At 45.2% G+C, this 144,179-nt stretch overlaps 4 protein-coding genes across 10 annotated transcripts in view; 1 reads left to right on the forward strand and 3 right to left on the reverse strand.

Annotated features, from left to right (window-relative positions):
* Positions 1-1,008: 1,008 nt before the first annotated feature.
* On the reverse strand, positions 1,009-59,609 carry MSH4 (mutS homolog 4). Of its 3 annotated transcripts, XM_084755483.1 has the most exons (20): positions 59,284-59,609; positions 56,007-56,186; positions 52,176-52,333; positions 50,900-51,010; positions 45,827-45,942; positions 44,672-44,845; positions 42,823-42,995; positions 39,741-39,808; positions 35,674-35,748; positions 29,623-29,687; positions 28,345-28,514; positions 24,944-25,080; positions 23,564-23,667; positions 22,377-22,501; positions 19,904-20,104; positions 17,072-17,190; positions 15,694-15,822; positions 12,099-12,273; positions 10,695-10,783; positions 1,009-1,355 (listed from the first exon to the last, which is right to left on the reverse strand). In XM_084755483.1, exons 1-20 carry the CDS (start codon positions 59,453-59,455, stop codon positions 1,164-1,166), a joined length of 2,733 nt encoding a protein of 910 aa, XP_084611609.1. In that variant the 5' UTR covers positions 59,456-59,609; the 3' UTR covers positions 1,009-1,163. The 3 variants fall into 3 exon arrangements, with proteins under 3 accessions (XP_084611609.1, XP_084611608.1, XP_084611607.1); XM_084755482.1 differs by lacking the exon at positions 59,284-59,609 and having other exon boundaries at positions 56,007-56,182; XM_084755481.1 differs by lacking the exons at positions 15,694-15,822; positions 59,284-59,609 and having other exon boundaries at positions 56,007-56,119.
* A 1,308-nt stretch (positions 59,610-60,917) lies between these two features.
* RABGGTB (Rab geranylgeranyltransferase subunit beta) lies at positions 60,918-66,474 on the reverse strand. The gene is made up of 8 exons (XM_084757307.1): positions 65,510-66,474; positions 64,777-64,974; positions 64,311-64,416; positions 63,640-63,692; positions 63,443-63,553; positions 62,835-62,960; positions 61,617-61,766; positions 60,918-61,389 (listed from the first exon to the last, which is right to left on the reverse strand). Exons 1-8 carry the CDS (start codon positions 65,642-65,644, stop codon positions 61,249-61,251), a joined length of 1,020 nt encoding a protein of 339 aa, XP_084613433.1. The 5' UTR covers positions 65,645-66,474; the 3' UTR covers positions 60,918-61,248.
* Positions 66,475-68,678: 2,204 nt separating this feature from the next.
* On the reverse strand, positions 68,679-91,039 carry ACADM (acyl-CoA dehydrogenase medium chain). The gene is made up of 12 exons (XM_084755484.1): positions 90,892-91,039; positions 87,897-87,984; positions 85,061-85,158; positions 84,899-84,968; positions 84,549-84,649; positions 83,656-83,736; positions 82,353-82,483; positions 78,590-78,698; positions 75,581-75,721; positions 74,915-75,010; positions 71,394-71,642; positions 68,679-69,420 (listed from the first exon to the last, which is right to left on the reverse strand). Exons 1-12 carry the CDS (start codon positions 90,919-90,921, stop codon positions 69,349-69,351), a joined length of 1,266 nt encoding a protein of 421 aa, XP_084611610.1. The 5' UTR covers positions 90,922-91,039; the 3' UTR covers positions 68,679-69,348.
* A 20,317-nt stretch (positions 91,040-111,356) lies between these two features.
* SLC44A5 (solute carrier family 44 member 5) overlaps positions 111,357-144,179 on the forward strand; it is a 282,035-nt gene continuing 249,212 nt past the window's right edge. For 3 of the 5 annotated variants that reach the window (XM_084755474.1, XM_084755473.1, XM_084755476.1), the window contains exon 1: positions 111,357-111,559. Coding sequence is in view for 2 of the 5 variants with exons in the window: in XM_084755473.1 (XP_084611599.1) it covers positions 111,526-111,559 (34 nt within the window). In the remaining 3 variants the exon portion in view is untranslated. Of the gene's footprint in view, positions 111,560-118,200; positions 118,246-121,063; positions 121,215-144,179 lie in introns of those variants that run through there. The other 2 variants (XM_084755472.1, XM_084755475.1) reach the window with 2 other exon arrangements.

The following is a 144,179-nucleotide window of genomic DNA, read 5'->3' on the forward strand; positions in this document are numbered from 1 at the left end:
AAAACAAATCAAATCAAAACAAAACCCTACAGGGTAGGCCTGTGAGCTATGACTTTATGCACAAGTCATCCACTGAGATGGAATTTTAAACGATGTGTTTGAGAAAAGAAAGGCTCTTTCTCATTAAGATAACTGACAGTGTTTTCTTTTGCTCTTTTACAAAATAACAATGACTTTTTCATAAGCCCTGATGTCATGGTAAAAGCCACACACCTGTGAGGACACTGTTATATAAAAGGCTCACATTTGAGTGAGTACATTTTTCTTATTGTTTCCTTAGTATTGTACTCACATTGCATTAGATAGTAAAATAATTCCCAATAGTGAATTCTTTACATTTTTCATGTATATGTGCGCACATCCATGTACACCATGGTGTGCATGTGGAGGCTAGGCCACAGCTGTGTGAATTCTCTCATTTCAGCATGAGTTTCAGGAACTGAACTCAGGTTGGTAGCAAGTGCCTTTACCTAATGAACCATCTTACTGGTCCAAAATAAATAAAATTTAAACAAAAGAAAAATGCTCCCTGGAGGTACACAAGGGAGGTAAACCAGTGTTGTCTTCCTACTGCCTTTTGTGTAATAAGGGTGGAGAGAATGAAGATCAGAAAGAAGTCAGCGAGTAGAAAACCAGGCTCCTGAGCGCCAGGAGCAGCGCTGCTGACGACGCGCTCCAGTGTCCTTGGTGCCGGATAAAGTTGAGGCCTGTACTGACTGTCAAGGGCTTTTCTTTACTTCCCAGCACCATGCTAGTGAACTTCAGAATCACTTAGCGTTAGAATTTGGAGACAATAAGTTAGGATGTGAGTGACACATTATGTCAGACTAGAACGCAAGTGCTTAAAAGTAGCTTTTTAAACCTCTTTTTTTATTATTTATTTTTAAGCTAAAATACTTCTGTTAATATTCTGGACTATCACTTTTAGCCATACTTTTTATACAGGGAAGTACAAATTTAATATGACTACACAAATGAAAACTATGCCATGATTTCTCTAACAAAAACTTTTCTTTAAAGAGTTGTCACTTTTAAAGTTATTCTAATTAACATTTTCCATCTAGAATTCATAAATGAGAATTCTGGGGTTGATATACTGTAAATTTCAACTAAGATATAAACTGAAGCGGCTGAGCCGTGGTTGCCGTGTAAGCTGTGAGCGGTCACTCCTCCGTCCTCCCTGGGAGGCTCACAGCCCCGGGAATGTCCTCCTCATGCTTCTTCTTGAGGCTCCTCAGGTATGTCCGTAGCTGCTCTGGCTCCAGCTGAGAGTTCCGGGCAGCCTGGACAAGCCTTGTGGCAAGGTGGTACACAGCTCTCTGCCTGTCCATCTCAGGGGAACTCCTTTGATTTTGCTGTTATTGAAAATATGAAATTAAAATATAAATGCTTATTTAATTCATATTTTGGTACTATCCTATTTGTTTTCATAGAAGTAGGAATTCAAAGCCAAACATACACACACACACACACACACACACACTCACTCACTCTCTCTCTCTCTCTCTCTCTCTCTCTCTCTCTCTCTCTCTCTCTCTCTCAAAGAAGTACTATCCTGGAGAATTAAATTCTCATCAAGGGGATACAAGATGGGGGCACCAAGTGTGCATGGTACCTGAACAGCAGGACAGCAGTGAGAGCAGAGTGACTGACTGGCTGTGCTGTAGACCCCAAAACCCCAATGTCTGTGTTTCCCAAGTGAGTCCAGAGCCCATGGTGTGGTTAACTCTCCAGTCCAACCTCAGTTACCCGGCTAACCCTGGGAGCTCCCACCACATAGCCTCAGCCTCAGGCCACATGCCTGCTCCCACTGTCGGTGAATACCTCCCAGGTACTAGGGGCTGTACACAAATGTTAATCCAGAACATGGCTGTTCTGGCAAGAGAAAACATCCAAAGACCCTCTACATCTGTGATCCAGCTAGCAAGAGATCATATCCGAAGATGATCTAGGTCTGTGTGATCTAGCTGGAATAAAAACATGCCTTTAATCCAGGAGACAGAGGCAAACAGATCTGAGTTCAAGGTCAGCCTGGTATAGAACAAGTATCAGGTAAAGAAAAACTTAGGTCCAGGTATGGCAGTACATGCCTTTATTCCCAAATGAAGGTAGTTAGTTTGTAGAAGGAAGCACCCATGTTTTAAAAGTGATGTTTAATTGAGTGGCAGAAAAAGTCAGAGATTTGGCAGAATAGGATATGCTCATCTCTCAGGAGAAGAAAGAGAAAAGGGAAGCTACTTAAGAGGCAGCTTTTTACCAGGACAGTAATAGAGAAACAGGTTGCAGAGAGAGAACTCAGGCGAAGATGTAACTGGCCAGAAAATGAGAAGAAACCAGAAGTTTAGAGCAGATTGCTGAGTTAGTTTGAGGCTGAGCAGAGCAATTCCAGGCTGAGTGAAGCCAGATTAAATAAGTCATCTGGGAGAAGAGTTGAGCCAGAACAGCTGAGTTGAACCAGCCAGCCCAGAGCTCAAATAAAAAAACAAAACAAAAAAACAAAACAACAACAACAACAAAAAAACACCAAAACCAAAAAACAAAACAAAAAACCAAAAAACAAGCAAAAGTGAGTTTGTCACGTCTCAGTAGCTGAAAACATTCTAGGCCTAGGTTGAATTGTATGGAGGCTAGAAGCTTCCAGGAGTAGGCCTAGGTTAGCAGAAGGAGGCTCATATGACAATTGAGCAAGGAGAATAAATTACTTTTACAGGGGGCTGTATGGTTCAACTGGGGCACCCACTCTCACCCCCAGGCAGTGGATACTTTCTGGGTACCTTGGCTCATGGCCCCAACCTCAGACCTTCCTCTGAAGTGGATTCCTTCCGATACCAGGGCAGGCAGCTCCAACTTTGAGCTTCTGGTCTCAGTGAACACAGTATCTGAGCACAGTGTCTGGGCAGTGAGGCCCCATTCACCTTGGAGCAAGAAATCCAATAGTAAGCAACCAACTCCAGGACTTCCTTTGGCAAGAGGAGGGTCCCCAGGATCATACATCTGGGGAGAGATTCTGGCAAATCCCTAAAAATCACCTGCCAGTCTGAGACTATTCCCACCAATCTGAGGGCACCTACAGGAACATCAAGCTTCCTTCCCAGGGCTCTCACCCGCCCCCCAAAAAAACCTTCAGCAGGCAGCAGGATCTACCATCCAACACCACAGACAGACAGATGGCTAAAGGCCAGCATAAAAACATAATCAGCAAAAACTAGAACAATATGGCATCTTTAGAACTCAGTTATTCTATGGCAAACGCTGGATCTCCTAACAGTTGAAATTCAAGAAAATTATATTAAATCTATGATTAAGAAAAAAGATAATGGAGGAAATAAAGAAAATCTTTAAAGAAATACAAGATGGTATAGGCAAACAGTCTGAGTCCTTTAGAAAGGAAATTAATAAATCCCTGAAGGAATTGCAGGAGAATACAAACAGGGAGAGAACTGAAGAAACTGTTTAAAGAAAGAGGTACAGATAGTGAAGGAAATCATTAAGATGGTTCAAGATCTAAGATGGAAATAGAAATAATAGAGAAAGCACAAACTCAGGAAATCCTGGAGAGGGAGAACGTAGGGAAGAAAACAGGAACTGCAGAGGTAAGCATTCCCAACAGAATACAAGAGATGGAGGAAAGAATCTTGAGTATAGAAGACACAATGGAAGAAATTGATGCATCCATCAAAGAAAATGTTAAAGCTAAAAAATTACTGACACAAAATAATCAAGAAATCAAGGGCATCATGAAAAGATGAAACCTAAGAATAACAGGAATAGAAAAAAGAGAAGAGTCCCAACTCCAAGGCACAGAAAGTATTTTCAACAAAATCACAAAAGAAAGTTTCCCCAATCTTAAGGGACGCCTATAAACAAGCATATAAGAGGCCAACAGAACACCAAACAGATTAGGCCAGAAAAGAAAATCCTCCTGTCACATAATAATCAAAACTTTAAATGTACAGAACAAATGAAAATATTAAAAGCTGCAATGGGAAAAGGCTAAGTAACATATACTGGCAAACCTATCGGAAGCATGCCTGACTTCTCAGCAGAGAAGCCAGAAGGGCCTGGGCAACCCTAAGAGACCACAGACGCCAGTCCAGACTACTATACCCAACAAAACTTTCAGTCACCATGACAGAACCAAATTTTAACAATACCTATGCACAAATCCAGGCCTACAGAAGACACTAGAAGGAAAAATCCCATCCAAGGAGATTAACTACATCAAAAAATACACAGGATATAAATAACATCACTACAGCAAAGTCAAAAGCAGACAAGCACACAAACAGTTCTACAACCAACACCAAAATAAAAGGTTCTAACAGTCACTGGTTATTAATATCTCTCAACATCAATGGACTCAACTGTGCAATAAAAAGACAGTAACAGAATGGATGTGATGTGTAAACAGGACCCATCATTCTGCTGCATACAAGAAACACACCTCAGACACCGGGATAGACATTACCTGAGGATAAAGGGTTAGAAAAAGGTTTTCCAAACAAACAGATGCAAGAAGCATGCTGGAGTAGCCATTCTAATAGCTAACAAAATATGCTTTCAACTAAAATTAAGAGATCAAGAAGGACACAACATACTTATCAAAGGAAAATTCCACCAAGATGACATCTCAATTCTGAACATCTATGCCCCAAATACAAGGGCGTCCACATTCATAAAAGAAACATTACTAACACATCGAAGCCCACACTTTAATAGTGAGACTTCTACACCCCACTCTCAGCAATGAGCAGATCATTGAGAGAGAAACTAATGGAGAAACAATGACACTAACAGGTTATGAATCAAATAGACCTGACAGACATCTACAGAACTTTCACCCAAACACGAAAGATTATACCTTTTTCTCAGCACCTCCTGGAACCTTCTCCAAAACTGACGATATAGTAGGTCACAAAGCAAGCCTCAACAGATATAAGAAAATTAAAATAGTTGCTCATATCTGACCACCATGGACTACAGCTGAACTTCAACAATGACAGAAATGACAAAAAGCCTACACACATGGAAACTGAACAACTCTAAAGTCAGTGACAACTGGGTCAGGGAAGAAATAAGAAAGAAATTGAAGACTTCCTAGAATTCAATGAAAATGAAGGGACAATATAATCAAACTAATGGGACAAAATGAAAGCAGTGCTAAGAGGAAAGTTCACACCACTAAGTTCCTTCATAAAGAAATTAGAAATATATAAGCAACCTAACAGTACACCTGAAAACCCTAGTTGGAAGTAGAGAGAGAAACAGACACACAGAAGAGGAGTAGATGGCTGGAAATAATCAACTTCAGGGCTCAAATCAATAAATTAAAAACAAAATTAAAAGAATCAATAAAACCAAGAGTTGATTCTTTGAGAAAATTAAGAAAGAAAACAATTCAAAGAATCAACAAAACCAAGAGCTGCTTGTTTAAGAAAATCAACAAGATAGACAAACGGTTAGGCAAACTAACTAAAAGGCAGATAGACACTATTCTAATCAACAAAATCAGAAATGAAAAGGGAGACATAACAACAGACAGTGAAGAAATCCAACGAATCATTAGGTCTTACTTCAAAAGCTTATATTCCACAAAGTTTGAAAATCAAAGAGAAATGGACAATTTTCTTTATAGATTCCACTTGCCAAAGTTGAGTCAAGATCAGCTAAATAGATTAAGTAGTCCTATTTCTCCTACAGAAATAGAAGCAGTCATCAAAAGCCTCTCAACCTAAAAGAGCCCAGGGCCTGATGGATTCAGCACAGAATTCTATCAGACCTTCAAAGAAGAGCTAATACCAATTCTCTTCAAATTATTCCACAAAATAGAAACTGAAGGAGCATTACTAAACTCATTCTATGAGGTCACAGTCACCTTGATACCTAATCCACACAAAGACACAATAAAGAAAGAGAATTTCAGACCAATTTCTCTTATGAACATTGATGCTAAAATACTCACAAACCAAATCCAAGAACACATCAAAAATATCATCCACCATGACTAAGTAGGCTTCATCCCAGGCATGCAGGGGTGGCTCAATATATGGAAATCCTTTAGTGTAATCCACTATATAAATAAACAGAAAGAACCACATGATCATCTCCTTAGATGCCAAAAAAGCATTTGTCAAAATCCAACACCCATTCATGTTAAACGCCTTGGAGAGATCGGTGATACAAGGCACATACCTCAACAGTAAAGGCTATATACAGCAAGCCAATAACCATTATCAAACTAATCGGAAAGGAACTTACATCAATGACACTGACATCAGGGACGAGACAAAGTTATCTATTCTCTCCATATCTCTTCAGTATAGTACTTGAAGTTCTAGTTAGAGCAATAAGACAACTAAAGGAGATCAAGGGGATACACATTAGAAAGGAAGAAGTCAGACTATCACTACTCACAGATGACATATTATATATAAGTGACCCCAAAAATTCTACCAAAGAACTACAGCTGATTAAACCCCTTCTACAAAGTGGCCGTATACAAAATCAACTGAAAAAAATCACTAGCCCTCCTCTATACAAAAAACAAATGGACTGAGAAAGAAATTAGGGAAACAACACCCTTCACAATAACCACAAAAACCATAAAATATGTGGTGTAACTCTAACCAAGCAAGTGCAAGACTTGTATGAATAAAACTTCAAGTCTCTGAAGAAAGAAATGGAAGAACATATCAGAAGATTAAAAGATCTCTCATGCTCCTTGATGAGTAGGATTAACATAGTAAAAATGAACATCTTACCAAAAGAAATCTAGATTCTAAATGCAATTCCCATCAAAATGCCAACAAAACCCCTTACAGACCTTAAAAGAGCAATTCTCCACTTCATATGGAAAAATGAAAAATCAGGACAGCTAAAACAATCCTATACAATAAAGATCTTCTGGAGGTATATATCCAGCCCTGATCTCAAGCTGTACTATAGAGCAACAGTAATTAAAACAGAATGGAGCTGAAAGCGGTGGCACACGCCTGTAATCTCAGCACTGTGGGAGGCAGAGGCAGGCTACTTCTCACATGGACTCTGGTGCCCACTTGTTGATCACCTCCCCTTGGTGTGGCAGCCTTGCCAGCCCACAGAGGAAGAGGATGCAGGCAGTCTAGATGAGACTTTATAGGCTGGGGTCAGATGGTAGGTGATGAGGGCTCCCCCTTTCAGAGACTAGGGGAGCGGGGAGAGGGCAAGGAGGAGGAAGGGTGAGACCAGGAGGAGATGAGGGAGGGGGTACAATTGGAGTTAAAGTGAATAAATTAAAAATACATTTTATAAATCTCATGAACGTTTACTACTTCATGAAAGACTCATATCCTTGCAAATAATATTTAAAGAAAATATCCTGCTAAATCAGCCAAATTCATAAACAAAATACCAAAAGTAACAGAAAATCCAGCAAATAACGGGTCTGCAAACACATTTTGTTTTAAAAGTTGTGGGACAACCCTGCTTACTGTTCTGCGGTAACCACAATTTTAAATGTTACCCAGGAATATGGTGAGTTATCAGAAAACCACTTCTCCAAAGGCACAAGAACTTTTGGAGCCTAACAGAAAATATTGCCTGAGGAGTAAATAAAATAAAAAGTAAATATAAGTTGAGATATAAAATCATGACTGGTTCTTAACAAAGTATACCTAAGAATATCCAAAAATAATATTTAAAATAAATTACCCTCCAGTAGGACTTAAAAGAACAAATATGAAGCTAGAATTTTTTTTTACGATTTTTAATGTATGAGTGCTCCAAATTCCAGGATAGACGGTTGTGAGCCACCATGTGGTTGTTGGGAATTGAACTCAGGACCTCTGGAAGAACAGACAGTGCTCTTACCTGCTGAGCCATCTCTCCAGCCCTAAATTTTTTTTAAAACTTCTAATTTACATCTCTGACCGAGCTAGATAAAGTAATCAGCATTTTCAACCCTACCTACTTGGAAAATCTTAGTAAGTTTCCCAGAAGTATTATCTCCTAAAATCTTTCTCAGAGGCAGACACTTCTCTCTGTAAATATATTTTCCCCTTTTCACTACGGTAAAATGAGTAAGGTTCTATAAAGTAGAATGAGATATCACATACTTAGTCATCTATTTGGAACCTAATTAATTACTCTTATTTATATGAAAGTCACTGGGTATCTGTTCCAGGCACCAAAGCTTTTGTCTATGCATCCACCTGATGTGGGATTGGAACTGAAGCAGTGTAGTTTCCAGTACAAAAGGCCTGTCTGAAGCAACAGATTATGGCAGTCATGGAACATTCTGTAAGAAAGATGCTCAGAGAGGGAAAGCTCACTTCCAGCTCAGACCAGAAGCTTGTAGAAGGCAGAGAATCTGGAGCCAGTCTTGACTGGTAGAAGTGCCGAGAAGGGAAGGCTGTGTGTGGACAAATAGCCAAAGCAGGCGTAGTAGAGCCTTGGAACACAATCAGGGAAACAATAAGTGACAGAAATGCAAATTATGTGGTGCTAACTGATGTGAGGAGACCCTAACCCTGACTCTGGGCAAAAGGGCAAACTCCTGAGCCACAGGAGACCTGGGAAATGAGGACAGGCAATGAAGGGTTCTTTAGAATGAGAGCAATGTCCTAGTGGCTGACAAAAGGGTTCACCTTTATGATTTGGCAAGCAAAGTGACAGTCCAGGAAATCAAAGGGAAAAAACACTAAAAACAATGACAGCTGGGCACAGTGGCATGGGCCTATAATCCAAGCACTCAGGGAGGCAGAGGCAGGTGGATCACTGTGAGTTTGAGGATAGCCAAAGGCTACACAGAAACTGCACCACCCACCAGAGCATGCATGCACTACACCTAGGCCCGCGGGGGGCTTATAGAAACTGCACCACCCACCAGAGCATGCATGCACTACACCTAGGCCTGTGGGGGGCTTACAGAAACTGCACCACCCACCACAGCATGCATGCACTACACCTAGGCCCGTGGGGGGCTTACAGAAACTGCACCACCCACCAGAGCATGCATGCACTACACCTAGGCCCGTGGGGGGCTTACAGAAACTGCACCACCCACCACAGCATGCATGCACTACACCTAGGCCCGTGGGGGGCTTACAGAAACTGCACCACCCACCAGAGCATGCATGCACTACACCTAGGCCTGTGGGGGGCTTACAGAAACTGCACCACCCACCACAGCATGCATGCACTACACCTAGGCCCACGGGGGGCTTACAGAAACTGCACCACCCACCAGAGCATGCATGCACTACACCTAGGCCCACGGGGGGCTTACAGAAACTGCACCACCCACCAGAGCATGCATGCACTACACCTAGGCCCGTGGGGGGCTTACAGAAACTGTACCACCCACCACAGCATGCATGCACTACACCTAGGCCCGTGGGGGGCTTACAGAAACTGCACCACCCACCAGAGCATGCATGCACTACACCTAGGCCCGCGGGGGGCTTACAGAAACTGCACCACCCACCAGAGCATGCATGCACTACACCTAGGCCCACGGGGAGCTTACAGAAACTGCACCACCCACCAGAGCATGCATGCACTACACCTAGGCTTCCAACACATATGTAACTCAAGGGCAGCTTGGTCTTCATGTGGGTCCCCTAGCAAGTGCAGCAGGGCTGTGTCTGTCATGGGCTCGGCTGCTTGTTTTCATATCACTGTCCCTTCGTGGGGCTGCCTTGCGGGGCCTCAGTGGAAGAGGATGCTCTTAGTCCTGATGTGACTGGATGTGCTGGGGTGGGTTGTTAAGGGGGGGCTCCCTTTTCTGAGGATAAGGGGAGGGGGACGGAGGAAAGGGGTAGTAATGGAAGGAGAGGAGGAAAGGGGTGTGTTTGGGATAAAAAGTGAATAAATTTTATAAATATATATTAAATTTTTTTACTTAAGAATTGGATTTTTTACACAGAGAAACCCCGTCTCAAAAAACCAAAAAAAAAGAAAGAAAAAAAAAGAAAAAAGAAAAAGAAAAAAAAGAATTGGATTTTCAGCTGGCCGTAGTGGTGCACACCTTTAATCCCAGCACTTGGGAGGTAGAGGCAGGCTGTGAGTTCGTGGCCAGCCTGGTCTACAAAGTGAGTCCAGGACAGCCAAGGCTAACAGAGAGAATCCCAGTCTCTAAAAACCAGAAAAAAAATTGGATTTTCTATCTTAAATATCTTGATTATGAATGTTTAAATTAAAAGCCTTAATAAAATATATATTAAAATATTTTATTCACTTATCTACTACAACTCCTCACCAAAAAACCAAAAAACAAAAAACAAAAACAAAAACAACAACAACAACAAAAAACTCGTGACAGAGTTAAACCTAGAGAAACAGTCATGGGCCAGTTTCTGTGCGCTGGTGAGTGAAGCGCTGCTGCAGCCCATCCTCCTCCTCACCTAATGCCGCCCTTCCTTCTGCAAGCTGAACTGAGCTCACACACGCACTTGACTACATGCACACACATGCATCTAGAGAACACTGGTAGTCACCACGTGAATGTGAAGCCCTCACGGCCTCGGACAGCTACAAGAGGCTGCTGGCATGTGTGCAGAGCTGCCTTGAGCAGCTACGTGCAGCGGCATGGAAGTTCTTTACACTACAGCGTGCCTTATAGTAAGGGAATGCAAAGACTTTGCCTTATTTCTACCAAGTTTGGAGGTTTGGGGTTTGTTGTTGTTTGTTTGTTTGTTCTGCTTTGCTTTGTTTACCGAAATTTGCCTTGTAATTTGTGCTGTGATCTCTCTGGCATCCAAGACAATCGACGGTGGCAGTGAGGAGGCCTCTGCAGCTTTTAATCCTAAAAATATAGAAAAGAAATGTTAGTCTCTCCTTCTGTCCAGTCTGATCCAGCAGACCAGGAGCATGATATTCCACCAGGACTGCCTCACACGAAGGACACTGTCAACCCCCACTCGCTGTAAGGTGCCACAGTTTACCGAGCCTGTGTCTGTAAGAGCAACAGACACAGCGCCATGCTCACTGAGGAAACTATCGCTGCTAGGCTTGCCAAGCCAGAGCGGACACATGACAGTTCCCTGCGCCCTGAAGACTCCACACACAGGACCATTCTCCCCATCTCACCTAAGCCTCAGACAATGGAGCCGAGAGTGATAAGGGCAAACATCCAATGCAAAGGAGCTGTGAAGTTCATTTCCCACTTTAAACAGTGGAGCAGTCATATCCATAGATAAAAGTGATTTCTGGAGACTTCAATGTCTGGGTAAAGTTGAAAATTTATCCAGAACCTCAGAATCTGCATGCTGCATGATTTACATAGAACGTAGTTGACAAGAGTTTAAGAATATCATGGTTTCGTAATATATTCCTTTTTTCCTTTTCTTTCTCTTTCAGTTATTTTCAAGACAAGTTTCTCTGTGTATGCAGCCCTGGCTGTCCTAGCACTCACTCTGCAGACCAGGCTGGCCTCGCACTCAGAGATCCACCTTCCCTCCCCTGCTTCCCAAGTGCTGGGATTAAAGGTGTGCGCCACCACTGGCTGCTGTGTTGAATTTTAAGATTTTTATATTTAATTATAAAATGCCCTGAAAACAAAACGACTATGGCAATGTGTGTATAGAAAATATATTTTCAAAAAAATAGAAAATATATTTTCAATTATATAATTTACAAATACAAACTGTTATACTGGAGCTGGAGAAATGGTGCAGTGGTTATGAGCACTGGCTGCTCTTCCAGAGGTCTGCGTTCGGTTCCCAGCACTGACATGACAGCTCACAGCTGTCTGTATCTCCAGTCCCAGAGGACCTGACACTCTTTTCAGCTCCTAGGCACCAGCCACACAGGCAGCCTAGGAGCTACATGCAGACAAAAACCTCATATACATAAAAAAATAAATCTTAAAAGAACCTGTTATGCTTTCTAAGAAGCCACTTCTTCCCAGGCTTCCCTGCATTGTTCTAACCATACAGTCACTGGCTCAGTTCAGCTGAGACAAAGGAAAAGCAAAGAGCAGACCCTACGTAACCCGAGCTCACAGAGAGCGAATGTTCTAGAAAGCATGTAAGCCCTGGGACGGATGAGGGACAGCAAATGAAGGGAAGGAGGCTTTCCCTAAGAGACGCGCACTGTTCTGATATCTATGTGTGCAGTACCGTAGTTTTTTTCTTCTGTGAGTCCCCTGGAAAGTTTGTAAGTATACAGAATTGCATCTTTATTTCTTGAGGTATTCTTCATGTGCTGAACTTCAAAATGCATGTTTTCTACATTAAGATATAGGGAATCTATATGGCATAGTTCCAGGAAGTGGGTAGTAAAAAGTGTAAATGCCTAGAACAAATAACAAACAATGAGTATTAGTACTTTTAAATTATCTAGAAAATTATATTTTAACTATTTAAACATAACACATTAAAGCTGTGTGTGGTGGCGCACGCCTTTAATCCCAGCACTTGGGAGGCAGAGGCAGGTGGATCACTGTGAGTTCAAGGCAGCCTGGTCTACAAAGGGAGTCCAGGACAGCCAGGGCTACACAGAGAAACCCTGTCTCGAAAAACAAAACAAAACAAAACAAAACAAAACAAAACAAAACCATAACACATTAGCTTAACTTTACAACTAGTTTAACAAAGACGCAGGAATGAAACCAGTATCTTGGAGACTGATATGATCAGTTTATGGTTTTTGAAGTTCATATCCAATGAAAGGTCAACTTGTTTGTGCATGTACAATACCTTATGTGAAAGAGAAGCAACTCCACAGAAGGGAGCTGACCTTTACTAGACACACAGCCACTGCCTAGAGAAGGGACCACAGCTCTCCTGCCCACACGCCGCAGCACTTCCCTTACATCATACACTCTTCACACTGAGCTCCCTTCTATACAGAGTTTTGCAATATGGGATTAATGACTTATGTTAGGTATTTAAATTCTCAAAGGTTTTATTTTGTGTTTGTTTTTGGGGGGTTGTTTGATTGTTTGGTTTTTGTTTTTGGTGTCATGGGTTAAATCCAAGAAGAAATTCCCTGAAGTTTTCAGTTTTACTAAAGCAAAGAGAGACCTGAATAATTGGTTATATTCTAAAATATTACACATAAGCCGGGAGGCTGTGGCACATGAGAAGCAGAGGCAGGTGAATCTCTGTAAGTTAAGGCCAGCCTGGTCTGCAGAACAGGCCAAGTCAATCAGAACTATGCAGAGAAACACTGTCTGGGGGAAGATATTACACATCAGAGGTTGATAGAGCATTGGTTAAAATTTAAATATTAACATGCCAGGATTCCCAGCACTTGAAAGGCTGAAGCAGGAGGACTACCATCAGTTTGGGACCAGTTTGGGCTACACACAGAATACCAGGCCATACATCTAGTGGGGATATGTCGTTTCAGCCAAAGACAACAGCAAAGGAAAGAGAACTGTGACATGTGACTGAACATGGACATTCTCCACAGCCCACGGCAGCTGAGCTCAGGTGTCACAGGGGGTGAGAGCTGTACAGGAGGGTTAGTGAGAGGTCGCAGCACAGCTGGGAGGAGCCAATCTGGTCCTGTGCAGTGTCTCATGGAGAAGTGATGGGAAAGGGCAAGACTGGCAGCTACGTGGCCTCTAGAGTAAACAGGTCAGCAGCTAATGACTGTTTGACAGTAATGTGCTTAAAATGTATGTATCAAGGGGTACAGATACAGCTCTGTGGTAAGGAACTTGCTGACCGCGTGCCAGGGCCTGCTTAGAACCTTATCAGCGCACACACACACACACACACATACACACACACACACACACACACACACGTGCATAAACTCTACTAGGTTAACTCAACAGAAAAATGATGTTTTCAGGGCCTATGGATTACAAACACTGTGCTAGACACCAAGGATTGGATCCAGGTTAGAAAATTAACTGTAAGCATCTTAAAAGTAAGAAGCAACACAAGCTTCTAACTTCCTGCTAGGAAGGAGGTATCTTAAAAGTGTTGAAGATCACTATTCCTAGGTACTGCAGAATATCACAGAAATATTCAGTCAAAATATTGACACTGTATCAGTCAGAGGTCTCAAAAGAGTCAGATCTAGGGGGATCCTGTTTCTCCTTTCTCTTTCCCTCCCTCTCACTGGCCCCCCCTCTGTTTATGCATGTGCACTCATTATAAAGATTTTGTTCAGCTGGGCATGGTGGCGCACGCCTATAATCCCAACACTTGGAAAGCAGAGGCAGGTGATCACTGTGAGGTCAAGGCCAGCCTGGTCTACAAAGTGAGTCCAGGACAGCCAAGGCTACACAAAGCAGCCCTGTCTCAAAAAGGAAAAAAAAAAAGGTTTTGGTTCATAGTCACAGAAGCTAACAAGTACCATAACCAACTGTGGGTAAGCTATAGATTCAGCATATAGACTTCCAGCAGCAAGACCAGGGCTCCTCTAAGTTATGGTCTGTTCAGGCTTCCAGCTTACAGGACAGGGACATGCCGACCCCTGAAGGCTGTGGGCTCAGTTGACAGCTCAGATGTTCACTTCTTCTGGAAATATCCCACAGACATAATTCAAATAATGTTTAACAAGATGTAGGAATGTCTGTGGCTGGTCAGACTGACATATAAAAACAACCACAAAATACTCATTTGGTTTTTGTCTTAAGTGATAAGTGCATCTTGGTTATATAAGAAATTCTGGCTAACATTTGAAATTATATAAAATATTATGTATTTTGATTTGTCATATGTTACATGTTATATTTAAATATATAATAGCTTCTCATTCTGTATAAGGAATCACTGGGACTCTTGTTTAGGTATTAAAAAAAAACTCCTTAGGGACCTTTTAAGGGATTTTAACTAGGAGAATATACGTTTTTACATTTCTCATATCTGTGTATATTTTGAGTGGCCATCTAAGAAGTAATTTTCCAAATTAGCTTAATAAAAGAGCAAAAATAAATTTTACATAATTTGTGAGAATCTAGTTTCTTTAAAGGATGGTGTTTTCTTTGGGAATTTTTTTCTATGATGCCACAAGGATTATTATATGTGAAAACAACTCTGAAAATATCTTCATATTTTGTTGTTCAGTTTGATTAAATAAAAGCCAAATAACTGATGCATTATTTGAAGGTCTCAATTTTAATCCTTGTCTGTATCATATATATACAACAGTAATTAATATTTCTATTTTAACCAGAAATGAAACAGAATTCCTGCAGTGTGCATGTTCCTCCCAAAATTGTTTACAGAGCTATTTGTGGGAACTGGTATAAACATCCAAACATGTCGCATACATGAAGCACACCATCTAGAGTGGACTGGCTGCTGGCATGATGCAGTCATGTCACATATATGAAGCACACCATCTAGAGTGGACTGGCTGCTGGCATGATGCAGTCATGTCACATATATGAAGCACACCATCTAGAGTGGACAGGCTGCTGGCATGATGCATGTCATATATATGAAGCACACCATCTAGAGTGGACAGGCTGCTGGCATGATGCATGTCATATATATGAAGCACACCATCTAGAGTGGACAGGCTGCTGGCATGATGCATGTCATATATATGAAGCACACCATCTAGAGTGGACAGGCTGCTGGCATGATACAGCCATGTCACATATATGAAGCACACCATCTAGAGTGGACTGGCTGCTGGCATGATGCATGTCATATATATGAAGCACACCATCTAGAGTGGACAGGCTGCTGGCATGATGCAGCCATGTCACATATATGAAGCACACCATCTAGAGTGGACAAGTTGTACCTTTATGCCCAGCAGATGCTCACAGACAGCGTAAGAAATCCCAATGCCTTCTTCTGTATTAGTGCCTCTGCCAAGCTCATCAATTAATATGAGTGACCTGTCATTAGCATTATGCAGAATATATGCTATCTGGAAGACATAATTTTAATACTATTCATTGTAACCACACCAGTGCCTTAGAAAACAAATGAAATTGGTCTCTTTATTAGTTTAGCTATCTGAAATGTAGTTTAATAGAGAAATCCTGCTGAGCAGAAAATAACACATTGCCTTTTTTCAGAAAAAATTTCATGACTAATAATTCCACCTGAATAGTTCATATGTAAAAACAGAAATTTACATATGTATGAGCAACAAAACAGTATTATCTACAATATCGAAAAGCAAAGCAGTGAACTAAATGCTTAAATAAACACAAAGATGGCCGCTTTCTTCTCTACAAATGGCCAATCATCATCATAAAATGTTGAAGACCAATTCAAAATGTATTTACTTCAAAACTTACTTATATTTGCTAAAATCACAAGATATTAAGAAAAACATAGTGGTTTAACAAGTTTAAATCCATGGCAAACAAACAAGACTTAAGTTGACAGGAACCTTTCCTTCTCTCTCGAGGATATCAATCTTCCTCAAAACACAGCACCTCACCCAACCATACTGTAGCATGGCAGCTTTTTATGGAGTGAGGTCTATTTAAAAGATGTGCTTCCTGGGGGGTATTGGCACTCAGCTAGGATGCCAGCACTTAGAAAGAGAGAGGCAGGTGGATCTCTGTGAGTTTGTGGCCAGCCTCAGAGGGCTATATACAGTGTGATCCTTTCTCAACAATAAAGTAAATAAATAAGATAAAGACATGCCTCCTGTATCTAGAATGTTGGCAGAATCCCACAGGCATCTGTACACGCTAAGCAAATGTACAGGTTTATTTTCCTCACTTTCTATGCACATGCAAACAGGAGGTGTGGCTGCGTAGTGACCCATGTGCCCTTCCTAATAGATGTTCTACCATCTCTGCCTCTAACACAGCTGCTGTTTGCTCACATCAGAAGCAGGTGCACACTCTTATGGGAAACAAGCTTCCTCATTCTTCCTGTTTATAAGGGCAAAGACAATGACTTTTAAAGCCAAAGAACAATTGATTCTACGTAAGAGTCATTGCCTTGGAAAAGCCTGTCAGACGCCCCATGGAGAAATGTGAAAGCCACATCAGCTGTCTAGAGCTGTATGCTCTGTGAAGTATCAGCTTCCATTCCACCTAAGTGACACAGGAAGCTGTCTTTGACTGCCCTCTGGCTCTCAGGAAATAAAATGCACACAGCTCTGGGTGCCATGATACTTAATATGCTTTTAACACAAGGAAACTTTGCTTTGTTACCTCTTTCATTTCTTTCATAAATGTTGATGAGTTTGTTTCAATATCGTCATCAGTACTGATTCTTGTAAAAATCTGCTCAGCAATCCTAAAGGAGGCGTATTCGGCTGGAACGTAGGAGCCTGTGAAATAAAGAAGCAACTCAAGTGTTTTAGAAAACAAGGTACCAACAACACTGCGCTCCTCAGCCCTGAAGTAGGACTGTGTTCCAGATGGAGTGGTGTGCGTGGAGCTACAGAGCATGGCCCCGAGCTCTCACGCTCACTGCATAAGCTAGCACTTACGCTACAATTGCCTCTGGTACCTGCCATACAGAGTTATTTAAAAACCCAAATTATGTCTTATTTGATATGATGCTCAACTACATCAGAAAGAAAGAGATTACTTTAACCGTCATAAATGATTAGGGTATATAAGTAAATGATAAACATTCAAAAGAGAAACCTTGGAGGCATGCTTGTGAAGCTCATCAATGGAATCGGAAGGAAATGTATATAACGGCCAAGTTGATGAAAATCGCTGTAAAACACAAATAGTGTGTGTTTCTACAAACATGCAGAAATGTGTCCAAAGCAGAAGGACAGTGAAAACATATAAGCAAAAGGAAGACTGAGTTATGTTCCGTGAGGCCATCCTTATGCTACTGGGCTATCTAAACACTCCCCATGTGACCAAGGATCTAACTGTTAGCCCATTTTTCTACCTAATGTGACAAGAAAGTCATTCTGGGGAATAAGGGGAAAATGGGAGGGAGGGAAGAATGGGAGGATACAAGGGATGGGATAACCATTGAGATGTAACAAGAATAAATTAATAAAGGAGAAAAAAATGAAAAAAAAAAAAAGAAAGTCATTCCAACATCCTAAGCCAAAATAAGTGATGTCGAATGAGAAATGTATCTCATAAAGTCCTGAGTAGCTAAAGGTGATGTAATGGGCCTGGCTGAGGAATGAGGACTCGGAAGGGCAAGTAGCAAGCATCAGCTGACTGAGCTTACACTAGAGTACTCACAGTACCAGCAGCTCACTCAGCACACTAGGCATCTCTATGCTTACCTCTGATTAGCTAAGTGACACACTGAAATGGGTGTGGCTTTCCTCATCTTAGCAAAGAGAACAATGGGGTGAGGGTCACAAAGCTCTGAGGATGTACCCCTCCACACGACTGTGCTTTTAAACTAGCTTAAAGGCAGAGACCAGGAGCTGGGGAGACGGCAGCAGGCAAGAGCACGTGTGTGGGGAGCTGAGTGAGAAACCTGGGAAACCTGGGCCTGTAACTCCAGCAGCAGGGGGCACAGATAGGTGGGTCCTGGAGGCTCAGTGCCTGGCCAGCCAGGCCGAAACAGCAAACTGTGGGTCAGTGAGAGGCCCTGTTTTAAGACAACAAGGCAGAGCAGGACGGGGGAGACACGCAACATCCTCTCGTCCTCTAGCTTTTCATGTGGTTGTGTGCACCTACATACCCACATGCGTGGAACACACACACACACACACACACACACACACACACACACACACACACACACACGAGACTGTAAAAGTAGGGCAGGCTCTGACACTTCAGAGTCATACAATAAATAGTGCTGAAAGTAGATTTTGACTCAGAAGTATGTGGCTCAAAACGAAATACAAACATTTTCTGAGCTGCAAGAACAACTTGCGATGTTCCTGTGCTCTGGGAAGGGCCCGGGGTCACACTGCCTGGGTGTGAATCAGGGCACTGGGCCCGGGGTCACACTGCCTTGGTGTGAATCAGGGCACTGGGCCCGGGGTCACACTGCCTGGGTGTGAATCAGGGCACTGGGCCTGGGGTCACACTGCCTGGGTGTGAATCAGGGCACTGCCTCCTAGAGGCTAAGACCCTTGATATACTCAGCTATAATCCGGAGATAGCAGTAATACTCATTAGACTTTGATCATCAGATAAGGAAGCCATGCTCTATGATGGTAAACACAGGGCAGAAGGAGCAGCCCAGCATGGTGAACTCAGGATTAGCCACTGGGACAAGTGTGCTAGCCTACAGACAACCTTCTTTCCTGACCACAAGCCGCACTTTGAGCCTGACCTTCATTATCCAGACAAGGAGCAAATATTCATTAAAGGCCTCCTACATGTTCAGGTGAAAAAACATATAGGAAAAATGGGCCTTTCTCAGACTAAAAAAAAAAAATCATTTATCTATTAAAAGCAACCTTAAGAGTTTTCCAGGCTGGAGAGATGGCTCAGAGGTTAAGAGGACTGACTACTCTTCCAAAGGTCCTGAGTTCAATTCCCAGCAACCACATGGTGGCTCACAACCATCTATAATATGATCTGATGTCCTCTTCTGGCAGGAAAGCAGACATACAGGCAGGATATTGCTACTTTTTTATTGCCATGAAAAAACACCATAGCCAAAGCAATTATAGAAGGAAGAGTTTACAAGGGCTTCCAGTTCCAGAGGGTGAGCCCTTGACCATCATGGTGGGGATCATGGCAGCAGGCAGGCATGGCCCTGGAACAGGAGGTCAGACCCTACGTCTTACCCTCACGTTAGGAGTTCAGACCGTACATCTTACCCTCATGTTGGAGACAGAGAGAACGAACTGAGAATGACCCAGGCTTTTGAAAGCTCAAAGTCCACCCCCAGTGAAACTCCTCTTCCAGCAAAGTCACACTTCCTAATCCTTCCTAAACAGCTCCACCAACTGGAGACCATACATTCAAACACATGAGCCTAGAGCTGCAGAGATGGCTCAGCTGTGAAAGGCGAGGCTCACAACTAAACATATGCGCCTATGGGTAGTGTTCTTGTTCAAACCACATCAGTAACCATACAATAAAAGTGCAGCTTACCAATCTGGGCCATGATCTGACAAAGAGCAATCTGCTTTAAATACGTGGATTTTCCACTCATATTCGGTCCAGTTATGATCAGAACATTACTCCCTTCTGTAATATATGTATTGTTTGCAACAGGTTTCTCTGCAGCTATTTTTTCAAGAACGGGATGCCATCCTTGTTTGATTGCTAAAGTGTCAGTAAACTCCGGTCGAACTGGAAAAAAAAGGGGGGGGGTATTTAAAAGCAGAGGTGTTTATATCTAAATATCTGTGGTATGCACATCTAGGCTAACCTTAGCAGTTTTATGGGGCCAATTAGGGACAGTAAGTGACTATTTTATCCCAAACATACTCCTAAATCTCCCTTAACTATAATGGACACACTCAGGAATGTGGTTCTTATTCACTACCCTGGGTTCCAACACGCTCATGAAACTTTCACATCTGTAATTATTAAAAAGAACCACATGGTCATGGGTAATATCTTCAAAATAACCAGTGACTCCTACAGTAGAAAGCTTATCTAGTGCTCCCTGAGCACTGCCTCACCGCTCACACACGTGCTTACCTAGTGCTCACTGCCTCACTGCTCACATATGTTTACCTAATGCTCCCTGCGCACTGCCTCACCACTCATACACATAGTGTTCAGAGTGGAGTGACTGAGCAGTAGAGCCACACACAGAACAGACACTCTGCCTACACCTTGGAAAAGATGTCTAAAAGCAATTGTGTAGAAAATACAGTGTAAAAGTTCTGTTAGTTCACACAAAGATCTCTATGGGAGTACCTGAGGAGGGAACTGTAATATCACACTGAGAAATAAACTGCAGAAATCAGCTTCAAAATGCTCAAAACAGATTAATGTTGTTCCAGAAAATATAAAGATGCTTTTAAAACTACTGCAATTTGAGAATTTAGATACAATAGTTCTCAAATTAAAACAGAACAACAGGTCACTTAATAGTTAACAAACAACTATAGGCAAGCACATCCTGGGCTGGATGTGGCTTTTTTGGTAGAGCTTGCTTATCATGCACAGCGTCTGGGGGCCATCAGGGCACTGCATAGACGGGGCATGGTGGTGGGCATGTGAGGTGGAGGCAGGCCTGAGGACAGAGGTCATCCTCACTTACTAACTCCAGTTTGTGCCTGTCTGGAATACATGATAGCTGGTCCTCACAAGAACCACCCCCCCAAAAAAAAACTAGAATAGTGGATCCCAAGGTAAAGTCTGATCCCAAAAAGATATGAGAGAGTAAATATTTCAGTCTGTAAGAGAGCAGTGAAAAGTTAGCATTGCTTACTCTTATAATTATTTGTGATTATCATCTGGAATTATTTATATTTAAGTTTAGAAATGTAAAACAATTTTTGTAAGATATTGCCCACAAAACAAATTAATGTAATGGTGCTGGAGAGATGGCTCAGTGGTTAAGTGTACTTGCTACTTTTGCAGAGACCTAAGCTCAGCTCCCAGCACCCACATGTGGCTCACAACCATCCGTAACCCCAGTTGCACATGACCTGATCCTCTCTCTTCGTCCTCCAAGGGCCTTGCACACATGGGGTGCGCATATACACATTCAAGCACTCATGCATACATATAAAACAAAAATAATCTTTACAAATTACTCAATCAACGTAACAAATCAGAAATGCTGTTGCTAATTTTAATCACAAATATTAATTTTAATATCATCTACAGTTTATTCTATTATAACTATCACACACTAGCATCCTGGTATATGATAATAACTGATAAATTGTATAAGAAGTTTCAGGGGCTAATGATACTAAAGTGGTGCTCTGGCATTAGAAAATTACTACATATTTGTATAAAGGTCCCTGTACAGACATGGGAAAGAACATGGCACAGTCCCTGCTTTTAGTGGCCATGTGCCCCATGGACACACCCGCTGTCTTCTGGTGTTCAGGACGCCATTTCCATGAGCATTCACACTAAAACTTGGATCATGGCCATTTCTCCAAGGACACAGCTCAGCAGTCTCTTATTTAGGAAACCTTTAAAGATCCCTGCACCTTTGTTCTTTTTGACTTGCCATTTTTAAGATGAATATTACTTGAATTTAACTTAAAATTTTTAATTTTTATTGTAATCATGTATTTGAATGTGTGTGTGTGTGTGTGTGTGTGTGTGTGTGTGTGTGTGTGTGTGCGCGCATGTGAATGCAGAACCTGAGGCAGCCAGAAGGTGTCCAGTCCCACAGAGCTAGAGTTCCAGGCAGTGGTGGTGCTGGGAATCAGACTCAGGTGCTCTGGAAGAGCAGTGTGCACTGTCAGTTGCTGTGCCATCTATCCAGCCCTCAAAAGAGTTTTATGATTAATTTCACCATTGTGTGTCTTAGTTTGGATCACAGACAAGAAACTATTTCAAATAAAATGTTCAGAACTATTATATAAAATTGAGTAAGATACAAATTTCAGTATGCCACATGTCCTTTTTTCCAAAGCAAGTGACTCACCATAGTCAGAAAGAGTACAGGCATGAGCAAAGGACAGCAGCATATCCAGCATCGACACAGTGTCAGAGAGCTTGTACAGGCAGTGAATGTACTCATAAATCTCACTAAGCAGCTTGCACACTATCCTGAAAGCACACGGGAGATGAGACATGATAATCCTTTTTAAAAGAAGATATGCAGGTTTTAAATGCGTGACAAAAATAATATTCACACTTGTACACTATAAAGAGTCCATTTTTTGGTGGATTGTTTAAGATAAAATATTGATGTCTCTGCAAGCACAATATCACATCTATCAGGTAAAAAACAATCCATCTTCTTCTATGTTCATTGTTGAAATGATAGTCTCATTAGACATAAATAAAATAGACATTTTCAATAAGATTCTATAATTTTAGAAATATAAAATATTTTACATAGATGCAATCAAGGACTCACTATACTTTACACTTATTTGTTAATAATCTGTCTCACACATAAAAACACAGACACTTATATAAACATATGCACAGAGATACAAACAGAGAGGGGTAGGGAGGGGGGAGAGAGAAACAAAGACACACACAAAAAGACCCATACACACAAACACAAATACAAGCATACACACAGATGCACACCATGTTCAAATCCTGTCATTATTTAGGTTTTCAAGAACAGGGTTATAATGCAGTACACTCCAGGGACTTTTCCCCTTTCAAGGATAAATACATGCACAAAATTTACATTGCATTAATAGTATCTGAGACCCAGAAGCCTAACCTTTCCCCTCTGTCTCAGCCTGCCACTTCTGAATGTTCTGTCTCTCCTAACTTCACGGTGACTGTCCCAGGAATAAGAAAAGAGCTGGCACTATTACGATGTTGCTTTAGAAATATACCAGAGTGTGAGAAGCCAAGGCTCACAGAACACAGGAAAAGAATAAGCTGAATTAAGCCTGAGATAAGGCCATGGCACAGGAGCGCTACACAATGGCCCATGCATAGTACTGGGGTACAGCTCACTCTTCCTACTACATCTCCCCTCACACTCTCAGTGAGACTCATTTGTTCTCAGCACAATGGCAGACTTTCATTTCTAACATTCAGAGTTCAGCCATCTGCAATCAGACAGTCAATTAATTAAATCTATTATAATTCCTCAAATTAAACCAATTTAATTCAGTATTCAAATATTTCAAATGTTCTTACATGTAGGTCATATGATAGATTTCTCGTAAAGACTCTTGGCATCTTTCATTCATTTTAATTAAATCTGCTGATGTAAAGCTATATGAATTCTTCACTTTAGAAATCTGCAGAAGTTAAAAGCAAGTTGTCAAGTTGTGTATATGAGATGCACATGAGATAAAACATACAGTTCATAGGACAGAAAGACAGTATTTGGATTAACTACTTTAATTTCTGAGATAAAGTATTGCAAACTAAGTTCTAAATACTGACTGTGAAAAAGAAAAGCAAGATATCATCAAAGATAAAGAAATAAGTGTATCCCAACCTCTGCAGTATGCCTAGCTGATAAGCCTGGAAATGGCCTTGTAGAAAGGTTAGAAATCTGCATCTCATGAGCAGCTGATGCACACGATGGGCATGGGGACCCTCTGGGACCCTCACGCTGTCCTGACTCTCCTCTCAGGCCTTGTCCCCTGTCTGACCCTCACTCAGTCTCCAGCTCCACAGCTCTTCTGTGCATGCACTGTGTGTGTGTGCAGCAGAGGAGTGAATGTGCACACAGCGAGAGGCACTACACAGGTTACAGGCTTAAAATCACTCCATTAAACATATTTCCTTCCTGCAAAAATTGTCAAATCTTTAATAGCATCTGGAAAACTATGTAAATAAAAGGTAGGTGAGATGCTTCAGTGGGTAAAAGAACTCACAGCCAAACCTGGAGACCTGAGTTTAATCCCTGGGCTCTCACGGTAGGAGGGAACTGAGATGCTCTGACCTTCATGTGTGCACATATAAAACTATGAAGTTTTAAAAGTCTAAACAAAGCTGGCCAGGTGTGGTGGCGCATGCCTTTAATCCCAGCACTCACGAGGTAGAAGCAGGCAGATCTCTGTGAGTTCGAGGTCAGCCTGATCTACAGAGTCCAGGACAGCCACGACAACACAGAAACCCTGTCTTGGGGGGGGTTGGGGAGGGGAAAGGAAAGAAAAGAGAAAAGAAAAGAAAAAAAGAGAAAAGAAAAGGAGTCTAAATAAGTGGGGTGCAGTGGCACATGCCTGTAATCCTAACACTCAGGGGCACAAAGGCAGGCAGATCTCTGAGTTCCAGGCAAAGAGAGTCTAGGACAGCCAAGGCTACACAGAGAAGCCCTGTCTCAAAAAACAAAAAACCCCAAAACCAAACAGAAAATGAAATAAAAGGCAGTCTAGTGTTTTCCTAAGTCCTTCTGTCAAACGCCTCCTTTGGTTGTCGCTGTTAAGCGTGTCACTGTGCGGTGTCTGCCCTATGAGCACAGCAGCAGAGCACGCACCACACAGACGCTCAACCCAGGAGTCCTGAGACTCCACCCAGGCAAGCCCACGCGCAGCGACAGCCATCTCCTTGCTAATCCCTGCTCACCTTAATAAACTCTGAGGGAAGCTGGTCGCTGGAGAGCGCAGCGCAGTCTGTCGTCATCTGGATGAAAAAGCCCCGGGCAGAGCTGAAACTGGTCCGCAGGGGGAGGCTGTACTTCTCTGCCAGCTGTGATATCATGCCTGGGGACCAGGAACAGGACAGACAGTGGGAGTCTTTGAGGCTTTTTACTTATGATTTTATACACAAACAGGAAACTGTTCTTAGGGTTTTGTTTTGTTTTTTAACAGCAAAAATGTCCAAAAGACATGGATAAGTACCCTTTAACGTGCTATTCTCTGATGTGCATTTTTAAGAGTCAGGGCGTCTTTGTGTAGCCCTGGCTATCCAGAACGTGCTCTGCAGACCAGGCTGGCCTTGAACTCAGAGACCTGCCTGCCTCTGCCTCCCCAGTGCTGGATTACAGGAGTGCGCCACCATGCCTGGCTTGATGTGCATTTTTTTTTAAGTCAAAACAAGAAAGAACAAGAACTGTATTTTTTTTTCTGAAAATTAGGAATAGCAGAGTTTTGTTTCATTATTTATTCAACTTTTTAGTAAAACAGAAGTTACATAAATTGTGCAGCTTACATGTTACCGACATGTCCCCAGAATGAAACAGATACGGATCATGTAGGATCTGGAAAGGATTCAATCTTGCTGTGGACCCCCACCCTGCTCTAAGTCGGCTCCACCTGCGCCTGACCTGGAACATTCCATGTGGCCGCCAATGCCATGCTCCTATGCTCCACCTTCTGCCTTTCCTGCTTTCTTCATGGTCTCACCATTTGGGGGCTGGAAATTTCACTTAACACTTGGGGCTATAGTTCTCTTTACCAGACAATGTCTGCTTAGTAATTAGTAAGTTTATTAATTAGCAACAATCTTTCCTTAACTTTGTGTCTTAGTTTGGGTTTCTATTGCTGTGATGAAAACACCATGATCAAAAGCAATTTTGGGAGAAAGGAAGGACCACTCTGAGGTCACATCCTGCCACTGGGAGACGTCAGGGCAGGGCCTCAGGGCAGGAACCTCGGCAGGAACAGCAGAGACTGTGGAGGTCTTGGTTTGCTGAGCTTGTTATCTTACAGCACCCAGGACCACCTGCCATTCACAGTGAGCTGGGCCCTCCCACACCAATCATGAACCAAGAAATAAGCCTTTGAGCTTGCCCACAGGGTAGTCTGGGCCTCTGGGCTTGCCCACAGGGTAGTCTAGGCCTCTGGGTTTGCCCACAGGGTAGTCTGGGGCCCTAGGCTTGCCCACAGGGTAGTCTGGGCCTCTGGGCTTGCCCACAGGGTAGTCTGGGGCCCTGGGCTTGCCCACAGGGTAGTCTGGGGCCCTGGGCTTGCCCACAGGGTAGTCTGGGGCCCTGGGCTTGCCCACAGGGTAGTCTGGGCCTCTGGGCTTGCCCACAGGGTAGTCTGGGGCCCTGGGCTTGCCCACAGGGTAGTCTGAGCCCTGGGCTTGCCCACAGGGTAGTCTGGGCCTCTGGGCTTGCCCACAGTGTAGTCTGGGCCTCTGGGCTTGCCCACAGGGTAGTCTGGGCCCTGGGCTTGCCCACAGGATAGTCTGGGCCTCTGGGCTTGCCCACAGGTAGTCTGGGGCCCTGGGCTTGCCCACAGGGTAGTCTGGGTCTGGGGCTTGCCCACAGGATAGTCTGGGCCTCTGGGCTTGCCCACAGGTAGTCTGGGGCCCTGGGCTTGCCCACAGGGTAGTCTGGGTCTGGGGCTTGCCCACAGGGTAGTCTGGGCCTCTGGGCTTTCCCACAGGATAGTCTGGGCCTCTGGATTGCCCACAGGGTAGTCTGGGACTCTGAACTTTCCCACAGGGTAGTCTGGGCCTCTGGGCTTGCCCATAGGGTAGTCTGGGCCCTGGGCTTGCCCCTAGGGTAGTCTGGGCCTCTAGGCTTGCCCACAGGGTAGTCTGGGCCTCTAGGCTTGCCCACAGGGTAGTCTGGGCCTCTGGGCTTGCCCACAGGGTAGTCTGGGCCTCTAGGCTTGCCCACAGGGTAGTCTGGGACTCTGAACTTTCCCACAGGGTAGTCTGGGCCTCTGGGCTTGCCCATAGGGTAGTCTGGGCCCTGGGCTTGCCCCTAGGGTAGTCTGGGCCTCTAGGCTTGCCCACAGGGTAGTCTGGGCCTCTAGGCTTGCCGACAGGATAGTCTGGGACTCTGAACTTTCCCACAGGGTAATCTGGGCCTCTGGGCTTGCCCACAGGGTAGTCTGGGCCTCTAGGCTTGCCCACAGGGTAGTCTGGGCCTCTGGGCTTGCCCACAGGGTAGTCTGGGCCTCTAGGCTTGCCCACAGGGTAGTCTGGGCCTCTGGGCTTGCCCACAGGGTAGTCTGGGCCTCTGGGCTTGCCCACAGGGTAGTCTGGGCCTCTGGGCTTGCCCACAGGGTAGTCTGGGCCTCTGGGCTTGCCCACAGGGTAGTCTGGGCCTCTGGGCTTGTCCATAGGGTAGTCTGGTGGGGACAGTTTTTCTAGGTGATGTGTCCTCTTCTCAAATGTCTGCAGCCTGTGTGGAGCTGATATAAGGCAGCCAGCATGCCCAGCACTCTTGTCTCTCACTGACTTCTATCCCACTGTAGAAGCACAGTAAGTACGCAAACCCTCTGGTAAGATGGAGCCACTCCCAGATGAAGCACTGTAGTGTAAATAGTCTTCATTCTCCAATAATTTACAGTGTACATGAAGTCACTCTCCAACACTTGGACAGCATTGTTTTTCTTTTCCTTTTCTTTTGAGACAGGATCTCATTATGTAGACCAGGCTGGCCTGGAATGCACTATGTGGACCAGGCTGCCTCCAAAATCATAAAGATCTGTTCCCTCTAGCTCCTGAGTTCTGGGATTAAAGGTGTGTGCCACCAGGCCCGGTAATATCATTGGTTTCTTCCAACATAATATTTTTACTGATTATCTGGGAATTTCATATAATGCACCTCGATCACACTCATTTCCCAGTCCTCTTCCATTTTGACCCCACTCCTCAAGAATGAGAAGAGGAGGAAGAGGAGGAGGAGGAGGAAGAGGAGGAAGAGGAGGAGGCAGCGTCATCGTCCAGCTTGCATTGTCCATATACTCACTGAAACATGGTCAAACATTGTTTTTTGTTTTATCAAAAAGAGGCTTCTTTAAGGAGACTATGTATTAGCTATACTGAATATATATAAAATTATATATATAGTAGCAATGTTTTATATATATAGTAATATAACACACAGACACACACACACACACAGAGAGAGAGAGAGAGAGAGAGAGAGAGAGAGAGAGAGAGAGAGGAGAGAGAGACAGAGACAGAGAGACAGAGAGACAGAGAGAACTAGTTTCTACCACCAGTAAAAAAAAAAGTTATAAACTCTTTTCTTAGTGAGAGCCATGAAAACACGCTGGAATAATTACCTGCTATGTCATCCACTATCTCTGTATATGTCCTCCTGGCTATGTCTAGGAACTCACTGATATTGGAGCGTACCGCATAGCACTTCTGAGTCCGCATGTTCAGACAGCCTTTCATGTACCTTGCATCATCATTTATCACTGTTTTAATCTTCTCAAGTATTAGTTCAAACCTAGCATGAAGACAAAACAAAACCAGCTACTTTCATAGTTAATGAGAGCAAATCTTTGTGTAGGGTTATTTTACAAAAAATAATTAATATTTATATTTATCTAGGTTAGAGCTATCATTGCCTCAAGTTAAAACTATTTTTGCAGTCAGATTTACACAAAAATCATATGAGACCACCAGATAAAACTAAAATTTGCTAATGGGAACACCTCCAGGACCATGCTGGCTGTGAGTGAGCTGTGGGGGCCACTACAGCATGACCCCTAAAGAACCGACCTGCGGTTCTGACTGCTCCTTATTCCTTTGGTCATACAGCAAGAGCTGTACTAGGTACTGGCCCCCAACAAACATGTCCCCCTCTGTAATGGGGGACAAATGCTGCGGACACAAACAGCAGGCTGCAACCCCAGTTACAGGCACACTAATTACAAGCCGTGGTCCTGGTGACAATGATGTTCCTAACTTTTCAACCATGCTGTTCTTCAAAATCACATTCAACTAAGCTAGTCTGATAATACAGCTCAGCTTATAATAAAACATAGGATGCAAACCTTCCATCAACAAGGCAATTATTAAGCCTAATTACCTCTTGGTCATGAACCAAAGTGCTGTTGCTAATAATTTAACCATGTTAACTGTTCTTAGAGCTTGTTCTACGTTTATATTTATTGGGTTTTTCCTACGTTAGGCCTTCCTTCCTAACTGAACAAGAGAGAAGGATGTATTTTGATACTAGCAAGTGTCCCCATGGAGAATGGCTGGAAAGGAAACACCTGTCACCAGTGCAAACAGCCATTGTGGTTTTATCCTATTATTGTACTCAGAGGATATGTAATTGACATTTAATGAGTACTTTAAAGAAACTTGAGTAATTATTTTGAGAAAGGATCCCACTATGTAGCCCAGCTTTCTTGGAGCATGCTACAAAGACTAGACTGCCCTTGAAGTCACAGAAGTCTGCCTGCCTCTGCCTCTCTCTGCTTTCCAAGTCCTGGGAGTAAACTCGTATGCCACCACACTTAGATCAAGTGACTTTTCTATAGAATATATAGTTGTTAAAACCAATTACAATCAGAAATAAAAGTATAATGTATTAACAGGTGACAAACCTATTGTCTTCCAAGGAGCAGTAGTAAGCTCTTAATAAGGGTGTGCTACAGTTCTTCAAGGCGACCTGTTAAAGCACAAAATCAAAAGTTAGCAAGTCAGGGAACCATTCAAGTCCAAGATGTTGTATTCAATACTGATCAAATGCTCTCGCTCCTTTTTATCATTGTTAGTCTCATACAATGTTAGACCTGCACGAGGCTGAGGACGGACCTGCACGAGGCTGAGGACGGACGGCATCTTCCCAGGTGAAAAGCACATGGGAAACAGAAGTACCCAGCACTTCAGGGTGAGGACGGCTGCCTTCTGTCTCCTACACAGCACCCAGCTCCTTACAGAGGGAGGCACTGAGCAGCCACTGCTATGTTACCCTAAGACAATTTCAATACGTGGGTTTATAGACTTATAAACAGAGCAACTTCCTCCTTCCCATACAGTAAAAATGGGATGAAGAACTTTCTTTTACTTCATGGGAACTGTAAATGGTCACCAACTGAATGAGGAAAGATACCAGCTACTTTCACTGGCCATTTCAATCTGAGGAGACATGAAAGCTACAATTTAATTTGCTTCTGAATGGTAAAATAATATATACATGTTGGTAAAACTAAAGAGTTCACAGAAGCATAAAAATTTCAATCACTCCAAATTCAATTTCCTTTCCAAAGATTATACACTCTAAATATTATGGTACATTTCATGACTCCATCTGAAAATTTAAAAAGTTATATAACTGTATGTTCCCTTTTCTGTAACAGCATGGTGTATGTTTTTTATTTGATTGCTAATTATCTTTCTCCCCAAGGTCTGCTTGCTGTCTTATATGTGCTTGCTGTGTAACTTTGCCTCCCTGTTTGACCAATAAAAGGCCTATACCTGGGTAGGGCAGAAGTGAGGGGTGGAGTGAAGGTTTGTAGGCTTTGGGGACAGAAGGATCAGGGAAGGATCCTGCGTGCCGCAGGAACAGAAGGAGAGCTGCCGTGGACAGGTAAGAACCACGTGGCCCCAAGGGGTGAACTCTGAGAGTGGCGTGGAGAGCAGCAGCCAGATAAAGAGCAAGAGCAAGTATGTGTGGAGATATAGGGTGAGAAGTAGCCCAATAGGAATGACTGAAGCAACTGGCAGGATATCTGTGCCTTGTATTGTTTAATAGCAGATTACATAAAGCCACCATAATTATAGGCTCAATAATAAAAATTAATAGCATATGTAGTTTCTGCAATAGCTTTCACTCAACATTACATCATGAACATCAGAAACTTTTTATAGCAATGCTTCTTTCGTTTTGTGTGTATGTGTGTGGGCATGTGCACACCACAGCACATGTATGGAAGTCAGAAGATAACATACAACAGATAGTTCTTGCCTTCCACTGTATGGGTCTTAGGAAGCAAACTCAGGTGTCAGGCTTGGCAGTAAGTAGTCAACCCACTGAGCCATATTGCCACCCAATAGCAATTTCTTACATTTCTAATATCTCACTTTTAAACTGTAGTTACCAGAGTTCCTGTAATTACTGTAGCTCTACTCTTCATACACTCCGTCACCAATGGTAAACGAATGGCAATGTACACCATGACTTCTCAGCAGACTCTAGGACGAGCATTACAACCGCAAAAGGTGAATAGTGCTGAAGGGCGAGGAGCAGCTCAGTGTGCCCAGCATGTGCAAGGCCATGGCTCAGTCTCTGACACATTGTCCCAAAAGAAGATGCACACTGTGAGTGTCTCCTTTAAAATAAATGCATTTGAGCCTGGCACACGCCTTTAATCCCAGCACTCAGGAGGCAAAGGCAGGTGGACTGCCGCCTTGAGTTCAAGGCCAGCCTGGTCTACAAAGCGAGTCTAGGACAGCCAAGGCTACACAGAGAGACCCTGTCTTGAAAAAAAAAAGCAAAAAACAAAAATAATAAGTGCATTTGCCTTCTGACTAGCTGTTTGAGAAGCTGTCTGTTTCTCTGATCTCTTTTCTACAACATGACAATATCATAAAGCTGAGAAACTTTTCCACTTTAAACAAATGGCTGTGGTTAAGCTGGCCTGCTGTGTGTAGAAGAATGCAAATAGATCCACGTTCATCACCCAGCACAAAACTAAAGACCAAATGGATCAAGGACCTCAACATAAGGCTAGATACCCTGAGTCTGTCAGAACAGGAAGTAGGGAAGAGCCTTGGGCTTGGACTCATTGGTTCAGGACAAGACTTTATAAAGAGAACACCAACAGCATAGGCACTAGACCAACAATTAATATTAACTAATTAATAAGTGGGTCCTCATGAAACTGAAAAGCTTCTGTACAGCAAAGGACACCATCATTTGGATAAGCCACAGCCTACAGAATGGTAAAAGATATTTACCAACTACACCTCCAATAGAGGTCTAATATCCAAAGTATATAAAGAACTAAAAAACAAAAAGTCCTAGATATCAAACAAAAAATAACCCAATTAAAAAACAAGGTACAGCCCTAAGGAGAGCTCTCAAAAGATGGAGACAGAAATGGCTGAGAAACACAGGAATGTTCAACGCCCTTAGTTATCAGGGAGGTGCAAATTAGAACTACTTTGAGATTTCTCCTCAAAGCAATCAGATTGGCCAAGATCAATAAAAGCAATGGCAGTTCATGCTAGTGGAGATGTGGAATAAGGGAAACACATATCCACGGCTGCTGGGAGTGCAAACTTGCACAGCCACTCTGGATATCAGTGTGGAGGTTCCTCAAGACGCTGAGACCAGATCTACGTCAAGATTCAGCTACAGCACTGGGGTCTACAGATGTATACCTCAAAGACTCCCTGCTCGCCCATGCTCACCACTGGTCTACTCATAATAGCTAGAAACTGAAACAGCCTAGATGCTCACCAAATGATGAGTGGATATTAAAATGTGCTATGTTTACACAATGGAATATTGTTCAGCTGCTAAGGAAGATGAAATAGGCAAGTACATGGATGGACCTAGACAAAAGTTGTACTGAATGAAGTAGCCCAGACCCCAAAAGGCAAACCCTGTACGTTTTCTCTTATATGTATATGCTAGCTTTCAAGCCATCTGTATGTATGCTGCAGTCCAGAGAGCCACAGAGGCTGGGTACATATGAGGGACTAGCAGGGGCCAGAGGACCGCCAAGGAACGGGAAATAGAATGTGCTGCTGTGGAGAGGCAGAGGGGAGCCCTGAACAGGAGGAGATGGGAAGGGGGTGGTACCGAAAGGTCAAGGAGGGAACACAGAGCAACTGACTCTAAAGGCCATTGGAAAAACCAAAGGGAAACCTACCCAGAGGCTTCCTAAAATATATGCAACATGAAAGGAATCTAAATGAAGTCACCAAATCAGGGAATACAATGCCCCAACTAGGCATCTCATGCCACTAAGTAATACTTCCACTGCCAAGAATGGGTTAAGTCCTATTGAGTTGTTGGCTAAATGGGCCCCATGGAAGCCCCCAAACATTACAGTTGCATAGAAGAGTATGGGTTACTCTCTACAACCTGACAGTCAGGCCCTACTGCTGAAGACAACACTTACATGTCACTGAACATGGAGAAGTTAGGCTGGTGCCTAACCAGAGGTTCCAGCCCTGCTCACTATCGGTCATGGTACTAGGAGATACTCTGCATGCTACCATGGGAGAAAAGTAATCATCAGTGTCTCCCAGCCACACTCCCTGCGACCCGTAACAGTGACCTGCCTGCAGGATGTACTGGTGCAATGGTAGCACAGTTGCTATGGGAGTAACTGGGGTGGTTTGAATAGGAATGAGTCCCAGAGAATCATGTGTTTGAATGCCTGGAGCACGGGGAGTGACACTACTACTAAGTGTGGCCTTGCTGGAGGACATGTGTCGCTGTGGGGTGGGCTTTAAGGTCTCAGATCAAAAGCTAGGCCTAGTGTGGCATTCGATTCTGCTGCCTGTGGGTCAGAATGTAGAACTCTCGGCTACCTCTCCAGCAGCATGTCTGCCTTGCTTCCTGCCATGATAATAAAAATGAACTAGATCTCTGAAACTATAAGCCAGCCCCAATCAAATGATTTTCCTTTCTAAGAGTTGCTGTGGCCATGGTGTCTCTTCAAGAAACAGAAACCCTAAGAAAGTAATGGAGCACTTCCTGACTGGACGTAAGTTCCACTCCATGAGAAGAAGCCCGTGCCTGACACGGCTAGAGTGGCCAAGAGCCTGAGACTAGCTAGGTCATGGGCCTAGCGGAAAACCTAGTGCTGTTATTCTGCTGAAAGAACAGCAGTAAAATGACTCCTAGCGACATACTGTTCTACCCATAGATCAGTGCCTCACTCAGCTGTCGTCAGAGAGACTTCCTCTTGCAGTAGATGGGCACTAACACAAAGGTCCGCCTGGCCAGTGTGCAGAGAATGTAAGAGCCTTTGGAGCGCCCAGCTCTAAATGAGATGTCTCCATCAAAGTCCTCCCTCAAGGCTCAAGGATCTATACAGAAGAGGACGAGGAAGCGTCTAAGAGCCAGAGTTGATGAATCCAGACACAACAGGACTGATGTACGTATAGACTCGTAGGGACAGTGCCAACATGCACAAGGGCTGCACAGGTTCAAGCTGGACGGGGTCCTAGCACTGAGAAGAGGAGGCAGACATGAGCTCCCACCCTAACCAAGAAGCCATATGCCACTGACATCATTAGCAAAGGGAGAGTTGGGTTTCTCTAATGGAGTGTCATCAGGAATATTAACCTCAGGGCAGGCCCCTACTCACAAGGAGTTGGCCAATAGAAATCTAGCTCAATGCTATTTTTAAGATTTATTTATTTTATGTATATGGATATTTTTAGCATATACATTTGCACACCAGAAGAGGGCATCTGATCCCCTAGGACTGCAGTTGCCGACAGTTGTGAGTACCATGGGGATACAGGGAATTGAACTGAGAACATCTAGAAGAGCAGCCAGTGCTCTTAACCACTGAGCCATCTCTCCAGTTCCCTAGCTAATGGTATTTTTATAGACTTTTTGTCTCATTTTGCTTTGTTTAGGCTTTTTTGTTGTTGATATCTTATTGGTCTTTTACTTGTATTTTTTTTTAATTTTTTTTATTTAAAATTTTTAATGATTTATTTTTATTTTATGTGCATTGGTGTTTTGCCTGTATGTATGTCTGTATAAGGTGGTCAGGTCACCTGGAACTGGAGTTACAGACAGTTTGAGCTGCCATATGGGTGTTGGGAATTGAATCTGGCTCCTCTGGAAGAGCAGCCAGTGCTCTCAACTATGAGCCATCTCTCCAGCTTTGCATGTTTGTTTTGATTTTTATTTTTGTGGGAATTCTGTGTGTGTTTCTTAATTTTTGTTGTTAGTTTATTTTTGTTCTTGTCTTTTTTTTTTTTTAAGAGAAAAAAGAATATAAGGTTGGGCGTGTAGGGAGCTGGGGAGATGTAGGAAGAGTTGAAAAAGAGAAAAACATGATCAGGATATATTGTATGAGTTTTTTCAATACATAAAGATGTTTTTAAAAAGTGTTAGAAAAAGAATTGAAAGACATTAATGAATAGTTATGAACAGAGCCCTTTAGAAAACTACAAAGGAAATTATTACTATTAAAACAATTGAAAAATGAGTATGGGATATATACAACAGTATTATATTGTTAAGTATTTTGAATTTGACAAATATATTATGGTTATGTAAGAGAACATCCTTGCTCATAGAAAAGACATAGTTTAGTACTTAGATACTATAAGTTATCTCAAATGGGTCAGTAAGAGTTAATACTAAGGGCAACGATAAACATTTATGTATATATGTTTTACATATGTAAAGAGAGAAAATACATTGTTTTTACAACTTCCAAGCTTACTTTTGTTTTGGGTTTGTTTTTGTTTTTGAGACAGGGTTTCTCAGTGTAGCCGTGGCTGTCTTGGACTCACTGTGTAAACCAGGCTGGCCTTAAACTCAGATCTGCCTGCCTCTGCCTCCCTGAGTGCTGGGATTAAAGGTGTGTGCCACCATATCCAGCTCCCAAGTTTACTTTTTTTCTAAAGAAAATGTCTAAAAATAATGCTTTATATGTTTACATGTGAATTACCTTTAAAGGATCCACAAGTTCCAAAGTATGCTTCAGGTAGATCAAATTCGTTATCTTTGATTCAGCTGCATTAACCTATCAAGAGAAAAGACAATGTGAACAGGCTAAGTTCCAATACAGTGCTGATTCTCCTCTTGGACAGTCTACTCCTATCAATAATATTCCATAGTGGTATAGATCAGCCAGGCTAGGATGGCAACCCAGACGGTGGTTAGAAATCACTGACCACAACCATGCACCTAATATGCTAGTCTCCTGAAAGGCTGATGAGAGCTCACACAACTGGATTAACTTTCACTCTACTCCAACATCTTTGCAGTTTAAACTGCAGTACTTAAGGAGACAGCTTAATACTGACATTAACTGAGTAAGGGCACAAAGCCTCTTGTAAACAGGCTGAGTCTCAGCTCCCCAGGTGACTTAGAAAACATTCCCCATTGGTTCCTGTTGGGGAAGCAAAACAATTTTATAAATCTCAGTGTTTCTAATTAGCAATAGCCTTTTAGAATATAGCATTTAAAATGATATAAATAAGCTTTGTAGATATTTAACTATACTCTCTAGAGCTGAGCAGTGGCTTGGGTAAATCTAACTCCATCTGGAGACAGGTGTACAATGCCACAGTCATGACGCACTGACTCTTCCTTGAGGCTGCTGCTCTTTCAGGCACCCTCACTCTCAGTACAAAGGACCAGGTCACATGGTTAAGCAGGAAGGAGCCTCTAGAATGAGACAAAGGGACCAAAGAAGCACTGGATGGTAGGTAGGAGGGCTCAACATTTGCATATACTATTGGAGGAGGCATCCTGGAAATTTTCCAGGGTGAGCCTCTGAGGGCAGGCCATGTAGCACTGTGAGGGGAATGTGCTCACACCTAGGGGAGTATTTTTAGGTTAAACATCTCTGTCCCTGACCAGCAGATGTAGTCTTAAGCAAGGTGGGGATATTTTTACTCCCATCTAAGGCAACAAAAGTTGAAGAGATCTACAAATTCTGGACTTTTCCAAAATTCTATGGGGGATGAACATAGGCTGCCTGCAACTGCTTCTATCTGATGATGCGAAAGCCCCTGGTTGGCTTGTGGGAAGTCAGCATCTGACGCTGCTCAACAGGAACCCAAGCCTTGACCAACTCCATAACCACAGTCATCGAGTCTTTCCTAAAGAGAAACTTGTAAGGTCTCCTCCTCATTCCAGTACATCAGCAAGCTCTTCATCAGCAGGATTATGAAATATAACTCACCCACCCCTTCTGTTAGGAAAGATGATTCGTTTTCTTATTTGTATCTATACCCCAAAGCCCTTGCTTTTGTCAAGGTCAAGCCATAATAAGATAAACAATAAAACTTTCAACCAGAAAAACAAAAAAATAAAAACAAACCCCCAAAACCCCAAAGGACCTGGATTGTGAACAGAAGACCCAGTGCACAGGGAACATCATGCATGTCTTTAGTCAAACATCATCTAAGACTCTCTTATAATGGACTCCTAAAACTAAACAGAAGATCAAAATAAGTACAAATAAGCATCAGAGAGCATCATTACTATCACTGGAAGGGAGGAGGGAAAAAGAGACAAACTATAGATGACACAGCCAGGACAAGACGTTTGACTGACGGCTGACTTGAGTGCAGCTCAGAATAACCTTTCTATTGGTAACAGCACAATTATGACTCCATCTAGGGAAAAGAAACACAGCTCTTTCTTTGTCCTAGGCATACGAATTAATGCAGATGGATTTACGGATCTAAATAAAAACATAAAGCCATAAAACATCTGGAGTGTGTCAAGAATCCTCTATGACTGGAAACGGATTTACATCTGCCAGTCATAAAACCAAACTAGCAGCACACATCTGCAGTCTGCTTTTGCTGGTACACAAAGTCAAGTCCTGCTGCCACAGATCTCAGCACCAGCCTCATAGACAGCCAGCGTCAAGGACTTGCTGGCACTGTAGTCCTAAGGCGCTACTCTACCCCTGCTCTCCTGTCCCCTAGCTCCTCTTCACACTCCTGGTACCTCGCCACGTGGCCCTGATTTGAGTATCCTCTCCTCCTGTGATAACAAAGTCTTTGGCACTGATGTCTCGGAATCATCATTTGTAAATGTGAACTAAAGCTAAGCTACTGATCATATGAGCAATTTGTCACTAATTATCCATTTTACAAAATAAGGAGGGTTTGTAAGCCAAATGACTTCGGCTTCCATCATTAGAATGTTCAGGGTGCGATCAGCAAACAGCAAAAACAAATTAGATAGGAAAGGGAAACGTAGAGACATCAACATTATCCAAAGGTAGTCCTAGTCTCGGTGTCTATCAACAGAAGAGTGGACAAAGAAATGGAGGAGGAAATCAAAGTTTACTCAGCTGTTTTGGGTCAAATTTGCATGAAAACTAATAAAACTGGAGATTGTGTTAAGTGAAACAAGCTAGTCTTAGATTGAGAAAGACAAATACCATGTTTTCTGTCACATTCAGAATCTAGATTATAAAAGGGTTCTAAAGTGGCAGGACAGCAAAGGTCAGTAAGGAGCAAATATGAACAAAGTACAACGACATGTGTACAAACACAACCTAATGGTACTTACTATTTTGTGCACTAGTTAAAAACATGAAATAAAGCAGCTAGTATGCCAAGGAAGCAATGGAGGTGATAAGCCTAGCAGGTCAGGCAGGGAAGGGCAGATTCAAGTGACCATATCAGGTATGGGAGCACACCACTGGAGACTCCACAAACACAGGGTAATAAGGGGCGCATTGTATACAATTGAATTTCAATAAGTTTACAAGGCCTTGAGAGGCACAACATAACAAAGTTCCCTCAGTTTGAATTACACCTCATCTACTTTAGGGTTCCACAGTTTTCTGAAGAGCATGGATACTGACGGCCATGCTTGAGAAAGCTCCTGAACATGGAAGGAAGGAAGAAGGACGCTCCACACAAATTCTACCAGACACTGAGGAGGGCTAACTCCAAGGCCCTGCTCTGAAGCCACCTGACGCTCTTCCACTGTCGCCTGTACAGAGAAGATCACAAAGGCTTCTCTTGTTTGAGGAGGCCCAGTGTGTTGTGCCTGTTAGCAGCAGGCGTTTCCTGTCTCCTGATGCTTCTGCTACAAAAGGACTCTGCTCTCTAAAACACGGAGAAATTCCCCAAATATTTATGAAGTACCAATGAATTTACACAAGCCTCCGCACTTGTTTTACTATTGTATACAGTTCCTTTTCAGGTGTATGTGCACAAGTGTACATGATTTAACTAGATATTCTTCAGTTCACACTGAAAGGAAGAATGTAAACAACCTCCTGTGACCTCATCTGTATGAGCTACTCAGGTTTGATATTTTTCCAGGGAGGTTTCATTCTTGAAGATTAATCAAAATTCATTTCATAATTACTTTTAAGAACAACACAGTTGGACATGGTGGTGCACACCTTTAATCTCAGCACACAGGAGGCAGAGGCAGGAGAATTCTGTGAGTTACAGACTAGCCTCATCTATATTGCAAGGACTACAGAGACCAGGTCTTAAAACAAAAAACAAAAAACAACCAAACAGAAAATAATATATAATCATAATCTTTTTTTTTTTTTTTTTTTTTTTTGGTTTTTCAAGACAGGGTTTCTCTGTGTAGCTTTGGCTGTCCTAGAACTCTCTCTTAGACCAGGCTGGCCTCGAACTCACAGCCATCCACCTGCCTCTGCCTCCCAAGTGCTGGGGTTAAAGGCGTGCACGACCAAGCCTGGCTTAATACATAATCTTTAGAACTAACGTAAGTTTGTTACATAGTAGAAAAATAGTATAGGCTATAAGTTTGTTGGAAAGTATATAAATATATATTTAAGTAAACATCTGATTAGCTTAAATGTACAAATTTTTCAATTACCTAAGTTGCTTTTTTACTACACTAAACTTTTAAAAAGTTGCCCCCTAAGGCATAAAACTACTCTGGGTATCAGTGAGGAGTACTTACCCAGGACATTTTATATTTTCTCATCACTATCCATCAAGACAAGCTGTGTTTCATAACGACAAAAACACAGCACATGGTCCTCTGTACACTTACTGTGTCTTGCTTTGGGATTTGAACTAAAACAGAAAGCAGCTGCTCCGTATCCAGGAATCGTGATATGACTGCAACAGAAAATGAGCATTGGAACTTTATGGAGCAGTCAAAGCAAGGGTGCCCGGGGTTACTCACAGGAGCACAGGCGATGTAAGACAACTGTGCCACAGGGAAGACAGTGGGACTTAGGCATAGCCAAACCACAGTCAATTGTTTACATTCCATATAATCACGGGGCAGGAAAGCGACTTGTCACCTTGTGATGGCCACCTCCCCCAACAAGACAATGTTAAGTTGTCATGGCTGAGCACAGCTGGCCTGACTCAGGTCCATGATGGAGCTGACTGTGGTATGTGTTGCCTGAGTACCCTAAATAAACAAGAAACTCTCCATTTGGTCAGGGAAACACACGTTAAAGCTCACGGACACATAATGGGTTCAGCTCTCAATGTGAAAAAAAAAAAAAGTGAGCAGTCCCAATAGAAATGACCTTAGTCAGTCTTCCTCCATAAAACCCACTGGTCAGCACAGCAGTGTCCCTCCCCGGGGTCCTCCGACTCTAGAGAGTTCTTACTTTTCCTTAGTACACATGTTAGTCTACTTACTTCCTGTTTCTGAATCCTTATTCTTCTTGGGTGAGAGGCAATAAATTCTGACGCCAATGGTTCACAGTGTTTTTAAAACAGCTAAGTTTCTGGGACCCTAGGTCCTCAGTTAACCCTGCTAAGAGCCTACAAAGGATTTGTCCCTCTCAAAGAATCCACTTCTCTGCCTCAATAAATAAGTCTGAGAGCAACTGAGGAAATTCCCTGATGTCAATCTCTGCTTCCACACTCATGCACACATGTGACATGTGTACAGACAAACATGCACACTATACACATATACACAGTGCTCAGTGCTCACCGAACATGCACAAAGCCCTGCGTTCAACCCCTTTGTTATATATACATTCAACAGGGAAGATGTTCACCATCCAATTGTGATCTAATATGAATCCACTAAACTTAACAATAAGTTTGTTAGTAAGAATGTAAGTGACTTCATGTGCAAGGATGTGCATCAAAGAGAAATTAAGAGGAATAGGACAATAATGTACTCTCAGCTGAATATGGTGGCACATGCTTGCCCACAATACAGACACTCTGCAGACTTGCACATTTGAAGCCAGTCTGGATTATACAGCAGATCCTGTTTCAAAGAGAAGGGAGAGACTGTAACTCCAGCTCCAAGGGACACAATGCTCTGACCTCTGAGATCACTTAGGTGCATGTGTTGCACAAAAGTTTGTGCTCGTACACACACATGCTGTACACATAAATTTTTTAAAATATATCTTTAAAAAAGGAAAAAAGTAAAGAAGGAAAACAGAAGTGGAGATGAGGGGAAAAAGGAAAAATGAGGGAAGAGAAAAATAAAAGAGTGAAAAAGAGAGGAAGAAAAGATGGAGGAGGAAAGTGGGACAAAGGAGGGGAGCAAAAAGGGAGGGTGCAGAGAAACAACTTCAGGAAGATCCTGTACAAGGCTCTGCTGATCCTGCAAAGGACTTCTGCGGTTTAGTTACACCAAGTCGGTGTGAGAAAGCTTTCCCACAGTACTAAAGGGCTCCACTCACCCAAAGCAGCCTCCAGAAGAGCTGAGGTATGAAACCAGAAGCAAAGCACACAGCCATGTAGAAGGACTCCAAGGGGCTCAGAGAGCAAACCAACCCCTGAAATGCTGCCTTTGACACAAGCATCTCTGTAGGCACAGTTATTGTGTAATTCTAAAGCTGATTCTGTGCCCCGTATCTGGCTGTAACTTTTGTTTTGAGAATCTCCTACTTCAATGTTGTATAAACACTGCTCCCCAATTGTCCCATGATATGCCAATAAAGCAGCTGACAGCCAGATGTTGAGCAGAGGAGAGAATAGGGGTGACTTCCTGCCAGCCAGGGGAGGAGGAGTCAGAGGAGGAGGTAAAGGACTGAACCATGGCAGAGGTCTAATAGACATCGAGAGTGAGCAGGAGGAAGGCATCTCTCAGATGTATGCTGGGAGGAAGCCAGATTAGCTTAGAGGGTAAAGAACTGCTCAGTTATTGTCTTGTAAAACTTATTATTAAAAAAATATAAAAGAATCTCAATTATTTGAATGATAGGTGGGTTAAGAGAGAAACTGAGAAACAGCTTTATAAAAATAACTTTAACACGTCCCAGTGCACTTGTGAGCACAGAATCAAAATGGCAGCAGACTGGGTTGTGATGAAGAAAGAACAGTGAGCTTCCACAAAGTTTGTTAAAAACAGAAGGAAATTACAGTGAGAGCCAGAGGTAAAGTCCAAGGGAGCTCAAGTCCTCGTGGCAGACGTCCATAGACACAGAAAGATGAACTGAGGCGACAAGCCAGTGACAGATGTGCAGCCAGGTGAAGGCGCACAGGGAGGGCTGCTGCCAGGTGACCAGAGCAACAGGAAAGGGAAGGCACATGCTACACCTGCTGCAGGAAGCTTAGAACATTTGGCAGCTGGAGTGTGACCCTTCACCGTGTGAAACAACTTCAGATTTTTGGCACTTGGGTTTTACACTAATGCTAGATAAACAATTAACAGGATGTTATGTGAACAATAAAGATAGGGCTAACAGTTAAAAATGTCCTCTTCTGAGGCCTGGAGATTGTTCAGTCCTTAAAAGCACTGGCTGCTCTTCTAAAAGCCCTGGCTTGTTTCTCACCGCCCACATGGCAGCTCGTGGCTACCTGTCACCCGAGTGCCCTCTTCTGGCCTCTGCAGACACCAGACAAACACACAGTGCACCAACAAACACACAGGCAAACACCCATACACAAAACATTTTAAAGATTAAAAAACAAACAAAAAAACCCTCAAAAATTTACACCTTCAGTGACCTACCTTTCAGGAAATTAAACAAACAAACAAAAAAGCTTAAATACACTGACTACATTCTAGTTTAAAATTAGTTAAGCCAGGCATAGCGGTACATCCTATAACCCTAGAATTTGAGAGACTGAGGCAGAAAGGTCTGAGTTTCAAGACCAACCTGGGCTACATTATGACGCTAAGCGAATAAATAAAATCTTCTTACCAGACTGGAGTCCGAAGAAGAGCCCCTCGTCCTGAAGCAGCTCCTGGACACAGTCCAGCCTCATGTTGATGGTCTCCACATCAACCAGCGGCTCCAGTATGTTGGAGCGCAGCCTTCTGCTCCCTCCTGCAGTCTTCGTGTAGTTTAAAACTCCAAACAGAGTGTGACTATTCCTTCCAAAAGACAAGTTGGGAATTTTGTTAAGGAGAAAAATCCAAGAATTTCCTTTTAACTTTGAAATTAAATAATCCTATAATCTACATTGGTGATTACAACTTTATTGTACAGCCACATTACATGGGGATCCTAATTCAACATGTCTGAGTTAAGGCCTAACACCTACCTTCCATTTCAATGATTATTTTAGACAGGGTACCCTGGAGCACAGGCTATCCTTCAATCTGTTTTATACCCCTGCATGAGTCTGATTTTGTCAAGATCTTCCTAACTCCACCTCCTAAGAGCTGGTATTAGAGGGATGGTGTGCACCCAATGCCTGATGCTAGATCCCGAGTATGACGTCACTGAGCCACATGCCATGAACAAGGATCAAGAGTGTCTCCAGGCTGAGCCTGGGCACACAAAGCAGACATGGTTCCTACATCCATGAGCTTTATAGGTCAGTGACTGGCGGCCAATAACCTTTATGAGTCTACTGGCTATGACTAACAAGCAAGCACAGAGTAGGGAGAGACAGACGATAACCTTAGCCACACAAGGAAGACCCTGCTCTGCCATGATGACTCAGTGGGTACAGGTGCCTGCCACCAAGACTGGCGACCCAAATTTGGTCTCTGAAACTCACATGAAAAAAGAAGAGAACCAACTCTTGCCAACTGCCCTCTGACTTCCACATACATGCTATAGAATACGTGTGAGTATACATGTCCTCACACACAATTAACTAATGAAAACAAAAAATTTTAAATAATTACCAGAGTTGGCCACTGATTGACTTTCTATGCTCTTTTAACATAAGGAGGGTAACAGGACATCGTTGTAGAGCAGTTTCAATGGATACGCTAGCGGTGCCAGCGGCTGCTAAATGCCAATGTGTCTGTATTCTTAATGGCTAGTGACGGGAGGACCTATCCGAACTTACTGGCGTCCACATAAAACCACAACTCTTACCAAATATGAGTGACCATGGCCGAGGAATGTAGATTTAGGTTACCCCAAATTCCATGCAACATGGATGCAGTTTTATAACATTTTTATTGTAACAGAACAAAGACAGTCATAACCGAGGCACTCTGTAACGCACAGTGCAGCCACAGGCAGGAAAACAGCAAAGCAGAGCGCTCTCACTGGCCCCAGATGCTATCTGATGACTCCTGTCCTTTCAAATGGTAGAAAAATACGGTTTTGTGAACACATTCCAAAACGTTCTTATCTGTTCGTCACAGGGTATTAAGTACGTACAGAGGTAGGCATGGAATGGCTGTAAAAGGCTACAGATAACCTAAGATAAACTTTAATCAGGCTCTGTACTTGTAATAGTCCAGGCTCTCCTCCTCCACCACAGCCTTCTCAGCTAATCAGTTGTGCGGGAGGCACAGTGTCTACGGGCCCTCGAACCCGAGAACCCGGGGGCTCACACGCGGCATCTCTTACCTTCTTTGCATATGGTTCTTCACCAAGCTCAGCAACTGAAGTTTTGTTTTTTGCTACTGTCTAGTTAATAAAAACCTGATTTTGTGAAAAACTTGGATTCAGCAACAACATGGCAGCGATTACTATGTTTATTCACTGGTTCTCCACCAACATTGTAAAGAACTTTTAAGTAACCAGTCAAGGAAATCGATGACATGAAACTTAATAAGACATAAGAAAAACTCAGATTTCTTACCTGTAGTCCTGGTTATTAACTAACAGTTCGAGGTTTTGGGCTGATGATGAGTCTATCATGGCTGTCTGCTCACTACCTTGAAAATAAATCTTCAGTGATTTTGGTGCATAAACCGAATTCTGAATGAACTCAACATATTTTAACAAGGCTGCAGCAGCTGCAAGGCAGTAATACCTGTGAGTGACAACACAGAGCTGTAAACTTAGGACAGATAAGCAGCTGCTGCTGTAGAAAGATATTTAATTCACTTAAATATCAGAAAAATTAAAAACATTTAGACAGCATTTCTTAAATCCAAAGAGAAATAGATATTGATAATGCCAATCTAGGGAAGAATGGATAAATGTTTGTCTGTTTTGAAGCAGCCTTCCTCTGGCCTAGGGCTGCCTGGGATCCACTGAGGCCAGAGCACCATCCTTCCAAGTGCTGAGATTACAGGCGCGATCACACTTGGCTATGAAAGGCAGGTTTTTTTCTTTTTTTCTTTTTGTTTTTAAGTCTGTCACTTTCCGAATTGTATACCTCAGCAACCTGAAGACAACATTCAGCCAGCAGCGTAGCCTATGCCTCTAGTTCCTGCACTTGGGAGGCAGGGGCCAACCAGGCCCATACAGTAAGTTCCATGCCATCCAAGCTACATAGTGAGGTGGAGGACAGTGGGCGGTTGCGGGGAGACAAGGAGTGAGGAAGAGAAAGAAGAGTGAAGGAGTAGGAGGAAGGACAGCAGTAGTTTGTTTCTTAAGACAGTCTCATTTTGTAGGCCTGACTAGCCAGGAACTTACTATATAGCTCTAACTGGCCTCAAACTTGCAGCAATCCTCCTGCCTCAGACCCCTAGAATCCTAAGATCACAACCATGGGCATAGGCATGGTCAATTGTTGTCTCTCTTCTGGCACTCACATTTCTAGCATCTTATAGCTAATCAAGATTTTTTTCACTATGAGGTAAATAAGCAGCTACTATCATAGCAATAAATTAGAATTCATTTGGAGAAAATCCAAATTAAATCAGAAATATACACCTGTACACAGGTAACTGTATTTCAGTAGTAACTGGATGTGTATTTTGGGCCAGGTATAAGTAATACAGCAAAGAACAGACAGAGAAAAGATCTCCCCGTGAGCAGCCAGCACTGGAGCGCTGCTGTCCCTCACCTGGACTGGACCTCCATGAGGACGGAGCTGAACTCAGCTATGCATAACTGCTCAATGTATTCTAAGCCCTTAGTTTCATTGAAGTATTTCCTTTGGACTGTAGTGAAGTTAACGTTCTGAAAAGAGATTTTTAATTTTAAAATAAGCAATTAAATGTCATGCTGTCACCGAATACTAACCTCTTATCTAAGCCTAGTAGATCATTCCTATAATCCCAACACTAGAGACGCTGGGGCAGAAGGATCTTCATGAGTTCAAGGTAGAAGAACACTTTGTCTTAAAAATGAAACAACCTGAAGAAAAATAACTCTGATTTCTTAAACATTTTGTCGCATATGGGTACATGTATTAAATATTGTGGAAAGTTATTTTTACTGTTTTCAATATTTAAATAAAGTTTTTCATCTATAAAATGAAAATGAATGCCAAGAGTAGTGGCACACACCTTTACTCACAGCACTTGGGAGGCAAAGGCAGGTGGATCCCTGTGTGTTCAAGGGCAGCCTGGTCTACACAGTGAATTCAAGACAGCTAGAACTAACACAGTGAGACACTATCTTGAAAAAATAAGAAAGAAATGGCTACCCATCTCTCTGTGTGAATTACAGTACAATCTATAGTTCTCAACTAGACATTACTTTCATGAGCTGAACTGAATATATTAGGGACAATAACAAAATAAGCATAAGAGTCTCTGGCATCTAGGAATTGTATTCCACAGAAATATGACGCCGGTTTTTCAGGTCATCTGTAAGTTAGAATACTAAGCAAAGGCATGTGTTTACATCCAGGGGATGCAATGGCAGAAGCACACCAAATCCACTGTCAAATCTAGGAACTGGCCTTTCTTGGGGCAAAATTATTAAAAAATGAGATCATAGATCCCATGGGTATTTTATTGTTTATTTTGTGTTTTGAGACTACATGTCTCTGTTTTGTCGAGAGCACCCTGCATACTGTATCCAATGATAGTGGCTTTGTTTAATGAAACAGAGAGGAAAAAAAAGTTGTGAACCATGAGCTGGGCATGGTGGTGCAGACCTTTAATCCCAGCACCCGGGAGGCAGAGGCAGGTGGATCTTTGTGAGTTCGAGGCTAGCCTGGTCTACAAAGTGAGTCCAGGACAGCCAGGGCTACACAGAGAAACTCTGTCTCAAAAAAACAAAAACCAAAACAAACAAATAAAAAAGAGTTTTTAACTACTTTGAAAAAAAGGGAGGGAGGGGTTAAGCCGGGTGATCCCAGCACTGAGGTTAGGGCAAGGGGATTAAGAGTTCAAGGTCAGCCTTAACTACACAGCAAGTTCAAGGCCAGCCTCCATTATATGAAAAAAAGCTCCTCTTCCCCCTCCCCAGAAAGTAATGGACAAGAAAGATAACGGAACAACGGACGATAGGAACCTTCAGCAGGTAGGAACACATGTGCCAGGGCTTGGCTAGTGTCTCCTTTACCTTCACAATAACTCCACAGCACGTCTTTTTATTGCAATGTTCTGTACGTAAAGTTCTGAAAAGCGAAGCGCTGTTCACTTTAGAGTTAGACTTCTTGTTAGTAATTAGGCAGCAGTACAAGCCATCCCAAAGACCCTGAGGATCATGGGAAAACAGGAAACCTCAGGGCCACCCTGAGATGTGTCGCTGTCATCAGAAGCACGTCACCACCAGCAGTCGGGATTCAGGACTCAGGTCCCCCTAGGTTACCCTGTGCACTTTCTGCGCATGGTCCACGTCACTTTATAATGAGGGCTCGCCCCATCCTGGCTCTCTCTCTTCCTCGAGTCTCCCCAGAGACCACCACTGTATACCCCTCCCAATAAAGCCTCCAACATGGGTCTGCCGCGTGGTGTGATGTGTACATCTGTCACATAGGTAGCCGCACGAACTCTAACACTTCTTTCATTCTGAGGCTCATGCTTCTGCAGCTTCATACTGCTTCTGAGTGGTAAGAGGGCGAGAGAAACAGGACCACACACTGACTGCTCTCTCTTGTAGTGCTTTTGGCTTTTGGCTGAAATCCATTTGTGGCTTGCTCCTCACTCCCTTCAGGACTTTGTTAGTATGTAAGCACAGCTCTGATACTATCCCCAATCACTTTCTATGGAGCACCAACTCACATGCTGATAGACAAACTCAAGCTCATAGAGGTCAGCGCGTAATCACGTCTACAAACTTGTAAACAGGGCACTCTGTCTCCTCTGTTTTTTTGTTTGTTTGTTTTTTGCCAGACAGGGTTTCTCTGTGTAGCCCTGCCTGTCCTAGACTCACTTTGTAGACCAGGCTGTCCTGGAACTCACAGAGATCTGCCTGCCTCTGCCTCCCAAGTGCTGGGATTAAAGGCGTGCGCCACCAATGGCCTGGCGTCTCCTCTGTTCTTCAACCCATCTCAAATGTGCTGCATATATGCTGTTCGCCGTTTGAAGACTTATTACAGCTATCCCACATTCCATGTGATTAAGGTGGGCTATGCTATCCTACAGGACAAAGCACAGGACCCCTGAATACTAAACCACAGCATGAGTCACTCTAGCAGGCTGGGGTGAGCAAGGCAGAACCAGTCAGCACCCTTCCCTGGGATTTATCTGAAGACAAAAGTTTCTTTTCCCTTGGAAACAGCAGCTGAAAGTAAAAAATATTCATCCTCCTAAATCTCACAAAAGTTACCTATCCATAACAGGAAAAGATGTTTGGGTTACGAACGTAGTGATAAATATTTCTTTACCAAAGCCTAGGTTCCTCTGAGGCCTCTACTCTAGTAGGCCTCATCTTGGTCCAGCATCGACTAATACTCAAGCCTGTCCTGAACATTCACTCCTTCAGACTTCATTCATTGTCTCCTGATGGCTATGTTAAGGGCAGAATCTCATTTCAACAGCTGCTAGGCAGCAAGTGGTTCACCAGCCAACAGGTGGTTCACCAGCCACCAGGGGGTACACCAGCTCACAGGTGGTTCACTAGCCACCAGGTGGCACACCAGCTAGCAGATGGTTCACCAGCCACCAGGGGGTACACCAGCTCACAGGTGGCTCACCAGCCACCAGGTGACACACCAGCTAGCAGATGGTTCATCAGCCACCAGGGGGCTCACCAGTTCACAGGTGGCTCACCAGCCACCAGGTGACACACCAGCTAGCAGATGGTTCACCAGCCACCAGGGGGTACACCAGTTCACAGGTGGTTCACCAGCCACCAGGTGGTTCACCAGCTCACAGGTGGTTCATCAGCCCACAAGTGGTTCACCAACCAGCAGGGGGTTCACAAGCCAGCAAGTGGTTCATGAGCCAGCAGGTAGTCCACGCAGATCAAGCCTGTGCTATCTGTGTTTTCACCTTCTTGATTCCTGTTGGCCCATGCTCACTACCCTCTTTGGTTCAAACTGGCTCCTTCCCAATTGAACAGTGTTTCTTACAGAAAGTCTGTCCTTGACATGTGTACTAGAGTCTGCCTTATCTCTGACATCAAGGGAAACATCTATCTGACCCTGACTTCCCAGGTATGAAGCCTAATAATGTTCTTTCTTGATTAAATTAGCTTAAATTGGATTTCTGCTATTTTTGCTAAGACTTAGAAGGCCTAACAAGTTGGGCATGGCTGCATCTGCTTTCCATCCCAGCACAGGCAGAGGCTGACACATCTGTACATTTGAGGCAAACATGGAATACTAGGCAAGCTCCAGACCAGCCAGGCTACTCAGTGAGACCAGAACAGCAGCAACAACAACAGCAGTCCACACCAGCTGAGCCATGGGGGAGCTTTCAGAGTTCCAAGAAACCTTGTGACTGCAGGTACTGGTGAGGAGAGGACAGAGAAAAGCACAGCAGGCCTGAAGCCTCAGTCTGGGAAGTCTGTAAATGTTTGGCCAGTGAGTTGCACTACTGGGGACAGACCACCTATAGTGCTGCCAGCTGTTTGGAAGCACAACCACCATTCACAACACACATGAGCCTAGGGAAGAGGCAACCGCACCTCAAGAGGCTCCGACTGAGCTGCCCTCAGAGCTCACCTGCCACAGTCCCACAGAGGGAGGCTGGAGTGGTAGGCACTGAGGGAGCGTAAGCCACTAGGGTAATAATTCTCCAACATACACCACACTGTGCAGAGGAAAGAGCACTTGCCAACAGCGGCTATTCCCTAAAACAAGACAACTTCCATTTCAACTAGTCTGACAGCACAGTCATCAGATCCAAAGACACAGGGCTTTCTTTAAGGGTCTTCCCCTTGTATATTCTAAGAAATCCTGTTTGATTTTAAATGTTTGATTTTAAATACCAACTTACCACAACTTAGAATCATCTGGGAAGAGAGCTCAATTGAAAATTTGTTTTTATTATGTTGGTCTGTGGACATGTCTACAGGGAGACTATCTTGATTGTTAACTAATGTGAGAAACCCCGCCCATTATAGGTGACACCATTCCCTAGGCAGGGATTCCTGAACTCCAAAGGACAGGAAAAAGCCAGTTGAAAATAAGGAGGCAGGCAGCATGGATTGACTCACTACACTCTGCTCTTGACTGTAAATGCAATATGACTAGCTGCCTAAGTTCCTGCCTTTCGTCCCTGCAATAACGGACTGTCCCCTGCAATATTTTTAAATTTTGTTTTTCTGCTTGTTTTTAAGACAGGGTCCCTCTATATACCCCTGGTGGCCATGGAACTCACTACGTAGACCAGGCTGTTCTAGAACTCAGACATCCACCTGCCTCTGCTACCCTGAGACTAAAGGGGTATCCACAATACCTGGCCTATACCTCGCAATTGTTGAATAAACTCTTTCTTCCCCTAAGTTGCTTTTTGGTCAGAGTGCTAAATCACAGCAGAAAAAAATCAAATTACGCCACCTCTTAAATGTCTGATACATTTTTGTTTTCTGCTTAAAGTAGAACGTGGGTATCAAATCAAGGGTATCCTCGATTATTTTTATAATTTTTAAATAATATTTTAGACTACAATTTGCATGAATTGACTACCTTAGGACCTTAAATATTTAGTTAGTCAAACAACTGCTTTTTATAATATTATGAAATAAATTCTTTAAAAATTATATTTTGAATGTTACCAAAAATAAAATTTCTTACCTTGAAATTTTCTGTGATCAGAGTAAATAATTTGGTTGAATTTCCCACAACACAAGCAGTATTTGACATTATTATTTCCAAAGGTGATAAAACTTTGAGTTTAGTGATCACCTGAAATTATTAAAATAATCATTTTCTAAATGTAAGCAGTTTTATATAATTGTGAGAAGATTAAAGAACACAGATAAAATCTAACAGTCTTAATTCAATATTGCAGTTAAGATGTATTTAAAATTCGGATATACTAAACATTAAGACCTAAATACAAATATAAAATATCAGAGACAAAGGCCATATTTTTCTCACTGGGTTTTAGCAGTCTAAAACTCAAAATTAACCTGAGTTTACCAAATATTTATTCTCAATAGAAGATTTTTAAAATTAATGAGTGTGTGTGTGTGTGTGTGTGTGTGTGTGTGTGTGTGTGTAGGAATTTTAATCCACAACACGGCTGCTGTGGCAAAGGATCTCCTCCATCTCCAAATCCCTTCTAGGTCTATGCGATCTGGCTGGGATGCAGACATGCTCTGGATTGGAGTGTGACCTGGCTGGAACACAGGCACGCCCTTAGTACACACCTTTAGCCCCAAACAATGAAACTAAGATTAGTTTATAAAACAAGACAGGCAATGTTTCAAAGTGATGGCTAATTGAGGGGCAAAGGGGCAAATCAGAGAAAGACTTGACAGAATGAGTCAGAGAAAGGACATGCCCAGCTCTCACAGGAGCACAGGGCAGGACAGAGGCTACTTAAGAGCAGTGCCGGGAGAGAGAGCCCGTGGGTTTGGTGCAGTTCAACGCGTGCAGCTGAGCTCCTGTAGTTCCACTTAGCTCATGCAGCCAGTGCTGTTCAGCTCATGGAGCTCAGAGGAAGTTTTTCCCAGCAGAGCAACTCAGTCAGAGCCAAGAGGAGCTGGACTGGATCAGTCAGCTTGGAGAGGAGTTTTGAACCAAAACAGCTGAGTTGAACCACCCAGAGTTCAGAAAGAGCTAGAAAGGGTGACTTATTCAGCAGTAAGTCTCAGAGGCTGAAAACATCCTAGGCCTAGGTTAGCAGACAGAGGCTGGAAGCTGAAGCCTTCCGGGTGCAGGCATGCAGCCTGGAGTGTGCAGAGGCTACAAGTGCCCAGGCCTAGGGACAGTTAGACAGAAACACTCTGAGCTCAGCCTAAGCCATGTATTGGTAAAGCTTGGGTACAGATCTCATCTCATCCCCACATCGGAAGAAATAAAAACAGTTACCGTGTGGATCTACTTCAAATGTACGTGCTGTTACCTTCGCATACGTTGTGTTGTCTGCGAACTGGGACAGCATGATCTGCGGGCTCTTCAGGTCGATGCTCGCCATTCCTACCTCGCCTCTGGCCAGCCCTCTTCCTTCCACCACGGCTGCAATGACTGACGGCGCATGTGCAGACGCGGCAGAGGATGTGGCTGGTAACAGTTTGCAAATAAAGAACTCTTATGAGTGTTAAAGTTGTTAATAACTCTCCCATCTAAGACCCCAAAGCCCTAAGTCTAGTTGCTTTACACCTTCTATTTACTCTTTGGTAAGCTCATGCGTGTACACAATGAGTACCGACCACAGCCACCAAGCGCTTTTCTCATCTCACGAACACCTGCACTGCAGCCTGTCTCCTTCCACACTCAGGTCCTCTCTTTATTGCTCAGTCCAACTAATGCTGCCTGCAGGGCAGTGACTGAGCCACAGCACTAACTTCATGCAGGACAGTGACTGAGCCACAGCACTAACTTCATGCAGGACAGTGACTGAGCCACAGCACTAACTTCATGCAGGACAGTGACTGAGCCACAGCACTAACTTCATGCAGGACAGTGACTGAGCCACGGCACTAACTTCATGCAGGACAGTGACTGAGCCACGGCACTAACTTCATGCAGGACAGTGACTGAGCCACGGCACTAACTTCATGAAGGACAGTGGCTGAGCCACGGCACTAACTTCATGCAGGACAGTGACTGAGCCACGGCACTAACTTCATGCAGGACAGTGGCTGAGCCACGGCACTAACTTCATGCAGGACAGTGGCTGAGCCACGGCACTAACTTCATGCAGGACAGTGGCTGAGCCACGGCACTAACTTCATGCAGGACAGTGGCTGAGCTACGGCACTAACTTCATGCACGTCTGGTACAGGCACCTTTATTATCACAAAATAAAAACTTCATTGTCTAAAACAAATAAAATCATTAAAGCTCAAAGTATTGTGTCAAAACTTAACTTCACACTAAGAATTTTTTGTGCCTTAATTTTGAGATAGGGTGTATATCCCTGGCTACCTAGAATTTGCTGAGATCAGGCTGGCCTCCAACTTGTGGCAATCTTCCTGCCTCTGCCTCCCAAGGGGTGCTGAGATTACAGGTGTACATTACCAAGTGCTATCGGCCAGCTTGTGAGGTCTTTAGCAAATGCAGAGGTAGCTGCCCCTAAATCTGGCTACCGGTTTCTAATTCCTGGGCTGAGCCTACATGCCCAGCCTTAATTTTACACAGGCAAGACATTTATACATTGTTTTATTTTTGAATTTTGTTTGTTTGTTTGTTTTGTTGTGTAGCCCTGGTTGTCCTGGAATTTGTTCTGTAGACCATGCTGGCCTCAAACTCAGAGATCCACCTGCCTCTGCCTCCCAAGTGCTGATTTTTATTTTGAATTGTATTGGAATAAAGTCATTTTGAATTTGAGGTTAAAATACATATTGTTCACCTTACTTGATCATATAAGTGCTAAAATTATTTCATAAAAAGTAACTATAAAGTAGAAAGTATAATGTAGGAATTGTCCTGTGTAACTTACAAGTTGGCCATAAGCAGTAAATGAAGGGAACTATCACAGCGCAGCTACGAGCACCAACATTTGCTAAGTGCTCATCATGTGTCAAGCACAGCTAAAGCTCTATACTTAGATTAATCTAGTTTTTTTTAAATAAAATTTTACCAAATAGATACTTCTCTTTAGTCAATTTACTTTGAAGGAGACTGAGAGATTAGCTCAATGGTAGAATGACTGTCTACCAATGAGTGCAAGAACTTGAGCTTGACCCCTGAATTAGTGAGCATATGAGTGAGCGAGCAAGCGAGCATGTGAGTGAGTGAGTGAGCAAATGGCACGTATAAAGTCTCAAGTGTAAAACAAAGGGGAAGTGAGAAGGTGCTGTGAGATGCTGGAAGCAGTGGCTGGAGACATGCTGGGTAGCCTTCATGATGATGCCCACACACCAACACTTGATCTGATAGCAATGGAGAAGCAAGTTAGAAACACTGAGAGAGAGAGAGAGAGAGAGAGAGAGAGAGAGAGAGAGAGAGAGAGCGAGCGCGCGCGCGCGCGCGTGTGTGTGTGTGTGTGTGTGTGTGTGGTGTTCTGTGGACTTCACCGTATCCTCAGCATTCATATGCTCAAGTTCTAATCCCCAGAAGAATGTGACTCATTTACCTGCATCTGAAGATCACGTTTGCCCTTCACAGGGGTGATTAGTATTAAGTGTGGCCATTTGAGAGGCCTTACTCCATTATGACTGGCATACAAACGTGGCAAGTTTAGGACATACAGAGACTGGTGAAGAGACCAGAAAAACTGGCCAAGAGTGAGACAAGTAGAGAGGCCTCAGATAAGAAATAAATATTTACCATTGAGATGTAACAAGAATAAATTAATAAAAAATTTTAAAAAAAGAAACCAAAAAATAAATAAATAAAAGAAATAAATATTTGTTGTTTAAGACAATCAAGTTGAAGTATGAATGTAGTAAGTGAACAAAAAATGGATCAACCAAATCCACGTATAATGTAATTTCTATGTACAAAAACCATAATCCACCGTTGTGGCTGGATGTGAAACAATCCCCAGCCATGAGTGAAGAGCTGGGAGCTGGCCCCCAGCAGGTGGCGCTGCTGAGATGGTGCCCATGACACTAGTGAGGGGCCAGCACCAGCTATGCAGCGTGTCTCCACTGAGATGCTATCATGTATCACTGTATGCTTTAAAAAGTCATGCAGCAGCTGAGCATGATGACCCCAGTGCTGACTCATACCAGCAACGGGGAAGCAGAGGCAGGCAGACCTCTGAGTTTGAGGCCAGCCTGGTCTACAGAGCAAAGTCCAGGACAGCCAAGGCAACACAGAAAGGCCCTGTCTCAAAAACTAAACCAAACCAAACCAAAACAGAAAACAAACCAACAACAAAAAGCAGCATCTTAAAATGTGTGTGCACATGTTGTGCAGCTGTTTTCTCTGCATGAAGCATTCCTTCTGGAGGCTCCATTTCTTCTCAGTCCAAGCAGGAACAGTTTCTGTGGGAGGAAGGCTGGGGGAGCTACCCAAACTCTCCGAGCTGGGCTCACCGAGCTAGGCTGGATGGAGCTGTTGCTTTGGTTTGCTTTTAGCTCCCTATCTTAGGTGAACATGTTTGTTCTTACCTTCCCAAGAAAAGTCACACAACAGTTACACACCCTGTAGCCAAGACATACTCTTACATATGCCTTAGGCACCTGGCGCACACAAAAAATCCACTGATTGATCCCTCAACAAAATTGAGCACATTTAGATAAAAATTAAAAATTCAGTATTAGAAAAATACTCAAGTACTTAAATAGTACTCCAGAGTTTTATTCTTTATTCTGGTCAGAGTTCTCACTTAAATATCACACGAGAGAGATTTTTTTCTCTTTGTGTCAGAGAGGTTCAAATAATGCAAGGCTACGTTTACTAACAATGATAATAAAGCCTGGTGAGATGGTGAACACCTGTAATCCCAGCACTGGGGAGGTAGAGGCAGGTGGATCTCTGTGAGTTCAAAGCCGGCCTGGTCTAGAGATTGAGTCCAGGATAGACAAGGCTACACAGGGAAACCCTGTATTGAAAAAAAAACAAAAAACAAAAAACAAAAAATTAAAAGAAAGAAAGAAAAAGAAAAGAAAAAGCAAGCAAACAAACAAACAAACAAAAAGATAAAAAGCACATGGCCATAGGGGCCTTTCAGTCCTCTGTATCAGTGATAGATGAACTTCAAATGAGCCAACCACCCAATTTATAACTTACAAAGTTTTAAATGTTCAAAGGATCATCAGGGCTAATCTTTCACCAATTTTACCTGAGTACCCTATTTGAGGTGTCCAACTTTTGTGGCCTGATCTTTGGGGATTTCCAGCAGATAGCGGAGTTCTATATATTTGTGGATAATTGGTGTCTTGTGCAGAAGATGAGCTTGTACCAACAGGAACATTTGGTACTTTGTGTGTGGCATAAGATCTTTTGTTTCCAAATGATGAACCTAAATTTGAAAAAAAATATGATTAATTCTTAATGATTAGCATTAAAGAATTATGTATTAATTCCTAAAACTTACATTGTATCTACTTTCTATAAAATTTAATCTGATAGGCTGGGTATGGTGGCACACACCTTTGATCCCCGAATTTAGGAGGCAGAAGCAGGAGGATCTTTGAGTTCGAGACCAGCCTGGTCTACAAAGTGAGTCCATGACAGCCAGGGCTCTGCTACACAGAAGAAACCCTGTCTCAAACAAAACAAAACAAAACTTTAATCTGATAATTTAAAATTATAACAAAAAAGTTAAATGGTTATTTACAATCCTGGTCACAATGACTTTATTAGTCTTCATTATCATATTACTTTGGTTTGTTGAGACAGGGTTTCTCTGTGTAACAGACCCACCTGCCTTTGCCTCCCCGAATGCTGGGATTACAGTGTGGCGATGGTGCCCAGCTCTCCCCTCCTCTTACTGACCCCTTCCTCTTCCCAACCAGCTCCCCTCTGCTTTCATGTCTCTTTGTTGTTTTTAAGGCGAATCTCACTATGTACCGCAGGCTGGCCCAGACTTGCCTCTAATTTATGATTCTCCTGCCTCAGCCTCCTGAGTGATGGAGTTCCAGACATGTACCAGCACCTGGCCTGATAACCACCTACTCGCATATGCTGATATGGGGCTGGGGTGCAGCTTCTTCCTGGGCTGAGTGCTTGCCTAGCATGGGGAGGCCCCGGGTCTTCCCAGCACACTAAGCCAGGCTTGCTGAGACACAACTGTATTCTCAGTTCTTGAGAGGAGGAGGAAAGCGCTTCAGAAGCTCAAGGTCACCCTCACCTACAGACTGAGCTGAGGCATCTGAGACGCACGGGATTTTGCTCCAAAAGTAAATTAATGTATTAAAGCGATATTCCGATAATGCTCTTGAGTGAGGTCCCACCGAGAGTAGCTAAACTACAAGTGTGCTTTCAGTCTCCAGGTACAGTTTATATTACAGTGAGTGCTCTGCCTTCATTGGCCTCATCTGAATGCCTGCTGTGCAGTGTTAGAAAGTCTGCTCAGACTCAGCTGGTTTCAGTACTTCTTCAGACAGTTGCTTAGCAGCATGTTACTACTGTACAGTCATGTCCTAACACTTCACACGTAGAACATAGCCCAGCACAGAGTCTGGGAACACAGAAGCTCCAGACAAAGCAGCAAATGACAAACAAGGCTCCTCCGTACCCTTTGACTTCCACGCATGTGTCTTTGCTCTCCTTACACTACCTACAGCTTCTGGTCCCAAGTCCATTTCCCGTGCCTTCCTGTTAACTGCTGGCCTACAGAGTGCCATACTTAGAAGACCTCACTACTAAATCATCATTTTATTTTCTCTGGGCATCTAGCTCATCTGTTCCCTTGTTTTCTACCGATATCCATTTCCTGACAACTTTCAGACGCTCACTCGTCTCCCCCACTATAGCATGGCTGTTAAGATTTCCAGTGATGGAGCAGAGAAGTCTGAGGCTTTGTAGACCACACTGTCACTGGGTCACAGTTTGTGTTTGACTCTGGCAGTACAGTAGGGGTGCAGCCTACCTAGTATAAAAATAAACAGACATGGCTATATTTCTTTTCCAAAAGAATCTCTATACATTGAAAGTGCTACCTTCATACAAGTCTTCCACAATTTAACCATTTCTTCACTCATAAAATCCAGTCAACCAATCCTGTTGAACTCACCCTGAAGGACTTTTTTCACCTCTTTAAATGTATGGGCGTTGGCTTGTATTTCTGTGCACCACAGAGACCAGAAAAAGGCATCAGGTCTTTTGGCATCAGAGTTACAGATAGTTGTGAGCCCTCATGTGGGTGCTGGGAATTGAACACTGGACCTTGGAAAAAGCAGCTAATGCCCTTCACTGACGACCCATCTCTCCAGCCCCAGGAGGAGTTACTTTAATAGTAAGCATCTGAATTAGAAGAGACATTCACTTTAACCCATCATTCCATTCTGGAGCGTAAAGACTAAAATCTGCCAGCCAAAGCTGTATACTCCACTGTTAGAAACCTTAACGCCCAGTTTCCCATTTACTATACACTTTTAAGAAGTAGGGGGGCAGGGCTGAGAGAGATGGCTCAGAAGTTAAGAGAACTGGCTGCTCCTCCAGAGGTCCGAGTTCCCAGCAACCACATGGTGGCTCATAACCATATATGATGAGATCTGGTGCCTTCTTGGCGTGCAGGCACACATACAAGCAGAATACAGTGTAATAAATAAATCTTTAAAAACTTAAAGAAAAAGGTAGCGGGGCCAGCAAGATGACTCAATGGGTAGAGGCATTTCCCACCAAGCCTGGCTACCTGAGACCTTAGCTGGATTCCCAGGGTGGAGGTAGAGAGCTGTGTCCAGAACATCTTCCTTGGACCTCCACACCCATCCCTTGCACGCTGACCCACACTCACATAGTCACACTGGTGGGGAAAATGTTAAACAACTTTTTTTTTCTTTTTTAACGAGAAAAGTTAAAGGCCAGACATGATGGCTCCTAGTATAATCCAGCGCTCGAGAGGGCAGGGTAAGACTGCTTGAAGAATTTCTGGCTAGGATTTCCTACTAATGATTTTCACGGCAGCCTGGGCCATAGAGAAGCCACCTTAAAACAAGATGTTATGGCTTCACACGGGAATGCAAGTTTAACAGAGCCGAGCCACCCTTCCTTTTAAGGTCTTAATTAAAGGCCTTGTGCAGAGGAGCCAAGGCTTTTGACCCTGTGTTTTGTTCGGTTTGAAACTCTGAGTGAGGTCTGCTCATTCTGTAGCCCAGGCTAGCCTTGAACCTTGGCCGCCTGTGTTGGGACTAAGGGCACGACCTACCCTTCGCCCTATGAATAAAGACTCCCGGTTCCCCCGCCCTCCAGGAATAAAGACTCCCAGTGGCTGTTTCCCCCTCCCCTATGAACAGACCCCCGGTGTCTGTCTCCCCCCTACCCCCCATGAACAGACTCCCGGTGGCTGTGTCTCCCCCCTCCCCCATGAAGAGTCTCCCAGTGGCTGTACCTCCCCCCTCCCCCATGAACAGACTTCCGGTGGCTGCCCCGTCCCGCCCTCCTGAGGGCGAGGCCCCAGGCCTTGCCTGGCCCAGGCGGCGCGGGGCTGCTGCTGCTGCTCCTGTCGGCTGCTGCGCCCTCCGTGCTAGGCCGGGACAAGGAGGCCGAGAGTCCGCATGGGGCCTCCCTCCCTGATGGTGACCCGCGTGGGGAGCGGGAGCCAAAAGCGGCCTCCTGCCTCAGCATCCCTCAGGCCAGCTCTGACACGTGAGGCTTTGAGGACGAGCGGCTTTTTAAAGCGGGAGATCCGGCGCAGGCGCAGTGCGCTCATGGCTCAGGCGCAGGCGCAGTGCACTTTCTCACCTTTGCCCTTAGGGACCGCTGCTTTGTTCTCATCTTCAGGAGCCTGTGTAGGCCTCCACAAAACGTAGCTATCAGGCTCAAAAACTTGGGGTGTCAATTGTCGCAACAGCTCATTTTGAAGGCAGGGCCGAGCTGAGGGACCGAATACTTAACACTAACACGTGTCCCATGGTTGCAGTCCCAATACACTTAGTCGTGATGTGCCTAGTACCCAATGTCTTAGAGCAAAGGTCTGTGCTCACAGCTGTACACAACACATAGCACAGTAGCAACCAGGTGAGGTAACATGGGCTGTTAAATCCAAACTGGCAGCTCATACTGTAGCTTAACACACAGGGTAGCACAAACCACATCCTGTACTTAACCGTTGGGAAGCTCATTCCAATGCTTTTTTTTTCCCCAAGAGCTGAGGATTGAACCCAGGCCAAGCGCTCTACCACTGAGCTAAATCCCCAACCCCTCCAATGCTTAGAGAGCAACTTCCAGGAGGCAGAACTGAGGTAGTTTCAGTTCAAATGGCCCCTCGTACTAAGGGGGCGGCTCTGCTTGTCGGAGTAGGCGTGGTCGTGGAGGAGCGCGCATGTCTGCCGGCCAACATGAGGGACTAAACCTCTGAAGCTGTAAGCAGTGTTACATGCTTTGATAAATTAGTCATGGTCACTGTTACCTCTTCACAGAAATAAGAGCACTTAAGACATGTAGGTTTATAAGGTGTGTGTAGCCAACATGTGACTTAAGTGTTTAAGCAACCTTAGGACTTAAGACATTGGTAAAACAAGCCTGGAAAAGCCTTAAAAATACTAACTTGTAGACAGGACCGGAAGTGTTCAGTGTGGGCAGAGGCTCAAGGAATAAAGAGGAAAAGATATCACCTATGGTTCTCTTACCCAAAAGTCGCTACATACTAAACTAAGTCCAAACTACAAACTTAAAGCAACAACCACTATTCACTCCACCTGTGGCCAGCCCACAGTAACCACATCAAACTCCCAGATGGGGTCTTTAAGAGCTAAGAAACAGGGCTGGAGAGATGGCTCAGGTTAAGAGCACTGTCTGCTCTTCCAATGGTCCATAGTGGCTCACAACCGTCTGTAATGAGATCTGGTGCCCTCTTCTGGTGTGCAGGTATACATACAGGCATCTGCATACACAATAAACAAATCTAAAAAAAAAAAAAAAAAAAGTCAAGAAACAACTACACCTTAAACCAATCCTTTGGGAGTGACTTCCAGGGTTCTGGGTGACCCAGCTTTACTCCTACTGCAGGAGGGCTTATATGACCTTGGGACTTTTGAATCTGTCATCAAACGGGAAGTCTCAGTTCTAAAGAAACAGCTACACACACTCAGTTTTGTGTGTCTTTTATTTAAATCATGAGTTTCACTCACTTGTATCAGTTAAAATCATTTCCAATCAGTGTTACAGGTTAGGGACATGGGGAGGCATCAAATACCAGCTCTTAAGTTTGTTAGAGACATCAAAAACATACTTCAAGTATAGGCAAAAACTGTACTAAGAACACAGCAGAAGATTTAAATATACTTTACAATACTTATAATTATATAATTTATCATTAACATATGATATACAAAGTATTAACAGTCACTTTTAGGATTGGCAAGCACTTCAAACACAGCCATTTCATAGTGCACACTGGAACTTCTTGGCAGCGGCCTCTAGCTCACTAGCTGAGGCTGGACATTCACCCTCTGGAGCACCTCTTCCGGCATGCAGAAGACGGGACTCACAGGCTTGATCTGCTCTTCTCCCAGGAGTGACAACCCAGCTATGCCAAATAAGGTGTGAAAAGGATCCACCTGCAGAAATTCATAACAGTGATAACTCAGTCACCTGCCCAATCTCAAACAGTATTGGTAAGAAACTTCTATAAGCTCTAACCTTATTTTACAATCTATAGAAACATTCAGAGCAACCTTTGCACTATCTGCTTACACGGCACTATTTCTACCACACTGGCAATGTCTGGGTTAGCCATGCAAGTCACCAACAACATAAAACTGCAAAGCCACAGGATGGTACTTGCCATATCTCCTGGCCTGTCTGCAAAGCCTCCTGTCTCTTCATCTTGACATGCTAAGATGAAACTTCGAAGTTTTTCTCTGTCAATCCAATGAAGTCTTCCAATTATCTTTAGGGAGGCCAAGACCCACCACGAATAGCACACATCTGGTAACTGTGGGGGGAATCAGTTAGACTGTCAGCACTATTTTTCTCTTCTATTTCCTTAGATTTGATGGAAACCTTTTTGTCTAATCCCATGCTCCAACAACGGGGAAGTAGACAAAAAAGCCTGAGGCAGTGCAACTGCTACATTTTACATTATTTTACTTTACTTTATTGGCACTCACACCATTTCAGTATTAGTTGGCAAACATCAATTTACTAATCTTCATGAATAATAACCTATGCAATTCTCAGCTGAGGTTGCTGGTAAGAGCCAGGAGATAAGATCTTCTAGGCAGACCATTTTCAGCGCTGCCCAGGGGACAGTCATCTGAGAATTCACCAGCCAGGCCCTATAGATCCTTTAGCCCGAACAATCTACATTGGCTGAGCTCCAAGAGTGACTAACAGGCACCTAGTTTCTAGGTTTCAGCCAGTTTAGTTAGTAGCTTAAAATTCAGGCCCTGCTTCCATACTACCCATGAAGCATCCTTCCCTCCTCACGCATATTCAAGACATTAGCATATGCTAATTCTCTCACTAGCAAACAAATGGTAGTTTAATTGGGAGCCTTCTTTTTATTCCTGAATACAAACAAATCACATGGCTATCAGCTCACAAATGCTGTGCAAAAATGTCGTTCATTCAGGTCTGGGCGTGGGCACCGTCTTCGGGGCAGGCTGTCACAGGCTCCACTCCCTTCACACTAACATTCCGTGTGCCAGCGCTAGCTCAGTAGTCACACGGGCAGTTCGGAGCTCAGATTAGCTGTATGTGAAGTGTTCATCTTACTTATCGACAAGGTCCATCCCAGGGTCTACCTCAGTAAACTAGGCTGCTGCAGACTCAAACATCTCTTGCCTGTGTCCTCCAGGTGGTGGTCACTTTGGAGCGCACAGTGGTAGAAAATAGCAGCCACACTCCCCATGCCTGGAAATGATCTCAGGGTCAATGAGAGCCCTAAGTTCTCTCCTTAAAGCACCTTACAGCTATATAAGAAAAACAGCTCAGTTCTACGCTTACAGGACCAGGCACCCAGGGTGTAACAAAGAAGCAGTATAACTAGTATAAGTAATACCTTCTCCGGTCTCCCATTGAGTCCGCCTGAGGGCAACTGTCGTTCGCAAAGCCACCAACCAAGTAAGTCAGAGTTCACTTGATGTAGCTGACTAGTGATCGCCAGGAATCCTGTGCAACAATAGATCTAAAATTACAGACATAAAGTACACAGGTATAATTTAATAGAAAGCGACAGACACTACCAAAATTATGAAAACACCTCCTAGTTTAGAATCTCTTTATTCAACTACAACTTATACACACAATGGTCTCTAGCACAAAACAACACAACAACAACAACACCACAAAAGAAGCTCAATTGGACACCCTGGGCTAGGCTAGAATGTCCTCATTTGTATAACTGAAGCTGAATACATGTACATCGAGGTTCGTGCCCACAACCCCAGCACGTGGCGATTCTCGAGGCCAGCAGATAATACAGAATGCAGGCTCCGTGTAAGTAAGTGCCATAAGGAACACTGGCTGTGCCGCCTTAGGACTAAAGCTGACACACAGCACATACGCAAACCCCACTCTCCTTAACTAACAAGGTGTGGCCATAAATCTTTCATCTTTTAATACCAGTTATACCCTCCAAATTTTACCAAATTGTAATTGTAAGATTACCTGTCCGGCGTGAGATTCAGAGCCTGGTCTACACCCAAATCCACCATCAAAGTTCATACAGGACAAAACAAATTCAATCGCCTTCTCCACATTAATAGCATCAAGCCTGCCCTGTAAGAAGGAACAGAACTGTCATCAGGACCCAGAACACTCACACATGTCCCATCAGGCCCTTCCACGCGACACCCCAGGCTTACCAAGAGAGCCAAAGTTGCCACTGCACAAAATGAGAATCTTGTATCGATCTCTCCTAAAGACAAAGAGCCAAGGCAGCCATGTAAACGTTACAGCTTAAGAACAAAACCCTACTGTGCACCAGACTCCCCAAAGCCCAGGCTAACTTTATAGTCATGAAGAGTCAGTCCTCCCAAACTTCTGCGGAAGCCAGCTAGAAAACTAGAAAGAGCAGCCTTTCTACGTAGCTTACAAGGACCTACAAGTGGAAGGATTCTATGCCAAGGGCTCACATCAGCACCCTCCTGTCAAGGTTCACATCCCACAAAGCAGCTGGTCTCAGGCCTGCGTTTTGTTCCACCCGAATTATCTACACTAATCAAATAAAAATATTTCCAACTCCCAACTCAGACATTTACCAATTTGAAAAACTTTTTTTTAAAGACTTCCCCTTTTCAGGGAGGTAAGCCCTTCAAAGCTACTAAATAGTGGGGATAGAAATGGAACCTACCTTATGTTTTAGTGTGGTGCTGACAGGCCAGCACAGGGCATGCTGGGACTCCCAGCAGGGCCATCTAGTCCAGTGAGACCAACTGCTTAGTGGGACCTGAAAAGATGAACAACTTCAAGTCTTCTAGATTCTACCGAGACAAAGACATTCTGAGGAAGGAGTAACCGACCACACTGGCCTTACCCCAAATGTCCCCGGCAAACGAGCCATCCTCTCTCTGTAGACTCTGGACGTAGGCCACGACTTTATCCACGTCGATAACGTGCACACTATCATACAGAGTAAGAATCTGAAAGACAGTTCAGTGTTGAGCTCTCCTGTCCCCAATGACGCCCCTCCAAGTGCACTATAAACTTTCCAGGTTGTCACTCAGTTACAATCAAGCCCTGCTGGACATTTTTTAATTAGTGTCTCACTACATAAACACTACATCAATGATCTAAAAAACAAGCATAGTGGTAGGATTTAACCATCCCCTGGAGCTTTAGTAAAACCGCACTTGAGTTTCGGCTCTATCCAGATGAAATCTGCCCTGGGAGGTCTCAGTGCATCTTGAGAACGTGCATCACATTAGCACTCAGCTAATACATGCCATGACATCACTGACCCTGCAGGGCAGGCCTCACTCAGGACGGGAGGAAGTCTTTACCTGGACAGCACTCAGCGTGTACAGAAGATGGGGGTCATGCCCAATGCTGGCGCTGACTCCCCCACACTCATGTTGGCAGGACTTGATGAACACCAGTATCTCCTCTCTGTTCATCCGATCAAGCTGTCCCATGAGGTCCATCACCGTCAGGCCCCAGTAGATGCCACTCATCCTTAAGTACTCGGACATACAATATTCCTAGGAGAAGTTTCTTAAATGTCAATCTGATTTTATACAACACACCTCGTTTTTTTTTAAAGTTTGCTGTGGCCAACTTTTATAAAGGCCCCTTTAAGACAGCAGACCTCCACCCCCACAGTCAAACAGGGGTCACATAAGTGCATCAGAAAACAGATCTATGATTCCTAACAGCTATGGCTCTCCTGAACATAAGTCTAAAGTTATATAAATAGACAAACATCAATGTCTACTAAAACCCAGAGTGACAAGCCCCCAACTCACTACTTTCCCACCAGGGCAAAACCTTTCCAAGGTCTCAGCGTAATTCTAGAGCTAAAGTGCTATTACACATCAGCAAATTCAGATAATACATGCCAACACATCATTGACCTTGAAGGTTATACCCGAGCCAGAAGGGTGCAGGCCCCTTCCTTCCACTTTGGCCTTTCATGTACCAGTGAAGTTTGGCTGATGTACGCGGGACACCTATCATACTGGACCACAGGCCCACTGGTCCAACTTATAGCGGCTAGTCTTAGAAAGTCATACGCACATAGTCATCTTTCTTTGAGCCGTAGGAGGCAATATAATCAGCATGTTTTCCCAGCAGCAGGGTGCCAGGCGCGTCCGACTTGATGGTAACGTCCTTCTGTGGTGTGCCCTTGCAAAAGAGCAGAAGAGGCCCCATCGTCAGTCACTTCCGTTCAACTTGCACTTTCATTATCCTCAAAACCCGGCAGCCCAGATTCAAATATGAGCAGATCCTGGTTTTTTTTTTTTCAGGTCTCAGAGTAATTCTAGAGCTAAAGTGGTTAATAATCAACTTCAGATTCAGAATACATGCCAGCTCATCACTGACCCGAAATCAATCACCGTTTAAGCTCATCTTTGAGTTATGCCGAAAAACGCAAGCAGCACACTTCTGCTTAAGAAAGTTGAGACCCCAGAGAACTCCTACAGCCCTCCAATGTTTAGTTACTCCACTACCAAAAAAATCAGTCCCATTTGCTCCAAACCCCACCTTTGTACCTAAACCGTATCAATGGCCTCAAGTAGGTAAAAGCGATTACCAAAGTAGGTGATTTTCTTTTTGACTCAGGGTCTCAGCTACGAAGCCCTGTCTGGCCTGGAACTCCCAGTGTAGACCAGGCTGCTCTCAAGAGACCTGCCTGCTTCTGCCTCGGGAGTGACAGGATTTAAGGCGTGGGCAAAGGCCGACTTTCTGCCATCCCAGGTAAAATGTAAGACAATATTCTTAATGATCGCGTAAACGGGAGGAGAAAAACAGGCACGCCCAAGTACCCGATATAGAAAGAGAAAAAAAAAAAATCAGGCGGCCCAATCGTGAGAGGCTCGTCCAGAATTAAAGTGGATAAAACCCAAAAGCCTCGGGAACTGCACAAAACGCTGAGCAATCGCTCAAGGAGCCGTCCATGCCGGGCCTGCGGAGGCCGAGGCAGGAGCGTTGCTGGGAGCTCCAGGCCAGGCTGGGCATCAGGTGAATGCTAGCCTTGCAGGGGGGCTAACGTGCTTGCCGCTCCCCGCCCCGCCGCCGCAGCTCGCCCCGCCGCCCAGGCTTCCCCCGCTCCCGCAGCGCCGAGATGTCGCTCTCACCATGTCTGCCCGCCGAAAGACAGAAGCGCGCGGGCGAGCTCCCGCGCGCATGCGCACAAGCGCCCGCCGGCCCACGCCCAGCCCAGCGGGTCACGTTCCGCCCGAAGGACCTCGCGGTCACGATTTAGCTGGTCGCACTCCTGCCTGAAGGACACCGCGGTCACGATGTAGCCGTCCACGTTTCTGCCTGAAGGACCCCGTGTCGCTCAATTTCTTAAACGCTCTCCTAGCATTTCAGCCACTTAATAGAATAAACCAGGGATGATGCAGTCCTGTAATCCCAACACCAGGAAAGTGGAGGCAGGAGGATCAGTACTCCAAGTCATTAGCTGTGTAGGCACTTGGAGGCCATCCTGGCCTAGAATCCCTAACAAAAAAAATTTTTTTTTTGATAAATTATAGTACATCTATTTAATAGACCAAAAAAGAGCCACATGTGTTGCTATGGGAAAGATGTACAAAAGATGTGAAAAGCCAGGCGTGGTGGTGCACGCCTTAATCTCAGCACTTGAGAAGCAGAGGCAGGAGGATCGCTGTGAGTTCAAGGCCAGCCTGGTCTACAAGGAATCCAGGACAGCCAAGGCTAACAAAGAGAAACCCTGTCTCGAAAAACCAACCAAACAAACAAACAAAAAAAAGGCTGTCCCTTGAGCTATGTTCTTTAGTTTTTAGGTTGTTTTTGTTTTTATTTGGTTTTTTGGACACGGGGTTTCTTTGTGTAACAGCCTTGGCTGGCCTGGACTCTATTTGTAGACCAGGCTGGCCTCGAACTCACAAAGATCTGCCTGCTTTTGCCTCCTGAGTGCTAGGATTAAAGGCGTGCCCAGCTCCATCACCAACCGGCTTGGCTTGGGCTCTTTAAACCACTAAAATAAGATTTACTTTTCACTCTGTACTGGTAAGTTAGTAGGATTTAACCTCTTCAATTTTAACCTTTTCTTCTTTTTAAAGGTCTTGGAATTGAATTCAAAGCTTTGAAAATTCTAGACACTGATTGTTCTCCCCAGCCCAGTTTGCCTCTTCAAAGAATAAAATATGCCTCTCCACCTCAAAGAACTATAGCTGTAACAATACTGCTTTATAGATTCATCTCCTCGCCCACCCACCCACCGACCCCATAGCCAACATGTCAGAGAGCTATGAAGGTGGCCAGTCTGAACTGGAAACTGCCATAGTTGAGCTGGGTATGGTGACGCAAGCACACAGAAACAGAGGCAAACGGATCTCTGTGAGTTCAAGGCCAGCCTGGTCTAAAAAGTGAGTCCAGGACAGACAGCCAGGGCTGTTACACAGAGAAACCCTGTCTTGAAAAACAAAAACAAAAACAAAAAAAGAAAAAGAAAGAAACAAAAATGCTATAGTTGTAAAATATAAATTGTGTGACACACTGCTTGTTTTAAAGTTTGTTTGTTGACTATCTCACAGCTTGCAGCATGTACTGTATAAACTCAGGCGTCTCCGCAGCCCGTGGTATCTTTCTCTTTAACATTTACCTATTTTGTGGAGTACATGTGTACATGTATACACGTGCATGCCGTAGTACGCTTGTGGAAGTCAGAGGACAACTCGAATGAGTCTCTTCTCCCCTCCTACCACGTGGGATTCAGGTGTTGAACCCAGCTTGCCAGGCACCATAAGTGCCCCACCCATAGATCCATCGCGCCAGCCCAGGAATGAAATCTCTAGTGTAGGACTTCATGCTTCTGGATAACCAGTAAAAACAAAACCAAACAAACAAACAACAAAAAAAACCAAAACAAGTCTAGGTAAAATGCAGTTATAAAAGCAGAATTCTAATTCCACTAAAACTTCTGAAGATGAATTTGAGAATAGAAAAACATTTTAAAAATACAGTCTGCCCTAGGGCTTGGAAGGTGTGGGTGCTTGGAAGATGAGGGTTCGAGTTTATCCTGGACTACTTAGCAAGTTGGAGGTAATCTGCTACGTGAGATGCTGCCTCAAAAAGTAAAATAAGATCCTGCTTTAATGAGTACTAAAATGCCTGTGGAGATTAGCGCTCGGGTGTTTGCCCTGGTCTCGGCGAGTATGTGACAGCACGCTTGGTCTGCGATGGTAAGAGCTAATAAAACTGCACACAGACACACAACACCATGGAACAGCACACAGCTTCTTTTATTTCAGTTCACTTCTAAAGTCGGGTGTGAAACACAGCTGTGTACAACAGCCCAAGCTTGTACAGACATGAAGCCATAGAAAAATAATTTAAGGTTAGCTTTATTGGATTATTTTAAACAAGACAGGTGAATTGTTGGTTCAGTATTAAGATTTTTCCAGAAATTTTTTTTTACAGTTTAATAATGGGAGAAAATGAATATTCGATTTTTCACTCTTTTGTGCAAAACAAAGTAAATATAAAATTAACACTTCAGCATAGAACGCTGTTTAGTCTTTGGATCTGATGGGTGCAAATCTACCATATTTCTCAGTGTTCCTCCTGTTCCTTCTTGTCACTTGCGTGAGCACTAAAGCTCCAGGGTACTCCTCCAGCTGTGGTTAACGTAAGAGATCACAGAGCAGTAACACAATCCAGGGAAGCGGCAGTAAGGCTAACTCGCTGTTCCAGTAATCCGAAGGGTCACGGAGCTCAGTAGCGGGGATGTACCACTGGGATAAACAGCACAGGTCTGGGGTATGCTTCTTTCATCTTTTACCTCATTGCCTTAGGGAGACGGTAAAGCCTTTGTTTTTCTCTGAAGCATAAACAGTGCTCTGAGCTCTCGTTATGTGGGGATGGAGCATCTTTCAAAGCAATGTCTGTTAGTTTTTGTACTTTTCGATGTGCTCGCGGGCAATGATCAGCCTCTGAATCTGTGCAGTGCCTTCATAGATCTGCAAGGCAAACACAAAATGGTGAGACACCGGCATTCCTTTGCTGTTTTGGGCCTACTGCAGCTCCAAACTAAGGTGTTAATTAAGCATTTTATTTTATTTCCCGAGTGCTGGGATTACAGGAGTGGGCCACCACCAACCAGTAAAATATTATTTTATGAGGACAGTTTAAATCATAATTTTTTAAAATATAAATTTATCTTACAAACTCAGGCAGCAGGCTTAAAACATCAAAAAAAACCATGATACTCACATTTCAAAATGTTTGGGGAATGTACGTAAGGCTCAGTGTCACCTGACTCTCTTGTTTTTTAACCTTCCTGAGGCGCTATTAGCCCTATCTCCTCAGGTTGCTCTCTGTTCCGACTATTCAGCGTGACTTTTCGGTGCTGCCTAAGGAGCTGGCACAGACACTGGAGGCCCTGGGCTTTAGTCCCTGCTGGTCCGCCCTCATCCCCACGCTACACTTCTAACCTCAGTCACTGTTCACTCACTCTTGGGTGGCAGAGGAGAGTCAGTGGTTGACAGTACGTGACAGGCTCTGGGAGAAAAGACTGGTGACTTGGGGTAGGGCACAGACTCCAGTGTTCAGCCTTCCAGGGTTTGAATAAAGACTAGACTGCAGAGGCTGACCACTGTGAAGACGAAACTCTGAGTGGCTTGTTTTTATTTTATGTATGTGAATATTTTGCGTCTGATGTGCCCCACATGCATGCCTGGTGCTGGTGGGTTACAAATGGCTACAAGCTCCAAGGTCGGTGCTGAGAATCAAACCCCAGGTCCTCTGCAGGAGCAGCTGGCGCGCATAATCGCCAAACTGTCTCTCCAGCCCCATACTCCTCAGTGCTGATAGTGCCATTCCTGGGCTTTCCTTTTCTAGGGCTAATGACACAGGCTTTCCTGTTGTATAAAATTAGGTCATAAACATCCAGAAAAGGCAGATGTGAAAAGAAAACGTAAAACGGAATGAAAACAATAGCCCGACCAGTTGCCCCCATGCCTCACTCCAGCACGTTGCATCTGACTTAGATTTCCTGTGAGTAGATCTGTCAAATCATCTGCTAGGGGGCTGCAGAACATGGCGGGCATCAAGAAGCCTGGGCTATAACTAACTCACAATGGAGAACCCTATGAAGCTACCCTGATTTTTCTTTTTCTTTCTTTCTTTCGTTCTTTTTTGTTTTTGATTTATTTATTTTTATTTTATGTGCATTACTATTTTTCCTGAATGCTGTACAATGGTGTCAGATCCTCTTGGAACTGAAGTTACAGACAGCTGTGAGCTGCCATATGGGGTGCTGGGTATTGAACCCGGGTCCTCTGGAAGATCAGCCAGTGCTGTTAACTGCTGAGCCGTCTCTCCAGGCCGCACCCTAACTTTTTCTAATTGTCTACTTAATTTCAGAGTTGAGTACCAGTTGTCAAAGACACATGGCTTTTGACTGTAAGCACCATTCCAAGAGATGTCAGGCAGCATTCAAGACAAGCACGTACACTTTTCAGAGGAAAAAAAAACGTAGATTGTAATTGGTTGAAATTCGAAGACTCCAAGAAGGCAGCGTTACACAGGTGGTACACGCCTGGCCTGTGTGGTTCACACCTGCGCCATTTACTGGCCTCACCCTTTCCCTCTTAGCAGCCACACTTAAGAAAAAACAAGTCTTCCTCTGTGCTGCTTAGGTAGGAAACACGACTCATGTAACTACATTTATTCTATCTGACGTTTTTTACGTGCACTGTTTAGGTGCACGCACGCTGTAGCGCCCGTGCAGAACTCCCAGGGACACACTTAGGACCCAGTTCTCTTCCGCAGGTGGAGAGCCAAATCAGGCTGTCAGGCTCGGCTCGTGGCAAGTGCCTTTACCCTCTGAGCCATTTCCCTGGTCCAAATGTCATCATTACCAGCAGCTTGAAGGCTACTGTTGTCATTTATGAATGTTCTGTCCCCTGAGACACAGCAGTTTAGAGCTCACCTGATAGATCTTGGCATCTCTCATCAGCTTTTCCACGGGGTATTCCGTGTTGAAGCCATAGCCTCCGAAAATCTGTACGGCATCAGTAGCTAACTGGTTGGCAATATCTCCGGCAAAGGCCTTTGCAATGGAGGCATAGTACGTGTTCCGGCGGCCCGAGTCAACCTCCCAGGCTGCTCGCTGGTAACTGAGTCTAGCGAGTTCAACTTTCATCGCCATTTCTGCGAGCAGAAATGAAACTCCTTGGTGCTAGAATTAAGGAGGAAACAGTTAGAAGACATCTATCCGCAGTATTTGTAACTATGTTCTTCAACCTTTTTTTTTTTTTACATTGCATTTTGCACTAATTGTGGACTTGCAGAAAAGTTACAGCCAGCTTCCCTTAGCTGTAAAGCAATATATGACCACAGACATATCATCAATGGAACTGGCATGGACCTGCACAGCTATATAGACCCTGGCCAGATTGGTCAAGTTTCCCACCAATGTCCTGTTATCTGTTTCAAGATCACAAATTGATTCTAGCTATTTTCTTCTCTTGGGTTTTTTGAGACAGGGATTTTCTGTGTAGCCCTGGCTACTATGGAATCACTTTATAAACTGGGCTGGCCTCAAACTCGAGATTTGCTTGCCTTGTCCCAAGTGCTGGGATTAAAGGCACCAGCTACAGGGCCCTCCCCTGTCTCTCACTACCCACCTCCTCCATTTCTTACTAGTTTTTCAAGACATGGTTTCTCTGTGTAGCCTTCGCTGTCCTGGAATTTGCTCTGTAGACTGGGCTAGCCTTGAATTTAGAAATTCTCCTGCCTCTGACTCCCGAGCGCTGGGATTAAAGGTGTGTGCCACCCCACTCAGCCTCTTTTCTCTTTTTTAAGGCATAATCTTACTATACAGCCAGCACTGATCTTGAACTCAAGGCCACCCCTGCTTTAGTTACTATTTCAGACACCTTCCCAGACTATTTAATTCCTGTCTTATTTTCTGACTTTTGTCCCTTTGAAGAATTTATTTTTGTAAGTTGCTCCATAGTTTGGGTTTATCTAATATTTTCTCATTATTAGAATGTGGTTTTGAGTATAGATGCAGAAAAAACTACCAAGTGCTCTCGTACTTGTAGTGTCTGCAGCAATTTCGACACATGGGGCATGAATGAACATGACACTGAACCTAGGGAACAGCCCAGTTGGTCTTGCACAGCCTGGCCCAGGCAGGCAGCTGTGATCCTCAGCCTCCTGAGTAGCTGGGGTGTCAGGCACGCTCCATCGAGCTCTGCCCTGCGGGGCTTTTAAACCAAAGTTATTACAGATGGAGAGAAATAGCTGTAACAGGTCCAAAAGGTTGCTATTCCTGTCCTTGTTATAATGTAGTTAGAGATGAAAGCCAACGCCTCCTGTGTGAGATGGCAAGAGCCATCCTGACTGACGCCGTCCATATGCATTACAGGGCAGAGGGACACTGTCATATCTCAGTACATGATGACGCCATCCACATCCGTTACAGGGCAGAGGGACACTGTCATATCTCACTACATGACTGATGACGTCCACATGCGTTACAGGGCAGAGGGACACAGATCATAGCTTAGGGCCACCTTGAGGCCCTCAGTAGGCGCTTCCCTTGACTGCTGATTGTGATTCATAGGAGTTGCTTTTTGCAACGTGTTCAGCGCGTGGCAGCCTCTCTCCACCTGATTCTGGTAACTCCATCTTATAGGTTTCATGTAGGGACTTAGATCGTGGCTTGCTCTGGATTCTTTGAAAGGATCTGTTCGGTGATGAGTAAGTTATCTCCAAAGTAAGTGTTCCCGAGGGAAGAAACTGCCAAGCCTCTTCTCCATATAGAGGACAGGATATGGAGATAAGTGATTATTTGGGTTCAATCCTTGGTTCTGCCATTTGTTGGTTGGGCCTAATATTCTCACACGTCATAAATGAAAAGGACAGTGTCTAACCACTGTATTGGGGAGTGAAATGGGTTGGTACGTGCAACACACATACGCAGAAGTGCCTGCAACAGAGAGAGCACCCGAAGCATTTTACTACAGCAGCTATTCCGTGACTACTTGTCAAACGAGACTAAAGTTAAAGGTTTCTAAAAATAGAAACTTCACCTCACATGAACAGCTTCTGAGGAGGGAGTGCGGGTGACCACTGACAAATCACAGACTATGTAATGCTGGGGGCTCACGGCGTGCAGTGAGCGGAGGAGGAAGATGCTTCCTTGAAGTCCATGAGTGAATGGAATTGGAAAGAAATGAAAGAGCACATTTGGGGAAAGCATAAGGTAGAGAGGACAGCAAGGCGATGACAGGTGACCACTGTGGAGGCCTGAGAACCCCACCTGCTTCTCATCGGACGCTTCCTGAGACTTGAGAATACATGTTAGTGAAGAGGGGACGAGAGGAGCAACAGGAAGTGAGCTTAGGTTTGGAAGTCACCTACAAATGTTAAGGAGCCATCTTTCAATCCTAGCATGGACCGCAGTGCAGAGGTCAGACCTAGAGAGAGAACACAGAAGTGCTCAGAGCCACAGAACCAGATGGAGCCAGACAGGGTCATTTTCCACCATGCCAAGTTTACTGAAGGGGGAACTGAGGCAGAAAGGAGTGAGGGAAAAGTTACTAACTGCCCACAGAAATAATCACGAGGCCAGGCTTGATGGGACACACCTTAACCCAGCACTCAGGAGGCAGAGACAGGTGGGTCTCAGGAGTTTGAGGGAAGCCTGGTCTAACAAAAAAATACATAAGGCTAGGTGGTGAGAGTGCATGCCTTTAATCCCAGCACTAGGGAGGCAGAGGCAGGTGGATTGCTGTGAGTATACAAAGCGAGTCCAGGATAGCCAAGGCTACACAGAGAAATCCTGTCTAAAACAACAAACAAACAAACAAATAAAAAACCACACTTACTGAGAACATATATTAAAAATATAGCACGGTTCAGTTCCACAGAAGGCAGCTACAAAATACAAGTTATTCTTTTTCTTAACATAACTCACAGGGTGACCAATTGTGAGCGACACCATCAAAAGAAATCTAGGCAGGCAATAGTAATAAGGCCACAGGCTCTTCTTCCCAACAGAACAGAGAAGGCGATTTTGTTCTTCAAAGGTAATTTCTATAAATATTTAGATGAAATGAGTGTCTCCAAATTTTAACAGAGCAGGCATGGTGATAAGGTCACCTCCTCAACAGGTGGGCGGGTGGATGCCAGCAAAACGCTTGCCACACAAGCACGAGGACCTGAGTTCAGATCCCGAGAGCCCATGAGAAGAGCTGTGTGCAGGAATCCCAGCGCCAGAGAGGCGGACTGACAGATCCCCCGAGCTCACCTAACCTACCTGGTCAGCCCCAGGCCAGTGAGAGACGCAAACAAAACAAAAAAGCCAACAGCAAAAGGACACCGAAGAAGGTCCTCTGGTCTCCATACAAATGTACAAATATGTACAATCAGCCTGAGCACACACACATGCACGCACGCGCACGCACGCATGCACACACGCACAAGAAAACAGTTGATTACCTCTACTAGCAGCTTTCCAAACGTTTTCCTGTCCAGGGCATACTTTGTAGCTTCATCCAGGGCTCTCTGGGCTAGCCCGACGGCGCCAGCTGCGACCTGGAATATTAATGTTGCGTGAGGCAAAAGCTCACACTGTCATCAAGCCACAGAGCACACACGGCTTGGCTCTTGCTAAAGGACTACACAGACAGGAAGTGGTGTCACTGGGGCTGACAAGGAGGGTACTGGGTTTATTATTTTTGAATTAAAGGTAATGGCAGGACTGGGGACACAGCTCAGTGGCCCTGAGTTTATCCCCCATTGCCGTGCAATAAATAAGTAAATAAATAAGTAGTATGAATGTGAGGCTGAGGCTCAGCCTGGAAAGGTCCTTTCTCTTTAACCAGGGAACAGCAGAGTACACAGCGATCCACAGCCAACGGGAATGATCAGGTTAGATCTAGATTTTCTGGAAATCTAGCAGAGACTATTTTAGCATCTGTTAAATCAGTTCTATACTGAGCAGCAAAAGAAGCGGAGCGATGCATAGGACTAGCGACAACCTGTCCACCGTTACTGACAAAAGCAGATATTGGAAAATAAAAACAGCGCCACACACGAAACGTGAAGATAAACACGCTCATTGAAAACCACAAAGCACAGGTCCTACAGACCCGATCAGCTTACCGTAGGTCTGGTTCTATCAAAAGCTCCCATTGCGATCTTGAAACCAGCTCCTTCGCCGATTAACACATTTTCCTTAGGCACTCTGACATCTTCAAAGGCAATTCCTCTGGTGTCGGAGCACCGCTGGCCCATGTTCAGTTCCTGGCAAGAAGATGACGAAAGGGCCAGTTAGGAGTCGCAGCAGCACTGCGGATCATTCCGTCGTGGCCTTTTGCAGTCACCTAAATCAGGGCTGTGGTACCTGCTCCTGGGTTGAGCTCCCACAGAACCCAGACACACTTGTTTCTAGTCTGGATCTTTCTAGAACTATGTGCCAGCCCCTGATCAAGAACAGTATTTCACAAACTGAAAACGACACCAACCTAAAATTCTCTATAACTATTGTATTTGTCAATGCCTGAAAGCTACCTGCTCTCCATCTGCCTGCCAAATCACTTTGCAAACACTCTTAGTACCTGTAATCATTAGTAAAATGATGTACTGAGCAAAACATGGAGTTTGCTCTCCTACTGTGTGTGGGGTTTATTTACACTTTTTATGCTGTAGGGCAGCATGAGCCTGGCAGAGCATGTGGACCAGGGATGTCTTGTAGGAAGCTGCTCTCCTCCCACGGTGTGGGACGGGGACTTGAACTCAGGCCGTCAGGCTTGATGAGAAGTGTCTTTACTCACTAAGCTGTCCCCAGCTCTGTCCTTATTTATATGGTCACCCCATGAGGTCTCTGTTCCAAGATTTTCAGTGGATCCTGGAAACTCTATATTGTACCAGGTCTTCATATGCAAAGCGTTTTTATATAATCATCATAATAAAACCTGACTCAGAAATTAACAACAGTAAGAGGTTAGACATAGAACAAAGTTAGGTGTTGTACCACACGCCTTTAGTCCCAGTGTTCAGGAGGCAGAGGCAGAGGCAGAGGCAGAGGCAGAGGCAGAGGCAGAGGCAGAGGCAGAGGCAGAGGCAGAGGCAGAGGCAGAGGCAGAGGCAGAGGCAGGCAGGATCACTGTGAGTTTGAGGCCAGTCTGGTCTACATAGTGATCTCAGGACAGCCAGGTCTACACAGAGAAACCCTGTCTCAAATAAACTAAAAACACACAAAAAAACCCAAAATGCCTCTTAGACTCATCCTAAACACACCATTTATAATGCACAAAACATTTTTGACAACATGAATCTCACGGATTTACAAATGGTCATTTGTTTAAAAGAACATTGTGGGAGGCTAAGTAGCTAATAACAAAAATATCTGCACCCTCCCCTCCCCCCCACACACACTAGAAAGCATGTCCCCAGGGGCAGAGATTTCTATCAGAGTACCTAGCACACAGTTTGCGTTCAGTAATAAATACTGATCCAGTTAGAGTTTTCCTAAGTGAAAACGAGATTAGAAACAACAAGACAGCATTAGCTGCCGTACCAAGAGATTAGAAACTAGACAGCATTAGCTGCCGTACCAATTTGCCGTGGCTGAAGTACAAGCCACGAGGAGGCTCCTTCCACTTAGCAGAGATGGGTCAGACATGGCCTGAGTCTGCCAGGAACCATTTCTAGTGGGGACCGCACGGCCTGCCACACGCACAAACACCAGTCTCTTGGGAGAAACGTGATTACCCACAGAACTCATATTCTGTATATACACGGGGTTAGTAGTCTATTTGTAAAGTGCACTCTGCCTTCGGTATCTTCTCTTTAAAATAAGGCCTAATACGGCACCAGAAACTGCGCAGGCCCCAAACCCGAGTCTATTAGTAAGAGACGCACTGCTGCTGCTCTCAGGTCGGCTTCTACCTTTGTGACTCAGTAAATCATTCATCTGGACCTTGGTTTCTGCAGTCAGTGATCAGGCTGAAGGGAGGGTCCGCAATCAAGAGGAGAGGGCCTGTCCTCGCCCCCTTCCACGAGACAAAGTCCCAGTGTGTAGCCCAGGCTGGCCCAGCATTTATGACCCTCCTGAGGCAGCCTTTGGGGTACTTGGGATGAGGTGTGCACCACCATGTCTGGCAGGAGTGACATACATCTTACTTACCCAAGAGCCACATTTCTAAAGTGGTCCAGACCCAGCACAGGGTTCTATAAGCAACAAAGGCTGCCTTAGAAACCTGTCCTAAGCATCGATTAAGCTTCCTCTCTCCAGTTCGGCTTAAGGAGACCAGCCCCAACATCTGACAGGTAGTTCAAACCAGTCCACAGGGGGGAGGAAGGCAGTTTGTTCGAGGAAGCTTCAGAACCCTGCGTCTTGATCACCACACCCCGCCTTTGCCATCGATGCAGGCATCGTGCATCGTTACTATTTCTCTTTGAAAACCCTGCTTTGCAAAAGCCTTTTATTCCATATTATAATCTTAAGCCATGCTTGTCAGCTCTCACCAGGACAACCTAAACCCTTTCCTTTTAAACCCTCCGCATGCTTGGAGACTGATCTTCAGATAAACCTCTTCTTTACAAAACACTCTCCCTCCCCCATAATTGACGTGGGTTGACACCCTCATGTGTCTTCAGGGCACAGAGGCTTCTGTAACGCTGTGGGGCTGTAAGTAACCCACCTATGCCACATGGCTCTCCTGTTCTAACCAAAGCGTGTGCAGGTCCACTGTGGGGGAGCAGTCATGGTGGCCTGGCTTCGGCCACATCTACAGCTGCCATGAAAATGACTTCAAAGATTTTCAGTGGCACAGAAACTATGTCCCCGATATCATCAAGACACAACTAGATTTTTATTCCAACTTAAATGCATTTTCATTAAAGGAAACAAATAAGAATTTTGACATTTACAGTTGAAATTGTACCTGTGCAGGTAATTGTTAAGAAAACACCCTGTTGCCAGGCGTGGTGGCTCACGGCTTTAATCCCAACACTCAGGAGGCACAGGCAGGTGGATCTCTGTGAGTTCAAGGCCAGCCTGGTCTACAAAGTGAGTCCAGGGCAGCCAGGACTACACAGAGAGACCCTGTCTTGAAAAACCAACCAAACAACCAACCAACCAGCCAAACAGAAAACCACACTGGTTACCTTCTTTCCAACGTGTATTCCTGGGGTGTCAGCTTCCACAATGAATCCAGTAAAGGCTTTACTAGCAGGCGTCTTAGGATCTGGGTTAGAGCGCGCCAATAAGAAATACCTAATGCACACAAACCGGTGATGACGATAATGAATAACACAAACTGATTACCAACTCAGCTCCCCCACCCCTTAGCAGAAGAGGAACTGAAGAATCAGATGCATTTGAAAACTTGCACAGATTCCAATTTTACTGTGTGGCCAGACTAATTCAACCATCTATTTCTCAACTGATGTGGTTTTTACATTTGGGGTAGTATGAGTTATTGGTTAAAAATTCCTCTGCAACGACAGGATGGAAGTAAACTGAGCGTGTTGGACTGGAACACCTGTCTGCTAGGTCTGTTGTATGTCTCACAGGACGAGCGGTCGGCAGGACGAACACTGACAGGGCTCCTGCGGCTGTGAGGGCTCGCCCTGTATGCAGCGAAGCCAGGGTGCATGCTGGACATGAATTATGAGGAAAGACTTTTCCCAGAAAGATTTAGAGGAGATGACACATGAGGGAGAAAGTAAGTAAGTAAGTAAGTTCTCTTTTTGGACTGTCACACCCAAACTCGTTTCCATAGATCCTCACGGGGGCTGGGGGAACCTTACAAAGGGCAAAGGGACATATGGCTTGGCAGTGAAACCCACCCCGAGCCTTGGAGTCAGCCCTAGCACGGGCAGAGAGTGGCCGAGTATTTTATTCTTCCTTAAGCGATGAACTTCTTTTTAGGCCGAAAACCCCAGTGATTTATCAATTTACCATCGACTATGGTTGTATTTAGTGATGGGAAAAGACAGAAAGTTATTTTCTAATTTCATGAGTCACTGAACTTGTCTTTTCAGGGAGGAATTATAATCAGTTCTTAAAACTGATGATTTAATTGCATTTGTTGTACTTCTCTCAGCTTGTTCGGTTTTCATGGCTTCCTTCCCTATTGCTGATGCGAGGACACCAACCGATACTGTTACTCTTGGTCACAGCCTCTCGCGTGTGTGCGATGAGCTGCACGGTCCACTAAGGTGGGACGCTTTCCACACTGCACATCACATAAATGTGCAGACACAGACCTTTTCCAGGGCCAACTGTTGCTGGGTTACACCTGTGGTCCTAGCATTGGGGGTGGGGTGGGGTGGGGTGGTGAGGCAGGAAGGTCACCAAGAGTCTGTGGCCAACCTATGCTCCACAGTGGTTTTCAGACCCACCTGAGCTACAGAGTAAAACTGTGTCAAAAAACAAACAAGCAAAAGACACTATTTTTTCCAGACTGGAAAATTAGTAACCCACTCTCTTACGGTAGTTTCAGTGAGAAAGGCCCCACAGGCTTACACAGCGGAATGTTTACTCACCAGGGAGTGGACCTATTTGAGAAGGATTAAAAGGTCTGGCCTTATTGGTGAGTTCAGCCTTGTTGGAGAAAGTCTGTTGCTGGGGATGCCAGCGCCCAGTCTGCCTGTCTGCCTGTCTCTCCCTCCCTGCTGCCTGAGAATCAGGGCATAAAGCTCTCAGCTGCTGCTCCAGCACCATGCCTGTCTGCTCCTGCCATGTTGGTATGGACTGACCCTTTAAAGGTGTAAGCAAGCCTCCACTTAACTGCTTCCTTTCCTAAGCATTGCCTGGTCCTGGTGTCTCCTCACAGCAGTGCAGTGGTAACCAAGACAGGCCCCAGACCCCTCCCAAGAGGTCTCTGTCATACTGTTATACTGATGGGTAAAACATAAATTTTCAAGATAACACATATGGGCCCTTTTCAATAATCTGAAAAGACTGTCCTTATAATGAGCTAGAACTTATATTTTTTGAAACTCCCATTCATTAATTCTAAACTGTCTTCTTGAAGTAATCATGCATGCCCACTGTATTTGATGTCAAAAAGTCAAGCAACTATCCGTCTGTCTGTCTGTCTGTCTGTCTGTCTATCTATCTATCTATCTTTCTATCCATCACCTATCTTTCCATCAACCTGTCTTGAGTCCCTCAGTGTGGCCTATAATAGCCTTGAACTTTTGATATTCCTATTTGTCTCCCAAGCTCTGGGGCTCAAGGCATGTGCCCCCACACCCAGCTGTGCTCTTTTTATTTTTTTCCTGAGACAGGGTTTCTCTGTGTAGCCTTGACTGTCCTGGACTACTCGATTTGTAGACCAGGCTGCCCTCGAACTCACAGCGATCCGCCTGCCTCTGCCTCCCAGGTGCTGGGATTAAAGGCATGCTCCACCACACCCGGCCAGCTGTGATCTTCTTTCCACGAAATATTAGTTCAAAAATTAAATTCTAAGCTTATTCCAAATTGACCCAGACAAGCTGTGTCAGAGCACGTTCCAGGCCTCCCCTGATGCCTGTTGGATCACTCAGCAGCATCTGCACTGACTTTTCGTCAAGGCTTGCCTTAACTGTGCTCCCGCCTGGCCATGGCTGCACTTGCACTTCCTCAGGCTGAAGTCATCCTGCCGCCAAAGCGCACCTCCACCCACATCTGCCTCCCTCAAACTTACACTTGTTTAAACCATCTTCTTATTTTCTTAAAATTCCATATTTACGTCAATGACTTTTGATTTTTAATGGGATATTATAGCATTTATTTACCTTTATTTTATGTGCATTGTTGTTTTACCTGCATGTACATCTATGCCTTGGATTTGCAGGCAGTTGTGAGCTGCCATGTATGTGCTAGGATTTGCACCTGGGTCCTCTGGAAGAAAAGTCTTAACCTCTGAGCCATCTATCCAGCCTGTGTACATTTTGAAGCTTTAGATTTAACTGACATCAAATACAGCCCTTTTCTTGTGTATAAACTGATGCTTTTGTCTTTTTGGGGAGCAGGGGGGCAGCAGTCCCGTGTAGCCTAGGCTGGCCTGAACTTGCTATGTAGCTGAAGATAGCCTTGAACTTCCTGATTCTTCTACGTTGGCTCCAAGTGCTAGGATTACAGTGGAAGCCACCATGAGTGCTTTGGGTGTTTTTTGTTTTTGTTTTTGTTTTTTTAATTTCTACACGATGCTGAGGGTCGAACCCAGGGCTCTGCATGCTGGGCAAAGATTGTGACCACTGAGTTACACCCCCATGGCCCAGGTTTAGGATCTTTTGTCTTTATTCTGTTTTTGGTTTTGACCCAGGTTTTAAGTCGCCTCTCCTGGGGATGGGCATCACAGCCCAGTGCTTGCCTGACGAGCACAGAGCTCGAGGTTCCCCATAGCCACAAATCTACTGAGAATCAGAGCAGCATCTTACCGATGCGTTCTGCTTTCCTTCAAGTGAGGAGAGAGGGCGGTGCCTGATACACTCAGTGGGGTTAGCTACCTATACTACATTGTACATGCTAGGCGGTGGCATCTTCTTTTTTTGTTGTTTGTTTGTTTTGCTTTTCGAGACAGGGTTTCTCTGTGTAGCTTTGCTTGTATTGGATTTGCTTTGCAGGCCAGGCTGGCCTCGAACACACAGCGATCTGCCTGCCTCTGCTGGGATTAAAGGCATGCGCTACCACGCTGGACTCATGTTAGACTTCTTAAGTTAACCTGGAAGAAATAGCTCAGAGGCTCAAAATAGTCCCTGAGTCACTGAGTTATTCATAACCTCGTACGGACCTCCCAGTCTCAAAACCACGGCTTGCTTTAACTGAGAGGCTTGGACACTGGAACGGGGAGACCCGGAAGGTATGTAACAGGGAAGCCAGGAAACCCGGAAGGTACTAGAACGGGGAAGCGCGGAGACCCGGAAGGAAGCGGCGTACCAGTTGGCCTTCCCTCCGTTGGTGATCCACATCTTCTGGCCGTTGATCACATACTCGTCGCCTTTCTTTTCCGCCTTGGTCTTGATGCCGGCCACATCAGAGCCTGCTGAGGGCTCTGTGACACAGTAGGCCTTGACAGAAGGCAGATGCAGGAGAGAAAAAAATTAAATGTTATCTATTAAATTGTGAGTATCTGTGGCAATATTATCATTTTGCTTGTTTGTTTTGTGGCTCTAGGCTACAACCCGGGTTTTCAAGTACATTAAGCAAGTGTTCTCCCAGTGAGCTACACCCCAGCCCCTGCATTTCATCTCTGGGGTGGTATCACAAGTGAATGTCTGAAAGTTACAACGCTATTAGAAAACCAAAGAAACTGCTCAAATGTTAAGATATTCAACATTTTAAAGCATTTTGACTCAATTTAAAACTAGGCATAGGATACAAATACAGGAAATATTAAAATATTAGGTCTAGTCAAACAAACTCATTAACTTCAACTTAATATATGTTGATTTATTTGAATATTTGTTGAGTATCTGGTATGTAGTAGGCTATAAAACCAGACAGGAAAACCAGAGCTAGAAGGCAGCCTGCCCTCAGGACTCTCTCAGGGTAACAGGTCAACCACACCAAGATCTGAGGAGCCAGCTGCCCTGAGATGATGCTCAAGTCAAGTCTCAGGCAGAAAGGATATTATATAGGAAGAGAAAAAAGGAAAAAGAGAGACTGCGTACTCTCTCCAGAAGTAACTGCATGAGATGAGGATTAAAAAATAGTCTGGGGACATAGCCCAGGATACACGAGGCCCGGTTCAATCCCAGGCACCAAATAACAGGTTCTGGGTGGCAGCACCTGTCAGTGGTCCCAGCACCAGGAAGGTGGAGGAAGGAGGGACAGGAGTTCAAGGTCAGTCAGAGCCACAGCACAGATAGGGGACAGAGTTCCTCAGGTCTCCCTAGTGCTGGAATCAAAGGTGTGTGCCACCCTGCCCAGCCAGAGAAGCAGCTTCTCTGTGGGGGAGATGAAGGCCAGCAGAGCTGCAACACCCACACCCAGATAACTGCTCACTCCTGGAGCTGCGGACATCTTTCTGAAAGCAGTCAGCAGCCACTCTGGGATCCAGAGACAAGTGGATTCTGCCTTGTGTAAAGAAGCAGGAGATTACGGAGACGCTGTCTTAACAGCCCTAAGCCTCTGCTGACTTCAGTCCTCATGTCATGCGGCCCAACAGACACATGCAGACTGAATGGCAGAGCCAGCACTCCTGGGCCCACTCCCTGGGGAACACGAGGGGCATACTCACACACATCATCGGCTGCTCGGTCATCCTCCCCAAATACTTCTTTTTTTGTTGATCATTTCCAGCAATAATCACAGGCATTTGCTACCAAGGAAAATCAACATTAAAACAGCAAGGTATTTTATTAGGTATGTTGCTACAGAAACACAGTTTAACAAATGAAAATGAGCTACCTGCCTCCTCCCAAAGGAGTAAATTAAAAAACAAACAAACAAAAAACAACAACAATAAAAAAAACTTGGCATTTGCTCTGAATGAAAAAGCTAACACGCAGGAAGACACATCTACTAATATCAGCTCTTTCTTAAGTTATAGGCAGGGCTTATTGGTGATATACAAAGACAGCTGACAGTAAGATGCTCACAGAGCAAGCTTAGGGTACGTGGCATGCTGTATATGAGCAGCCTCCTAAAAACTGCTCAGTACATTTCAGCACAGTGCCTGGGCAGCGGGCCAACAGGATGGCTTCTGAGCTGCCTCAGGCCTTGCCCTTGCACAAGAATGTCCATGGAAGCTGCAGCCAAAGTGTACAGTTTCCTCACAAGGACACCCAGAACCCCCAGTGCTGGAGACGAACAAAACTCCCGTCATCAAGCTGCGCAATTGTAGCTCCAGGCCAGGCTAGCAAATCTGCCCTACAGTTTTTAATGGAGATGAACCTAACTTTACTGTTATTATCTCACTAACAGCCCATGCAAATAGTTACCACGTTCTTAAGCGATAGCTTTACTTATTTCGTGCATGTGTGCACATGTGTGTGTACACGTGGCACAGCTTACTTCCGGAGGCCAGATGACAACTTGCGGGAATCAGCTGCCTCCTTCCTTCACAGACCATCGAGCCTTCACCCATTCCCTCGTCTCACCAGCCCCAGGGTGAGTTACTTTCTTACTTACCCCCAGAGAATTTGCTTCAATAGCGGTTTGCACTCCAGTGCACCCATACGCCAACTCCTCAGTAATTAAACAAGCGTCGAACGTGCCCAGTCCAAGGCCGCCTGCAGCACCAGAGTGTACACAGAATGTTACAGTGTGAAGAACAAACAACTCAAGGACCTCAGAAGCAGCTAGACACAGGAAAAATGCTTGCACTCTGTGCTGAGCACGAGGTTCCTCCAAGCCGGCCCAGTACTACGCCGCCCAACTAGGGAAACGGAGGCAGAAAGCCACTGGACTGACAACAACATTTCAGAGAATTCAGAGATTTTGCTAATTTTAGGTCTAAACACTGAAGGGGGCTTACTTACCACAACTCTCTGGAATGTGTGTGTTGATCAAACCAAGTTCCCAGGCTCTTTTAATTAGAGGGAACGGGTACTAAAAGGAAACGGAACAACACAGTTAAACTATGCCTAAAATCTCGGCGGGTGGGTAACGTGATCTCACGGTAGCGTGCGGGTGATACCTACTTCACCAGTTTTATCGTATTCTGCAGCGACTGGGATTATTTCCTCCCTGGCAAACTTTCGAGCAGTTATCTGAAATTCTTTCTGCTGTTCGGTCAACTCTAAGGGAAAATGATTTTTGAGAGCATCAAAAAGAGGAAACCAAGTTGAAGAAACAAGCCCACATTGTTGGCATGTGGAGATTTATACTTATTGTAAGCTATGCTTCTGACATCAGGAGGCATTCTAAGGAGACAATACACACTCCGTCGGCATCCAGTGATAAGACTTGTTTCAGAGAATTATGTAAGAACATCAACATCGTAATTTAAATTTCACTCTTCCTTTTAACCCCAACAAACTTAAGGATATGCATTCTAACAAATGAACTGCTGAAAGCAATAAGAAATTTCTCCAAATAGCAACTACATAAAACGTTCTGTATTACCAACAGGCACTATTCAAACAATTCACTTACAGCAAATAAAACTAGTCATTGTGGGGCTGGAGAGATGGCTGAGAGGTTAAGAGCACTGGCTGCTCTTCCAGAGGTCCTGAGTTCAATTCCCAGCAACCACATGGTGGCTCACAACCATCTATAATGTGATGTAATGCCCTCTTCTGGCGTGCAGGTATACATGTAGACACAACATTGTATACAAAATAAATAAATCTTTAAAAAAAAAAAAAACCAAAGAAACAAAAACCAAAAAAACAGAAAACTAGTCATTGTAAAATTAGTGGGATGACCCTGGGGTAGATGTAGATTACTAACCGCATTTTTGTAGACTTGTGCTATCTAGTGTTTCAATGTGGGCATGTCAACGTAAAAATGAAGCTGGAATGCAGCCAGCTGGTGGGGCATTTGCCTATCTATCCTGTGTGAGCCCTGAATTCCACTCCCCGAAGGAGGGTGGGGAACTGTTGTAGGTGGTATTGGGCATTTCAGGCAACTAGCTTAAGAGCCAAAGCATAAAAGAGCCAGTTGGGGTGGCACACACTTAATACCCAGCACTCAGACAGAAAAGGCAGGAGGATCTCTGTGAGTTCAAGGCTAGCCTGGGCTACAGCATGAGTTCCAGGACAAAGAAGGGTACACAGTGAGACCTCATCTTTAAAAAAAAAAAAAGAATATTTATGACTACAGTTATCATTTGTGTGGGGATATGAGAGGTAAAGTGTAAAAGATTGGGTCTTTCATCGTTATGACAAAGGGACTAAGGCTGAGTACTGTGTACTTCAGTCAGTGATTTACACAGCCAGACACCAGGCAAAAGTTTTCCTTTAAAACAACTGGCATAGCCAGGCATGGTGGCGCACACCTTTAATCCCAGCACTCGGGGGGCAGAGGCAGGCAAAGATTGCTGGATCAAGGCCAGCCTGGTCTACATAGTGAGTCCAGGACAGCCAAGCCTACACAGAGAAACCCTGTCTCAAGAAAACCAAAAATAAATGAACAAATAAATAAAACGACTGGCATGCTGTTTCTTTATGGTATATCACCAGTGAAAGTGAGTACAAATAAAAGAAAGGGGAAAAAAGATGAGGAGACTAAGACAGAGAGAGCAAGTGGCTCCTTGGGTCTCACGATGGCCGTGCAGTGGAGGAGGGGAGTTCTGATGCACACCGTCACAGATAGGAGACAATTCCTGTCAGGGTTACGGACGGCTCAAGGGTGGGAGGGAAGAAAGGCGTCCACCATTTTATTATGTGCTGGCAAACTGCCTTTGTAAACCCAGTAATCCTCACATATCCTATTGCAGACATTCTACCTACTTTTCTCATCAGAACCAGACTGACTGGTCTTATGCGTTTCTCTGTGTAGCCCTGGCTGCCCTAAAACTCACTGCGTAGACCAGCCTGGCCTTGAGCGCAGACACCCACCAGTGCTCTATCTGCCCTCCTGTCAGAGATTTGCAAGTGCCTCCAAACACCCCGGTCTAGGTCACCCTCTGGCAGTCAGCAGGTGTCAAAGACTCTTGCTGCTGCTCACTAGAATGAAGGAATTTATGTGTAAAAACTGAGAGTGGATGCCAGTCCCAGAGGAAAGGCTGCTATTTCAAACGCCCAGAGTCAACCTGCGATCCTCACACCATTGGGAAGTCTTTGTTTAAGTCAGTGTGTGTGTGTGTGTGTGTGTGTGTGTGTGTGTGTGTGTGTGTGTGTATGTGTGTGTGTAACTAGCTCACCTCTTAACTTTTCAGAGATCAAGTGAACAGAAAAAAAATGATTTCCTAACTAGAGGAAAGGAAAAAAATTGAAGCAAAAACCCTTTAGGACGGTGAAGGACACCCAAAACAGGATTTCTCTGAACATTTTTAACCCGAATGATTCATTTTATAAAAAGGAAAGAGAAATCTTGCTTCTTTTTCCTCCAGTACCACATTGTTCCCTGGTCTCAGGTCTGAGCAGGTCATATAATACCGTCAAACTGCAGCCCAGATAAATTGGGCCTATTTTTTAAAATCTTGTTGCAGTCATTGAATTGGGAACTGTTTAGAGAAATATTTGTCGAGAAGGGCGTGGCTGCTCACACCTTTAATCTCAGGACTAAGGAGCGAGAGGCAGGCAGATGAGTGAACTCCCAGCCTGCCTATCTCTCTGTAGAGCTATCTCGTGAGACTGCCTCCAAAGAAAACGAACTATTTGTTACATTTAACTTGTAAAGTTGGAGGCAATCCATATATATTCACAGGTACTCATTTATTTGGGCTACCCATTTGTTAAAAAGAGGAAGAATACCACAGATACGACCGGGTACACAGGGGCACCTACGAAAAAGCGCGATGCAGTGTGAACAGGCGTGACCGCTCTACTCATCCACAGACACATATTCCAAAGGACCCGATGTCGCACATACCAAAACTAAACCCCACGCCTGGCTCCTGCTTGAGCGACGCCTTCGTGTGCTGTGCTCGCCACTCAAAACAAGAAACGTTTCTCAGGGCCTGGAAAAGATACATAACAAGTAAGTCTGACAAGTAGCAATCACGTGGGAGAGCACTGGCCGGGCCACTGAGGTGGCCGGTCTGTAAGCTGCTTATTGTATAGACTGGTGACCTACTTTGAGCTCTGGAACGCACGTGGTAGGAGAAAACTGACTCCCACTACTGTCTTCTAGTCTGCACACCTGCTTTATGTACCCCGAGAGTTCTGTACAGACACACCCCCACACAAATTATCACCTACAGAGACCAGCAACAGTGAGCAGGGCATCTGTAAGGTTATGTTTGTATTCAAGAGCTATGAGGTTAAAGTCAGTACTGGGTACATTATAATTCAAATATCCAAACTATAAGCTAGACGGACACCTATCCATGAAGGAAATGTTATTTGATTTTGTATTTTATTTTCCTTTGTGTGTGTCTACATATACGTGTGTAACGTCCAAAAAAGCCAGAAGAGGGTGTGGGACAGACTCCCTGCAGCTGGGGTTACAGGCAGTCGAGAGTTGGGGCACAGGTGATGGGCAGCATACTTTGGTCCTCCCCAAAATTGACAAATACTGAACGGGGGAAAAAACCCAACCATAATCGGTTGCTCACTCGCAATCTCTCTTTCTCTCCCTCTCCCCTCCCTCCCACTCTCCCCTTTACCCCTCTCTCTCTCCCTCTCTCCCCCACTCTGTCCAAGTGAAGTTTTGCTGCCTCTGTTGTTAGTTCTGTTTTTGAGACCAGGTCTCAGTATGTACCCATGGCTGACCTGGAAAATCACCCTGTAGACCAGGCTGGCCTTGAACTCCCATAGAGCCATCAGCCTCTAGTTCACAGGTGCAGGGTTAAAGGCATGCGCTACCCACTCCAGGCCCTAATAATTTGGTTTGTGTTTGTTTTGAGACAAGTTCTTTTGAGGCAGTTGAGGCCAGGCCCAAGCCCGCTGTGGAATCCAGGCTGGCTCCACTTCTGAGGCTTAAAGAGTGATCAGCTGGACTCTATACAACTCACGTGCAGAGCCGACCACTGGGTTCATTATATACGGACATTAGGCATAAACTAGAGCAGCTCAACAGGTGGGCCTGCTCGCTGGTTGTGCAGGAGGATATGCAGGGGTGTGTGCGTGTGTCTGTGCATGCCTGCATGCCTGTGTGTGTGTGTAAACATCACAGAGGTAAGAAGTTAGCATTGCAACACTGAGCCCTAGTTTCGCAAACACCCATCTCAGAACAGTTCCAAATACACAATTTGCACTCACACCTGGGAACTAGGGCTCACTAATCCTAGTGGATAATTGGAGATTATTAAAAATAAGATAGGCAGGCTCAAAGGTAGCAGCTCTTAGAAGGCAGAGGTAAAGCTGTGAGCTCTGGACCAGCCTGGACTACAAAGTGAGACCCTATACAAACAAGCAATAAATGTGATGTCCTGACAGTCTACATTCACAATAAAACTGCTTTTTATCAGTCCTGGCTCTCTGCCCAAACCAGCAGAATTCTAATATGGGAGCAACCGTAACTTTCATCTTCAAGTCTGCAACAACAGCACAAGTAAAGTGTGGTTCTCCTCTTCCCTGGGGGTGGGGTGGGGGCGGGACGGCTGTTGGCCACCAGCCCACTGAGATCAGAGGAGGAGAAGACAAGGCGCAGAACCTGGCAGGCCTAAGCACAACTGAGATCTGGGAACCACGTCAGGAGAAGGCTCAACTTTAATCAGGGAGAATAAAGGCTATATGGGCCTTGGGGAGTGAGTGGGTGGGGGGCTTCCAGGACAGGTGTTCATAACTGGTTGAAACCAGGCACTTTTAGAACACTTGTTTTGCATTAGGCAGCATACTCCTATCCTATGAACGGGAACACAGTACCTAATTATCCTATAGGTGCAAGGAGGGGAAAGCTAGCAGGGAGCTGTGTCAAGGGCCATATATCAAGTGTGGTTAGGGGCATCTATGTCTAAAGACACTCTCCAGATGAAGTCAGGCAGAGAGCCTGAGGCCCTGCTGGGGAGAGGGAGTCCTGCACCTAACTACACTCAGAGTGGCTGTCCTGACTGGGAGGACTGCAACCTCCATCAGCGGGGTCCTTCCAACACTAAATAACATTCCTTAGAAATGCAAGTCTTGGTTTTATAGCCGTGTGGAAACAGAGACAAAGGAATATGAGCCTTCTGACTAGTTATGAGGCCAGGTTTCCTTCACCTGTCCTTGGAAGTACCCAGAAATCTTTAGTCCTGTTGCCGCAATTAAACATAACTTCAAAACCCTTCAATTTCTGCTTTCAGGGCTTGTTAACTTGTATAGTGATGGCCAGTGGGGAAAGGATTAATCAGTACAATAAAATCATTGTAAATTCTAAAACTACGGCTTTTGGGGCCAAAGGCAATTTTAAATCAGCTTCAGGCGGCATAAATGGAAGTCTTGTACGAATACATCGATAATATGTAACATATCAAAGAACCTAGTGTCTAGAAGAGAGTTTAGAAGACAAAATGCTGCAGAGTACAGATAAACCTCAAGAAAGTTACTCATAGGTTCCTCCCCCTTATGTTTTCTGGGAGGGTCTGTGCGGTACAAAACAACAGGCAGACTAAACCTATTCCTGGGCGAGCAGCAGTTTACTTCCCTTTCTGTTGGTAGGATTAGTTCTGGTCTGTGCGCACCCAGGATGGCCTGTTTACATCCTAACACCTGTTCACACCCGTAGCCGCAGAAAGGACACACTGATGCCTTCCCAGGGTGGGACTGCTGTGAAAGTTTTCTGCAAGTACTCCCCTTAGCTAGAGCGCGGTTCTGACACCGCGTTCCCACCCGAGTTAGGGACAAATGTCTGGAGCGCCCTGGCCGAGAGCGAAGCAGGTCCACAGGACCACCCTGCAGTGGTCAGCCGGCCTCCTGCTCCCGCCCTCCCTCCGGCTCCCGCTCACCCTGCATCCTCTCCGGAATGCTGCTGCCATGATGACTCCTCCTTGCTATGCAGGCTCCGGCCACCGCGCAGCTTGCAGTGAGGACTGGGGCCCCGCCCACAGGGGCGTGGCCCGGGAGGCTCCCCCTGCGCCTGCGCCCTGCCCACGGCTCTTCCAGAAGCCTTTGGCGGCTCGCTGGAAGGCTACATCCGGACTCCAAAGGTCGCGTCCTCCTGGCGGGCTCCCCGGGAAAGCTGGACCCGCATCCAGGCTAGAGGTCGGAGGCGGGCCTTTCCTGAAGTCAGCTGTGACCTTTACTCGGAGAGTCAGATCCTTTATGGCTTCAGTGTGACCGTTTGACAAACATTTGACTAGAACGAAAGTATGCCTGTGCTTCTGAATATTTAAATAGGAATTTGACTGCTTGTGAAGCTGGTGTAAGTCCAGGGCCCGGAGACTGAGAAGGAAGATTACCGCGAGTTGAGGCCAGAGCTAAGTTGCAAGACCTAAACAAACCAAAGCAAAACAGGTTCTCTGACTTCTACTTTTCTGAGCATTAAAAAAAAAAAAGATGTATTTATTATTTATGCAGTATTCTGTCTGTACGTCAGAAAAGGGCACCAGCTCTCATTATAGATGGTTATGAGCGCTCATTTGGTTGCTGGGAATTGAATTCAGGAAGGACTTTTGGCAGAATGGCCAGTACTCTTAACTTCTGAGCCGTCTCCCCAGCCCCTCCTGCACATTCTCAAGGTTACTTATTACCTACCCTTGTGGATATGAGGATCGTCCTTGGGAATGAAAACTGAGCCCATCCAGAAGCTCCCCAGCTAGTGAACATTGGCAGTGAGAACATTTTGGTCACAAGTTCTTACATTTTGCTTAAAGTTGCATTGTCTTCCAGTTAGACCTCATGCTTGAAGACAGTAGCTCGGTGTTGTGAAGGTGTCGGGTACCTCAGCTGCCAAAGCTCTCTCTTTCAAACAGCTGGGACACAGGAGTTTATTGCTGAGCCACTAAAGAGCAATGAAAAATTCTCAGCTCCTCTCTGCCTTGTCTGCAGCATCATGACACAGCAAAGCCTGGGAACCGAATGTGGATTCCACTGTGAGATAAATCTACAAGATTAATCTTTCAACAACACAACACAACAACAACAACAGTAATAATAATCTTTCCTGAGCCATAGTCTTATACTTCTAAGGGAACGTTCCAGAAAAGAGCACCTGCCTCTGAATGGTCTGTGAGACTGATTAGCTGTTTAGATCTCTAATTATGGACAGATCTGAACATCCCAGGCCCACAGTCAACATTGTCTGGGCCAGTTTTATACCCTTAGTAGCCGTTTATTGCCCTCCAGTGTGTGTGAGCTAATGGCTTTGTGACTGTTAGGTAAATCCTTCAGAGCGCACAGCCACACACCTGCCTTCCACCAACCCAAAGGCACACACTGTCAAGTCGTATCTGAAGCCTGTATCCGAGCCTTCCACCATTCTGTGATGTTTCCACCAACGCAGTTGAAAAGTACGTTGATGTATGTATGGCCTTCTTCGTTCTTTTTCCATTAAACTTACCCACAGTGCCACTTCTTTGGAACGTGGACTCGGGGGCGACATGGATAGAAGCCTTAGGAAGCACGCCCCTCTGGCCCTGGCATGGTGTCCTCACTCCGTTCTGTGCATTCGCCCTCAAGCAGGGATCTCATGGGTTGATGACACGCAGCACTTGAATCATTAACACGCTTGTGTGAAGTTAATTGGACGCCCACCCTAAGCTAAGGAGGCAGGTGCAGACCAAGGCCCTGGACTTTGGCTTTTGAGCTCAGGTGAGGAGTTGGAGCTCTTGGGCAAGAGCAGCTCTACGAGATTTATTAGTCTCAGAGTGAACTTAGGCATCATCACCCTCCAAATGTAAATGTTTACATAGCACATTGCCTGTGGGAGCAACCACCCCCACTGTCACTGTCTAGTCACTGTCAACGTGTGCATTTCTCCAGTGCCGGGTACTTGTTATTTCTTTTCTTTTCTTTCTTTAAAAAAAAAAAAAGATTTATTTATTTATTTATTATATATACAGTGTTCTGCCTGTAGGCCAGAAAAGGATATCAGATCACATTACAGATGGTTGTAAACCACCATGTGGTTGCTCGGAATTAAACTCAGGACCTTTGGGAGAGCAGACAGCACTCTTAACCACTGAGCCATCTCTCTAGCCCCCATCATTTGTTTTCAAACAAGTATTTCATTTACGTTTTTCCATTTCAGGTTGGGTTTAGCTTTTTAAAAAAAAATCTAATCAACCATCTCACAACAATATTATCTTTTTAAAAAATTATGTGTAAGCCGGGCGTGGTGGTAGACACTTTTAATCCCAGCACTTGGGAGGCAGAGACTGCCAGATTGCTGTGAGTTCGAGGCCAGCCTGGTCTACGAAGTGAGTCCAGGACAGCCAAGCTACAAAGAGGAACCCTGTCACAAAAAAAAAAAAAAAAAAAAAGATAAGTAAATAAATATGTCTATATCTGTGTGTCTCTTGTGCACACTGAGGCCAAAACAGGATATCAGATTCCCTGGAACTGGAAGGTGATGGCAAGCTGCTGGAACCATGTGCTCAAACCGAACTTAGGTCCTCTGCTTTCTACTGCTGAGCCATCTCTGCAGCCCCCTTTTGTTTTCCTATGAGAGGCCAAGCCACTTGCTCTGAAGAATGGCCTGTGTTGTGTGTTCATTTTGTGTCTCCTTAAGTTGCAAGATACTAGAATCTTGAGCACTTCCTGTGTCATTCTTTGTGCGTCACATTAGGAACCCTTTAGTGCCACTTTTGTCCCCTGACGATGTTTGGTTATTGATAAAAGCGGTGAAAACAATTCTCTCTATGGCAAAGAGTTAGTTTCTCTTTCCCTAGTCAGAAGTAACCACAGAGCTATGCCCTCAGCAGGGGAGCTCTTCACGCCCAGATAAATGCATATGTTTGCAGAAACTTGCAAGCAGAGCTCCACAGTGGTGGGACAGGTAAGAATGAGCATTCAGCGGAGTGTGGTGACAGTGATGCACACCTCTAATCCCATCACTAGGGAGGCAGAGGCAGATGGAGCCCTGTGAGTTCAAGACCAGCCTAGCCTACAAGTCTAGGACACCCAGGGCTACACACAGAGAAATTCTGTTCGAAAAACCAAAAAAAAAAAAAAAAAAAAAAAAAAAAAAGAATGAGTCAAGATGGGCCTGGTGTCACATGCCTGTAATCCTCGCACTCAGGAGGCAGAGACTGAGAGACTGGAGGACCAGTAGTTCAAAGGCAGCAAGTGTTCAGGCTCTAATTCCAGCTACTCACGGGTATGAGGTAGGAGGTGGAAAGTTCAAGGTCTGGACGGCTAGTTTAAGGCAGATCTGTGTCATTTGACAAGACCTGTAAAGTAAACATTGAAAGACAGGCCAGGGACATCGCTCACCATGTGTAGAGGGAAGAAAAGAGGTTTCTATCAGTCAGCCTTGCCAATGAAAACCCAGTCTCACGTTTGGCAGTGCTGCTGTTTGTAGAGCAAAAGTCACGCTTAGAAATTGTTGGCTGCACTTGGAGTGCTAGACTTAGCTGTTTGGCTCTAATCCCTGGAACTGATACTTAGTGACTTTTTCTCCTCCTGCTGCTCCTCTTCTTCTTTTACCCAGCACTTACAAGATTCTCAGTTTGACATCCAGAAAAAAAAACCCATGTAGGTGTAAGATTATATCTATATCTTTATTTTTATAGGTATAGATATGGCCTCTTGCTCCTTTGTTTTTGTTTTGCTTTGTTGAGGTAAGATGCCATGTAGCTAAGGCTGGCTTTGAACCTCTGATTCTGCATCTCTGCCTCCTGACTGCTATGACTGTAGGCGTGTACTACCTACAGAGCATACCTGGTTTGACTATCTTTTTAAAACCTTTGCAGGAACAGAAGTTTGGAGTCATCAGTTTCCCTGAGGAAGACTGACATATGAATTCAGAGTCCAGTTTGGACCGCACTGGGTGAAGGAGCTGAGATACCATCGGGTGAGAAAACAGTCTGCTGTTCAGTATAATCTCTAAAACCAGAAAACAAACACATTAACGTGGAGGTGTGTGTGTGTGTGTGTGTGTGTGTGTGTGTGTGTGTGTGTGTGTTTTAGGTCCTGAGAACTGAAGGAAAGAAAGAGTGTCTATACGGGCTCATCAGACATACTCTGCTAAGCAAATGCTACCTTCACATGGAATGGACCTTCAGGGCTTATGACTAGAACACGTTTAGAACTGGAGAGAAAAGACTAGACTTCAGAAAGAGCTAAGAGAACTGAAAAGCAGGACAACAGACGCCTATCATCCAGTCAATCTGAAGGAAAGAGGGTCAGGCATCCAAGGTCATCCACAGTACTTAGCAAATTTGAGGCTAGTGTGGGCTACATGAGACCCTGTTTCCATCCCCGCCCCCCGAAGAATGAACTAGCAAATTAAATTCAGCAAATAGGATGTCCACAACTAACTAGTATTTAGCATAGTAAAGCAGAAATGATTGAATATACCCAAATCTGTTAAGAATCCCGATACACAAATCTATGAGCCCATGTCTACATTATCAGTTTAAGGGCAGTTTAATACTCATCATTCATGGACCATTGACCATGGACATGTTTCTGGAACCTGCTTAGCTTGCTTAAACTCTACAGCTCCTCTGGTGAGACCTACACTAGCTCCTAGCATAACTGTAGCTCCTCTGTTAACACCAGCTCTTAGCGTATCGGAAATCCTCTTGATGCCAAATCTCCATTTTGATCATAAGGTGAAATTAAGCTCAAGTTCTCAGGCTCTGTGTGCCTGAAACCAGGAAACTTCAGTGCTTGCTGCTTAGAATAAACAATAGATGGTTAATGCATGTTCTGCTTGGGTTAAAGATAAATGGTGTTCTGTTAGCAGGGGGAGCTGGTTCCCCTACTTAGTGCCTTAGCTGGGGACTTTCTTCAAGAGGATTTCAGAGTGATTGTCCTTCCAGCCAATGCCATCTGTTTACCTGACTCCTTGTGTCTTTCACTTCTCCTTGGAGGCCACCATGATGATACAGAATTTAGTGCACATGCCCAGTTGTCATAGTATTTACATCTCGGGGCTTCTGGACTCAGGAGATCCTCCTGCCTCCCCAGCGGCCAGGACTACAGGCATGTGCCACCGTGCCTGGCTCTTTTTAACTTCTCTAGATGTCCCATGATGGCTTCTTTTGGAGGAAGGGAAGGGAAGGCAGGCTGGCTGCTATGGTGCACTGCTAGCTACTCAGGGATGCTGTGCAGCCCTGTGAGATCCGTCCATGGTGCAGCTCTGTTCTAGGCAGTAAAGACAAAAGCAAGGAACCACCACACTGCTCACACGTGTTTGAACCTATTGGATCCATTCACGGAGCCCACACACGGCTTTTGTGTTCCTAAAGATGCACTTGCTCATGTGAACTGTTGAGATTTGGAATATGATCAGACACTGTAGTGTTGACGTCAACACCAATCAGCAAGCAGTTATTGATGTGCATTTCTAGGTGGGTCACTTCTGTGAGAGCCTGGGATGTCTCCATTTTGTCACTGGTTGAGATATAGGTGTGGGGCTTTCTATAAGTTCTCCAGCTACGTCTGTTGACAAGGAGACTGCAACGTTATTGGATATAGTCAGGGTCTAATAAATGTTGTCATTTCAAACTAGCATATTATTGGCTCTCAGTAGTTTGATGAGTGATAGTTATTATAAATAGTCATTGAACCCTGCCTCTCTGACAGACACTGTCCTGAATTATTTTTATGTGTCTTTATGTGTTTACATGTTTGGATCTGTATGTCTGCACATGTTTGTGTGTGTCTGTGTGTGTGTGTGTCTGTGTGTGTGTGTGTGTGTGTGTGTGTGTGTGTGTGTGTCTGTGTATGGGGTAAGAGGCTGATGTCAGTGTCTTCCTCAGATACTTGCCACCTTATTTTCTGAGGCAGGACCTCTCACTGAACCTGGAGCTCAGTGTTTTGGGTAAACTGCTCCTGTCCCCATTTCCATAGAGCTGGGATTACAGGTGTGTGCTGCTGTGCTGAGCTTTCATGTGTGTTCTGGGGGCTCGCACTCAGTTCCTCATGCTTGTATAGAGGCATTTTACTGACCAACGCAGCTCAGTCCTCTAGTCAAGTCTTCCTGCCAACAATTCTGCAAAGTACTCTTCTCATTCCTGTATCATGCTAATCACTTTTGTCGTTGTGACAAACACCATGACCAAAAATGGCTTGGGAAGATGGAGTTTATATTGACTTACAGAAAAGTCCATAATGGCAAGAAGACCAGGAAGCTGGGTGACCACATCACAGCTGCACATGGAAAGCAGAGAGCGTGACCCGGAAGTGGGCTGAGGCTAAAACTCTCAAAGCCCACTCCTAGTGACCTACTCTCTCCACACCCTAAAGTTTCTTCTATAGTGTTCCCAAACAGTGCCACCAGCAGGGGGTTAGGGTTCAAATGCATGGGCCTGGGGGGAGGGGACGTTTCTCCTCATTCATGGAGATGCATGCTGTAGATGAAGACATTAATAGTCAGAGCAGTGGCACCGCTTGTGGAGTGCCACGGAGGGAAACGTGGTGCTGGATCTCAGACCTAGGTGGTGCGGCTTCAGGGGAGCCTCTCAACGTCACTGCTCCAAGTACACCTGTCACTCACTGCATGTGGGAAAGGAAGAAGCCCCCACCTTCTTTAAAAAAAAAAAACAAAACCCACATCTAATTCTCTACCTGCTCATAATGCCTCTGATTTTAACACATCACCTGACATTATCGAGTGGAAAATGCTTTTTGTCATGTCTAGCACATGTAGAGCTTGTTCTCTGCCTGACACAGATGTCAGGTCTGTCTTGTGCTTCCCTGCAGTGCCTCTTCTTGATTTTTCAAACGAGTCCTCTGTTAAAGTAACTTTTATCCACATGTATTTAAATGTAGTCTTGGAGGGTTACTGCCTCTGTCTGCTAACCTAGGCCTAGTCCCGGAAGCTTCCAGCCTCTGTACAATCTAATCTAGGCTTAGAATGTTTTCAGCCTCTGAGATTTACTGCTGAATAAGCTCCACCCTTTCTTGTTCTGACTGAGTCAAGGTGGGTTCTTCCTCAGCCTCGGACTGCATTGTGCTGCTTGGCCTCAAACTAACTCTAGCAATTTGTTCTAATCATCTGGTTCCTTCTCGTTCTCTGGCTCTTTCTGTCTTCACCTGTTTCTAACTTGTTCTCTCTTCAACCTGTCTCTGTAAAACTCTCCTGGTAAAAACTGCCTCCTCTTTGTCTCTGCACCACTCTCTGTCTCCTGTCTCTTCTGGTGAGAGTTGGGCACGTCCTGTACTGACTCATTCTGTCAAATCTTTCTTACTTGTCACTTTGCCTCTTAATTAGATATCACTTTCAAGCATGGGTGCTTCCTTCTACAAGCTAACTTTACCTTCATTGTTTGGGATTGGCTGTATTCCAGCCAAAGGGATTAAAGCTGTGTGCTAAGGGCGTGTCTGGGTCCCAGCCAGCGCAGCCAGGTAGCTGGATTAAATTCCCCCTGCATTCCTTTGTCAGCCTCATGATGCAGTTTAACTGCTGACCTGTAAAGAGCAGCTACAGACGTGGCTTTTACTTTAGGTTTGTGAGAGAAAAGGGATCAAGACACATTTCAGTGCAACTCAATCACACTGGTGCCCTAATCTTAGGTTTCTAACCTTCAGAACCACGAAAAATTAATGTTTGTGATGTAAGCATCTATGATATTCATCCAATTATCTATAAAAGGGAATCACCAGTCTAAGGAAGCAGGAAGACCATTACGCAGATAGAGCCTGATGGATGGACCTGCAGCCTTATCTAATAGTTTATGGGTAGCAGAAAGGAACCTTGACATCTTGACTCTGTGTGATTTTCTTTCTTTCTTTCTTTCTTTCTTTCTGGTTTTTGTTTTGTTTTGGTTTTTGTTTTTTGAGACAGGGTTTCTCTGTGTAGCCTTGGCTGTCCTGGACTCACTTTGTAGACCAGGCTGGCCTTGAACTCACAGAGATCCACCTGCTTCTGCCTCCCAGTGCTGGGATTAAAGGCGTGCACCGCCACACCCAGCTCTCCATGTGATTTTTAGTCTCCTCATCTTTCTCTCCTGTGTCTTGTTCTTTCAATACCCCGGTATCTTGCCACAGTCTGGCTTTTCTGTGAGTCATATCCAGCTTCTTTGATTTCCATCTGATTATTATCATTTAAGAGACAGTTTGAATATGACTTCTGGCAAAATTCTTGAAGTTACTTGCCAAATTCAGTAAATTTCTCTTCTGTGATTATTGTATAAATCCCTTGTATCAAAGTTCTAGCAAAGAGCTAGCAGGCTCTGTGGCTCTGTCACCACACAGACTTACACTAGGAAGCATAATGTAACAAAATGAAACACAGACATAAATTGAACTTCAGCCTTATACTTAACAACTCTCCCAGAAAACTATAGCAACTCTATTCATAACCCTTATGTAGTTGTTCAAGATGAGCTAAATTCTGACCTGAATTAATTTGTTTGTTTACTTATGATGAAGGGGCCTGAACGTTGGCTTTTGTGTTTGCTGGACAGTCTCCCTCTTACTGAACTACATTGCCAATCTGTGGTTGTTTTTGTTTTTGTTGTTTTCTTTCTGAGACGGTCTTACTGTGTAGCTCTGGCTGGCTTGGGGTAGACAAACCTCCAACTCATGGGCTCTTCAGTCTCTGCCTCCAGTTGCTGAGGTTTAAGGTGTAGGCCGCCATGCCCAGCCCTCTGCTAACTTCCTTTTGACTTAGGACCTCAAAGCCCAGGCTGGCTTTGAACTTGAGATCTCTGGCCTCAGCCTCTTCTGGGACTCTGGGACTGAGGACTGCCACGATGCGGTGTCTTTTCATTCCTTACAAAAGGAAGAAAAGCTGCATGCGAAGCCCTTGATGACCTGATTTTCTTATCTTTTTTCTCCATTATCCTACTTTCTTCTGTTCCATTAACTTTTCCCTTCCTTCCCCCCTTTCTTTCTTTTGAGACATGGTCTTTCTCTGTAGGTCAGGCTGGCCTAGAACTCACACTGGTCCTCTTACTTCCCGAGGCCTGAGATTCCGGCATGTGCCACTACGCCGCGTTCGTTCACCTTCTTTTGAAAGTAGCCATACTGAAACTATCTGTGTTTATCGAAGATCTGTTATAAGACATATGCTGGCCCAATTTTGAAAAGCCAAAAGAAGTCTGGAATTTGTACCTGGCCAGCTTGAGACCCCCCAGGAGAGCCCACATGGAGCTCCAAAGGCTGACACTCAGGGTTGGATGAGACCCCCTTGTATGAGGGAGGGCAGTCGCCTTCACCCACTGTATCAGTGCAAACATTAATCTCACGCAGAAACCACCTCACCGGCCAGGCACGGTGGTGCATGCCTGTAGTCCCAGCGCTGAGGAGGCTGGGGCAGGCAGATGATGAGCTGCAGCTGCACTGGGACTCTGAGTGTGAGATGACCCACCATGCTCAGAGTATTATGTGGCCATGTGACAAGGAACGCCATGGCCCTGTCAGGGGGACACGTGGAACATATGGTCACCACGGGTGCTGTTTATATGTGATCCAGAGAGAGCTAACTGCCTGACCGACATGTCACACAACAGTGGCTTCTTACACGGGCAAGAGAGAAGCAGATACCAGAAGTGTGAAGCTCAGCAGAGACCATAAGTGTGAAGCTCAGCAAAAGAGCATGGACTCCGCTTAGCTTTATTCGTTTTCCTGGAGCTGCTCAGATCATCTCAGATCCCTGGACCATCTGTGTTTTCACGACAACCCTGAGTCATCCAGGTGACCACTTAATCTGAGATCTACTTCTTTTAAGTACCTGGTGTTAAAGTCCAAAGAGAACTGGCAGACTCTATGACACCCCCTAGCATCCCCCCCCCAGACCTCCGCAGATGAGACTAATGGGCCAAGGAAAAAGAAAGGGGTTTAGACCTAAAATTTTCATGGAGGCCCTGGTTCTGTTTAGGGTGGAAGACATGGATGGATAGTAAAAAGAGCAGGAAAAACAAAATTCCCAAAGCCCTGGAGTACACACACACACACACACACACACACACACACACACACACACACACACCTTGCAGAAGCCTAACACCTGTGCTTTACATTGAACCTGTCCTAACGCTATCTCCACAGGTCTGCTGGACCTGTTTAATTTAATATGATAAAATATATGTAATTAAATATGACTATATTAAGCATTTTAAAAAGAATGACTTACTTTTTAAATGCGTTTCAGTGTTTTGCATGTCTGTGCCTGAGGCCAGAAGAGGGCAACAGACACCTGGCAACTGCAGTTACAGACATTTGTGGCCTGCTGTGTGGGTGCTGGGAATCAAACCTAGGTCCTTTGCAGGAGCAGCCAGTGGCCTTGACCTCTGAGCCATCTCTCCCATCCCATAACTGACTTACAGACTGAGACAATTGGCCCCAGAATCCAAGGGGTTAAATGAGCATTCCCAGTGAGTAACAAGCAGAAGCTTAGTTTTTGAAGTGTGAATAAGTACTATTATATGCAGCAAGTTTAAAGCCTGAAGATTCCCCTAGTTGGAGTAAGTAGGAACGATTATCATTAAGAAAATACACCAGGAAAAGCCCATGAAGTCTCCAGCCAGGAGCAGGAGAGGCAGATCTCCCCACGGAAGAGCACACCAATAGGTTGTCTAGTGGTCAGCCCTCAAAAGATAGTACAAGTAACAGTATACAGACAAAAAGGTTATATTAGGAATATGTATGTATATACAAATACAGATATACACTTGATAACAATTGATGAAAAGAAGAGGTCATGAATTGAAGGCAGAACAAGGAGGGGTGTGCTGGAGAGTTGGAGGGAAGGAAGAGGGGGTGTAGTTAAAATACAACTGCAAAAATAAACAAAAGTTGAAATAAAGATGCAGTTAATAGAATTGCCACCAGAGGGTGACAGAGGCAGCACCTGCCACTTTGCAAGAAGCCAGGCAGTGAGGAGCAAATACTTTCAATGGTCAGTCTCTAAATTCTCTTTGTCTGAATTTCTTTTCTTCAGCACAATAATACACACACACACACACACACACACACACACACACACACACACACACACACACAGTGGAGGACTCATTTCTCAAATATACACAACTTAGAGTTTGGAGACGAGAAGTTGTGATGGGCAGAAGTGTGTGTGTGTGTGTGTGTGTGTGTGTGTGTGTGTGTGTGTATGTTCGCATTCTGTGTTACTCCAAACTAGGGAGAGAAAGAGGGAAGGGGCAGTTTGCATTTCGTTTACTACACATCTGTTGCAGTTTGAATAGATATGTCCTCACAGACTTCAGTATTTGAATGGTTGGCCAAGAGGGAGTGGCACTATTAGGAGGTGTGGTCTTTTTGGAATAGGTGTGACTTAGTTGAGGTCATATGTCATATGTCCCTATGGGGTGGGCTTTGCAGTCTCTCTGTCAAGCTCTGCCTAGTCTCCTCCTGGCTCCCTTTGTATCCAGATACTGAACTCTTGGCTCCTCCAGCGCCATGTCTGCCTGCACGCTGCCGTGCTTCCTGCCACGAAACCTCTGAAGCTGTAAGCCAGCCCCAAATATTTTCCTTTATAAGCATTGTCTCGGTCATGGTGTCTCCTCACAGCTGTGGAGACCCTAACTAACCCACCATCTCATGGAGGAAAGAGTAAATGGATCCTGACAATAGAAACTTGTGAACCAGACTCCAAGGAAATCGCACAGCAGGTCAGAGAGGGGGCCACACTGGCATTAGCATGAGAACAGTTCAGTTCTTCCTGGGTTTTGACATCTCAGGAGCATGCAGCACCCAGTCTGCATCCTTTTCTGACCTGGACCACTGGCAGGTTGCCACGGTGCTGTACTCAGGTGAGCATTTCCCTGGGGAATGTAAGCCAGGCAACTGCACTCACTGGCCACATTTAAAAAAAAAATGACAATCAGCTTATTTACAGCTTGAAAGCCAACAAAAGGAAAAGCAATCTTGAACAGAGAACAGGTCACCATCTCACCTGTCCTCCAGCTTGGACCTGACATCCCGGAGGCAGTAACTTTAAAAGACAGAATAGGCAGGCACACAGCCCGCCCGTCTCCACAACGCGAGGAGGACGTTTCTATGCAGCCACTTGGGGACTTTTGTGTGGCCTCCAGGAGTGTGAGCACCACATGAGTAGTGAATGCTGGGAAGGGGAGGTGCTGTGGGCATGGGGCACATAGGTCCATGCCCTGGGGCTGGGCGGCACTCCCTCCATGGCTGTTAGAAGGACTCTGTGGGGGTGACCCTGACCATGTATGTGTACTGCACAAGGGGCACAGACAGAAGAGAGGACCCCCAAATCCCAGTAGTGAGGCAGAAAAGAGGCAAGCCAAGCAACACACAGGATTCCAGAGAAACCTGTAGAGCAATGGCTCTCACCCTTCTTAATGCTGTGGCCCTGAATACAGCTCTGCATGTGGTGGTGAGCCCCAACCATAAAAGTGTTTCCTTACTATTTCATAACTGTAACTTTGGTACTGTTATGAATTGTAATGTAAATATATTATACGCAAGATATCTGATATGTGACCCCCTAAAGACGTCGACACCCATAGGCTGAGAACCACTGGCCATGGAGGAAGACCACAGGGTCAGCTGTTGCCGTACTAACACTTAGAGGAACCTTGGGGGGAAACGGCCCCCATTAACCAACACCTTAGAAAAACTAACGAGTAAATTCGGGGCACGGGAGCAGGAAAGGAAAAGAACCCCGTTTAAACCCCCTGTAACTTGCTTTTAGTTCTGTGGCGGCAATGAGCAGCTACTTGTCCTTTTAGCTTTCGTTCTGCCTCTTCGTGTAAAACTCACTTAACATGAAGTTTTGGGGACAGGGTTTCTCTGTGTAGCCCTGGCTGTCCTGGAACCCAGTCTGCAGACCAGGCCAGCCTTGAACTCAGAGATTCACCTACCTCTTCCTCCTGAAGGTTGGGATTAAGGGTGTAAGCCATCACCACCCTGCAAATGTTTTATGTTTGATTTTACATCTACCCTGGGTCTCCTTGCAGACCAGCCTGGCCTCGAACTCAGAGAGAGCTGCTTGTCTCTGTCTCGTGAGTGCTGGGATTCAGGGTGTGTGCCACCATGGCAGCCCTCTCTGTTTTGTATGAAGGGGTTTTGCATGGACTTTCTTAGCTACTCAGCGGCAGGTGGGTAACTTCTGCTTGCTTTTTTTCTGTTTCCTTAGGCTCTAGGAGGAAGGAGTCATTTATCATCTCCTGGTATTTTAATATGTGGCTTTTGTTTGTTTTGAGTCCAGATCTCACTCTGTACCCCAGACTGACCTGGAAGTCACTGTTTTCTGAATTCTATTCTGCCCATCTGTTCGGCTTTACTTTTATCACACTAAGAAACACTTCGGGGGTTTTTAAAAATTAATTTAGTACACAGTAGTGGCTTGATATGGCATTTCTATGCGTACATGTCAGTGTGCTTTGCTCTTATTGTTGGTCTGAGATGGTTTCTGATTTTCACACGTGGGTACCCTGTTTCCTTCAGATAAATTTACCTAGAGTTTCACTTGGTCTATTGAGTCCACTCTTGTCAGTTTTTCTTTGTTTTAGACGGGGACTCAGCCCTGTTGGTCTGGAGCTGACTGTGTAGACCAGGCTGTGAGTCACAGAAATCCTCCTGCCTCTAAGCCTGGAATTCAAAGAGATTCACCTCTGTCCCAACCCCTGTCCCTGAGGGATGGGATTAACAGTGTGCATCTTCATGCCAGTTTCAAGGTTTCCTTTCCCATCTAGCTACCCACGTACCTCCAAAGGCAGTCTCTCCTCTCAGCCCAATTCTCACCTCCCCAGGGAAAGGCAGGGAAGTAGAGCGCCTTCCCTCTGGATTCTAACAAGTCTCTTCCTCTTCCTGTCCCTCAGAGACTCTTGCCCTAATTCCTTTTCCTGTTTCTTCCTTTCTGCTAGGTCCCGTTTATTGATAGGGGTGCCAACTCTGGGCATTTCTGGAAATTCTGCACTCCCCTCCATGTCCTCCAGGCCGGAGAGCCCTAGTTAGGACAAGAAAGCAGCTGGGTAGGATTTCCCTTTGTGAGCCGGAGCCTCATGCAATGGAGGCTGGCTAGAGTTTACACTCACTGTATGGCTGAGGATGACTTTGGACTCCCAGCCTTCCCTCTCCCACTGCTACAGCTGTGGCCACAGATGTGTGTCACCAAGCTCAGCATCCCTTGCAAAGAAAGCTCTTTGTCTTTTCTTAGGATGGCTCCCAGTTGTTAAATGGTATGACATAATCCTACAGTGGTGGTGGTGGTGGTGGTGGAGGTAGTGGTGGTGGTGGAGGTAGCGGGGGTGGTGGAGGTAGTGGTGGTGGTGGTGGAGGTGGTAGTGGTGGAGGTGGTGGTGGTGTTGGTGGTGATGGTTGTTGTTGTAGTTGTTGATGGTGGTGATGGTGGTGATGGTTGTTGTTGTTGTTCTTGTTAATGGTGGTAGTAGTGGTGGTGGTGATGGTGGTGATAGTGGTGGTTTGAATGAAACTGGCCTTATTGGAGGGGTGGGAGTATCATTGGGGGATGTGTGTCTCAGGGGTGGGCTTTGAGGTTTCAGAAGCTCAAGGCAGGCCCAGTGCCACGCTCTCTCCCTGATGGCTGCTGATTCAGAGGTCGAAACCCTCCTTCTCCAGGGCCATGTCTGCCTGTGGGGCACCATGCTTCCCACCATGATGATAATGGATGAAACCTCTGAACCGTAATCCAGCCCCACTTAGAGGTCTTTCTTACGAAGAGTGGCTGTGCTCATGGTGTCTCCTCACAGCCCTAGAACCCGAGGTAAGACTGTGTCCCTCCTGCTCCAGGGTTTGCACCATTTCCGTGCTCTCCCTTGCTTCTTGTTTGATCTTAAATCTACATTAAAACCTTTAAAACATTAACTTATACTTTGTTTCCAAAAACAAACCAAAGATTATGGCATGGCCCTGGTGTGAATGCTATTAATATGTTTCAGCTAATTCAATCTTTTCCTCATTTGCTGTTCATGTAATTAAGTTAGATGGGAGGGAGATATCTTATTTTTAGATTTGGCTGAACTCTAATATTTAAAGTTTGAACTCTCATTTGTATCTGTCACTGGTATAAATTAAAAATCATAATATTTAAGAGTTTTGCTTGAAACACAGCTTATTGAATGAAGTGATTTGGATCTGGACATTGTAATCAATATTCTATTCAATAGTCAATGGAACAGAATAAGAATTTTTAAATAGGTGACTTGAGAGATGAAGCAGTTTGGGTTTGAGCGCTGGTGTGGGGTCTCTGACAGAGTAACAGGGTGAAATGGCAGAGCGGAGGTCGAGAAAGCCCGGGGACAAGATCAGAAGACTCCATCGGGACACGGCTGGAGAAGGGAGCTTCTTTAGTGTCCTGAGCATTTACGTTGATAATCGACCTCATGTTTCTCAAGGTGTCAGCAACACGCACACACACATCATAAGAATGTTGTATCCTGTCAGGTTTCATCCGGATAGCCTGCTTCACCTGCGTTTCCTGGAAAAGTGATCATGGTGGCAGAGAGTCCAGCTGTGCTTACAGAAGGTTGGAGTCAAGAAACTAAGGGGAGTTTAGTGCAGACATGGAAGAACCTAGACAAGAAAATTTTGTCCTCTAGGAGGTTTTGTGACCCCTCGTCCTCTAGAAGGCGCTGTGACCCCTCGTCCTCTAGGAGGCGCTGTAACCCTTTGTGGAAATTCAGTAACTGTTGGGAATCTTAGTGTGGAAGGCATTGGAGGTCAGAATTGTGAACAGACAAGTGATCAGAATTCGGTTTTCTGATGTGAAATGTTTTGTGGTTTCTGTCTGAAACTAATAAGTGGTTAGTTCCTTATTAGCCTTTGCCCAGGGAGTGGCTCGTTACTCGCTGGCCCCGTGATATCCAGTGTTCTGGGGAAGACACCTAACCCTAACCCTGAGTAGGGGGGACTGTTCTTAGTTTTATATCTCAAAGCCAGCTTTCCCTAGCTGAGCTTGGAGCAGTGGAGGATAGCTGTAAACATGGTCCAACATACAATTGTAAATTTACTTTAAACATCATGAGGTCTTTCCTTCTTTCTTTCTAACTCAGTTGCACTAATATGCAGTATTGACATTGTGGTTTTCTTATTTCTTTATGCTAGTCAACATCACAACGGCCATTTCCCCCGAAAATCTGGATTCCTGGTTTTCTTGAAAATACCAGTGCCCTTGTAATCTGGGAGTGGGGGTGCTGTAAGATTCTGCAGTCTGCTGCCATTGGGGTGTAATCTCATAGCCCACTCCACCCCCCAATTCTGCTCACATTCCATCTGTTTATTCAGCTTATGTCTTTCACTTTGCCTTACTGCTCCATGCCAGCATTTGATCTGTAACCTTTTAGCAAAAGTGTAAGGTGTATGCTACCTATGAGACACGTGGCTGCAAAGCCAAGCAGGGAGGGAAGTCATGACCTTGGTGTAATACAACATTGTAACAGTTTAGTAAGAACAGCCTCCATAGGCTCATGTGTTTGGATGTTTAGTCTTCAAGGAGCTGCACTATTTGAGAAGGATTAGACCAGTTGGGAGGTGTGGCCTCGTGGTGTGTCACTGAGGGTGGGCGGGCTTTGAGGTTTCAAAAGCCAAGCCAGACCCAGGAGCTCTTTCTCTGCCTGTGGATCAGGATGCAGCTCTCAGCTGCTGTTCCTACACCGTGCCTGCTGCCATAGTGATAACGGACTGACCCTCTGAAACTGTCAGCAAGCCCTCAGTGAAATGTTTCCCTTTGTAAGAGTTGCTATGTCTCTTCACAGCAACAGAACAGTATTGTAATTATAAACTCTATATTGATCACAGTCATCTAAAAGGATGACACATCAGACCACCCTACATCTCCAGTCTCCTGTGCTGAGAAGGTGTCTGTACTGTGGACACCCGAAATCCCAGCACTCAGAAGGGTGAGGTGAGATGACCACCACAACTCGGAGGCCCCTTTCCCCTCATTGTGAGTTCTGGGCCAGGCCAACTACAGTGTAAGACCCCGTCTCAAAGCCAGCTACCCAAATAACCAACCACTCTCACACAAAACAAAAAACAAATAAGAATAGTGTTGGCACTGTTCTTGTAAGGAATAAGCACAACACTGGAAACTGCCTCTGGTGTGGTGGCATTACCTACAGTACTGATGGCTGGTGTCTCGCATGGCTGTTGACTTGAAGCACATAGAACCCACAAGCAGTCACCATATCTCCATGGATCTCTTTCCGAAATTACCGTCTGAGCCACAGACTTGTGGCAGGATTGAATGAAATACAGTATATGACAGTAATAAAATGAATTGAAAATATTATTCTAACACAGGCAGCGATTATAATAATTAGCATCTAGTGATAGGGTGTGAACAGACTGGATCCACTTAGGATATCCACAGAGCCTAAATATTTACATGCCTCAAGGATGTGAACTGTAGAATACTTTTGTCTGATTGTGAGACAGGGCCTGGCTGTGGAGCCCAGGCACTTGCAGCCCTGCCCTCTCCATCCCCCTCAGTGCTGGGGTTATACGTTAGGTACCACCAGGCTCAGAGCTGGCAGTTTTCAGTTAAGTGAGAAGCAGAGTTGCAAGAAAGAAATGTGCGCCAATCCCACTTGTGGGACTATTCTGGGATGGGAACTAGTCTGCTCATTAAAGTAAAACTGAGGCCTTAGATGTGGGAAAGGATAGATGAGGCAGTTTGGGGCCAGCCTGTCTCCAAAGCAAACAAGCCCAAAACAACAAAATCCCCAAGACAAAACCAACCAACCAACCCACCCACCCAAACGGGATGGAGGTACAGCCCAAAGACAGAATGTTTACACCACACATCGAAGGGCCTGGGTCAGATAATAAGAATCAAACAGCCACTGTCTACTGTTTCTGTTTTTCAGGAGTAATGTTTATTTTTTGAGGATTTCATGTACAAGTACTGAATTTACACCATCTCACCTTCCTTCTCTATCCAGCTTCTTCCAAGTCCCTTCCCCCCAAACCCATGGGCTCTTATTTTTAATCGGTATTGTTAAATGCACACACACACACACACACACACACACACACACACACACAAGTTTATAGAGACAACCTTCTGAGTTCACATGTCTAGGATGACCACAGGAGCCGTGAGTCGCCTGTAGCTCTCAGGGGGTAGGGCCTTGTGAGTTTCCACAGCCCATGTTGCCACACCTAGTGGTGCGATTTTAGGTAACCATATTGTTGGGATTGACGAGGCATCCGTGTCATATGTGGAAGACACAGCCTTCTCTATTCCAGTCCTGGTCCTCCGCCTCCTGCAGTCTTTCTGCACCCTCTCCCACTGTGTTCTCTGAGCCTTGGATGAAAGGGTTGTGCTGTGCGTGTGTCAATTGGGGCTGAGCACGCTGTGCTTGGCTGTTTTCAGCATTCTGGGCAGTTGTGGCTTCTGTAATGGTCCTTCTGCTGCAAAAAGAAGCCCCACAGATGACTGTGAGAGGTGCACTTATCAGGCAAAGCCAGATCAGGAGCCACACACCCAGGGCTAGGCCTTTCAGTGTGGAGGTGGCACCAAGGGCCTTGCATCTTATTTCTGGTGCACACCTTTGTGAGAATCTGTTTGCCTGTGTGTAAGTCAAGGTTCTGTAAAGACAGGATGACTTCTTAGATGTGGGGTGTATTAGAGTGCCTTACAGCCTGCAGCAGGTAGCCCACCACTGGCGGTCTCATACTGGAGAGGCCAGGACTCTCTGCTAGTTACTCAGTCCACCAGCGCGGATGACTCAGCAGTCCCAGACTGCACCGGAGCCCTAGAGGATTCCCAGAGAGCAGCTGGGCTTCAGCCTGTTCTGGAATCCAGAAGTTGGTTCTAACATGGGAGTATCTCAGCTGTAGCCTGGGTAGGCTTGCCATCGAGAGCGAGGCCAAGCAGGCAACAAGCTAAACATCCTCCTTCCACGTCATTTTATCTGGGTGCCACTCGCAGGTGCTGTCCAGATTTAGGGAGAGCCTTCCTACTTCAAATGACGTGACTAAGAAAACCCCTCACAGGCCTGCCCAGCAGCTTGGGTTTTAGTCGATTCCAGATGGTGTCAAGTTGACAGCCACGATTAATTAGGCGTCACAGTCTGTTATTTGTTTTGGTTGTGGTTTTGTTTTGTTTTGTTTGGACAGGGTCTCCTATGTCGTCCTGGCTAGCCTGGAGCTCACTAGGCTGACCTGGCCTTGCCTCTGTTTCTCAAACGCTGGGATTACAGGTTTGAGTCACCACACTTGCTTTAAATATTTCAGAGACTCCAGGACTGGAGAACAGAAGAGTAGAAGAATTAAAGGTCTCAGCCAACCTTACAGAGGGGTAACCCCACCCTCTGCACCCCCAACCCCCCCTGATCCCCGCCATGCCCAGAACTTTGGACATTGGGGCATCCTTTCTGCTGTGCTGTACTACACTGGGCTTTTAGACAGTCGGATTGTTTGGGGAGCTGTACCTAGGAACTAGAAGAGAAAAGTGTGAATCAGCAGTGCCTTGGCGTGTAAAACCACCTCTACAGTGTAGATTTGAACTTATGGCCAATATGGCCATCCTGCTGCCTCGGCCTCCCAGACATATGTTACTAGGCCCACTTCTGCCACTTTTTAAAAGCCCAGTTTCCTGTATATTTTCAGATCAGCCCTAAACTTTAGCTTTTTCTGTGGTCTGGAGGCCTTAGCAAGATACCAACTTGGACCTTACTAGCACTTGGAAGGGGGACAGCTCCAGGGACAAGAAACTCTACCAAGATGCTCTCCTAACCAGATCGAGAAAAAACGTCTTTCTGTAGGAGGTTAAGAAATCACCGATTGGCGAACTTTACTCGCTCTTTTCTAACAGCCCCAGGGAGCGATGCTGAGACCTCAAATCGAATAGCTTTGATAAGCAAGGTCACCTGCCAGGGTCTGGTGATAGATTGTGATAGTTCACTTCTCCTTCCTCTCAGTCCTTTCCCCAGAAGGACCAGAAAGCAAATGAGACACCCCCGGCCCATTGCCCAGGTGCAATTCGGGTTGACCATGCTGCAGAAGTCTGCGGAGGAGGACCGCACAGGTCCCTTTTAGGCAATGGACAGATCCTGTCTCATTCGGCTAGGGACCCAGTGCTTTTTGGAAACAGGAATGCCGAACTGGGGTTCGCTCCATCAGCCTCCTTTAATCCCGCTGACCGAATGTCCCTGCTGTCCTCAGCCGCTACCGCCTGTCCCTGGACAAGGGAGCCTTCTTAGGACAGGCAGCACCCGCGGGACAGAGGGCTTGGCGCCTAGGGAGGGGGGCGCATGGGGAGGGCGGGCGCGCAACCGAGAGACGCGGGCCGGGGACCCGACGCTGCGACCTCCAAGCAGAGGCGCCACACAGCAGAGTGGGCCGCCGCGGCCACCGCAGCGCGCGCGGGGGGCTGGCGGCGGGCAGCGGAGGGGCGGCTGCGCCCGCGCAGCAGAACCGAATAGAGTCGAGAGTGCAGCCTGGCCGCCGCCTGGCACATGCCATCACCACCACAAAGAGCTCGCTGAGTCCAGGCGGCCAGAGCTCCCGGACTGTGCGGCGGCACACGAGGCTCTGCGGAGCGGACCCTGGGGGAAGGGACCAGACTGAGGATGGCCCGGAAGAGAAAGCCCCCCAGCAGCCAGGGTGAGTCCCCCCTCGTCCCCACCGCCACATCCATCTCTCGGCAAGCCTTATCACAGCCGAGCTCGGCCAAGTGGCAGGTGGCAGCGGGGCAAGAGTTTGCCTTCTGCGAGGGTGGGGTGTGTGTGGGGAGGGGAGCCTCTGCATCCCGTTGTCTCCCTTCGTCTTGGGTACTCTCGGGGAGGAGTTTGTAGCTGGTTTGGAACCTGAGGACACCTGACGACTCTTGTCACCACACTCCTTCCCTACACCGCGGCTTCGGTATTGGTTATCTGTTGCTTCTTGGCTGGCCCCCCAGGGCAGTGTCTGGAGGGGAGCAGCGACTTTCTTGGTTGCTGGAGTCGGTCTCCTCTATTTCTACCTTCATCTCCTCTCACCTGTCTCTTTTCCTAATGCCCTGCTTCCTTTCTCTCCTTCATCCCCAGGGGGACAAGTTCTGCATCCATTTTCTCAGCCTTCCCTTGTCTGGCTGCCTCTCTCCCACCCTATCCTATTGTCAAGGGGCCTTGCTACTTAGCCGGATCCCTTCAGGCTGCTGTCTGGGCAGGCAGGGACTCTAGCCGGGCCACTCTCCCTGTTGCTCCTTTGGAAATAGGTTTCCAAAAACTTGGAGAGTTGAGGGGTGGAAAGGATGGCGGGAGGTTGTGGGAGGAGCTTGTTGCTGGGGTAACTTGAGGCACCTCTGCGTGGAACCCTGAAAACCCGCCTCCTGCGTGGTGCCCATCAGCCCCTGGCAAACAGGTGCTGCGCGCGGACTCAGCAAGGTGGTGACTCAATTGCTGGCTAAGCCGGATCCTTCGCTGCAGCACTGCTGACAGAGGGAAGGCATCAAGCAGTTGAGAAGGGCTGCTTACTCAGATAGGACCCCGAGGGTTGTGGCCCTGAAGAAGTGTTTGAAGTTGGGTTTCAACCCAGTGGACTTCATAGCCCGTGAGACAGAGACTCCTTAAGCAGCCTTGGGGTGGTGCAAAAGAGGAGTGTGATCCTGAGAGAGAGCTGGGCCTGGGCTCCAATGTGTTGCCTCGGTCCACAGCAGGGCCAGGGCCTTCCTCTTGCTTCTTGCTCTCTCCCCACAAGCCTTGCTTCTGGAAGTTTAGGGGGACACAACTTTACTTAGGTGCTCTGTCTGGATTTCTGAATTTTAACGATTCCAGTGTCTCACTGGAAAGGGTTAAAAATCATGATCCTAGATTCTCCAGAGATCCTACTATAAAACACTGCGGGTATTTAGTTGTTGAAACTGCCACCTACGGGCAACAAATGTACTTAAATGACTTTCTTTAAAAAACACTAGGACTCCTGGACAGTTAGCAGAGGCCTTAAACCTCACCCTCATCCCTCACTGATAGTCTATAGCAGCTGCCAGCGGTGAAGGAGGAATTTATCCACACAAGACACTTCTCTCCTTCCACATAGCAGAGAATTTGTCTAACCTCAGATTGACAGGGTGCACGCGCTACACTTTAGGAAACCATATGGCACCGCGGAGCCAAACAGAAGGATGGTTTCGGTGCCGCTGACGTCGCTCTGCTGGCAGGAAGGCAGTTCCTACCCACCCCAGTCCTCACTGACTGCAAATGGGCCATGAAAGCGCAGACCCTCGCTTTACAGACCGTGCTGGCTGAGGAGAATCTTACTCTAGGAATGAATCTTCTCGGCCAAGGCTCAGAGAGATGCAAATGAGGCCAAATGAATGACAGTGAGAGAAACAGAGGGATGTGTGGAAAGACAGGCCCCCCTGCCCCCTCCCCTTTCCTGCTCCCCTGCTAAACACCGAGACGCTTTGGTTTTTTCCTGTCAAAAAGGAATAACCCTTCCTAGAGCAAATTTAGTTTGGCAAGGAGATGATTGAAGAACAGGATTAATGGAATTGTGTCAGTTACGTGTTAACAATTGATCCACAAACACAAACAAACTTTCCCAGGATACATGGACCACCATGTTTAAAATTTTTTTATTTTATTAATTTATTCATATTACATCTAAATTGTTAGCCCATCCCTTGTATCCTCCTATTCCTCCCTCCCTCTCGCTTCCCCCTACTTCCCTCCCCTATATCTGTGACTGAGGGGGACCTCCTCCCCCTATATATGCTCTTAGGGTATCAAGTCTCTTTTTGGTAACTTGCTATCCTTCCTCTGAGTGCCACCAGGCCACCCCATCCAGGGGACGGGACCACTTTTTTTGGGGGGGGGGAACCACTGTTTTTTGAGGGGCAGACCACTGGGGGTGCACTTTGCTGGATGATGACTGTAGCTTAGCAATATCCCCTTTGCAGGAGCTGTTACTCTGCTTGGCTGCTCTGCCTGTGGGGAGAAGCCATGGGTGAGCTTGTGGTAGGTGGATTGCTCACCGGCTTCTGGAGTCCAAGCAATAGGGATGCCCCGTGTCCATCAGTTGGAAACCAGGCTGAGGGAAATTCATGTGGACAGAAGAGTCAGGCTCTCTCAGGGGGGCGCTGGTGCTCGTTTTTAATCTCTCATCCTAAGAACAATCTTTCAAAAAGGCAAACAGACTTTTCAGTGCATCCAGAATCAATAAGTCTTATAAACCCAAGTCAGTTGCGTTGGCTATGGTGGTGTTAATCCTTTCCCACTTTAAGAACAATCAAGACTTGAGTGGTGGCTCGAATCCCAAGCTGAACTCCTGGTTCCCCGTTGATGGCATCACTCAAGGAGCCTTTAGGAGGTGCAGTCTTGCAGGAGAAAGTGCTTCCCAAGGGGCGGGCATTGAGAGGCTGCATATAGCCCATCCTCACTTCTGGTTTGCAATTGAAGATGTGATGTCTCAGCGTCCTGTGCTGTCTGCCTGCTGCCAACCCTCTCCCTAAGCCCAAACAAAGTCTTTCTTCCTTAAGGTGCCTTTGGCCAGGTGTTTCATTACAGCAGCAAAAAGAAACTAATGCAACTTACTTCTAAGCCACTGAGGCTCAAAGCTTAGACCTAAGCTTGGAATTATCTGTTTACCCAGCTCATATGGACTGGGCTCTGACTTTTTGAGAAGCATTAGGGATACAGCCATGACCATTGTAAGCCACAAAGACTCTATCAGGGGGGAAAACTTCACACGGTGATGGATAGAAAAGACATCAAGCAAGGCAGTGTACTTTAAAGTGACAACGAGGTCACTTGTGTTTGTTGGGGGATGATGTGTACATTGGCAAGGAGTGATGAGGAGCCTGCATGCCAAGAACTGGAACGCAGCCCTGTGGGCTCTGAGGAGGGAGTGAGGCCGGAGCTGAGCGGGCGCAAGGACAGAAGGAAGGCCAGTGTGCCTGGGCAGAAACAGGTGGAGAGAGCCCAGATCTGCTTTATTACGAGGGAGAACAAGACTTTGGGTGAAGGGAGGAGCCGCTGGATATACCCGTTTGTCGTTTTTGTCTACATCACAGTTCTGCAGAAAGATCCTCGGAAGCCAAGCGCACTGCTGCAGCCCTGTAATCCCAGCACCAGGAGGCTGAGGGGATGTTACAGCGTCAGCGGGCGGGTTAGCGCCTGGGGAGTTCTTTATTGGCGTGTTAAGGGGAAGGGCGGGTATTGCTGCTAAGAAATATGCTGTGCTCAGTTCCTTGTCTTGGTTGACAGATTCAAGTTACATAACCCTTTCTATCCTGTGCGTGTCCCTTGCCATAGGACATCTGGTTCTAGTCATATGCCTGCCTGGCAACACATCGGCATAAGATGGTGAATAGGGGGTTCTCACAGAGGATCACTTAGAAGGCATTGTCTGCCTGACTGCGCTTTTTATTGTGTCCTAATGCAGGCCGGGTCAGCTCCCCACCCCTCCCCCATTGTAACCGAGTGTGACTTGAGTGGAAACTATCCACCTCTGATGGCGAGCAGGGAGGAGAAACATCCCATTGTTTGGAGAGGGGCGTGCATTAGATCAATGAGTTTATGGGTGCTAGGTTGGTAACGGTTTGATATGTGCATTGCTTGAAGAGGGGTATGTGTATGTCACAATACATGCAAGTGAGGGTCCAACTGACAGTTGCCGGAACCAAGTGGAGTTTCAGCTTTTTTGTTTGTTTGTTTTTAAATTAATTTATTCAGATTACATCTCAATTGTTATCCCCTCACTTGTATCCTCCTGTTCCCTCCCTCTGTCACCCTATTCCCCTCCCCTAGGTCTGTGACAGAAGGGGACCTCCTCCTCCCCCACCATATGGTCACAGCCTATCAAGTCTCATCTTGGTAGCCTGCTTATCCTTTCTCTGAGTGCCACCAGGCCTCACCAGCAAGGGGAAGTGGTCACATATGGGGCACCAGAGTTCATGTCAGAGTCAGTTTCTGCTCTGCACACAGCTGTAGAGAATGTCTTTCCCTTTGGCTAGGTCGGAGTAGGGGTTCAAATGTTTACTGCATGTATTGTCTTTGGTTGGTGCAGTACTTTGAGCAGAGCCCCCTGGGTCCAGATCCGCCTATCATGATGTTTTGTTTTTCAGGACAGTGTTCCTTTATGTAGCCCTGGCTGCCCTGGAGTCACTTTGTAGACCAGGCTGGCCTCGAACTCATAGCGATCCGCCTGTCTCTATCTGGGATTAAAGGCATGTGCCACCATGCCCGACTGAGTTTCAGGTTTTTGAACCATTCCCTAACCCCAACTCTGCCTAGGGAGGATTGACACCAATTTGAGACCAAACTGAACTACATAGGGGGTTCCAGTACAGCTTAGATTATAGGGTGAGACATTGTCTCAAAGAAAGAAAGAAAGAAAGAAAGAAAGAAAGAAAGAAAGATTGTGATTCCAGGGAGGTGGGGGCAGGTTTCCCCACATTAGCCCATGCTAAGTAAGGTGACCCCAAAGACTTGGCTTTTCTTTGTCTTCCTGCTCTTTCCCTTTCTTCTGAGAACTGAACCCATGGTTCCACCCACTGCAAGCAAGTGCTCTATACTACTGAACAATGCTCCCGGCCTACCTTGTTTGCTTTTGGTGTATTGAGACTGGGTCTGGCTACATAACCCAGGCTGGCTGTTAGTTCACTCCACAGACCAGTGTGGCTTTGAGTGGCATCACCCTGTTTGCCTCAGCCTCCCACAAGCTAGGGTTCTATGTGCACTCAAACAGGTCTCACTTTTCTTTCTTTCTTTCTCTTCTTTTTTTAAAAAAGGGTGTATTTTCAAGACATGGTCTCACTAAGTACACTTGGAATTCACTATGGACCTACCTGCTTCTGCCTCCCAAGTAGTGGGATTAAAGGCTTGTGCCACCACGCCTGGCTCAGACCTCACTGTTCTAATGGTTTACTTAGACTTACTAGTTTCTCTTAGAGTGCATCAAAAACAGCTTCAGTATTGGCGGTTTCATTTTACAGAGAAAAAGAATCAATTAAACATTTTCTTTTTGGTTCTTTTTTTTTTCAAGCAGGGTTTCTCTGTGTAGCCCTGGCTGTCCTGGACTCACATTATAGACCAGGCTGGCCTCGAACTCACAGAGATCTGCCTGCCTCTGCCTCCTGAGTGCTGGGATTAAAGGCATGCGCCACCACCGCCCAGCCTCAATTAAACATTTTAATTTACTACTTGTAATTTTTTACAGTGTTTGTGGTGGGGGTGGGGGCAGTTTACATGCCATGACATATATGTAGGTCAGAAGACGACTTATGGTAATTGTTTTGGTAAGACAGTAAATGTGAGTCAGAGGCATCTAACTTAGAAACATAGAATTGGCCTCGGAGGCCTTTCTTAGCCATCCAGCATGTCCCAAGTTGACATTATAATGGAGACGGTAGGATAAGACCAGAAATGCCTCTCAAACCGAGTTAGTCAGAGAAAACAAGCGCGGGAGCAAGGCTTCTGTGGGAAGGTTTGGAATATGACTGCTCAGTAGTGGAATGTGGAAGGCAGCTTTTGTCTCCTAGGCAACAAGAGAAGCCTAAGAAAGGAGAGTAATGCTGGGAGATGCTGGGGAGGGCAGGGGGTGAGGGGGTGCCTGAAAAACTGCTCAGACACCAGACAGTTCACAGTTTTGCCAAGCGCCTACGGGAGTCTGATGTGAGCCTGCTGCAGAAGAAATCCTGTCATTCAGGCATGGAGGGTGGGCAGAGCAGGGCAGCCCATGCTTTTGGCGCATCTGTTGGTTCTGCAGCATTTGCCACATGAAAGCGCCCAGGCTTTTAAAAGAGCAGTGAGTTCGACTTGTGACTAGATCGTATCTATAGATGATGGACCTCACGTATGCAAAAGGCATGAAATATATGAGTGTTAACTCCCATTGGCTGAGTTAGCGGGGGGTGGGGGGGAAGGTTGGCCCTTGCACCTCAGGACTCCCTGGGGAAATGCTGAGAAGGGCAGATTGGACTTTGCTGGATGCTCTCTGCATCTTAGGCCCTCCTGATTAGGAGGTGGCCTGATAACTAGGGATGATTGGACAATGATTGATTATTTTAAAGACCTTGAGTATCGGCTCTGACCTTCATACTGTCTGCTTCTTTATTAATGAAAAAATAAAGATTTTTCTGAAGTTCCAGGGCTTAGTGTATATCCTACCGCTGTTTGTCTGTCCTCAAAGAGGCTCTTTGAAAGCTAGTAAAGCTGGAGAATCTCAAACACCATGTCACCAAGAGAGGGGGCTGGCCCTTAGTGACACCTGTAACACAATGTGTTTGTGACATCACTTTATTTTCTTACTGATGAGAGTCACAGTGTGTTTGTTCCCTATTGAGTTACTGATGAACAGCCCAGTGAGAGGTGAGTCAGATGGCCATAGAAGGACAGCCTATGTCTGTAGGAGGCTTGCTGAAGTTTATCATGTGAATGTACATATTCTATACAAGTCAAGAAACAGAGACATGCACAGGGGTGCATATGTAAAGTTATAGTCAGGCCTCACTATGTATGTATTGAGTACTGAGCATATATTGACATATTGGTATCAACCCTCAAGAGTCTTGATGTCATTTTGGTATTCATATTTAAGCCATTTAAACATCGTGGTAGCAAGTCATCAATTGCCTTAATGTCCCGTGCTGGCCAGTGACAGGCACGTTGGCATTCTCCCACTCTTGATGGAATCTGGGCTGACGTATGTGAGAGGCGGGCACAGCCAAAGCAGGGTCACTCAGTCCTTCACGGCTGCTTCAGTCTCCCGTGTCCTCTGCCGTCAAACGTTGCCCATTTTGGAGAAAGACAGCTTCTGTACTGTGAAACCGCATAGCCATCCCCTGTAGAAGCCATTGTGGGAAGGAATGGAGGCCTCCCCTTGAGGCATGTGAGTGCCCTACTGTGGGAAAGTGGTCTCATCTCAGTTCAGCTTTTTAACACTTGAGTCCCCACTACTGGCTGACAGAATTCATTTCATGAGTAACTCTGACCCGGGGCCACCTGCTCAAACACTGCTTTTGGATTCTAGGATCCTAGAAATGGTGAGGGATAACAGATGTTTACTATTGACTTAAGCCATTGAATTTTGTGTTGACTTGCTACATAACGTTAGAGAAGCTACAGTGTTTTGCATCTTTCTCTTTTGGGAAGCAGTGACCCCTCTTCCTTCACTGGTGTATAAATATTGGGGGAGGCATTGTGTGTGTGAAGGAGATTAAGAAGGCACTGCAATGTAGTGATACTAATGTGCTTATTGGTACTGTGCCTTTAAGGGTCCCCTGCACCTCATCTGCTGCTTATGGGATCCTGAGAAAGGAAGGAAGGAAGTCTTTAATTCACAGTCTTCATTAGCACTCTGCTGGCTTCCAGTCTTAGCTCTCTTTTCTAATTAGCGCATTTGTAAAGCTGAAATCTCCCCGAGTTCCTTCAGCAGCTGCTTTGTTCCCTTATAGGGGATCTTGCTCCTGAGCCTCAGTGTCTGCTGGTTTAGAAGCTTGTTTGGAAGCAACACCAAGTTAAAAAAAACCAGAGTAATAGAGAAAACACACAGGCCTACAGCCCACACCACAGCCTGTATATACTACAGCAATAGAACAACACACAGGCCTACAGCCCACAGCACAGCCTGTATATACTACAGCAATAGAACAACACACAGGCCTACAGCCCACAGCACAGCCTGTACAAACCACAGCAACAGAACAACACACAGGCCTACAGCCCACAGCACAGCTGTATAAACTACAGCAATAGAACAACACACAGGCCTACAGCCCATACCATAGCCTGTACAAACCACAGCAACAGAACACACAGGCCTACAGCCCACAGCACAGCCTGTATAAACCAGAGCAACAGAACACACACAAGCCTACACCCCCACAGCACAGCCAACCTACACATAATCCCTTACAGTTTAAAATGTCCAGTTTTTACCACAAAGTGCATTAAGCATGGGAAGCAGTAATATGTTACAGTCTAACGTGACAATTCCACAGTGTATCTGTTTGCCTAAAGATGTCATCATATGCATGTACTTTGTCCATTAAAAACCCTAAGATATGCTAATAAAACCTCTCTGATTTCTTAAGCCACTTCTTTCTATCATGGAAGGCTCCTCTCTCCCATCCTAGCCTGCCCCTTGATGTTTAACTAGGAAACTCAGAGAGCTGGGTGTGGTGACATTATCTAAATTCCATTACTTAGAAGGCTGAAATAAGCAAGCATCCTGATTGTTAGAGGCCAGCCTGGGGTCTGTAGTGAGTTTAAGGCTAGCTGGGCTACATAAGGTTTTTTTGGAAGAAAGAAAAAAAGAAAGAAAAATAAAAGGAAACCAAGAGAGAGAAAGGGGGGAAAAAAAGAAAGAAAGAAAGAAAGAAAGGAAAAGAAAAATTGAAAAGAAAAAAGAACAACAGCACTCTCTTCTACCCTTTTATACCAGGGCAAGATATTAGTGTATTTTATTTCACTCAGTCACTTACTTACTTACTCACACTAGCTGGTCATTTCCCCTGTGTCTGGCAGAGGACTTTGTAAAGTTTGCCAGCCAGATAGGGGCGACGAATGAGTAATAAGCAAATTGTGGGTATTAAAATAGGAAAGTGCTGTGAAAGCAAAAGAGTACAGGCCAGGAAGCGGAATTTGGATCACGGCTGATGAATGATGTCAGAGAGCCAGCTGGGGATATCAGTAGGGAGGGCAACAGGGGAAGGGTGATGTGGGAACGGACTCACAGAACAGAGGAGTCAGGCGTCAGTGAGGGACTGTCCACATTGGGCTGGCCTATGGTTGTCTTAATGAGTTGATTTAGGGAGATCTGGCCCACTGTGGGCAGTGCCAGCCCGTAGGCAGGGCGTTCTGAAAGAGTGACGCAATCAAGCTGCATACAAGTAAGCAGGACTTACTCCTTGGTTGTTCCGCTCTTGACTGTGGCTGTGCTGTGCTGAGCTGCTTCAAGCGTCTGCATTTCTTTGCACATGACAAACACTTGGACGAGCCCTTTAGGTAAATTTTATTGTTTACTGACTTCTCTTACAGCGCTCGAGTCCAAAGACAAAAATATGATTTTTAAAAACTGTTGTTCTATTAACATGTTCTTAAACATTTATTAATCATGTTGCCTTACCAAAATTTTTTCAAGTTATCTTAAACTCAGCTGGTAACTTTGTATATTTTGTACATATAGGTAAAAAAGATTAAAAAGTCATAAAGTTGAAAAAGGAAGCTGCTTGCTGGGCACTTGTACTTCAGCAGTTCCGTCCCCCTCGCTGCTTTAAGCTCTTTTTTCTTCATCGTTGCTGCCCTCGGCCTCTCACTCACTGCGTTCATCTGAGTAGGTATGCCATCGCGTTCTTTCCCAATAGCCATGACACTAATACTCCTGACATAATGCGGTCATGAGAGGGCGTTGGTGGCTAAAGCTGGACCATCGTGCTGCTAAACATGCTGATAATAAGTAGGCATGCACAGGGCCATCGTGGCTGATGGAATATGGTGGCCTGGAAGCCATTGAGATTTATTTTGGGACCCAGCCCTGCCTTTAGCTACCAAGGTGGTTCTACACCCCTTCTTCGAACTTTCTAAAAGCTTTCTAGAATAATCATCATGCTTCCCACATCCTAACTTCGTTTAGTAGTCAGTAGAAACCTCAGAAAGGCAAAAGGAAGGCTGTAGGCTTTACCAGACTACTTCTAAGCTGTTCGCTCCCTTTTTTTATAGCCATGTTAATTGTCACTATGATTCTGAGTTACCGTACCTTAGGCATGATGAAAAGACCAGTCGAGGGTTTATGTAAGCTTACGTGGGCTAAGAGAGCTATCTGCGCTGGCTGGAAGGATAAACCATGGTCAAGTATTGGGAACACCTCATGGCATTGTGAGCCTGTAAGAGCACTCATGGACTAAAGAGGCTCTGAGGAAGTGTGACGTGTAATCACGTGGCTTCTGGAGTGCAGGGGCCACGCTTCCCTCAGCGGTGAGGGGCAGTGAGCTTCTCCCTGCACTGTGTGCTTCTACAAGTTGGAGCTGTACACACTGAGTGGAGGATCTTAGGGAACTGGTGTTGGTGACCAGGGCCCCCACCCCTGTCCCCGGTTCAGGGACCGTCGGGAAGACCACTGGGAGAGGGAAGGTGGCAAGATGAATCCTTGCTGATCCCTGAGGGAGGGGGCTACAATCGGGATGTAAAATGAACAAATTAAAACTAATAAAAGAATTAATTTAAAAAAGGGAAGCTTCTGGGGGTGTGTCAAGTTTGAGGATATTATTTCTTGTGCTAGTTGCTATTTTACCCAAGTTGGAGCTCCACACAGAGTACCAGGTGGAGCAGTTTCCCTGGGGTGTCTGGAGCCAGCAGCTGCCATTCTGTTCCCCACTGTGTGTGGGGCCAGGTTGGTAGTCGTCTGCATTTGCAGCTAACAAATGCAAACTAAGCAGCTAACAGCTCTCTGTGGCTACATGCATGTCATTTAATTTCACGTCAGGCCTTATTTGCGACAAGATGACTTATAAGCAAATAAATATCGGATGAGACTCAATTCCCAGAGGTCACATTAGTGCAAATATTATAAACTTTTGATTTGCAGAGTATTATTTAGACTTGGATATAGTACTGTGTGAATTTACCTATTTCTTTATTCGTTTTGGAGGCTGACATCTAATCTTTGCTCATAAATAATTTTCCATGGAGATGATATTATAGAATGCATCTCATTTATTTGTAGACATTCAGAGGCCTTTAGTAAGTCTTCTGCCTCCCCATCGTGCCCCCTGGCCTCTGCTTATTGGATTAAGATACTCACACGACTGGCCTTAAGTCTTTACCTTTCTTGCTTGATGAAATTTCCTACTTATTCCTCAGGACTCAGAAAAACTATCACTTAGCTGTACAACTTCCGCACGTCCAGTCTGTTGCTCCCTCCCTTTAAGCTACACAGTCTCTTCTCTTTGCGTCCATGATTCCTACTCACACCTCAGAGCTCTCAGCTTCTCAGCCGCCCTTCTGGAAAGGAACCAAAACCTGATGGAAATCCGTTGCTGGCTTGGCATTCTAGGGTGAGAGCATCGTCCGCTGTTTGAGGCCAGTAAGCCTTGTTCTGGATCCTGAAGGAGTAGTGCCCGTAGGCACTGGGGAAGCATCATCTTTCTATTTTACTTTAAGAATTCATCTATTTTCTTTCTTTTAAAAAAACTTTCTTTGTGATAAACACTTGGTACTCGGGAGTTTTCCGTGCAAGTCTACTGCACTTTCCTATCGCTGTGATAAAACACCATGACTAAGGCACTGTGTGGAAGGAGAGTTTATTTGGGGCTCATGGTTACAAATGGGTGAGTCCACCATGGCGAGGCAGCATGGTAGCAAGCAGCCAGGGGCAGGCATGGTGGCTGGAACAGCAGTTGATGGCTCACACTTGAAACCACAAACAGTAAGCCGAGAGCACACCCTCAAAGCACCTCCCCCGTGAAAACACGACCTCTAGCAAACTACTTGATCTTTCCCATCTAGTTCCACCAACTGGGGACCGAGTACCCAGAATCCAAGCCTATGGAGCCACCACATGTACTAACATGATTGTGTAAACGTCTGTGTTGTAGACCCAGCAGCACCTGAGTCTGAAAGTCAAGTGAACGGGAAAGTTAGATGTACGATCATAACTTGAATTCTAAGGACCAAACGAACAAAAGCCATGCTGGATCCTTTCCACAGATAAGTGGCTTTCAAGCTTTGTCTTCAGAGTGTCACTCATTTTTCTCTCCCGTCCTGGTGATTCACTGATGGTGCACCGTCTCTCCCGTCCTGGTGATTCACTGATGGTGCACCATCTCTCTCATCCTGGTGATTCACTGATGGTGCACTGTCTCTCCTGTCCTGGTGATTCACTCTTGGTGCACCATCTCTCCTGTCCTGGTGATTCACCACACTGATGGTGCACCATCTCTCCTGTCCTGGTGATTCACCACACTGATGGTGCACCATCTCTCCCGTCCTGGTGATTCACTGATGGTGCACCGTCTCTCCCGTCCTGGTGATTCACTGATGGTGCACCATCTCTCCCATCCTGGTGATTCACTGATGGTGCACCATCTCTCCCATCCTGGTGATTCACTGATGGTGCACCATCTCTCCTGTCCTGGTGATTCACCACACTGATGGTGCACCATCTCTCCTGTCCTGGTGATTCACCACACTGATGGTGCACCGTCTCTCCTGTCCTGGTGATTCACTGATGGTGCATCATCTCTCCTGTCCTGGTGATTCACCACACTGATGGTACACCGTCTCTCCCCTCCTGGTGATTCACTGATGGTGCACCATCTCTCCCGTCCTGGTGATTCACTGATGGTGCACCATCTCTCCCGTCCTGGTGATTCACTGATGGTGCACCATCTCTCCTGTCCTGGTGATTCACCACACTGATGGTGCATCATCTCTCCCGTCCTGGTGATTCATTCTTGGTGCACCATCTCTCCCGTCCTGGTGATTCACTGATGGTGCACCATCTCTCCCATCCTGGTGATTCACTGGTGGGGCAGCTACATGCACGCCTAAAATTAAACTATCAGCTTCTTGAAATTAGGAACCATGAAAGCTTTCTCTTGGTGCCACATATGTAGAAAAGTGTTTAATAATTGTTTGATGAATATATAAAAGACTTTAAAGATACAGTGTTTTCAAAATTATGCAAGGACATGGAAGACAGCACCAGGGCACCCACATAAACAGTGCCAGGCGCAGCCAGGGCACTTATAGTCCCAGCCCTGGGAAGAGCACACAGGAGGACCCTGGGGCTTGCTGGTTGGCCAGTCTAGCAGAATCAGAACTGAAAGAGCACTGAGTTCAATTAAAAATCCTGTCTCAATGAAAATACGGTGGACAACAACTAAGAAGAAAACAATGTTGACCTCTGGGCTCTACAAGCATGCACAGTGCAGATACACACACATGTTCCTAGTATAGTCACACACACACACACACACACACACACACACACACACACACAGGTTCCTAGTATAATCTCTCTCTCTCTCTCTTTCTCTCTCTCTCTCTCTCTCACACACACACACACAAAGAGAAAGCAAGAGAGAGAGACAGAGAGAGAGAAAGAGACAGACACACACACACACACACACACACACACACACAGAGAGAGAGAGAGAGAGAGAGAGAGAGAGAGAGAGAGAGAGAGAGAGAGAGAAAGAGAGAGAGACTAAAGTTGATACAAGTTGGCCTCCAACTAGCTCATCACAAAAGTTGGTGTTAGCTGGTTACCACCTCTCCAGGAGTGTGACTGCAGGGGTGTGACCTCCCCTTCATCCTGGAGGAAGGGGTCAACTACAGTGAGTCACTTCATGCCACCAGACAGAACAAAACTAACCTCCTGCCATCTAAATTAGAGCATGCTGACATTCTCCGTGTGCTCTGGCTACTTTATGTTTCAAAATTTCTATTTAACAATTCCATACTATATTGGTAAGAGATTTCCAGGGAAACAAAAGCAACAGGAAACAGATTATTAGACAGATTTATTTTCATCATATGGGATTGGCTGACATGACCTTGGGGGCTAAGAAATCCCATGATTGGCTCTTTGCAAGTGGAGGACCAGGAGACCTGGCACTGTGTGTCTGATGCACCCTGAGTGCTAATCTCGAGTAGCCAAGAGCAGTGAGGTGGTGTATGCCTGGTGTCCCAGTTACTCTTGAGGCTGAGGCAGGAGTTGCTCATGACCACTTAAGCCAGGAGCTCCTGCTGTGTTGGCCAACACAGTAACTTAACTTTCTATCTTAAGCCCTAAGCATGCAGGAAGCTCATCGCTCTCACCTGCAGTCAGCCTCCCAGGCACTGGGTGATGTTTCGCTGGGCAGTGGTGTTAGTTAGCAGTGCACCCTGCTGCCTGGGCAAGCTGACTGGGAAAACAAATCAGTGCATATACTAATACTTCTGCTATGTTTCACAAAGTGTCATCTTGGAGACAACATGTCCTCACCAGCACTGCCTGGGGCCTTGTTAGACAGCTGGGGAGATGGCTCAGTGGGTAAGAGCGTGCACTGCACAGCATGAGGACCTGAGTTCAGATCCTCAGCACTCACATAAAAATGTAGGGTGTGGCCAGGAATCCAGAGCTGTGGGAGTAGAGATAAGAGGATCAGTGGGGCTTGGACAGCCAACCTAGCCAAAAACCTGTGAGCTCCGGCTTCAGGGAGAGAGCTTGTCTCCAGGGAATAAAGTGGGTAGTGACTAAGCAAGCTGCTCAATGTCCTTCTCTGACATCTGCTTACATGTGCACATAGATGTATATACCTCGCTATATACAGGTGCACACACATGTGCACACACACCAAACACATGTACACATGCACACACCATACACATGTGCATATATATGTATATACCTTGCTATATACAGGTGCACACACATGTGCACACACACACCAAACACATGTACACATGCACATGCACACACCATACACATGTGCATATAGATGTATATACCTTGCTATATACAGGTGCACACACATGTGCACACACACACCAAACACATGTACACATGCACATGCACACACCATACACATACACATATGCTCACACACCTACATCACACATGCCATACACAAACACATATGCACACAGGCACCATACACATGCACACCACTAGCACATGATGTTTGCAAACCACTGCTTTAATTATTATTTTATTTTTGCATGGGGCAGCATGTCACCCAGCCTGGTCTTGAGCGTGTATCTCTCTGACATAGGCCTCAAACTCCTGATGTAATGTCTCTTCCTCTCAAGTGCTGGGATTACATGCCTGGCTACTACCTCACTTTTTAAGATTCATTTTTATTCTTTTTGCATGACTATATGTGAGTGCAGCACATGCATGCCTGATGCCCAGAGAGGTCAGGATAAGGCACTGGATCATGTGTAGCTGGAGTTGGATGGTTGTGAGCCTCCATGTGGGTGATGAGAACCAAACACTGGTCCTCCGCAAGAGCAGCAGGTGCTCTCAACCGCTGAGACACCTCCCCCGACCCACTACTTAATTCTTACACGTGTTACATATAACAACCCATGAGCAGATGAGTTCAAGTAATATTTCGTATACTCACACCCATTCAGAAGGCGTCTCATTTGATTGTCACGGCAGCCTCATGTTGTATCTCAGGGAATCCCAGCTGAGGGTTCTGACTATCTGTGTGGTCCTGCGGGGTTTCCAGGCCTTGCTTAGAACTGCAGGCTTCCTGAGGTGGACTGGGATGGAGGCTCATGGAAGCAGGTAGTCCCACATGGCCAGCTTCATACATGAATACTGAGGCTTACAGCGGGTGCACACTGGCGTGGGGGTAGTGATGCAGGGTGAGGCTGAACATTATTAGTTGCTCAGCAGATGCTTCTTGATGGTTCATAACGACTGAGTCTGTCTCATACTCCAGACTTCTAAGCATTACGATAGATTCCATTTATACATAGATTTGCCTGGACAAAATGCTTGTTTAAGGTGAAGTGTGGCTAATATTTGCAGGGATTTACAGCTTCTTCGTAAAGCATCCCCTCTGCTAATGTTGTCTTTATAAAAGTGACACAATTTACTCAGTGTGGCAGCTCATACCTGTAATCATGACACTCAGGCGGCTGAGATGGGGGGATCTCCATGAATTAGAGGCCAGCATGGTTTATGCAGTCAGCTCCAAGTCCCACCCCATGCCACACTACATCAAAACACAGTAGCAGAAAGAGTAAGAGTACAAAGTAGAGTGGAGATAAATAATCTGCCTGAAATTACAGAAAATCCTGGGCTGACTGGACTCCAAATTTCACCTTTTTCTCACTACTGCTTAGTTGTGTGTTTGTGTGTGTGTGTATGTGTTTTTTTTTTGTGTGTGTATGTAAGAGTGTGAAATTAGAATAAAGATCTTAAGTAACAGTTAATCTTGGTTTACATTGGGAAGAGAACTTCAATTATAGAATTGCCTTCGTCAGGTTGGCCTGTGGCTGTGTCTGTGGGGGATTTTCTTGATTTCCAGCTGATGTAGGAGGGCCCTGCCCACTGTGGATAACAGCAGCCGTAGGCAGGTGGGTCTGGACTCTTATTAGAAAGCTCCCGCAGCAGGGAGGAAGCCAGCCAGTAAGCAGCAATCCTCTGTGGTCTCCACTTCAGTTCCTGCATCTGGGTTCCTGCCTTGGGGTCCTGCCATGGCCTCCCTTGGTGGACTGTACCTACTAAGCCAAGTAGACCCTCCCCTTTCTTTCCCTAGGTTGGACTTGGCCATAGTGTTTATCACAGTAGCAGAAAGGCACACTAGAATATAATATTTGCAAGGTTAATTACACCTTACTATTGAAGTCATTTAGATACTATAACAAGTAAAAGTTAACAGAATCCCCTGAAATGATACAAAAGAGCAACAGAGCCTGAACATAGTATTGATGGCTATGTTTTACTTTGTTTCTTAGACCATCCATATAATGTTAATCTCCCAGATGCAAGGATTCTGGCTTTTCTTATTAGCTCACAGAAACACTGGTAGTGTCCCAGGTCTTTCTGAATTCTGAGTCCATTTCTCAGTTTCCTGTGGAAGCGTTTTGTGTTCTCGTGTGGCAGTCATGCCTGGTCTGTTTGGCATGGTGCTGACAGGAACATCAGTTGATTCATGCAGGAAGAACACTGTTGGAAGAGTGTGCACTGTCTGCTCTGCCAGGACTCTTTGGGACATGCTTTTCAGGAGGCTGAGAAGGATCACTCATTCTAAAGGGACACAGACATTGGTGAAGCCCTGGGTTTGACTTTCTCCTCTCTGCTGCTTGGACAGCTATTGAGACAAGCTCTCTTTTGAGGAGCTTTGTTTAAAGGGACTCTAACAACCTATAGCATTGTGTGTGTGGGAGAGGCACACAGTTGTTTTAGGATTGGATACTTCACAATTTAGGCCACAGATGACAGCTCCCCCCTCCACACTCCAAAGAGAGGTGCTGACCCTGCTCCACTAGACGTCCTTGCAGCAAGTTGGGCAGGCCACCATTCTTGTCACCAGCCTCTGAAGAGAGCCATTAAACCCTGAAGGGGGGGAGTTATGGTAGAGAGCTCAGTGTTCCCATGTATCCCTCCTTCTGCAGGGGAGCCCTCGCCCTAAGCAAGGGGTGTGGTGCTCCATGAATACTGGACCAGGAGATGTTTGTTGGTGTAAGGGCATACACAAGAGCAACAGGTGTTCATGTGAGGTAGCATGCTTGTTAACTTAGAGCTAGGAGCTAGAGACATCAGATCCCAGGAGCTTGAGGGTCAGCCAGACTAACAGAATCAATGTGTTGCAAATTGGTGGGAGACCATGCCTCAGAAAACAGGTACTCAGATGTTCATGGCCTGTGCTGCGGCCAGAAGCCTTGCTGGTGTCTGCGGGCTTTATTGTTGTCAGGGGCCATATTGATGTGAGTAGCCTGTGCTGTTACCTGAGTCTATGTTGATGCTGATGTTGACGTCCATGGTCCAGGCTGCCTCCGAGGGCCTTGCCTGGGTTCTTGGTCTATGTTATCTCCAGAAACCATGAAAAACCCCACGATCCGAGCTCCACTGACTAGGAAGAACAAGGAAGCTCCTTTGGCAGTGATCAATGGCTGCAGACTCACAGTTGAGAAAAGCGGGACATGGGAGACTTCTGTGACAACCCCTACTCCCATCTCCAAAAGTAATAGCCTAAAGAGAAGGCCACATCAAAGAGCACCCTTAAATTGTGACAGGGGTACTGAAGTGCAGCTCTCCACAGCTGTTGGCTTCTGGAAGGGGTGCGGTGGAGAAAGACTCAGTATTCTTTAGGGAGTGAGCCACTGGGGAGGAAGTAGGTAGACAACACAAATTGGACTTTTTTTTTTTTAATATTGTTGGAGGCAGGTCACAATGTCGAGGCAGATATGGAAAGACTGGGAAGTAGGTGCAACCAGGTGTATGAGGCGAAATTCCCAAAGAATCAATAAAAACATTATTTTGAAAAAAAATTAGGTGGCTAAAGATTGAGGAAGACACCCAATGTTGACCTCTGACCTGCATGAATATGTTCATATACACACTCCACGCAAACGTGTCAAAAAACTACTTCTTACAAAGGTTAAGCTTTGTGAAAAATAGAGTGGCACTTGGATAGATGTTTACAAAATTATAGAAGCCAAGGGGTTTCTCCCTGTTGCTACCTAAGAGGGGTGACTTTTGTTGTTTTTGTCTGAGAGAAGCTGGCAAGTGGCTCTCATGTGGTCTGGCGCAGTGTGTGAGCATAGCTGGCCCTCGCTTCTCCTCTGGGGATAACTCCGTGAAGAGGCAAAGTGGAGCCGCCTGTGGCTGCAGCCACAAAGGAGGGGTCAACAGCAGGTGGTCAGGATGTACACTTTATCTCTCTAGGCAGAGCAGGCTGTCTGTGGGGCAGTGCCCTGGATGCCTTGAGCTGTACCTCAAGAGCGGATCTTCGTGCAGGGTGTAGCTCAGTGCAGCACTGGCCTCACAGACAGAGTTCACTGTTGGGCTGGGGTTAGCACTGGCTTGGTGCTGAGAGCTAAACATTCTTTGTAGGAAGCATCGAGGTCAGAAACGTGCCAAGGTTGCCCAGGAGTCATCCCTGTACCCCAGGAGCCCCAGTGACAGAGGATATCTCAGTTAACTGGGGAGTAAAGTGAGAGACCATATTCTGATGGCTGCTGGGGTCAGTGAGGGGAGAGGAGACAGCAGCACACAGGAGTGCATCTTCCCATGGCTTCTCTCCCTGTAGCAAGTTGCTCCTGAGCTGTCAGGAGGGGAGAAGACCCAAGCAGAACGTTAGATTAATGCTCAGAATTAGACAAGACAGAACTTTTTAATACCTGATGGCAAAATTGTTTTTTCATGGAAAGAAATCTGAGAGGCTGTCAGGGATGGAGGAGGACAGCCCTGTCAGGATGTTTGAAGGGGGTGATGGGGGCGTGGAGCAGTTTTCTCATCACTGCTGAGCCTAGATCAAGCGATGATGATGAATGAAGGGCCTGGTGTCTTATACAGAAAAATCATAAGGAGAGGAAAAAGATGGAGGAGAATGCTGCCTGGATTATAAGCAATGTAGAGAAGTATTACAACAGGCATGCTCAGTTAGACAGAGGGCCCAGTTGGTTCCCATGATATCTCCAGACACCAATGTGTATGTATTTGGGTTTGGGTGTCAGGACAGTAACTCACTAACAGATTCTGGCCACAGCTGACTTGTCAGATTTCAATATGTTTCTTTACGTGACTGGGAGCCAAGCATTCTTTCACGGATACTGTATGCCTTCCCGAACATCTCATCCTTTTTATTTTGAGTTATCATCGGAGCATTTTCATTATAATCTTGAAATTACATTTCCCATTGCCCACAATGTCGCTTTTAAATTGTGGCTCATAATAGTGGCCCATCGGTGGTTGGCATTTTTATTTCCTTATGGTAGAGGACCCAAATGACTTAAGCCTTTTGAATATAAGCCAGTTCATTTAGCTGGCTTCATCATTTTTTCAAGAGCTGAGATTTAGCATGGAACAGTTTTAAAAGACTCTCTGATTAATTTTTAGACAGTGTACTTTGGGTTTTGAAAAACCTCAAACCTGAGGTCCCTCTTCTAGCTCCCCCAATGTCTCTCCTAAGTGTCTATTTACTAAAGCTCATATTTCTTGATCTCTTTTGGAAAGAAGAGATTTAATCGCTGGAGTCATTAGAGGTTGAATTTAGCTCTTTTCATCAGTCTTCAGGGACTGGCCTGTTTTACTTTAAATGAACAAAACTGAATGATAGCACGTTTAAAAACAAGTTGACTGCCTTAGAGTATTCCCACCTCTTAAATATTTTCCTACAGGGTAGCTCAGGGATGCAAGAAAGTAGCTTCTCCATAACAGACAATAATCGGGCAGGCTCTGATTTTTAAAAGTTGAACAAATCGGTACAAGAATACTTTCTGTGCTGACACTTGTTCAGAAGGCCTGCAGTTCTAGGACTTGGGATGTAGATTTCAGAAGGACAGGATCTCACGGTCAACCTCTGCTGTATAGTGAGTTCACAGCCAGCCTGGGAGTGGCTCAGCAGTTAAGAGTGATTGTTGTTCTTGCAGAAAATCTGAGTTTGGTTCCTGGCACCTATATCGTGGCTTACAACTGTCTGTAACTCTAGCTCCAGGGGATCTGACACCCACCTTTGGCCGCCACAGATACCTGCACTCACACGCACAGACACACAAACAGGCATACACACACACACACACACACACACACACACAGTTAATTATAGAATGAAATATCTTTAAAATAGCATAAATAAATGAATAAATTAATTAATTAAATATATTAAAAGTAAAAATGAGCTATTAGTCAGAATTCATTCTCTTTAATTCCTTTGATGCCTTCCATCATAGCCTGTGCTTGGTCACGTGTGTTTTGCTTATTTCCACACATGAACAAGGCCGTACAGACTCAGTGGTAAAAGCAGCATGGACAGGAACAGTGTCTGCGTCTAACTCTTTGCTCACCCTGTTTTCAGTCATAACCCATTGTTCAGCACAACGCTGAGTTTTGTCCCTGATGGGTAGGCTCATAAACCCTTCAAGATTCCATAATCGCAAGGACAATACAAGTAGTAAACCTAGAACCCCTACTCTGATCTACCCAATGGGCAGGACATTCTCCACAGTTGGATGAAGAGCAGGGACTGACTTTGACATGAGCTCTTGTGCCCCATATCTGACCACTTGCCCTTGGTGGGGAGGCCTTGTGGCACTCACAGAAAGAGTAAGCAGGCTACCAAGATGAGACTTGATAGCCTATGACCATATAGTGAGGGAGGAGGTCCCCCTCTGTTATAGACCTAGGGGAGGGGAATAGGATGAAAATGGGAGGATGGGAAGAATGGGAGGATACAAGTGATAGGATAACAGTTAAGATGTAATCTCAGTAAATTAATAAAAATTTTTTTTAAATGTAAAAAAAAAAAAAAAATACCATAACTGACTGTATTAGTCAGGGTCCCCCAGAGCAGCAGAGCTTACAGAACGATTCTCTCCACATAGGAAGGGGTTTACTAGAATGACTTACAGGCTGCATCCCAGCTAGTCCACACGATGGTTGGCTATGTATGGGAAGTCCAAGAACCCAGCAGTTGCGCAGTCCAGAAGGCTGGATGTCTCAGCTGGTCTTCGGTATACACTGGAATCCCAAAGACATGGGCTCTAACGCCAGTGAAGGAGTGGTCGTGCTATCAAAGGGCAGAAGTGTCCTTCCATGTCCTTATATAGGCTTCTGGAAGAAGACACGGCCCAGATTAGAAATGGGTTAAAGATGTGTCTTCTCAACTCAAGGTCTATATTGAAGGCTCAGCTTCCCACTTCAAAGACTCGGACAGATGTAGATCTTCCTACTCCAGATTAAGCACAAATCACTCACAGGTGTGCTCACCTCGCTTGTGGTTTCAGTTGCTTCCAGGTATAGTCAAGTTGACAACCAAGAATGGCCATCACATTATCCTTTGGCATATAGCTAAGAATTTTGTTAGTTTAGCTTATTGCCTTTTATAGTATTTATATTATATTGGGGACCTAGGTTTACTTTTTCTCCCTGTTCAATACCAGGTAGTCTTTCTATTTTAAAAATCTGAAGTCCTTAGAGACTGTTTTTAAGTATGTTTGTTTGTTGGTTGGTTTTTTTCTCTGTTGTTATTGTTGTTTCTCTGTTGTTTCTCCTTGGCTGTCTTGGACTCACTTTGTAGACCAGGCTGGCCTCGAACTCACAAAGATCTGCCTGTATCTGCCTTCCCAAGTGGTTTTTAAGTTTTTAATATCTTATCAATGGACATTTATGTAAAGGAGTATATACAGTACATATATAGAGACTTGATTATTAATTAAAATACACATGTAAAAGCCTATATTCTTCACAAGCTGAATTATTAACAACAGCCCCAAAATTGATCTGAGATGATAAAAAAGCTGGAGTCTTGTGTTAATGACTAAATAATTCATTTTTCCCTTTTGGGTAGTTGATTGAGATAGAGTGATTCCTTTTTTTGTGTATGAAGATAAACGAATTTTGGAGTCATAATTTGTCTTTGTTAAAAGTCTGTAGAGTCATTTCAGATATATCTTTTGGTGTGTTCTGTCTCCTCTAACTAAGCCAACTAAGCCCTTACCTTTTCTTTCTTTCTTTCTTTCTTTCTTTCTTTTTTTTTTCCTATTGGTTTTTCAAGACAGGCTTTCTCTCTGTAGTCTTGGCTGTCCTGGACTCACTTTGTAGACCAGGCTGTAAGACCTCATCTTTTAAGAAAACTTTCTTCATCTTTTGTTCTTTGAAAAGCTTTCCTAGATCTTAACCTACCACATATGACCCTTGACAAGGGGTATAATTAATGGGAAAGACATTTATTAAGTGTATTAGCCTGTGAAAGAAGAGCATTTGTTTAGAATCCATGAGAAAAAAGGAACACATTAGTGTAAGAAAACAAGTGGGGGAGTCTGCTTCATGACCTACAGTTTACTCTTCTTCTACAGCCGCTGTGGTAGGTGTGTTTACTGGCTCGATCCAGCTGATTACTCAGGGAGCTGGTTTTGTTGTGAACTACCTTTGCCTGGTATCCTGATATGACACCATCCCCCCAGCATGCCCATAATTCAGAGCCCATTTTGTTTCTGAGTGCACACTACACCCTTCAGCAACTAAAACTGTGCTGTTAATTCTTTTATTTATAATGAACAGGTGGAGCCTATTTTAATCAGTGTCCTACTGTCTTTTATTGATTTTTCATATGTGTTTAGGCCAGAGGTTGAAGGTCAGGTGTCTTTCTCAGCTGCTCTCCACTTATGTGCTTATCTGAGGCAGAGTCTTGTGTATTTCAGGCTGGCCGTAAATACTACATGTAGAGGCAGCAGGCTGCTGCACTCCAAGGGCTGGGATTACAGGCATGTGCTACTGTACTTATTAATTTCTTCCTTCCTTCCTTCCTTCCTTTCTTTTCTTTCTTTCTTTCTTTAATCATTTTACAGCCTGATCCCAGCCCGTTCCCCCCCCTCTTCCCAGTCCCCTCCCCCATTATCCTCCTTTCATCTCCTCCTTCTTAGAGAAGGGGAGGCCCCCAAGGGGTACCAACCCACTCCAGCATCTCAAGTCACAGCAGGACTTGACAGTATCCTCCCCCATTGAGGCCTGACAAAGCAGCCCACCTAGGAAAGAGGGATCGAAAGGCAGGCAGCCAATAGAGTCAGAGACAGGCCCCTGCTCCAATTGTTTAGAGACCCACATGTTGACCAGGCTGCACATCTGCTACATACGGTCTAGGTCCAGCCCATGCACACTATTTGGTTGTTGGTCCAATTTCTATGAGCCCTCATGGCCCCAGGTTAGTTGACTCTGTAGGTCGTCTTGTGGTGTCCTTGACCCCTTCAGCTCCCTCTATCCTTCCTCCCACTCTTCCACAGAACTCCCCCAGCTCAGCCTATTTATTGTCTGGATTTTGGTCTCTGTATCTGTTTCCATCAGCCGCTGGATGGATCCTCTCACAAGACAGTCATGCTAGGCCCCTGCCTGCAAGCACAGCAGAATATTGTTAGTAGTGACAGAGGATGGCTTGCTCCCGGGGCGTTGGGCTCGTCATTGGTTTGCCATTCCCTCAGTCTCTGCTCCATCTTTATCCCTACACTTCTTGTAGACAAGACAAATTTTGGGTAGAAGGTTTTATGGGTGGGTTTGTGTCCCCTCCTTCCTTCCACTGGAAGTCCCACCTGGCTACGGGAGTTGGCAACTTTAGGCTCCTTAACCTCTGCTGTTAGGAATCTCTGCTTGGTTCCATTCTTTTGTCAGTGTATACTTAGGTCAAGTCTATATCACCAACATCATCACCAACATCACCTCCACTACCACCACCATTTTTAGACAAGGTCTTAGCCCAGGTAAACATGGCACTCACCACTTGGCCCAGGGTAGCCCTAAAGTGTTCTCATTACCCTGCCCGAGCCTTCCTGAGGCTGTCATTACAGATGTGTGCTCTATGCTTGGCTTGGCTCTGTGCTTTGGTGGATAATGCTGCAGTGGCCACGAAAGTGCACACCGACACACTGATTTTCAGTCCTTTGGATATCAACCCAGGAGTAGGACCACACAGGAGTACTTGATTCTCTGAGACAGTTCCATACTGCCCTCTCTCACTCCTGTGCCATTTTCTTGTCCCTAACAATGGTCCACATAGTTTCCTTCCATATTCTGCTCCTAAGGCTGACTATCCTATAGACATACGAGGACGACTCATGGTATGTTTGTTTCTATTTTTAATTTTTTTTTTTTGGTCCTGAGACATTTTTATTAATTTATTTATTTACTTTTCAGCCTGATCCTAGACCCCTCCCTTCTTTCCTCCTAGTCCCACCCTCACACTTTCTCCCCCATTCCCCCTCCCTTCTCTAAGAAGGGGAGGCACCCCATGGGTACCGACTACCCTGACACACCAGGTTGCAGAAAGACTCAAGGCATCCTCTCCCACTGGGGCCTGGCAAGGCAGCCCAGCTAAGGGAAAGGGATCCAAAGGCAGGTGACAGAGTAAAAGACATCCTCCACTCCAATTGTTAAGGACCCACATGATGACCAAACTGCACATCAGCTACATATGTGTAGGGGGCCTAGGTCCAACCCATGCATGCTCTGGTTGGTGTTTTGGTCTATGTGAGCCCACATGGGACCTGGTTAGTTTACGCTGTAGCTCTTCCTGTGGTGTTGCTGACCTACCTTGAGCCCTCTCTGTCCTTCCTCCCAGTCTTCTACAAGACTCTGAGCTCAGCCTATTGTTTGGCTATGGGTCTCTGCATCTGTTCCATGAGATTCTGGGTGGAGCCTCTCAGAAGATAGTTATGCTAGGCTCCTGTCTGCAAGCATAGCAGATTACCATTAATGGTGTCAGGAGTTTCTTCCGTCGGGTGGGTCTCAGGTTGGGCCAGTCATTGGTTTGCCATTCCTACAATCTCTGTTTTATCCTTATTCCTACACTTCTCATAGGCAGGACAAGTTTGGGTTGAAGATTTCAATGGTGGGTTGTGTGCTTATCCCCCCCACTGGAAGTCCCACATGGCTACTGGAGGTGGTGACTTCAGGCTCCATATCCCTGCTGTTAGGAGTTTCTGCTAGGGTCACCCCCAGACTACCCTTGATTGCATTGGTATAGGATATCACTTCCTGAACAGAACACCAACAGCTCAGGCACTAAGATCAACAAGTAATAAATGTGATCCCATGAGATGAAAGTGCTTCTGCAAGGCAAAGGACACTGTCAATAGGACAAAATGGCAGCCTACAGACTGGGAGAAGTTCTTCAACAACCCTATATGCCACCAGAGGGCTAATATCCAAACTATATAAAGAACTCGAATTAAACACGAGCACACCGAATAGCCCAATTAAAAATAGGGTACAGAGCTAAACAGAGAATTCTCAACAGAGGAATCTCGAATGGCTGAGAAGCACTTAAAGAAATGCTCAACATCTTTAGTCATCAGGGAAATGCAAATCAAAAGAACTCTGAGAGTCCATCTTACACCTGTCAGAACGGCTAAGCTCATGGCTGATTTATATGCTGCTCTCTGATGGGCAGTGCTGTGGGCATCTTCTCATCCTCCCATTGTCCATCTATGGGCCTTCTTTTTTGGGAATATCTCCTCAAGGTCACCAACTTTAAAGTCACCTGTTTTTTTGTTATTGTTTGTGTTTTTTCCAATTTGAACTTTAATGTCTTATCAAATGTGTGGTTTACAGATATTTCCCCCATCCTACAGGTGCTGTTCCCCTCTCTTCCTTTACTGTGTGTGAGCTTTTTGATTGTCTGGTTTTGTTTTCATGGACTGTTTGTGCCCTTAGGCTTTGCACTGCTCAGGTCACAAATAGTATTTTTTATTAGAAGCTCAAAGTATATTGTGCAGAAACCTGTATAACACATCTTTGTTGTTGATTAGCTAGGGGGACGAGGTACTTGATCAAAAATTGGTTAATTGAAGATTATTCTGTGTGAATTATAAACTAATAACTGACCTATGGAAAATTGCAGTACAATAAAATGCCCACACAACTTAAAGTATGCAAAAATAATTAAGGCTTTTTAATAGTGTTTGAGAATAATTATTATAAACATCTCATCCCTCTGTGTTATAGATAGATAGTGATGCTAATTAAAACAGTGTGAGTTAGGTTGGATTCCGAAGAACCACCTGAATGCTTCCAATATTTCACTTGTGATCCAGTTAAATATGAAATACAGAAGAATCTAGGAGTGATAGAGAGAGATAATGGAATGCTGTTTTTTTTTTAAATTTCTGTAATTTGTTATAGTGCTTGAGTGAAATCCAATCAACTATTTAAACATGTTTGCTAATAATTTTAAGGAAATGATAGAAAACAAATAGTGATATGCAAATTATGCATTACTAAGAATTCCTGTAATTCTTCCTGCTTAAAATACACTTGGGGGGATGTGGGGTTGTATAAAACATATATTTGAAGGCTCTCCAAGCCAAGTTACTAAAACATGATCCTGGTGGGGAATTCTCCAAAGGTTTATGGTCATATGCTTTTGAAAAAATATTTATTTATTTATATGGGTTTTTGTCTGCATTTGCACACCGGAAGAAGACATCAGATCCATGGGACTACAGTTATATACAGTAGTGAGCCACCATATGGGTGCTGAGGACTGAACTCAGGACCCCTGGGAGGGCAGTCAGAGTTCTTAATCACTGAGCCACCCCTTCAGCTCCTGGTCATGCAATTTTAATGATGCAATTATTGTATATTGAAAACAAGACAAAAAGAACAACATTAAGAAACAACAAACTGTCTTAAAGCTGAGAAACTTAGAACATGTGGTGATTATGTGAGCAGCCCTCCCAGGAAGACTTAGAACATGTGGTGATTATGTGAGCAGCCCCCCCAGGAAGACTTAGAATATGTGATTATGTGAGCAGCCCCCCACCCCCAGGAAGACTTAGAACATGTGGTGATTATGTGAGCAGCCCCCCCCCTGAAAGACTTAGAACATGTGGTGATTATGTGAGCAGCCCCCCCAGGAAGACTTAGAACATGTGGTGATTATGTGATGAGCCTTCCCCCTCCCAGGAAGACTTAGAACATGTGGTGATTATGTGACCGCCCCCCCCCCCAGGAAGAACATGTGGCGATTATGTGACAGGCAAACACAGAGTGTGTGGTCTATAGTTCAAACCTTTGGGGGAGAAATTGGAAAGTAAAGGGGAGTGTGCCTGAGCGCCCAGAGGAACATCCCTTTTATTTTAAGGCAGGGTTTTTAGCCAGACTGGCTTTCGACTAGCTTTATGCCCCAGGGTGAGTTTCAGCTTGGAATCCCCCTGCTTTGGCCTCTCGTGCTGACCCACGCCCAGCTCCAGTGTACAGCAACACTTCTCAGGGAAGGGCTTGCTGCAGGGGGGAGCACCACCCGCCTGCCCTTCACCCCCATTTCCTCTTACTCTCCTCTGGGCCCTGGTTCTCTGCTAAAGTCAGAACTATTTTTTTTATTAATTTGTTCATATTACATCTTGATTGTTAGCCCTTCCCCTGTTTCCTCCCATTCTTCCCTCCCTCCCACTTCCCTCTTCTCCCCTCCCCTATGTCTGTGATTGAGGGAGACCTCCTCCCCCTATATATGCTCTTAGAATATCTAGTCTCTTCTTGGTAACTTGCTATCCTTCCTCTGAATGCCGCCAGGCCTCCCCATCCAGGGGACGTGGTCAGAAAAGGGGCACCAGAATTCGTGTGAGAGTCAGATCTCACTCTCCACTCAACGGTGGAGAGTATCATGTTCGTTCAGACTAGTTTCTGCCTCGGGGCCTTTGCTCTTATAGATCCGCCTTTGTTCTTCCTGCTGTTCTTCATCCCTCTTTCAGCTCTCAGGGAGGTCACCTCAGAAAAAGCTGGAGTTCAAGGTACTTCCGTGCCATCCAGTCGTGGTATTGATGGCGGATGTAGCATGCGGCTGCTTTTGGTCAGTAAATCCAGGCACACAGGCGCGGCCATGCACTCTGCAACTCGGAATGATACATTGCTACAGTAACAAGGCAAACTTTTGGTACTAAGTGGGCTAACATTAATATGGACTATAGTAAATAATGTCTCAACAATTAAAGAGTTCAAAAATTATTTACTTTGCAAAGAATCACATACGATCTGGATATATTACCTACTAGCTCACAGGAAATATTCTATGTATTGGCACCGCATTCCTGCAAATAGGTGATGTGTTTGTAAATGAATAGCCGGCATACTGTTACCTGTTGTGTGATACCTTCACCAAGTCAGTGTGTACACAGTTCACAGACAATAACATGATTCATTTATCACTTGGCAGCTTGTCCCATCAGCATAAGACATGGTAAAAATACAGTGTGTGTGTGTGTGTGTGTATGTGTGAATACAGTGGACCTATCATGTCCAGAAAACACATTTTGGTTTTCTCTGACCCTGGCTCTTACAATCTTTCTGTCCTTTTTTCTACAATAGTCCATAAGTCTTGGGAGGCGGGGTGTTGACTGTGATATAAATGTTCTCTTTGTGACTGAGTTTCTGAACAAACTATCCTTCTATGGACAGAGAAACTTCTAAGGAGTGCTGCATAGCTAACGCTTTGACACTGTATCTGTTCAGCAAAATAGTAACTGTCAGTTCATGCCTGAGGCATCAGTCTCTCACGTGCTACTAAAAGTGCCCAGAGCCAAGAGTCATGGGACAGCACAAGTTACAGTCAATGGTTTATTAATAAAAGAGGACTTAGCAGGCTGGGCGGTGGTGGCCCACACCTTTCATCCTAGTACTTGGGAATCAGAGACAGGTGGAGCTCTTGAGTTCGAGGCCAGTCTGGTCTACAGAGTGAGCTCCAGGACAGCCAGGGCTGGACAGAGAGACCCTGACTCAGAAAAGAAACAGGGGACAGGAAGCTCGGGCCTCTAGGGAGGTGGGGGTGTATCTGGAGAGAGTTTACACAGAGGGGTTGAGTGTGAATATGATAAAGATACATTGTGTGAAATTCTCAAATAATTAATACAAATATATTTAAAGCTACTTTTCTTTCTCTGTTGTGTAGTGAATTGCTTCCTGATTTAAACTAAAGCACCAAAGTCTAAACTTGTCTATTTCGTGCTTAAAATACGAATACACATGGTTAGGTGCATATAGAGGAAAAGTGTAATCTCTAGAGGGAGGTTAATGTGTGCTGCCTGGAAGACAGAATTAAAGTTAATCATTAAAACTGTGCAGGCTGGGTATGCTGGTATATGCCTTTAAGCACTCAGGAGGCAGAGGCAGGAGACTCTCAGGGAGTTCAAGGCGAGCCTGGTCTGTAGAGTGAGTGAATGGTCAGCCAGAGTTACCTAGTGAGATCCTGGCTCAAAACAGAACAAACCCAAACTATAAACAAATAAACAATAATCTGTGTAGGGATACAGTTGGTAGAATGCTTGCCTAGTTTACATGGGGCCCTGGGTTCGGTTCCCAGCACTTCAACAAATAACAAATAAACAAAAACCATGGATCATCTAGAAGCTAAACATCACTTGCTATATATTTTCTCGAAAAGTAGGGGCGACCCCCTCCCCCCCTCCTCTTAGTCATCATGGTTGCTGCTCATTTTCCCAGAGGGTCATGCACAGCTCACCTTCCCTCACACACCCAGCCCGCTATGCCCTTATGCCTTGAAGTATATGCTTTGTAAATGTTCATATGTGGACAATCAGTCTCTTCCATCCCATCTGGTGTTTAATTCCCCTCCCCCACCCCTCACCACCTGGACTGCTACAGTGTGGGGAAGGACAGCGTCCACACGGGAGAGATGTCCTGGGCTGGGCTCTATGTGCTGCCAGGAGAGGGCAGGGGCCACCGGTGCTGACGCACGAGGGGGTGGGCGAGGCACACCTGCCTGCGATAGCCTCTTCCACACCACAGCTCTCACCCTTCAGACACACTGAATTTCCACTCAGAATGAATGCTTGCTTCCCGTCAAATGTAGCCCCGATTACGTGACTCATCATCCACTCGTGCACCACCCCCATCCATATTCATAGGAACAGCTCCCACGGTTTCAATTAGTCCTGTGTATGTAGCTGGCTTTTAATACTTACTTCAACTTATTTCAGAGAGCTTTTCCTCCTGTATAAAGGAAGGCTTCTCTAGAGTCAACAACTTGTTCCAGGCCACTGAAAGGTTTGCATTCGGCCTGTTTTCAAGAACTGCTTAGCTCCATCATTTTGTTTTAAAATCTATTCCTTTACCAAATCTCAACTACCAACGCCTCCTAAAGTCACCATCTGCAGATCATTTCTCAGACTGCGAAGCCCGTGACACGTGCAGCTCAGCCTCTGTCAGGCACACTGGCTTCTGTCAGGCAGCATTTGTGTCCAACACCACAGAAGTAAGTGCCCAGCACAATGCTATTGTTAGTTAAGAGAATTCAGAGGCCACATTAACAAAAGAAGTCCTCAAATTTATGTTTTTCTCCCTGAAATTTCATTAAAATGATAATAAAGAGGAGATTTAATCCTAGGTGTCTTCATCTGAGGTCTCTAGAAGCAGGACTCGGAGATAAGGGGTCTTGAATAGAAGCAATTTATATGAGAGTTGACCCCTGGAAACGCTGGCTGGAAGAAGGGAAATGAGATGTGGACTATCAATAAAAGGTCCCTGAGCAGTGTCCCATAGGCCCCTGGACTTCAACTTCTTTAGCCTTATTCCAACAGAGACAAGGAAGCCAGGGTACTTCCCACTTCCCACAAACCTTGCCTAAGGCGCATTCTCAGGCTCTGCAAAGCTGTCCTGTGGGTGAGTAGAACAGTTTCCTAAATAAGACAGAGTCCTCTTGCTAGGTTCTTCGCATCTAGAAGGTGGCGTGGGTGCTGGGGCCCCACTGTTCTCCAAAGGGGTAGGGAAGGTGCCTGCCACCAGACATAACTAGAGCAGTGGAAGACAGAAGTGACAAAGCTCAGTCTATGTTCAGCAGCTCAGAGGGAAGAAGGCAGCCAGGAAGGGTCCAATTTATAGCATCCCAGCTGAGACTAACCGAGAATAAAACCAGGGTCTAATGCAGATGTTGTAGACAGATCCCAGCATCTGTCTCTTACGCGTTCACATATTTGGAAGGTGGGGGGTCCCACTTTCGTTTTCTCCTGGTTTGATTTTGTGATGCTCAGTAATGGAACCCAGGTCCTCAAGCCTGCCTGCCATACCAACACTGTCACTGAGGGACAGCCCTGGGCCAAAGCAATTTCACTTGTTTGTCTTTTGAAAATGAATATGTAATTTACAAACCCTAAATTTAGCACTAAGGTATCATGGAAAACACTGTCTGAGCCTGGTTGATAGGGAGGCAAACAAGCACAGAAGGCTTGTGCATCCTTGAGAGTGGGACTGCCTGAAGCCAAGCACTGAACTGTGTGTCTATCTTGTCTAATAGTACTAGGAAAAATAAGATAATGAGATAATTAAAGTCCACTTTGGCCTGGTAATAAGAGATCCCCAAGATTAATAGCTAGTGCTCCATCCATGAAACAACAGGCAAGGGATATCAATTACAAAATCTCTGCCCAGGGCCCCTGGTTTCACTCCAAAGAAACAAAACAAAAACAAAAACAAAGTCCAAAATATCACTTTGCTAAAGCTTGAAATATATACATGATCTTATTTTAAAAAGATCTACATGACCACGCAGGAAAAATTACACCCAAGACACAATGAGAACAGAGTATTTGTACAAATTCCCAGTTAATGTTCTTAGGCACTCTTCAGAAAATGTTGACTCCATAAAGAGGATGAGGATATCATGGAGCGTAAATATCAGTAAATAAGAAAGTTGTTAGTTTAGATATATGTGACTTAAAGAAAATATTAGAAGATAAAACCAAATAAATCTCCCAAGATATAGACCATTAAAATACAAAGCCAGATGAGGACACGTGCCTGAGATCCAGTGCACGGGAGGACCAGGAGTTGAAGATCTTCTTAGCTACACAGTGAGTTCCAGGATAGCCAGGGCTGTGTGGAGAGACCCTATCTAAAAAGACAAAAGGGAGGAAGGAAGGAAGGATGGAGGGAGAGAGAAAAAAGGGGAGGGGGAGGGAGAGGACATCAAAGTCTACATTTTGTGTTAAATGTATAAGTAAATCAACTGTGGTGCCAAAAGACAAAATGACAGTATGTGTCCCTTCGCATCTCCTACTAAAATATCAGATCTTGGGACTGGAGAGATTGCTCAATGGTTAAGAGCAAAGGACCTGGGTTTAATTCCCAGTACATACTTGGTGGC

Source organism: Acomys minous (assembly GCF_964271855.1).
Source record: "Acomys minous genome assembly, chromosome: 14".
NCBI lineage: Eukaryota > Metazoa > Chordata > Mammalia > Rodentia > Muridae > Acomys > Acomys minous.

What these genes read in the sequence shown, in the direction of transcription:
- MSH4 (XM_084755483.1), bottom strand. Translation starts at nt 59,455, where the DNA reads ATGCTGAGGCAGGAGGCCGCTTTTGGCTCCCGCTCCCCACGCGGGTCA. An exon ending in CTCATGGAGGTCCAGTCCAG is followed by an intron (nt 44,846 to 45,826) that starts GTGAGGGACAGC and finishes TGTCACTCACAG; the next exon opens with GTATTACTGCCTTGCAGCTG. An exon ending in TGCTCCTTGGAAGACAATAG is followed by an intron (nt 28,515 to 29,622) that starts GTTTGTCACCTG and finishes TCTTCATGCTAG; the next exon opens with GTTTGAACTAATACTTGAGA.
- RABGGTB (XM_084757307.1), bottom strand. Translation starts at nt 65,644, where the DNA reads ATGGGGCCTCTTCTGCTCTTTTGCAAGGGCACACCACAGAAGGACGTT. An exon ending in CTGAATCTCACGCCGGACAG is followed by an intron (nt 62,961 to 63,442) that starts GTAATCTTACAA and finishes CTGTAATTTTAG; the next exon opens with ATCTATTGTTGCACAGGATT. An exon ending in CAGACAGGCCAGGAGATATG is followed by an intron (nt 61,390 to 61,616) that starts GCAAGTACCATC and finishes GAATTTCTGCAG; the next exon opens with GTGGATCCTTTTCACACCTT.
- ACADM (XM_084755484.1), bottom strand. Translation starts at nt 90,921, where the DNA reads ATGGCAGCAGCATTCCGGAGAGGATGCAGG. An exon ending in AATACGATAAAACTGGTGAA is followed by an intron (nt 84,969 to 85,060) that starts GTAGGTATCACC and finishes GTTTCCTTTTAG; the next exon opens with TACCCGTTCCCTCTAATTAA. An exon ending in TTGATAGAACCAGACCTACG is followed by an intron (nt 75,011 to 75,580) that starts GTAAGCTGATCG and finishes TTAATATTCCAG; the next exon opens with GTCGCAGCTGGCGCCGTCGG.